The 144,179-nt window shown below is 32.6% G+C and overlaps 3 protein-coding genes across 7 annotated transcripts; 1 reads left to right on the plus strand and 2 right to left on the minus strand.

Moving 5' to 3' along the window:
- Nucleotides 1–49,325: 49,325 nt before the first annotated feature.
- On the minus strand, nucleotides 49,326–58,161 carry LOC133194169 (uncharacterized). Its single transcript, XM_061330168.1, has 10 exons — nucleotides 58,047–58,161; nucleotides 56,982–57,110; nucleotides 55,321–55,909; nucleotides 54,682–54,772; nucleotides 54,102–54,236; nucleotides 53,277–53,400; nucleotides 52,242–52,373; nucleotides 51,378–51,715; nucleotides 50,914–51,055; nucleotides 49,326–49,686 (listed from the first exon to the last, which is right to left on the minus strand). The coding sequence occupies exons 2-10, from the start codon at nucleotides 57,097–57,099 to the stop codon at nucleotides 49,385–49,387; spliced, it is 1,971 nt and encodes a 656-aa protein (XP_061186152.1). The 5' UTR covers nucleotides 57,100–57,110; nucleotides 58,047–58,161; the 3' UTR covers nucleotides 49,326–49,384.
- A 4,011-nt stretch (nucleotides 58,162–62,172) lies between these two features.
- LOC133193810 (tripartite motif-containing protein 2-like) lies at nucleotides 62,173–64,169 on the minus strand. The gene has a single exon (XM_061329743.1). It carries the CDS (start codon nucleotides 64,153–64,155, stop codon nucleotides 62,173–62,175), a length of 1,983 nt encoding a protein of 660 aa, XP_061185727.1. The 5' UTR covers nucleotides 64,156–64,169.
- A 4,389-nt stretch (nucleotides 64,170–68,558) lies between these two features.
- Nucleotides 68,559–112,418, plus strand: LOC133194171 (rho GTPase-activating protein 15-like). Of its 5 annotated transcripts, none has more exons than XM_061330172.1 (17): nucleotides 68,559–69,262; nucleotides 83,399–83,626; nucleotides 88,143–88,274; nucleotides 89,630–89,710; nucleotides 93,141–93,221; nucleotides 96,122–96,172; nucleotides 97,184–97,242; nucleotides 97,671–97,851; nucleotides 98,752–98,850; nucleotides 100,558–100,645; nucleotides 101,319–101,348; nucleotides 104,683–104,805; nucleotides 105,178–105,276; nucleotides 107,864–107,941; nucleotides 111,140–111,268; nucleotides 111,740–111,845; nucleotides 112,064–112,418. In XM_061330172.1, the coding sequence occupies exons 1-17, from the start codon at nucleotides 68,609–68,611 to the stop codon at nucleotides 112,233–112,235; spliced, it is 2,391 nt and encodes a 796-aa protein (XP_061186156.1). In that variant the 5' UTR covers nucleotides 68,559–68,608; the 3' UTR covers nucleotides 112,236–112,418. The 5 variants fall into 5 exon arrangements, with proteins under 5 accessions (XP_061186156.1, XP_061186158.1, XP_061186153.1 ...); XM_061330169.1 differs by having other exon boundaries at nucleotides 68,563–69,262; nucleotides 93,141–93,350; nucleotides 112,064–112,415; XM_061330174.1 differs by lacking the exon at nucleotides 89,630–89,710 and having other exon boundaries at nucleotides 68,560–69,262; nucleotides 112,064–112,417.
- The last annotated feature ends 31,761 nt before the right edge of the window (nucleotides 112,419–144,179 follow it).

Consider the following 144,179-nt stretch of genomic DNA (forward strand, 5'->3'; position numbering starts at 1 on the left):
TGTTGTAAATCGTTAAGATAAACATCTTTGCTTCATTAATGTATTACAAATTATTGATCGCTAAAGAGTTATAGATAAGAGACTTTTGGCCCTTCTCAGCCCCTAATTTGAGGGGTCAGCCCCTTTCTCTTGATATCACTTGAAAGGTCTTGTAATTCTGAGGACTTTTTGTTCAACGACTATTCAGAAGTTTCGTTTCATTTTCGAGATATGAAGACTAGAAATATTTAGGGGCCGTCCCTTTAAGTCCTTATAGGGGCTGTTTAGGAAAAATTCAAAGGATGCACATTGTTCAAATCATCATTCTAAACAACTTTTGTTCAATATTGCTTTTCAAAATATTCCCCTTTTCGAGATATCAAGCGTCAAAGATTAAGCATTCTGGCCCCTTATGGCCCCTAATTACGTAATATTTGAAGAGAATTTTAAGATATATAGTTGCAGATTGTGAAGATAAACATTTTTGCCTCAATAATTAATATCAAAATATTTAACGTTAAGGAGTTATAGATGAAAGACTTTTGGCCCCTCTGAGCCCCTAATTTGAGGGGTCAGCCCCTTTCTCTTGATATCACATGAAAGGTCTTGTAATTTTGAAGACTTTCTGTTCAACAACTATTCAGAAGTTTCGTTTCGTTTTCGAGATATGTAGACTTGAAATATTTAAGGGCCGTCCCTTTAAGTCCTTATAAGGGCTGTTTAGGAAAAATTCAAAGGATGTACATTGTTCAGATCATCATTCTAAACAACTTTTGTTCAATATTGCTTTTCAAAATGTTTCCCCTTTTCGAGATATAAAGCTTCAAAGATTAAGCATTCTGGCCCCTTGTGGCCCTTATTTATGTAACATATGACGTAAAAATCATAATATATAGTTGTAGTTTGTTAAGATAAATAATTTTGCTTCAGTAATGTATTCAAAAATATTGCTTGTTTAAGAGTTATCGATTAAAGACTTTCGGCCCTTATCGGCCCCTCATATGATGAGTCAGCCCTTTTTTCTTGATATCACATGAAAGATCTTGTCATTCTGCAAAAATATTGTTCAATATGTTTTCACAAAATAATTATACTTTAAAAGATATGATACAAAATGTCTCAAAAATTCACTCAAGATTCGTGTCCTAAATTTCGACCCCTACCGAGCTTCCATACTAGGCACTTCCGGAAAATATCTAAACCCAGGTGCAAAATGGCAACATGTCCTCTATCATCACTGAAAATTTCAGCCCTCTAGCTTAAGCCGTTTTTGAGTTCCATCACAGACAAGGAGGTCCTCTGAATTTTAATAAAAGGGCGATAACTCGCGACCGGAAGTAAATATCCCTTAACGGACTTGCCGGAATTAACTTCAGATGTCAACGCATCTACCTTGAAAATTTGAATAAAATCGAACGAGCCATCTCCGAGAAATCGTCTGCACAAATTTTGTAAGGAGAAAAAAGAATAATAATAATAACTAGATGGTTCTCGTTGCGAGCAACGAGTGGGTCTTCCGTCTGATTTTGGATGAGATAAGTCAAGATCTTGACTGAGATATTCGTCAATAAAAAGTGAAAGGATGCATATTGTTTATAACATTATTCTGAGCATCTTTTGTTCAATATTACTGATCAAAATATTTCCCCTTGTTCGAGGTGTCAAAGATTTGGCATTCTGGCCCTTTATGGCCCATTATTTTGAACACATGATCAAAGTTTTATAATATATAGTTAACGAATGTTAAGATGAACATTTTTCCGTCAGGAATTTATAACAAAATATTGATTATTTAAAAGTTATAAATGAAAGACTTTTGGCCCTTCTGGGCCTTAATTTGAGGGATCAACCCCTTTTTCTTGATATCAAATGAAAGTTCTTGTGATTTTCAGAAATTTCCTTTCGTTTAAGAGATATATAGAATAACAATATTTAGGGGCCAGCCCTCCGAGTCCTTAATGGGGATGTCTTGCAAAAATTAAAAGGGTGTATATTGTTTAGAACATTATTCTGAACATCTTTTGTTCAATATTGCTAATCAAAATAATTTCCCTTTATGAGATATAAAGTGTCAAAGATTTAGCATTCTGGCCCCTTCTGGACCCTTATTACGTAACATACGATCAAAATTTTATAATATATAGTTGCAGAATGTTAAGATGAACATTTTTCTTCAGTAATTTATAACAAAATATTGATCATTAAAAAGTTATACATGAAAGACTTTTGGCCCTTCCGAGCCCCTAATTTGAGGAGTCAACCCCTTTTTCTTATTATCAAATGAAAGGTCTTGTGATTTTGAAGTTTTTGTGTTCAACAACTATTCAGAAATTTCCTTTCGTTTATGAGATATATAGAATAACAATATTTAGGGGCCAGCCCTCCGAGTCCTTAATGGGGATGTCTTGCAAAAATTAAAAGGGTGTATATTGCTTAGAACATTGTTCTGAACATCTTTTGTTCAATATTGCTTATCAAAATATTTCCCCTTTTCGAGATATAAAGTGTCAAAGATTTAGCATTCTGGTCCCTTATGGCCCCTTATTACGTAACATACAATCAAAATTTTATAATATATAGTTGCAGAATGTTAAGATGAACATTTTTGCTACAGTAATATATAACAAAATATTGATCATTAAAAAGTTATAGATGAAAGACTTTTGGCCCTTCTGAGCCCCTAATTTGAGGGGTCAGCCCCTTTTTCTTGATATCAAATGAAAGGTCTTGTGATTTTGAAGTTTTTGTGTTCAACAACTATTCAGAATATTCCTTTCGTTTAAGAGATATATAGAATAACAATATTTAGGGGCCAGCCCTCCAAGTCCTTAATGGGGATGTCTTGCAAAAATTAAAAGGGTGTATATTGTTTAGAACATTATTCTGAACATCTTTTGTTCAATATTGCTTATCAAAATATTTCCCCTTTTCGAGATATAAAGTGTCAAAGATTTAGCATTCTGGTCCCTTATGGCCCCTTATAACGTAACATACAATCAAAATTTTATAATATATAGTTGCAGAATGTTAAGATGAACATTTTTGCTTCAGTAAGATATAACAAAATATTGATCATTAAAAAGTTATAGATGAAAGACTTTTGGCCCTTCTGAGCCCCTAATTTGAGGGGTCAGCCCCTTTTTCTTATTATCAAATGAAAGGTCTTGTGATTTTGAAGTTTTTTTGTTCAACAATTATTCAGAAATTTCCTTTCGTTTAAGAGATATATAGAATAACAATATTTAGGGGCCAGCCCTCCAAGTCCTTAATGGGGATGTCTTGCAAAAATTAAAAGGGTGTATATTGTTTAGAATATTATTCTGAACATCTTTTGTTTAATATTGCTTATCAAAACATTTTCCATTTTCGAAATTTAAAGTGTCAAAGATTTAGCATTCTGGCCCTTATGGCCCCTTATTACGTAACATACGATCACAATTTTATAATATATAGTTGCAGAATGTTAAGATGAACATTTTTGCTTCAGTAATTTATAACAAAATATTGATCATTAAAGAGTTATAGATGAAAGACTTTTGGCCCTTCTGAGCCCCTAATTTGAGGAGTTAGCCCCTTTTTCTTGATATCAAATGAAAGGTCTTGTGATTTTGAAGACTTTTTGTTCAACAACTATTCAGAAATTTCCTTTCGTTTAAGAGATATATAGAATAACAATATTTAGGGGCCAGCCCTCCAAGTCCTTAATGGGGATGTCTTGCAAAAAATAAAAGGGTGTATATTGTTTAGAACATTATTCTGAACATCTTTTGTTCAATATTGCTTTTCAAAATATTTCCCCTTTTCGAGATATAATGTGTCAAAGATTTAGCATTCTGGCCCCTTCTGGCCCCTTATTACGTAACATATGATCAAAATTTTATAATATATAGTTGCAGAGTGTTAAGATGAACATTTCTGCTTCAGTAATTTATAACAAAATATTGATCGTTAAAGAGTTATAGATGAAAGACTTTTGGCCCTTCTGAGCCCCTAATTTGAGGAGTCGGCCCCTTTTTCTTGATATCAAATAAAAGGTCTTGTGATTTTAAAGACTTTTTGTTCAATATGTTTTAACAAAATACTTTTATTTAAAATGTTATTATAAGAAATGTCTCTAAAATTCACTCATAAATCACGTCCTAAATTTTGACCCCTACCGAGCTTCCATACTTCGCACTTCCGGAAAATTTGAAAACCAAGGTGCACAACTAGAACATGTCCTCTATCACCACTGAAAGTTTCAGCACTCTAGCTTTTGTCGTTCTTGAGTTTTTGTGCAGACACAAGGTCTATCAAAAAATCGATCAAAGGGCGATAACTTCCGACCGGAAGTGATTTCTCAAAAACTGAAGCGGCGTTATAAACTTCAGATAGCAACGCATTAACCCTGAAAATTTGAAGCAAATCGATCGAGCGATCTCCGAGAAATCTTCTGCACAAAATCGGTAAGGAAAAAAAAAAGAATAATAATAATAACTAGATGCGATCTCGTTGCGAGCAACGAGTGGGTCTTCCGTCCGATTTTTGATAAGATGAGATACGAATTTGACTGAGATTTTCGTTCATAAATATATAAACAGTGAAAACGTACAATTTGCTTCAGTTATGTTTTAACAAAATTTTGATCATTATGGCACCTAAAAACGCAATATTTGATGAAGATTTTAAAATATTTACAGTAGCAGATCGTGAAGATGAACATTACTGTAAAAGGGTTATAGATGAAAGACTTTTAGCCCCTCTTAGCCCCTAATTCGAGTGGTCTTGATATCACATGAAAGGTCTTGTAATTCTGACGACTTTTCGTTCAACAACTATTCAGAAGTTTCGTTTCGTTTTCGAGATATGTAGACTTGAAATATTTAGGGGCCGTCCCTTTAAGTCCCTATAGGGGCTGTTTAGGACAAATTCAAAGGATGCACATTGTTGAGAATATCATTCTAAACAACTTTTGTTCAATATTGCTTTTCAAAATATTTCCCCTTTTCGAGATAAAAAGCGTCAAAGATTTAGCATACAGGCCCCTTATGGCCCCTAATTACGTAATATTTGATGGAAATTTTAAGATATATAGTTGAAGATTGTGAAGATGAACATTTTTGCTTCAATATTTAATATCAAAATATTTAACGTTAAGGAGTTATAGATGAAAGACTTTTGGCCCCTCTGAGCCCCTTATTTAAGGGGTCAGCCCCTTTTTCTTGATATCACTTGAAAGGTCTTGTAATTCTGAAGACTTTGTTCAACAACTATTCAGAAGTTTCGTTTCATTTTCGAGATATGTAGACTTGAAATATTTAGGGGCCGTCCTTTAAGTCCTTATAGGGGCTGTTTAGGAAAAATTCAAAGGATGCACATTGTTCAAATCATCATTCTAAACAACTTTTGTTCAATATTGCTTTTCAAAATGTTTCCCCTTTTCGAGATATAGAGCTTCAAAGATTAAGCATTCTGGCCCCTTGTGGCCCCTAATTATGTGCCATACGACGTAAAAATCATAATATATAGTTGTAAATTGTTAAGATAAATATTTTTGCTTCAGTAATGTATACCAAAATAATGCTTGTTTAAGAGTTATAGATGAAAGACTTTTGGCCCCTATCGGCCCCTAATGTGATGAATCAGCGCTTTTTTCTTGATATCATGTTACAGATCTTGTCATTTTGCACAAATTTTGTTCAATATGTTTTAACAAAATAATTATACTTTAAAAGATATGACACAAAATGTCTCAAAAATTCACTCATGATTCGTGTCCTAAATTTCGACCCCTACCGAGCTTCCATACTAGGCACTTCCGAAAAATATCTAAACCCAGGTGCAATATGGCAACATGTCCTCTGTCATCACTGAAAATTTCAGCGCTTTAGCTTAAGCCGTTTTTGAGTTCCATCGCAGACAAGGAGGTCCTCTGAATTTTGATAAAAGGGCGATAACTTCCGACCGGAAGTGATTTTCAAAAAACGATATTGCCGGAATTAACTTCAGATGTTAACGCATCTACCATGAAAATTTGAATAAAATCGAACGAGCCATCTCCGAGAAATCTTCTGCACAAATTTTGTAAAGAAAAAAAAGAATAATAACTAGATGCGATCTCGTTGCGAGCAACGAGTGGGTCTTCCGTCCGATTTTTGATAAGATGAGATACGAATTTGACTGAGATTTTCGTTCATAAATATATAAATAGTGAAAACGTACAATTTGCTTCAGTTATGTTTAACAAAATTTTGATCATTATGGCACCAAAACCGCAATATTTGATAACGATTTTAAAATATTTATAGTAACAGATCGTGAAGATGAACATTACTGTAAAAGGGTTATAGATGAAAGACTTTTAGCCCCTTTGAGCCCCTAATTCGAGGTGTCTTGATTTCACTCGAAAGGTCTTGTAATTCTGAAGACTTTTTGTTCAACAGCTATTCGAGACATGCAGACTTGAAATATTTAGGGGCCGTCCCTTTAAGTCCTTATAGGGACTGTTTAGGAAAAATTCAAAGGATGCACTTTGTTGAGACCATTATTCTAAATAACTTTTGTTCAATATTGCTTTTCAAAATGTTTCCCCTTTTCGAGATATAAAGTGTCAAAGATTAAGCTTTCTGGCCCCTTATGGCCCCTAATTACGTAATATTTGATCAAAATTTTAAAATATATAGTTGCAGATTGTGAAGATTAAAATTTTTGCTTCAATAATTAACATCAAAATATTTAACGTTAAGGAGTAATAGATGAAAGAATTTTGGCCCCTCTGAGCCCCTAATTTGAGGGATCAGCTCCTTTTTCTTGATATGACATGAAAGGTCTTGTAATTCTGAAGACTTTTTGTTCAACAAGTATTCAGAAGTTTCGTTTCGTTTTTGAGATATGTGGACTTGAAATATTTAGGGGCCGTCCCTTTAAGTCCTTATAGGGACTGTTTAGGAAAAATTCAAAGGATGCACATTGTTGAGACCATCATTCTAAACAACTTTTGTTCAATATTGCTTTTCAAAATGTTTCCCCTTTTCGAGATATAAAGCGTCAAAGATTTAGCATTCTAGCCCCTTGTGGCCCCTAATTATTTGCCATACGACGTTAAATTCATAATATATAGTTGTAAATTGTTAAGATAAATATTTTTGCTTCAGTAATGTATACCAAAATATTGCTTGTTTAAGAGTTATCAATTTCAGACTTTTGGCCCCTATAGGCCCCTAATGTGATAAGTCAGCCCTTTTTTCTTGATATCATGTTACAGATCTTGTCATTCTGCACAAATTTTGTTCAATATGTTTTAACAAAATAATTATACTTTAAAAGATATGATACAAAATGTCTCAAAAATTCACTCATGATTCGTGTCCTAAATTTCGACCCCTACCGAGCTTCCATACTAGGCACTTCCGGAAAATATCTAAACCCAGGTGCATAATGGCAACATGTCCTCTATCATCACTGAAAATTTCAGCGCTCTAGCTTAAGCCGTTTTTGAGTTCCATCACAGAAAAGGAGGTCCTCTGAATTTTAATAAAAGGGAGATAACTTCCGACCGGAAGTGATTTTCAAAAAACGATATTGCCGGAATTAACTTCAGATGTCAACTCATCTACCATGAAAATTTGAATAAAATCGAACTAGCCATCTCCGAGAAATCTTCTCCACAAATTTTGTAAAGAAAAAAAAGAATAATAGATGCGATCTCGTTGCGAGCAACGAGTGGGTCTTCCGTCCAATTTTCGATAAGATGAGATAAGAATTTGACTGAGATTTTCGTTAAAAAATAGTTATATAAATAAATTGTTAAGACAAACAATTTCCCTTCAGTAATGTGTAACAAAATATTGATCAATAAAAAGTTATATATTAAACACTTCCGGCCCATCTTGGCCCCTTACATGAATGATCAGCCCCTTTTTCTTGATATCATCTTAAAGTTCTCATGATTTTGAACACTTTTTGTTCAACAACTATTCAGAAATTCTTTTTCGTTTCCGAGATATATGCAAAAGAAATATTAAGGGGCGGCCCTTTAAGTCCTAAACGGGGACGTCTAGCAAAAATTGAATGATTGCATATTATTAAGAATATTATTTTGAACGTCTTTAGTTAAAATATTGGTTATCAAAATATTCTTCCTGTTCAAGATTTATTGCGCCAAAGATTATACAATCTGACCCCTAATTATCCCTTATTGCATAAGATATGACGTAAACACCATGTTATATAGCTAAAGAGTGTGAAGATGAACTATTTCGCTTCAGTAATATATTACAAAATATTGATCATTAAATAGTTATTGATTTAAGACTTTTGGCCCCTCTCGGCCCCTATTTTGAGGGGCCAGCCCCTTTTTCTTCATACCACTTTAAAGCTCTTATGGTTATGAACACTTTTTGTTCAAAAAACTATTCAGAAATTCTTTTTCGTTTCCGAGATATATGCAAAAGATATATTTAGGGGCCAGCCCTTCACCTCCTAAATGGGGACGTTTAGCAAAAATCGAAAGGTTACTTACTGTTTAGAACATTATTTTGAACATCTTTTATTCTATATTGCTTATCAAAACATTTCCCACTTTCGAGATATAAAGTGCCAAAGATTTGAACTTCTGGACCCTTAGGGCCCCTAATAATGTAACATGTGATGTGAATATCATAATATATAGTTGTAAATTGTTAAGATAAACATTTTTGCTTCAGTAATGAATTGCAAAATATTGATTGTTAAAAAGTTTTGATTAAACAATTTTGGCCCCGCTCGGCCCCTATTTTGAGGGGCTAGCCCCTTTTTCTTCATACCACTTTAAAGTTCCTATGATTTTGAACACTTTTTGTTCAACAACTATTCAGAAATTCTTTTTCGTTTCCGAGCTATATGCAAAAGATATGATTAGGGGCCAGCCCTTCAACTTCTTAGTGGGGACGTCTAGCAAAAATCGAAAGTTTAGATATTGTTTAGAACATTATTTTGAACATCTTTTATTCAATATTGCTTATCAAAATATTTCCCACTTTCGAGATATAGAGTGCCAATGATCTGGCATTCTGGCCCCTTATGACCCCTTATTATATAACATATGACATAAATTTTATAATATATAGTTGTAAATTGTTCAGATAAACATTTTTGCTTCAGAAATGAATTGCAAAATATTGATCATGAAAAAGATATTGATTATACACTTTTGGCCCCTCTCGGCCCCTATTTTGAGGGGCCAGTCCCTTTTTCTTCATACCATTTTAAAGCCCTTATGATTTTGAACACTTTTTGTTCAACAACTATTCAGAAATTCTTTTTCGTTTCCAAGCTATATGCAAAAGATATATTTAGGGGCCAGCCCTTCAACTCCTTAATGGGGACGTTTAGCAAAAATCGGAAGTTTAGATATTGTTTAGAACATTATTTTGAACATCTTTTATTCAATATTGCTTATCAAAATATTTTCCACTTTTGAGATATAGAGTGCCAAAGATTTGGCATTCTGGCCCCTCATGGCCCCTAATTATGTAACATATGATGTATATATCATAATATATGGTTGTAAATTGTTAAGATAAACATTTTTGCTTCAGTAATGTATACCAAAATATTGATCGTTAGAGAGTTATTGATTTTATACTTTTGGCCCCTCTCGGCCCCTAATATGACAAGTCAGCCCTTTTTTCTTGATATCATACTAAAGATCTTGTCATTCTGCACAAATATTGTTCAGTATGTTTTTACAAAATAATTATACTTTAAAAGATATGATACAAAATGTCTCAAAAATTAACTCATGATTCGTGTCCTAAATTTCGACCCCTACCGAGCTTCCATACTAGGCATTTCCGGAACATATCCAAACCCAGGTGCAAAATGGCAACATGTCCTCTATCATCACTGAAAATTTCAGCGCTCTAGCTTAAGCCGTTTTTGAGTTCCATCGCAGACAAGGAGGTCCTCTAAATTTTGATAAAAGGGCGATAACTCCGGACCGGAAGTGAATTTCTAAAAATTGTTCAGCCGGAATTAACTTCAGATAACCTAGCAACAATCCTGAAAATCTGACGCAAATCCATCGATCCATCTCCGAGAAATCGTCTGCACAAAATTTGTGCAGAAAAAAAGAATAATAATAATAATAATAATAAGCTTGAAAAAGAAACATAAGAATAATAGAAGGGTCTTCCGCTGAAGACGGAAGACCCTAACTAGATGAGATCTCGTTGCGAGCAACGAGTAGGTCTTCCGTCCGATTTTTCGAAAAGATGAGATATGATTTTGACTATGATCTTTGTCAAAAGATAATAATTTATAGACTTCCCTAATTTGATTTCATTCTTTTGATTTATATAACATTATCAAAGAGCTATAGATGACATGCTTTTGGCCCCTCTGAGCCCCTAGTTTTAGGGGTCAGCCCCTTTTTCTTGATATCAATTGAAAGGTCTTGTGATTTTAAAAACGTTTTCTTCAAGAAATATTCAGAGATTTCTTTTCGTTGTGGAGATATGCTGAATGGAAATATTTAGGAGCCATCCCTAAAAGTCCTAAATTGGGCCGTTTGACAAAAATTGAAAGGGTGCATATTGTTTAGAACATGATTCTGACCATCTTTTGTTTAATATTGCTTATCAAAATATTCCACCTTTTCGAGATATAAAGCGTCAAAGATGTAGCATTCTGGCCCCTTGTGACCCCTTATACGTAACATATGATCAGAATCTTATCATATATTGTTGTAAATCGTTAAGATAAGCATGTTTGCTTCAGTAATGTATTACAAATTATTGATCGTTAAAAAGTTATAGATGAAAGACTTTTGGCCCCTCTGGGCCCCTAATTTGAGGAGTCACCCCCTTTTTCTTCATATCAAATAAAAGGTCTTGTGATTTTGAAGAATTTTTGTTCAACAATTATTCAGATATTTCTTTTCGTTGTGGAGATATGCTGAATTGAAATATTTAGGGGCTGCCCCTCCAAGTCCTTATTGGGGCCGTTTGACAAAAATTGAAAAGGAGCATATTGTTAAGAACATAATTCTGACTATCTTTGGTCTGTATTGCTTATCAAAATATTCCCCCTTTAAGAGATATAAAGCGTCAAAGATTCAGCATTCTGGCCCCTTTTGACCCCTTGTTACGTAACGTATGATCAGTATCTTATCATAAATTGTTGTAAATCGTTAAGATAAGCATGTTTGCTTCAGTAATGTACTACAAATTATTGATCGTTAAAAAGTTAAAGATGAAAGATTTTTGGCCCCTCTGAGCCCCTAATTTGAGGGGTCAGCCCCTTTTTCTTGATATCAAATGAAAGGTCTTGTGATTTTGAAGACTTTTTGTTCAACAACTATTCAGAAATCTATTTTCGTTTTCGAGATATGCTGAATTATAATATTTAGGGGCCAGCCCTTCAAGTCCTTAATGAGGTCGTTTTGGAAAAATTGAAAGGTTGCATATTGTTTAGAACATTATTCTGGACATCTTTTGTTCAATATTGCTTTTCAAAATATTCCCCATTTTTGAGATATAAAGCATCAAAGAATTGGCATTCTGGCCCCTTTTGGCCCCTTATTACGTAACATATGATCAATGTTTTAAAACATATAGTTGCAAATCGATAAGATGAACATTTTTGCTTCAGTAATTTATAACAAAATATTGATCGTTCAAGAGTTATACATGAAAGACTTTTGGGCCCCCTGAGCCCCTAATTTAAGGGATCAGCCCCTTTTTTCCTGATATCAATTGAAAGGTCTTGTGATTTTGAAGATTTTTTGTTCAACAACTATTCAGAAATCTATTTTCGTTTTCGAGATATACTGAATTGAAATATTTAGGGGCCAGCCCTTCATGTCCTTAATGGGGCCGTTTTGCAAAAATTGAAAGGTTGCATATTGTTAAGAACATTATTCTGAACATCTTTTGTTCAATATTGCTTTTCAAAATATTCCCCCTTTTTGAGATATAAAGCATCAAAGATTTAGCATTCTGGCCCCTTTTGACCCCTTATTACGTAACATATGATCAAAATTTTAAACCATATAGTTGCAAATCGATAAGATGAACATTTTTGCTTCAGTAATTTATAACAAAATATTGATCGTTCAAGAGTTATACATTAAAGACTTTTGGCCCCTCTGAGCCCCTAATTTGAGGGATCAGCCATTTTTGTTTGATATCAAATGAAAGGTCTTATCATTTTACACATCTTTTGTAATACATGTTTTAACAAAATATTTACAGGTAAAAAGATATAAAAGAAAACGTGTCAAATTTTGCGAGATGTTTGTGAGCCTATTTTTCGAGCCCAGGCGAGCTTCAACGCCATTTGAGCTGGAAAGATATAGATGCCCAATTGCACATCTACAATCTTTCCTCTATCTTCACTAAAAATCTTAACTCAATAGCTTTAGTCGTTTAGGAGGAGATTCCAGGACAAGCCGACCCTCTGAAAATCAGAAAATCGTCAATATCTCACGACCGAAAGTGACGTCATCAAAAAACAAAAAAACCTATCAAGATCAATTGAATATCTTTTACATCTGAAAGTTTGGTGTAAATCGGCCCAGCCGTTTCTGAGAAATCGCGTGCACAAAATCGGTTGGAAGAAAAATAATAATAATAATAATAATAATAATAGGGAAAAAGAAACCGAACGAAAACAATAAGGTCTTCCGTTGGAGACGGAAGACCTTAATAATAATAATAACTAGATGGTTCTCGTTGCGAGCAACGAGTGGGTCTTCCGTCTGATTTTGGATAAGATTAGTCAAGACCTTGACTGAGATATTCGTGTATAAAAAGTGAAAGGATGCATATTGTTTAAAACATTATTCTGAGCATCTTTTGTTCAATATTGTTTATCAAAATATTTCCCCGTGTTCGAGGTGTCAAAGATTCGGCAATCTGGCTCATTTTGGCCCATTATTTTGAACATATGATCAAAGTTTTATAATATATAGTTATAGAATGTTAAGATGAACATTTTTGCTTCAGTAATTTATAACAAAATATTGATCATTAAAATTAAAGATAAAAGACTTTTGGCCCCTCTGAGCCCCTAATTTGAGGGGTCTGCCCCTTTTTCTTGATATCAAATGAAAGGTCTTGTGATTTTAAAGACTTTTTGTTCAACAACTATTCAGAAATTTCCTTTAGTTTAAAAGATATCTAGAATAACAATATTTAGGGGCCAGCCCTTCAAGTCCTTAATGGGGATGTCTTGCAAAAATTAAAAGGGTGTATGTTGTTAAGAACATTATTCTAAACATCTTTTGTTCAATATTGCTTATCAAAATATTTCCCCTTTCCGAGATATAAAGTGTCAAAGATTTAGCATTCTGGCCCCTTATGGCCCCTTATTACCATAACATATAATCAAAATTTTATAATATATAGTGTGCGGAATGTTAAGATGAACATTTTTGCTTCAGTAATTTATAACAAAATATTGATCATTATAGAGTTATAGATGAAAGATTTTTGGCCCTTCCAGGCCCCTAATTTGAGGGGTCAGCCCCTTTTTCTTGATATCAAATGAAAGGTCTTGTGATTTTGAAGTCTTTTTGTTCAACAACTATTCAGAAATTTCCTTTAGTTTAAGAGATATATAGAATAACAACATTTAGGGGCCAGCCCTCCAGGTCCTTAATGGGGATGTCTTGCAAAAATTAAAAGGGTGTATATTGTTTAGAACATTATTCTGAACATCTTTTGTTCAATATTGCTTATCAAAATATTTCCTCTTTTCGAGATATAAAGTGTCAAAGATTTAGCATTCTGGCCCCGTATGGCCCCTTATTACCTAACATATGATCAAAATTTTATAATATATAGTTGCAGAGTGTTAAGATGAACATTTTTGCTTCAGTAATTTATAACAAAATATTGATCATTAAAGAGTTATAGATGAAAGACTTTTGGCCCTTCTGAGCCCCTAATTTGAGGGGTCTGCCCCTTTTTCTTGATATCAAATAAAAGGTTTTGTGATTTTGAAGACTTTTTGTTCAACAACTATTCAGAAATTTCCTTTAGTTTAAGAGATATATAGAATAACAATATTTAGGGGCCAGCCCTCCAAGTCCTTAATAGGGATGTCTTGCAAAAATTAAAAGGGTGTATATTGTTTAGAACATTATTCTGAACATCTTTTGTTCAATATTGCTTATCAAAATATTTCCCCTTTCCGAGATATAATGGGTCAAAGATTTAGCATTCTTACCCCTTATGGCCCCTTATTACGTAACATCTGATTAAAATTTTTTAATATATAGTTGCAGAATGTTAAGATAAACATTTTTGCTTCAATAACTTATAACAAAATATTCATCATTAAAGAGTTATAGATGAAAGAATTTTGGCCCCTCTTAGCCCCTAATTTGAGGGGTCAGCCCCTTTTTCTTGGTATCACATGAAAGGTCTTGTAATTTTGAAGACTTTCTGTTCAACAACTATTCAGAAATTTCCTTTCCTTTAAGAGATATGTAGACTTGAAATATTAAGGGGCCGTCCCTTTAAGTGCTTATAGGGGCTGTTTAGGAAAAATTAAAAGGATGCACATTGTTGAGAACATCATTTTAAACAACTTTTGTTCAATATTCTTTTTCAAAATGTTTCCCCTTTTCGAGATATAAATCGTCAAAGATTAAGCATTCTGGCCCCTTATGGCCCCTAATTATGTAACATATGACAAAAAATATTATAATATATAGCTGTAAATTGTTAAGATAAACATTTTTGCTTCAGTAATGTATACCAAAATATTGATCGTTAAAGAGTAATTGATTTAATACTTTCGGCCCCTCTCGGCCCCTAATATGATAAGACAGCCCTTTTTTCTTGATATCGTATTAAAGATCTTGTCATTCTTCACAAATATTGTTCAGTATCTTTTAACAAAATAATTATACTTTAAAAGATATGATACAAAATGTCTCAAAAATTCATTCATGATTCATGTCCTAAATTTCGACCCCTACCGAGCTTCCATACTAGGCACTTCCGGAAAATATCTAAACCCAGGTGCATAATGGCAACATGTCCTCTATCATCACTGAAAATTTCAGCGCTCTAGCTTAAGCCGTTTTTGAGTTCCATCACAGACAAGGAGGTCCTCTGAATTTTAATAAAAGGGCGATAACTTCCGACCGGAAGTGATTTTTCAAATTTTGAATTGCCGGTACAAACTTCAGATGATAAGACATAAACTCTGAAAATTTGAAGTAAATCGATCAATTCATCTCCGAGAAATCTTCTGCACAAAATCGGTAAGGAGAAAAAAAAGAAGAAGAACTAGATGAGATCTCGTTGCGAGCAACGAGTGGGTCTTCCGTCCGATTTTTGATAAGATGAGATAAAAATTTGACTGAGATTTTCGTTCAAATATAATGATATAAATAAATTGTTAAGACGAACAATTTTGCTTTAATAATGTTTAACAAAATATTGATCATTAAAGGGTTATAGATTAAAGACTTTCGCCCCTTCTTGGCCCCTAATGTGAGAGGTCAGCCCCTTCTTTGCTCTCATGATTTTGAACACTTTTTGTTCAACAACTAGTCAGAAATTCTTTTTTGTTTTCGGGATATATGCAAAAGAAATATTAAGGTCCGGCCCTTCAAGTCCTAAATGGAGACGTTTAGCAAAAATTGAAAGAGTGCATATTGTTCAGAATATTATTTTGATCGTCTTTTGTTCAATACTGTTTATCAAAATATTCTTCCTTTTCGAGATATATTGTGCCAAAGATTATGCAATCTGGCCCCCTAAAGACCCCTTACTGCGTAATATATAATATCCAGATCATGTTATTTAGATAAAGTGTGTGAATATGTACTATTTCGCTTCAGTAATATATTACAAAATATTGATCATTAAAGAGTTATTGATTGTATACTTTCGGCCCCTCTCAGCCCCTTATTTAATGGGTCAGACCCTTTTCCTAGATATCACCTTAAAGCTCTCATGATTTTGAACACTTTCTGTTTAACAACTATTCAGAAATTCTTTTTCGTTTCCGAGGTTTATGCAAAAGATATATTTAGGGGCCAGTCCTTCAACTCCTTAATGGGGACGTTTAGCAAAAATCAAAAGGTTAAATATTGTTTAGAACATTATTTTGAACATCTTTTATTCAATATTGCTTATCGAAATATTTCCCACTTTTGAGATCTAAGTCGTCAAAGATTTAGCATTCTGGTCCTTTATGGCCCCTAATTATGTAAAATATGATGTGAATATCATAATATATAGTTGTGAATTGTTGAGATAAACATTTTTGCTTCAGTAATGCATTACAAAATATTGATCGTTAAAGAGTTATTGTTCAAAGACTTTCGGCCCCTCTCAGCCCCTATTTTGAGTTGCCAGCCCCTTTTTCTTCATATCACTTTACAGCTTTCGTGATTTTGAACACTTTTTGCTCAACAACTACTCAGAAATTCTTTTTCGTTTCTGAGATATTTGCAAAGGAAGTATTTAGGGGCCGGCCCTTCAACTCCTTAATGGGGACTTTTAGCAAAAAAAGAAAGGTTGCATATTGTTAAGAACATTATTTTGAACATCTTTTGTTCAATATTGCTTATCAAAATATTTCCCACTTTTGAGATATAAAGCGTCAAAGATTTGGCATTCTGGCCCCTTACGGCCCCTAATTATGAAACATATGATGTGAATATCATAATATATAGTTGTAAATTGTTGAGATGAACATTTTTGCTTCAGTAATGCATTACAAAATATTGATCGTTAAAGAGTTATTGTTCAAAGACTTTCGGCCCCTCTCAGCCCCTTTTTTGAGTTGTCAGCCCCTTTTTCTTCATATCACTTTAAAGCTCTCATGATTTTGAACACTTTTTGTTCAACAAGTATTCAGAAATTCTTTTTCGTTTCTGAGATATTTGCAAAGGAAGTATTTAGGGGCCGGCCCTTCAACTCCTTAATGGGGACTTTTAGCAAAAAATGAAAGATTGCATATTGTTTAGAACATTATTTTGAACATCTTTTATTCAATATTGCTTATCAAAATATTTCCCACTTTCGAGATATAGAGTGCCAAAGATTTCGCATTCTGGCCCCTTATGGCCCCTAATTATGTAACATATGATGTGAATATCATAATATATAGTTGTAAATTGTTGAGATAAACATTTTTGCTTCAGTAATGCATTACAAAATATTGATCGTTAAGGAGTTATTGTTCAAAGACTTTCGGCCCCTCTCAGCCCCTTTTTTGAGTTGCTAGCCCCTTTTTCTTCATATCACTTTAAAGCTCTCATGATTTTGAACACTTTCTGTTCAACAACTATTCAGAAATTCTTTTTCGTTTCCGAGGTATATGCAAAAGATATATTTAGGGGCCAGCCCTTCAACTCCTTAATGGGGACGTTTAGCAAAAATCAAAAGGTTAAATATTGTTTAGAACATAATTTTGAACATCTTTTATTCAATATTGCTTATCAAAATATTTCCCACTTTCGAGATATAGAGTGCCAAAGATTTCGCATTCTGGCCCCTTATGGACCTTAATTATGTAACATATGATGTATATATCATAATATATAGTTGTAAATTGTTAAGATAAACATTTTTGCTTCAGTAATATATACCAAAATATTGATCGTTAAAGAGTTATTGATTTAATACTTTTGGCCCCTCTCGGCCCCTATCATGACAAGTCAGCCCTTTTTTCTTGATATCATATTAAAGATCTTGTCATTCTGCACAAATATTGTTCAGTATGTTTTTACAAAATAATTATACTTTAAAAGATATGATACAAAATGTCTCAAAAATTCACTCATGATTCGTGTCCTTAATTTTGACCCCTACCGAGCTTCCATACTAGGCAATTCCGGAAAATATCCAAACCCAGGTGCAAAATGGCAACATGTCCTCTATCATCACTGAAAATTTCAGCGCTCTATCTTAAGCCGTTTTTGAGTTCCATCGCAGACAAGGAGGTCCTCTTAATTTTGATAAAAGGGCAATAACTCCGGACCGGAAGTGAATTTCTAAAAATTGTTTAGCCGGAATTAACTTCAGATAACCTAGCAACAATCCTGAAAATCTGAAGCAAATCCATCGATCCATCTCCGAGAAATCGTCTGCACAAAATTTGTGCAGAAAAAAAGAATAATAATAATAAGAAGAAGAAGCTTGAAAAAGAAACATAAGAATAATAGAAGGGTCTTCCGCTGAAGACGGAAGACCCTAATAATAAAAGTGAAAAAGAAACATAAGAATAATAGAAGGGTCTTCCGCTGAAGACGGAAGACCCTAATAATAAAGGTAAAAAAGAAACCTAAGGATAATAGAAGGGTCTTCCGCTGAAGACGGAAGACCCTAATAATAATAATAAGAAACAGAGTAAAAACAATATGTTCCCAAACTTCGTTTGGGGAACATAATTACAGAAAACGCTTACACGGGTGTTACGTATTTTTCTGCAATGTCGCAACCGTTTTTCCTGAAACAAAGAAAACATTGTATTTGTTTTAAATTAATGTAAATTATTGCCCAGTGCGATACTTAAAGCTGATACAAAAACTTGTTTGTTTTTTTTTTATTGTACATATTTGTATCATAAACCTTCTGCTGCCCATTACATATAAACATACTCCTAAGATACTGATAAAAGGAAAGATTGAATGTTTGCAAGATATAAAAGTAAATACACATACATATTTCTTTTCGCAAGAGAATGTGCTCAAAGATATATAAAGTTGTACGGTAGCCATTCTTCTTCAGCATATTAAAAGCGATTTTTAGTGTTTTTGAATAAAAAAAGTCTTTTGATAAATAGTTTATGGTATATAACATCTTTTATATTCTATTTACATTCTAGAAACACTTATGTCTACAAGTAGAATAATGTATACCTATGTAGATACATTTTATTCATATCAATACTTGTCAATCTATATGAAGATTCATTCAAATGAATATTCATAATATCAATCTATGAATGCCATTATGTAATTCTGTAATATTTACGTAGTTATAATTCGCTCGTACATTGGTCGTATTCCCTTCCCTCCCCGCCAATATCCTCTGTATATAAAATGACTTGGGTAAAAATCTTTGAAGAAAGCCTAACGCCATGTTCTGGGGTAGTATGTCACGTTTGCTTTTCGTTTTTGGCTTTCTGGTAGTCCTTCATACTGCTCAGTCCGGTAACGGCATTGATATTGATCTGCTAGAATGCACCACCACAACAGAATGCCGGACTTATGATCCCCTCCTGTACTGCGAAAACAGACGCTGTCGATGTCCCATGGGGTATTATTATGACAGGACCTACGGCTGCATTGGTGAGTTTCACAATGAGGGATGATGGTTCAGTTTTTTAAAATAATTTCATTAAGAATTTACATGTATAAGTTTGCATTTTTGATGGCTGCAGAACTGTAGCATTATGGTTTTATATGTTAGCCTTAAAGACTACATGTGATATATAAAAGCATAACGCTACATCTCTGCAGGTACATTTTTGATTGCATGATGGTCATGAGAATATTAAAATACGCATTCATGCTTGGAATTGGAAAGTATTCATATCCTTTTCCTTTGAATTATCAATCTGGGAAAAAGAAATTTATACAGCTGAATTTACTTTTCTACTTTCTTTCTACACCGCATATTTATTTTGTGGGGATAATTAGTAAAAAGAATCATCCTCTGAAAAGAGCAAAGATGGTTTTTGTTTGAATTACTCTTGTATGAAAATTATATTGACTTTTTGACATTGACAATACGAGTGTACTTTTGTGCAACTCAATTATTAAATTTGGTAAATCAAATATGAATAACTCCTACTACACAAAAATCATTTGCCGCGCCTTTCTCGAGCCATTGACCCCCCCCCCCCCCCCTTCCATGTGTACACCAGTCTATCGCAAGTAAAACTCTCAGCGTTTACAAGCCAGTGCCCAATTCAGCTGGGTGGAAAGAGAATACAGACAGTGCCCTGACTAAGGACACAACAAACAACGGCCACAGCGGGATTTGAACCGATATTAAAGGTGTAACATCTATAAGCACAGAGCCAAGTGTTACACTAACATAGGTCACAATGTTAGATTTTCCTATATTTTGAGCAACTTTTGTTGTTATGATGTGGATGACACCAGTCCTGTTAATAGAATGACTTTCTATCACAGAGGGCTGCAATCCTTACGGAGGCGAGGCCGAGTGTAATTACAGAGGAGTGTGTAGAATGAGGAGTAATGGACGATACGAGTGTGACTGTGACAGGGGATATGACGGGAGAAACTGTTATGGTAAGAAATTCGAACACTCTTCCCCCTGTAAAATCTTCCTTTGTCTATTTCATGTATATTTTATCAAGTATTTGGCGAAGCTTTGATAACTTCCTCTAAAATCTTAGTATCTATTTAAGAAAATATTTTTGACTAAGTATATATTCTCTCCATGCGAGGTAAACATTGACTTTTTCACCTGCAACACTTTCTTATGCAACAATTTGAAAATATTTTGGGTTACCGAGCCCAGTTTTACGTAGCTGTAGATCTGAGGCTCAAAAGTCTGAAAAAATTCGGGATGGACATCCATCCCTGTTTTATTTTTTTCAGACCAGTGAGCTACAGAACTGCAGCTAATGTTACACTAAAAAGTTTTATTTTTTATACTTTGATATTCTTTGACCTTTATGGAAAGTCAGAAGACCAGTTATTAAGCTATTTCATTTCTAGTTTCAAATCATTGTAAGAAGATACAGTCCCCTTGCATTGGAAAAGGGGTATATAAATCAAAACAACAATAAATGTAAATAATAATCAGTACTTGTGTACTCTAGATCGAGGCTAAAATGGTGCAATCAAAAACACAACACTTTGTGACTTATTTCATGGCAAAACTCAACAAAATAAGACGCAAACAACAAAAGAAATACATAATATAAATTACATACAAATGGGAATAATTGTTATTTGCGACCGTCAGTGCTGATTTATCGGTCGCAAACATCTTTTTTTTACCTGCGTCTCTAAGGTGAAATATTGATGGAATTTAAATCTATTGTGAAAAGAAAAGACGATGTGCACAGTATTTTAGAAATACAGATCCACATAAAAATCTGCTCAAAAGCTCAGGATTGAACCTCTTTATATTTTAGGAATTTTATACACTTGTGTCATTTACATCCAAATTAAGTCCAAAAATGTACAAATTTTGCATCTTTTCTTTTATTTTTAGCAAGTGTCCTTGAGTACTTTTGTACGAAAGATAGAGTTGAAGAAAGAATACACTTGTACAATATTCTATTGTTACTAGTAGTATAAAATAATAACTTTTTCTACATGTATGTACCAAAATAAGTGTATGACCGTTGTAGTGGCGTGAAACGTTTGCAGCGGAAGGTTATGAGCTAGAATCTTAGACTGTGAGACTTATAAAATGGTTCGCCCTCGTTCTTTTGTTTTTTGTTCGTTTGTTTGTTTTTTTTAGAGATCATAAAAAGACTCCTCGAGGTTACAGTAGATTCTGAATGTAAAAAAAAAAATAGCTAAGGTTAAGATTTTATGTGTGACATCCCTACAGCATTTTAATTATTATACACAAATTTACAAGAACTGACATTCTAAAAATATATTTTTATAGAAATCAGACGTGATTTAATTTTCAGATACCACTACGACAATGACAACCACTACAAGAAGACGAGGCGGAGCAATAGCGGCGGTGGCTGCCGCCGCGGGTATACCCCTCGTCGTCCTGGCCGCAGCCGCTGCCCTAGGAGCCTCTTACCTCGGAAAATAAAATCTTTTAGGACGTGCTTTCCACTGCATGATATCAACAATAAAATATCAGTCACAAATTTTGTAAATTATTTCCTAGAGGAAGAATGAGGATGAGAAAGCTTTAGTAATGCACTGTGGAGAGAGAGAGAGAGAGAGAGAGAGAGAGAGAGAGAGAGAGAGAGAGAGAGAAATTTCAAAATGATTTGAAGACAAATTCTCATATGTTTTTGTTTTATTTGTACAAAGTTTAAACATAGCTAATTTCATCAAACCTTGCTCGTCATTTCTGGAGGCATTAAAGCAAAACTCGGAAAAAATGCGAGGAAAAAATATATAATACAAAATATTTATTAGAATTAAGTCAGGTCAGATAACGTTCGCTTATCATGAAACACAGGTGCTTCTTATCCATATTTGCTCTGTTTAATTTATGGGAAAAAAAAGCAATTAGGATAAGAAGTCTTTGTGCTTGAAATACAATCCTCTGGTACATTGATTCATACGTCTGTATTCAGTCCAGTAGCAATTTTCAAATAGAAAAAATGAGATTGGAATTTTTTTTTTTGAAAAACATTATATATATAATTCCTTCATCTAAAAGTACCTGGCATCGTTAGGTTTGCACCCATTTCTTTTTCAATCTTTTCCTTTAAGATCACCTGCGTCATGATGAGGTAACATGAAAGTCATCTATATTCGACCGACGTTGTAACATTTTTAAACATTTTAAACTCTGGAACGGGAAGCAAGGTTTGTGAATTTTATGGTCTTCTGGACAGAAACATCAAACATGCCCTGCTGGGCAGATAAAAGTACACTTTTTAGCGACTGTCTTATTTGTTCTTTGTTTTTCACTCAAAAACGTATAAGGAATTCTGAATGAATACAGACATGTTGCATCACCATGTGACTTAACTTTGCTATTACGAATGCGTTTAATTCGATATAGCTTCACTTAAAGTTTAGAAGGAGTTAATGCAAAGCAATTTGATACATATCAAACTAATTAAGATATAAACTAATTCGCATTAAGATCTTCGTGTGAACGCGGTTTAAATATAAATCACAGTAACGTACGTTTAATTTGAAATAAACTCTCCGTGTGAACAGGACATTACTTTACATCTATTAAATGCAAAAAAAAAAAAAAAAAAAAAATGCCATGTTCGCACAATTGCGCATTAGATTTTGGCTTCGCAGTAAACTAATACGAAGTATAAATCAATGCGAATTCTTGCTCTAGCTGTTCACAAAGAGAGTCTAATTCGAATTTACTGCGATTTACGTTTGAACCGCGTTCACACGGGAAATTTAATGTGAATTAGTTTAATTATAATTAATTTACTGCGCATAAAATTGCTTTGCATTACAGCTGTGTAAATGCTAAAGGAACCTAATTCAAATTCAATTTTGACACATCCATTATAACAAAATTAAGCCACATGCAACACGTGGGTGGTCAGATACATAGAGGATATTCAATATTTTGTAGTTGAATATGGAATTTATTTCACGAGTGGGACAAGTACAAAACATTGAATTTTCTGTCTATTACATTTTCCCTTTGCCTCTGTCTTTTCGTTACGCAGTGTCATTGGCTGTGACGTCATTGTTGAGCAGTGAGATTGAAAACATTGTAAACATTGGATTTCAACAGCATATTTGGAGAAATTTGCCAGTTTAATCTCTGTCAGGATGGTTTATTTATTCTTTGTCTTATAAGAGGCCAGGGTACTTTTTACAACATTCTTCATGAAGCGACAGAATGTCATTTTTATTCAATAAATAAATTACAGTATTTCACTGTTGAAAATGTAATAAAATTACTTATGCCATTTTTGAGTAAAAAAAAAACAAAGAAAAATTAGGTTTATTATTGAAAATGTGTGCAGAGACTACAGGCACTATGAATTTATGTTATGTCAGTTGCAGACCTTTATTACATAGTGAAATACTGTAATTTATTTATTAAATAAAAGTGATATTCTTTTGAAAGGATACCAAAATGATATTCTGTCACAGTGTGAAAGATATCAAAGTAAGTAGAAATGATTTAAGGCCTCTCATAAGATAGAGACAGCAGCTAAACTATTTTGATAGAGACCAAAACTGTGAATTTCCTCCCAAATATATTACTAAAATCAATGTTACAATGTTTTCAATCTCATAATTGCTAACCAATGACATCTTAACCGCTCCACACCCAGTTTTTAGCAACCAGTCACTCGCCTGTCTTTTCGATCGAATACTCGAGTACTCGGTAATTATATAAGAAAAAGGATCAAAATCTTCACGTCGCCCGCTTGGCGCAGTGGTTAGAGCGTCTGCTCTAGAGTCGCGGAGAAAGGAGTTGATCCTTACGTCGCCGGTTCGAATCCCACTGTGGGACGTGATGACCGGTCCTTCGGATGAGACCGTAGAAACCGAGGTCCCGTGTCGCAGTAGGTGCTGGCACGAAAAAGATCCCTCACTGCTCAATGGACGTAAGTACCGAGTATAGGACAAAATTTGCAGCTCTTCACCGGCAAGTGGTGGCGTCTCCATATGAGTGAAAAATTCTCGAGAGGGACGTTAAACACATACAAACAAACAAAAACAAAAACAAAATCTTCACTATCGCATTTTTTGTCACTGAACATAATTTCATGATCTAATGCCGACGTTAATTAAGTCTCGAGTAAAAAAGAAATAATCTAAATTATTTCAATAAATATAAATATATAAAATTATGATAAATTTAAAGTTAGATAAAAGTCTAATTTTGAAGCCCTTCACCTATATAAGATGGCGATTGTATATGATGATTTGACTGTATATGATGAGTGAAAAATTCCTCAATGGTATGGCCTACCTATATTAATTTGTAATATTTTTCACGTCATAGGTCATTACTTAAGTCCAGGTAATTCTACAAACATGCACCTTCATGCCTGTTTCGTACTAATAAGGCACACCGAAGTACTGAAAATAATCAGATTAATAAGCTTGTCATGGCGTCAAAGCATTACCTTGAATTAAATCTCTAAATATTTTCCCTACATTCAGTAATGCTAGAAAAGGGTCGTAAGAATGTAATATCAGGCATGGATGGTTATGAGATATAATTAGCGTGTAATGTACTCTTAGTATAAGGTTAAAAAATGTGAATGTTTTTTGCTTCAAAACATTATCTTGATACAAACCGGGTGAAAGATATTGTGTACCAAAACTTGGTGAAGAAAGTAAATCCTCGACTTAACACCCTTCACATTTCACCAATAGCGAACACTTCCATTGTCAGCACATTGGTTAGCTACAGCAACTTAATTCTTCTGCTGTGCCCCGTAATTAGCAGATTTTTTTTTGTTTTCATACGAAGCAAATTTTAGCAAAAACTTCTACATGAAAAGAAGTCTCTTGCTGCGGCCTTCAGTTCACAATTTAGATATATCGACGACGTTTTATCAATAAACAAAATTCTTTTTCATTCATTCGTTGATTCGATATATCGCTTTGAATCCAGGATAAATGTTACCACAGGATCTGACACATCTGTTTAATATTTGATATTTTACTGGAAATGGGCGTTAATGGCAACAGGACAATAAAACTTTATGATAAACGTGCATGATGACTTCAATTTTCTATCATCAACTTCCCTTATTTTTGTAGCAATATACCATTCTCCCCTGCATATGAAGTTCCCAATTGTTTCAATACGCAAGATCATGCTCTATACGTACGAAGAATTTCTAAAACAATTAATGCAATCTATTGACAAAAAAGTTGATGATATAAGGATATAAATAGATTCATTTTTCAAAGTCTATGGTCGATACAATGACCTTCTCAGCAAATACAGTCTATCGTTAAGTCGAATATTTACTGACTTTTTTATACGAACTGTTAGGCAATTATTTTCGCACTGAATTGTACACGGATTTTTCTGTTTGCCGATCATGACAAGGAGCACACGGTAGGCATGACCGTTCGAAAGGGGAGATCCCACCGCTTATGATTTTGGAGGTTTGTGTTTGCTCTGCTCCCAATTTATATTGTTTCAATGGACTTCTGAGCTTGTTTACTGTTCGTTATATTCATATTTTATTCAATGACTCTAGCTAGCAATGTCCCTTAGGCCAATTATACCAAGTGTTAGAATTTGCCACTACACGCTAAGTTTTCCAGCATATTTTTTTTACTGTTTTATTTCGGAAAATTTTAACATTATAATTTTGTTTAGTCTTATTAATCAACATTTTAAGTGTGCACTACACATGCGTAATTTAATATTAAATTCTTAAATTTATTCATTTTACATTGCAATGCATGAGTTCCGATGTACGTTTTTAAACACTTAATTCATTGTTACCAACAAACTCTTCTGATTCAGATAATTCAAGATGTCATTAATTGAGAAAACGTAATTGAGAAAAAGTGTGAAGTTATCGACTGTTAATTAGGTGATTACTTCTGATATCTTTGAATTTGTAAGAAACAGTTTTTCGAAACCGAAATGTTCGAGGATTTTTTCTCCAACTAACGAGCAACACTTTCATTTTTGTGAATATTTGTTTAAGTGTCTAATTTCTATGTTGCTCATATTTGAAATTGTGTAATTTATAAAACACGTTTTTTTTCTTTGCATTGTCCGTTTTTTTTTCTATTTCAATGTTACATGCGTCTGCCCAGTGCGTTGAATATTATTGAACACTTTCAGGTAACATTATTAAACGTAGTGAAAGTCAATAAGAAATTTACTACAAAAGATGACATCACAGAATTGTTTTAAAATCAAAACTATGTCAACTGCTGCAAACAGTCGCAATACAAAGAATTTTTCTTCAAATTTTATGAATTTATTTTAATTTCATATAATATAGAATATATTATTAATATAGAATATGCTACATGTTATTTGAATGAATTTTCAAGAATTCTCTAGAATATATGTCAGAATGTGATGACGTAGAATTTTACAGATGTTTCTATTTTTAGATGTTTCAGTCAACAGTTTTTGTGATCATGGAATAGATTGAGTATTTCTCACTTAAGTTTTATATCAGGAAATATTTTGAATACCTCAGCCAATGTGGTATTGTGGTTATTAACCCTTGTTGATTTGCTATATGCCTTTAATCGCCATAATAAATGATAAAGACGATTTCCGTGTGATTGTGATTTGCCACATCAACATTCGTTCTTACTTTAGCTACTAGTATATATCGTATATATATTTTTTAAATATCAGAAGTGCAAAATCAACCTCAAATTTTCACAAGTTTAATCACTATGAATCTAATCCATGTATATTACGTAATCCTCGTAATTATGGAATTAAACCTTAATTCAATTCAAAACCATAGCTCATCACAATTAATTGTAAGCTACAGAACTCTAAACATCGATTATTAATTTTAGCAAATATTTGTATATTTTTTTCTATATACAAAGAAAATGATATTATTCTGATCTTAAAAATTAGCGATGTATGCATGTTTACGTTTTTATCGAATCTATCCAATCCTACGGGCTCTTAGCACCAAAGGTGAGGATAAGCCGGGAATAACCTAGGATTTTTTATCCTGTTGTATTTTTAAAAATAAAGAATGAAAAAAAAAATGTAAACTTGCGCAAGGCCAAACTCCCAAGAAATTCTCGAATTTTATTATCTTTCTTCGACATACATGAATTTCATAACTGAAACATAGGTTATCCAAGATTTCAAAGTCCATCTCATCGAATTTTATCTTTAAGAAAGGCAAAGTTTCACCCCAAACAAATTTTCTGGTAGTGTGCATCCCTAGACATTGGAACATTTATGCAAATTTGGTCTGAGTAGGATTTAATTTACTAAGGAATTGATTTTTGGGATTTTTTTTTCTGTTTCATTATCTGAAAAAGTACTATTCAGCATCTGAAGCAAATCTGGTAGTGTGAATCATGATATCTGGTCGCCCTAGGGCTAATAGTAACCTGGCAATGAACATTTTCAAAAACGTTCAATTGGTAATTCATCAAGAAATGGTCGGATCCAGAAAGTAAAGTTGAGGATAACGATCAGTGATCAATCTCATAAATCCAGTAAGCAAAACAAATCAAAATCAGAGCAAACACACGGACCCCAGGAAACACCAGAGTTGGGACCAGGTGCTTAGCAGGAATTAGCATCCCCTGTCGACCGGCCACACCCGCCGTGCACTCTCTTAAATACGGAGATAACGAACAGTACTCAAAAACATAAATCTAGCCATTTTTATGGAAAGTGTTCGCTGTATCTGAAACACGGATGATACAATGAAATATATAACATAAATCATTCTTGCAACTAAGATGAAAAAAACACTTAAACCAAAACTGCGCTTAAAACTTTAACGCCGACGCTGGGGGTATTTTCCCCCCTCCCCTCAAGTTAGTCGAGTATTTTTCATTCATTTGACCCAAAAGAGAACCAAGCTTCCCAAAGTTTTCAAAAGTTTTATGTGAGAATTATTTTCTAAGATATATTACATAAAGGTGATTTTTTTAAAGGTCTTGTTTTTTCTTAATTTTTATTATAAGAAACAATTAGCATATTTCCACGAGCTTGATTATAAATATAAATCAAACATACCCGTATAAATGATGTTTATTTTTTAAATTAACGACACTTCAGAGAAGTTTGTTTTCACGAAAAACGTTGTCTCAATCCAATATCTTCACCAAAGTCCCCATTTACAATGACACGTGATACATTGGTTGTCTTTTTTGCTTAATATATAGCCTCTCCAGCAAAATGGACATCGTACAATAGGACAACCTAAAACACATTATAGTATTGTATAAAATCAAAGCAGTGATACAAAACAAACATTTCTCAGAACTTATCAAATGCCCCTCGTTTATACCAGAATTACTTTTTGTAAGCGATTTTTTAAATATTATTAGATGTATGTGAGACCATCTGCACGAATAAAATTTCATTCTCGTGTTTATTTTTGTTTAATGATTATATACAATAATGACCAGAATTCGGAAAAATATTGCCTCGATTACACATATTAATAAGTATCTCGCGAAAATAAGATGTTGCGAAAATTTAGTGATCACAGTAAACGAGGGTTATCCAAAAAATATGTGCAATAATATTTTAATAAATACCATGATTTATTAAATGTATAACAATTAAACAATACACAATATTTTATGAATATCATCAGTATAAATAGGTATCTTCATAAATAGGGCCCTTTGTATATAAAGGCTTCATGGCTCAGTCCGACGTTAAGCTAGATTTGTAATAACGTCATGAATAGGGATACAAGTACAGTGTATTCGTATTTTCATAATTAACAGTAACTTGTATATCTATTCATAACCAAATACTTAACAAGTCGAGATAGATGAACCAAATATATTTACGTAAACAGTCAATAACAACCCGAATAAGTAGTAATGACGTCATATCTAGGTAGGTTTAGAGAAAGGTCTTCAGAAAATGGACTGTTGATTTTACTGGTACCATTAAACATACCTGCGAGACTGATAAATTGCATATAGACAAGCATTATTCTATACCACATAAAAATGCTAAACGTCTTTCATCGAATGTTCAGAATTTACTTTCGTTCTTATTAGCAAGAATGATAATTATACCATGCTGTTTATCTTCTCGATACTTACACTGACATGTTCGGCATCCATTTGCATCTTTAGCGTACCTAAATGGACACCTTCTTGGACAAGATATCTGCTTCGGGCATGCCCCTGTAAGTAATCCTGTGCGAAATGATAGTTTGGGTAAATATAAATACCAGGGTACGTTAACAAATAATTAAATTTTAGAAGTAGATGTTTTTAAATTAATATTAAAACACATCACATTATGCAATGCAATATTTTTGAGACGTCAGCATTGCACAGTCTGATTAAATACAGAAATTCGGTTCATTACTTTTTTCCATGCCACACAAATGAAATATATCCAAATTACCTACTGACCCTACGAAAAGGGTAGTTTTCTTGACTTCTTAAAAATCATTTGTCGACTGGATATATCCCAGTGAGCTTGAAATAAAAGATACCAAAGAGTCTGACACATCCGTTTCATATTTAGATATTTTACTAGAAAAAGATGTTAATGGTAATCTTCAACTTTTCAATCGTCAGCTCCCCTTACTTATGTAGCAATATACCCTTATAACTTGCATATGCGGTTTAAATGTCTCTCAGTTGATCTGATGCGCAAGAACATGCTCTACGTATGAACAATTTCTAAAACGAGGCAAACTATTGACAAACAAAGTTATCAACAGTCTCATTTTGCATGTTTAATGGTCATCACAATAACCTTGTCAGCATATACAACCTATCATTGAATCAAATGTTGACTGACGTTTTTCATACTAATTGTTAGGCCATTATTTATACACTGAACTGTCTACGGATTTTTCCGGGTTTTTTTTCTCGATCATGACAAGGAGCACACGGCGGGTGTGACCGGTCGGCAGGGGATGTTTACTCCTCCTATATATCGATTCATGGCAATTGATGGTCCGTGTTTCCTCTACTCCAAATTTGTATCGTTTCATTGAACTTTCGAGATTGAATATACTGTTCGTTATATTCATATTTCATTAGATTGAATATGGGTAGTGTGAGTTACTTTTCACTTTTTCAAATTAAATGCCCTGAAAATGCTTTATTTTCTACTTTATCTTAAGAAAGTACGTTTCTATGCATATAGATTCCAAAGTGATGAGATTAATATCTTTTTGAAATGTGTGTTTATTATTTATCTTCATATTTATAAAATATTGTATATACGAGGGTTGTCCAAGAAAAATATATATATTTCAGTATACAGTGTATCATGGTAATGAAGAAAAATATCGCTGGCAATGCTATTAACACCCTTTAAATTCTGTTTCTATCACGTGTTACCTCACGTTTTTGTTTTAGATATATGCAAAAAAGGAGATATAAAGAAAAAATTCATGCAATTTTTTAAACTGACATTACTCCCTCACTGCATTTTTGAAACATACTTTATTCAGTCAAATTTTCTTATAATTTAAGTGCAGAAAGATCAGAATTCATATTTTATGTTTCAACAATTTTTTTTCTGATCAAAACTATTATTCATTCATTATTATGATTAATACTGTCTTTGAGTTTATACATGTATATACGTTTATATTTAAAAAAAGAAAAAGTAGTTCAAATAAATATTTTACACTTATTCTAAGTGTAGAAAGGTCATTTTTAACTTTTTCTTACTAAGAAACAAGGCATTTATCACCATTATTATTCTTTAGTATTTCAACTTTTTTTTATAGATATTAAAAATAAACTTCATGAAAATTGACATTGTAATACTTTCAGGTGAATACCTCTAAGCAGAAGAATACAGTACATACAGGAACATGTATTACATACAAATCAAGGAATACTATAAGACATCTAGCAGGGGAATTATTATTAGATACCTGACTGAAATACATGGGTAAACAAGGTTTGTTTGTTAAACACTGATGCCCTTGTATGACAGCCATGGCCAAGGTTAAAAATTCACAAATGCAACTCCAAGATCAAGCATGTAATCATTTCTGTTCCAAAAAAAGATACTTTGATCTACATTAAAGAAGGATCTATTCTATGACATCAAAAGACAAGCTGAAGGTGGGAAAAAAATCAGCTTATAAATTTGAATTTAGAATAAGACATCAATAGCATATTTTTTAACGAATAACCGGGTGGAAAATATTTAGTCAGGGTTTTTTACTCCTAACTCGATGACATCCCTCCTCATAATTTAACTTCTGATATAAATCGACATACAATTTTGTACAAAGACAATCATTTATTGGTAGAAAGATAAAGAGACACCTTGAAGTGCAATGTTTTCTGAATGCAGTTATTAAAGAGTTACAGTTTCTAGGCAAAGACATATTCCTCAATAAATAATCCTCATATTTACCAAAATCAATACACATGTACAGAGCATTAAGTAATAATTAACTTAGCATTCATAAGAAATATATATTATAAAGTATCGATTCAGAAGAAATTTATTATGAATCATTGCAGATAATTAGTATATACAGTGGTAGTTACAAAAGTTAATAATTATTTACGTTAACCAAGAAGGTATTGACCAAAAGGTCTAATATCGGCGTCCTGCTTGTCTTTCTTTGACAGTAAATTTAGAATGGTCTTTGGAAAAGTTGCTTTCGTTGCTTAAACCTAATTAGAAAGGTTATCCTAGGAAATTTTATTAACATGTAAGTGATTTTATCCAATATTAAGGAAGCTCTTAACACTGCTCACTGAAGATTCTATGCCAATTTTATGCAGTTTGAGTGGTATGCCCTTTGATGTAAAATCGAATAAAAGGAAATCTACAGTAAATGACACACTCTGAGATGGATTTAATATTCTGTACATTATTCTAGACCACGATAAAGTAATTGAAAACATTATTTGCAAATAGTTTCCCAAAATATGTAAAGAAGTGTGATTTCTGTTCACGAAGACTTCAATGTCTTTAAAAAAAATTCAGGAATTCGACGAGTACTCTATGTTGAAAAATTATTACGTATACTTTTGCATGATATAAGTTCTCAAAATCAAAAAAAAAATCATCAGTATGTAGAGCTTCAATAATTCCATTTTCTACTAGGTATTACTCACCTAAAGTAATTAAGAAACAACAGAGAATAATAGTCCGAGTAAATCTCCAGCCTTGCATGCTTAGATCTTAATGCAAGTATGGACAGGTGATCTTATAATAAAGGAGCTAAGCCAAGCTCATGGAAGAAGGCGGACTGGATATATGATGCGCATAATAGGTATCGTGCTAAGCTTGTAATATGAACATGTGAAATAAGTATCGCAACAACTTTTTTCTCCTAATCAAAGTATGATTTCACACTAGAGGATAAATAAGAGTTTTTATGCTTCACTTTATTTTTAATAACAACATTTGATCTTTATAAACATAAAAACACTATAAGATTTTATTTTAAAAATAAAAAGACGTGGTATTTTTTTAGGAAGATGTGCAATGAAACAAAAAAAATATGCCTCTATTTATTCGAATGTCTATTGCAAATGAAATAGAGTTAAATAAGGTGAACAGTATTTTATTGTACCTTCCGTTCACACAAATAACGGGACTTTAATCGTCGTTTGTTTTAGCTTATGATCAAACGTTGAATATGATATCGTGGTAAAGATTCCAGTCCTGACGTCTTGCCTGGCTTAGTTCATAAAATGTTCAGGCCAATAGAAACCATTTTCAGAGGGGGAGCACAGCTAAACATTTCCAGTTTCGGGACTGGGAGTGGCAAACGAAGCATAACAAAAAATGGTCATTAGACTTTATTATTAAAGGGCACAAGTAGAAAAAAAATAAGTTTTCTATAGTAGACTACACATCGGAAAAATTATTGGGGCAAATATGTGTTCAAAAGGGTTTTAATCCAGACTTCAAGCAGGCCATGGTAGTGTTGCAACTGCCCCATGACTCTCAAAGCCAAAAAATCCTATACTGCATAAATACAATATGGTCTGGCATTGTTGAACATGAAAACTGGACTTGTTCGTAGTTCGATGATTGTTAAATAAAACACAACACTTGCAGGAAGAATATCTCTTTTGTAGCAGGTGCCTTTAACTGGGATATGATTCAGCTAACAAGTATTGGAAACACAACCTAACACTCTAACTGATACACCTTCAAACGGATTCGTTTCAGCAATGTTGCGTTAAGCATAAGCAGATCTAGGCTGGCGCCAGACAAGCATTCGTCTCGTCTCGTCTGATCAACAATGGACTTTTTTCCAAGAGCCAGATTCCAACGGTCTCGTCTGACCAACAATGGACTTTTTTTCCAAGAGCCAGATTCAGCGGAATAGAAATTAGGAAAACATGTATATCATCAAGATAAAGCTTCAGCCTTGATACCACTGCATATGTTATCCCTGTGGTTGGGTGTTCAATTCCACTTTGTTCTTCTTTTGAATGTGAATGATATAGTCACCACTCCCTTGTACATGTAAACAAACTAGTGTTGTAGACTATTGTATTGCAAATTTTGAACTTTTAAGATATGTTTCTGACTTTAGAATATTAACATTCTCTACCCTATTATCTGATGTTCATAATCCTGTGGAGGTTTTACTAGCCTTTGAAAAAGAACATGCTTCTAAATTAAATAACCCACAAAAACAAATACAAGAGATTGCTAAAAATTGGATTCCTGAGAAGCAAGAAACATTTCATAACTTTATAAAAGACAAAATAAATGCTATCACACTATTAGAACATGAAATCAGGAACACTATAGCAGGAAAAGTCACATCAGATTTTATAGATAATGTTGTCGAAAGAATAAGTGACATATTGGTATCAAGTGCTAAAGAGACCTTTGGCAAGAAAACATTTTATACAAATACATGTAAGAAAACAAATTTTAAATATAAGAAACCTTGGTTCACAAAAGATTGTAAAAATGCTCGACAAAACTTTAGGAAAGCAAAAAGGTTGTATAAAGAATTTGGAGGGGAAATTTTTAAAGCTGACTTGTTAAAAAGAAAAAATATATAAGAATAAATTAAAAAATACTAACATTAAACACAGAGTAGAAATGAAAAAGAAACTCACTAATTTAAGAACAAAAAACCCCAAAGAATACTGGAAAATCCTGAACACAAACTGCAATAAGCAAAGATGTAATGCTGATTTGAATGACCTTTTTACATATTATAAAGAATGCTGTAACGAAAATTTTAAAGAACAAGAGTCAGAGCCCACAGTATTAACACAAGAAGAGCTTGATATTTTAGCTGATGTTCAGCTCAATCATGAAATTAACCAACAAATAACACATGATGAAGTGCGCAACAGTATTAATATGTTGAAAAATAACAAGGCTTGTGGTGATGATAGAATCTTTAATGAATATATTAAATATTCATGTGACTGCATGCTGAATTTATACACTGAATTGTTCAACAAAATTTTTGACTCTGGTGTAATACCCACTCAGTGGGCTTGTGGAAACATAATCCCAGTATACAAAAATAAAGGGGACAATACTGATCCTAAGAATTATAGACCTATCACACTGCTGAGTTGTCTAGGAAAATTATTTACTGCAGTTTTTAATGAAAGATTAAACTCATATGCTGATAATGTACAACTCATTTTAGAAAATCAAGCAGGCTTTCGTAGAGGTATGGGTACAATAGATCATATTTTTTCATTATATTCTCTTGTAGAACTTTTTAAAAGACATAAAATGAAATTGTACTGTGCATTTATAGATTTTGAGAAAGCATTTGATTCGGTTTGGCATGTCGGACTATGGAATAAAGTTTTACAAAATAATATTGATGGAAAATGCTTTAAGATTATAACCAACATGTATAAAGGTATTAAATCAAAAGTAGTAGTTAATGGAATAAGTTCAGAAATGTTTGAATGTAGTATAGGAGTTCGGCAAGGGGAGAATTTGTCACCATTTTTATTTTCATTGTACTTGAATGACCTGGAGGAATTTTTATCTGGAAACAAAGCTAAGGGTTTACCTTCTTTGTCAGAAAAACTCGAGAGAGAACTAAATCTCTACTTACAGCTTTTTGTTTTATTATATGCAGATGATACTATTTTGTTATCAGAAAACGCAGAAGATTTTCAGTACATGCTAAATACGTTTTCTAAATATTGCAAGAAATGGCACCTTAAGGTTAATAGTAAGAAAACAAAAGTTGTAATATTTGGTAGAGGTAAAAATAATAGCTCTTTTACATTTAAAGGCTCCAAGCTTGATATAGTTGACAACTTTAAATATTTAGGTGTTACATTTTGTAAAAGTAATTCTTTCAATTTAAATACCAAAGAATTATATGACAAAGCTACTAAAGCAATGTATAGTGTTATTGGTAGATGTAGAAAACATAACTTATCAATGGATTGTAAATTAGACATGTTTGATAAAATTATCAAACCATTACTTCTATATGGATGTGAAATGTGGGGTTTTCACAATACTAAACTAATAGAGAAATTACACCTAAAATTTTGTAAACATATTCTAAGCTTGAAAACATCAACACCAAACTTTATGGTGTACGGAGAACTTGGTAGACACCCTTTATTAATTGATATCAAAGTTAGAATGATCTCAATTTGGGGTAAACTTATTAATGCTCAGATCTCTAAATTGTCTGCAAAACTTTTACGTGCATTGAAAATATGTAAGAATCCATGGTGTGATTTTGTTCAGAAAATTTTAAATGAATGTGGATTGACTTATGTGTGGTATGAAAATTCAATTAATATATCTTGGCTAAAAAATAAGGTATATACCACTCTCTTAGATCAGTTTAAGCAAACATGGTTTAGTGATGTACAAACTTCCCCTAAAGGTTTGAACTATAGAATTTTTAAAAAACCATTAATCTTTGAAGACTATTTGTTGAATTTGCCTCCTAAACAATCCAAGAAATATTGTATATTTAGAACTGGGAATACAAAATTACCAATTGAGACTGGTAGATGGTTTAACATCCCTAGAGAAAATAGAATTTGTAAATTATGTAACAGCAACGAAATTGGGGATGAATTTCATTACTTATTTAAATGTACTGATGTGTCTATAAAGAACTCAAGAGTTATGTATTTGTCAAAATATTTTCATTTGAATCCAAATGTTTTGAAATTTGAAATGCTTTTTATTGTAACCAATACTAATCAACTTAGCAAAATTTGTAAATTGTTAGATATTATAATTGAGAGAGTTGGCTCTCTTGGTTGACATACTCTGTTACCCCTTCTTCAGGCATGTAATATTTTCTGTTTATTATACTGTACATATCCTCTCTTCACTGTTTTGTCAGTTATGAGAATAAAGTTCAAGTTCAAGTTCCTTTTTGAAAGCAGTTATTGGCAAAATCCTTTTGTCTAGCGTAATATCCCATCAAATAGATGTATTTGTTAACTGATTGATTCTACAATGCTAATTAAACTATATCCAATTAAAACCCCATAATTAAATTCCATAGCGAAAGCATTAAGTGGGGAACTATATTTTGTGGCTTTAGGTTTTTTTAGAAGAAAATGATCAATTTTTCTCTTTCGAAGTATTTACAGTATTGTCAAGTTTGGATTCCTATTTTCCCATGCAGCCTGCACACAGAGTTATTTTGTGCAGTGAAATGTTATATACTGGTCCAAAATTATATATTATTATCTGTCATGAATTCTATCATCATATTTGACAAATATAGCAAATATATTGTGAATTATGTACATCGTAATTACAGTGCAAAAAGGTCATATTAAATGCTCCGTAGCACCAAAAGAAGCGCATTTTTAATTAAGCTATGTGTGTAGATTCTAAAAATATACTTGATAAAAATTCTCATTACGTTTGATAACAGGATCCAACCTTCTTAACATTATAAACAAAAAGGAAAATAAAAGAATAGAATAGCTTAAACAGGTTCATTTCTTAGTTGACAATGTATGATGTTTTCCCCACGGTTACCAAAATTAAAAATCCTGACATTTTTTATTCTATCTACAATAGGTTTCTTAAATACATTCTTTAAACTTGAAAAGGAATACATTTTGTTGTCTGCTGCCCAATCCCACTCACTTCTGTGAATAAAATATTGTTTAAACTATAAATCATCAAATAGCAAGGTATGCATGGATCGAAAGAGAGGTTTTCTTATACGATTATATTCTAAAGATTTTCAAAAAGTATCATTCTCTGATTGTTATAGGCAGGACAGCATAAGAAAAATTTAAGTGCTAATCCTTCTTGCTTAGATTTCCGCACCTAGTACAAGATGCTGTTTCGCTTAAATACTGATTAAACAGATTATATAGAATTGAAATAACAGAATGTGTTTATTATGTGACATGAATGATGTAGAAGATGAATTTTATTTTATCTTAAAATGTTTAGCATACCTTGCTGTTTGATGATTTATAGTTTAATTTAAACAATATTTTATTCACAGAAGTGAATGGGATTGGGCAGCAGGCTCAGACTATTTTAGCCTTCTCTCTGGTGCTAAACAATTACATGATAAACCCTTTGAAGCAGCCAACTGTATATCAAGTCTTGGAAGAGATTTTGATATTATTTCATTTAAATTCATATTAATCTTATTATTTCTCTTTTGCACTATTTCCCCCTATTCAGTTCTATTTTATTTTATTTTATTTATTTATTTATTTTTTTTTTTAGCATTTTTTTAGATTGCAGAATATTGATATATTCTCAGTTATTTTGTAAAAAAATGAAAAAAAACAAAACAAAACAAAACAAAACAAAAAAAAAACAAAAAAACCTCCATATTTCATTATACTCCTTTATATAATATAACCTTTTCATTTCTTACTTTCTTTTTTCGTTACATTAGAAATTAATATTAATATTATTGATTATGAACTTCTCCATCATTGTCAACCATTACACATTATTATAAATTCTAAACATTTGTAACCTTGACCTGCTTGTAGTGGACTTATAAGGCAATCCCTGATGTCCAATCCAATTATGTCATTGCCTTTACGTTATAAAATATTGATTAAATTAAATTAACATTAGGTTACGAACAAGTATTGCTCTGTAAATGTCCGTTAGGGCATCGTGATAAGAATAACTGCTGATCAATTTTCCATATTTGCTGAATAACGTTGTTAATTATTAACATTTGCATTCCATGATATTTTTAAGAGTTTTAGAGGACATAATGATCGGGGTACAGTGGCGGATCCACGAATATCATACCGGGAGGGGGCACAGTATAAGGCAGGGGATCTTGGGGCTGCATTGAAGCCCCCAGTGGGTCCGGGGGTCCGAAGCCTCCGGAAGCTGAGAACTTCTTACAAATAAGAGCTGTTTTTCCCTTGATTTTTAGGATAATGGTCATATAAGTTCTATATACAAAAAATTCATACGGGGGGGGTCGCCTTTTGGGTACTTGCACGGCTGCTTGTTGCTAGCGCTCTCGAGCGCTAGCAACTACGTTAGTCTATTTTCCTGGAATACGCATGCTCGACTTCACGGTAGGGCATTCTGGGAACACAACTGTAGATAAACTGTACGTACCATGTAAAGAGCTAAAGCCACGAACCATCAAATTTGGCCCTGTGTTTTTCACAAAAATAAAGTTTTGATTCAACAAGAGTCCTATACATTAAATGTTAGAGGACAACATACTTATTTTCCATACGTAACTTATTTTGTTAAATAATGCGCCATTAGGCACGTGCGACGGTTGGAACGTGCGATGGTGTGATAAAAGCGTTAAAAAATGCCGATTTTTCGACAGATTTTTCCAAAGTTAGTTGTGGCCACAGTCAAGAACAACTTTTATACTTACCATAGATATAGATATTGCCGATACAAATCTTTATGCTTATTATCGTTGTTGTTCGTGGGTGTGGCCAATATGAAATTTGATTTTATATTTAAATTTTGATGCATCAAATAATCACTAATTTGTGAATCAATCGTTAACATTTAATTCATACAACAATAAAAAATTATAAATTTCACAAAATACGCGAAAAAAGCAATTTATTGTTCGTTTAAAACGCTTATTGTGGAAAAAAAACCCTCAAGAATAAACATTTTCTAAAATAAATATCTGGCAAAACATTTTTTTATTGTGAATACATGTAGGTCCATTATATATGACGTTACTAATAATACGTCAGTTATGACGTCATAAAGGCTCTAAACTATTTGGAATGTTGCTGAAAAGTTTTTATGCTCTGGAATGCTGTCATTATTTGTATGATTAAAGCCCAACTGGATGATACCATCAGATTATTAATTATCAGAAATTCACGCCAAATTGTTTTCTTTACTGCCCTTAACACACCCACCCCACCCCCACCCCCACAATACCTGCTATTTTAAAGCTGTTATTAGACCTACAATTTTATATTTAAGCATTTTTTTAAATATGTATTTATTTTTATTTATTTATTTTTGATATTCTTGCGACAAGTTTAATAATGTTGTGCGTGTTAACAGACATGACTCAAACTGTAAACAAATTAAAAGAGAATGTAGGAAAGATATCACGCTAGACCTCTGTAAAACAAACGAAATAATAAAAACATAGCTTGCTGTGCAAAGTGAAAATTAAAAAAAAAAGGAATTAAAAAACGCATTTGGATAATCATCTACATTTCGGCTAAACAGAATCTAGGTCACGGGCGCGGGTTCATCAAGTGCAAGTGTTTTGACGAAACCCGATATCGATACACACATGCATATATACTATAACTATATTCTTTTGTACCAGCATATATAAGCTATCGATATAATAACTGTATATTTTAAAAAATCCTCTGAGATGATTCTTATGCATGTAACACAAAAGGGTGAATTTCCATCCTGCTTCGAAAGCATATATATTTTTCAATATGTCTGCATTTAATAAATTCGAAGAGAGGATATTGATGATGCATGTGTACATATAACACATAAGTGATTTTGTCATCATTTGTGAAACTTAATTCAGTTACACCCCAGTGAGCAAAAATGCATAAAAAATATCAGAGTATGTCTTAGAAATCCAGTATAAAATGTTTATGCATCTTTTACTGTGCTCCAAATATTTTATTGTTACTATCACAATATAAATAATTTATGCTTCTGATCGTCAGATAGTTGGGGGTAGTGGTTTTAAATCTATTTAGACAAAATAAAGAATAGAAATAAATAAAATGAAGTACACTACATATAAATTACTCGTAAGTTTTTTTTATCTGCCACCATTTCTTCATTGCGACTGTAAGTATGCAGTTTTGTTTTATCTTAGAATTCAGCACCATGAAATCTTATAGAGAGAGAAAGAGAGAGAGAGAGATTCCTTAAAATGTTTTTAAAACTCAAAACAATAAACCAAGAATATATTCTTTGAAACGTATGGGCGTAATTTGTTTATAGCTGGTTATTTTATACCCAATGAAGTAGATTTTTTTTTTTATAATACATGAAATAATATTTTTTAAATCTATTGTCAGCTTATTCTGGTATAGTACACTTGTACCTCCTTCCTCAGTATTAATTAATTATTAGTATCATGATATGTAAAAAGGACTTATCGGGGTGGGGGGGGGGTAGATCCAAGACTTCCAGTTGAGGTTGAAAGAAAGGGGGGGTCACAAACTAATGACAGCAAAACTTGCAATTAATGTAATTATTTAAAGTTTAATCCCATAAGCTGTCTTGAATTTAAATTTCTTTATTGTTTATTAATTGAAATCAATCTAGAAATTGAAAATTGCTTTATACTTTCCTACTCCTCTCATTTTTTTTCTCAGTGAGAAGGGGAGGGGTGCCTGGTGCGGCGCCACCACTGTGTACAAAAACTATTTCATAAAGAAAACTGAAAAGAAAATATAGGGACAGCAAAAAGGTAACACCCTCAGAATTCAATTCAACAAAATCTTGCTTAAAAAGGTAACACCCTCAGAAACAATAAGTTTCTGAGGGTGTTACCTTTTTAAGCAAGATTTTGTTGAATTGAATTCTGAGGGTGTTACCTTTTTAAGCAAGATTTTGTTGAATAAAATCAATCTTGCGCTGATTGCAGGACAATAAGACAAGGATAAATGAACACCTGTACATGTCTTTCACTTATGACTGTGACCCACATCATGGCCGTAGGAACCGGAAGGGGGGTGATAATTTTGCCGATATAAAGATTACTATCATAAACATAGATACTATATGCTTGTGCCCCTCACTAAAAACGTCTGATGACCTTTTTTTTTTTTTTTTTTTTTTTTTGCTCGTCAGGAAATTTTCGGTAGTGCCTCCTCAACTGTCAACTGAAAATGTATGGCTGAGCCCCCCCCCCCCAATGAATTTGCTTCCTACGGGCCTGCACATATCAGCAATATATATGCAGCTCTACTCTTTTTATAAACCATAAAAACCATTATGTGCAATGAAATCGAAAGTAGGAATTTTACACTATAGTTACGTATGCTAAAAACGAATATTTGCTCAAGTTTAATTATTTTGTACATTTACATGAAAAATAATCATATAATTTTCGCAGATTTCTATCTTTACAAATTCCTTGCAATTAAGATATTTGGGAGAGAAATATTCGAATATTTTGCAAGAGATGGGGGGGGGGGGGGGTTCTAGCAAATATCGATAAATATAAAATAATGAACAGGGCTGATTTATTTTCTGCTTTAGCCTTAAATTAGTGATTTTTAACAGGTTTATCTTTCTTAAGAATATTTTTTTTGGAAATGTATTCCATATTATTCCAAAGAAACTCACATTTAGGGCGACAATGTTTTGATGAGTTTTGTTTGCTTAATAAACCATTCTGATAAGTTGCGACACCCCTTTTCAATTAATCTATGTCTCTGTTTCGAAAACGACGTTCAAAATATTGTTACAAATGAAACAAGTCCTTCCAACTTTTTACTTCCTCCCTTTTTCCAAATCATTTAGAACTTTTATATCTTAAAATACTCTCAAGTTAAGGATCTAAGAATTTCGCATTAAAAGTCTATTTCCATTTAAACAATTTTTTTTTGCAATTACTTCTATCCATTTATTGAATTACATTGTAGTTCTTCAGTTTAGAAACATTCGTTTTAAGATCATTTCAGGTATCTCGTTATTTTTTTTTCTGACTGCCCTCTTCCCCACTTTGAAAAACAAACTTCGTACCTGGACGCGCATTCCAAATGATCAGCTAATATTTGCAGCCGTGTAGGAAAAAGTCCGGAAAACTAAGTTGGACAGGCTATCGTCATTTGAAGCAAGTCGTATGTTTTTTTTTAATGATGTTCAATACTCAATACTTACATGTAATTAGGAGCGATGCATCGCACAAAAATGTGTTCAAGGGATAGAAATACAATGTTCCTTCTTAAAAATTATATTAGCATAGGGACCAGGTAGAGTGAAAACTTTCCGAGACAGTAACACAGATTATTTTTACTGTACATGTATCTATAAATTTCAATCAGTTAAACACGCAGTTGCCATCAAGACTGCGATGTGAAATCAATTTCCAACTGTCCTTAATTGTCTTAAATTAATTATGAAGTTTATTAGTAAGATAATAAATATCTATCCCAATTAATACTAGTTTTAATTCAAAGTCACATATGTAAAATCGCTCAAGGTAATTTTTCCGCCCTACGACGTTACGTTTCAAAAAATGACGTTCTATTAGCATTTTTCTTTTAAAACACCGTCATACTTCAAACTCTCTTTTTCAAAAAATATAATCGATATCGAAAAAAGAAAAACGGCAAAGAAAAGCTAAAAGTCTACACTATCAATTGACAAAACCCCGTTACTTTTTGAGACAGGGCCATTTTTGATGGTTCGTGGCTCTTGCTCTTTCGTTTAATTATCTGAAAATACATATGACCTGAAGTTTTGTTCTTTGTTGTCTAAGCTGTATACAAATGTTAAAAAAGTAACAGTTAAACTTAGGTCTTTTAATGCCAAGACTGAAGAGATCGGTTAATTCTAAAAGAATACTAAATAACCAAGTTTTTCTTAACTTCTTTCTGGCAAGCTCGGCAAACAGTCTCGGATATATATGTTGCCAACCTGATTAAAATCTTGGCCTTTTGCAGCAATCTATGTGAGCGGATCAAAGGATTTGATTTTAATCAGATTGTATATGTTACCGGAAAGATCCGAGAAGATGCGATTGCTACAAAACAGTACTACACTGGATAATTTTAAACTAGGTGCCCATGTCTAGGTTCTACTGATCTCTTATATTTCACCTCAAAATTGAAATAACAGTAAGCTACAGAATGCTTAAAGCACAGTTGATGACTTATGCCATCGCCGATGTGAAGTCCACTTTCACCATTCATTCCGAATTGAGACCTCCCCCCCCCCCCCACCTTACACCACTGCGCCTATTAATAATTAATCGATTCAGCAACTTAGCAAAAGGATCAGATATCTAATTCTGTGTTTTATGATGGCTAACGCGCTAGCTCACCTATCTTTTTTAAGAGATAAGCTTGTCTCATTTAAAATAAGCTGATGACAATAAAATCTTATTATTTGGTTACCAACATTATTTCCAAAACGAATTACAAACAATAGGCATAATATTTGCTTCTAAACATTCCTTATCTTTATATAATTAAAGATTCAAAAATTTTAACATGTTTTTATTCATTTTTATTTTTTATTTTTTTTTTAAATTTTTGATTTTTAATTCTTGAAATTTCGCCAAGCCATAACATAAAGGCTTGAAAAGCTACGTGTAAAAATGGACAAAATGCGCCTTTTTAGCAATCAATTTCAAGACAGAATTTAAATGTATATCAACCAACAATTAGTACTTTTTTAATTTTTGTTGTTGTTGAGATTTTCAATAAAACCTACAGTTCATTTTTTCCCGCACTTTCTAGAGAAAGTTCGGGTATATTGTTAATATTCTGGTCCATCCGTCCGTCACACTTTTTTCTTCCTATATACTACTCTTACATTTTGAGCAGTTGTCATTTCATCACTTGGGGCTAAAAAGCGACGTTTTTTTCTACAAAAAACCTAGTTCCCTCAACTCTTCTGCACCATATCTGACTTTTTTTGCAGTTACCAATTTTTCTTTTGGAATATGATTGTCGGTGTCTTGTGCAATTAGGTTCTGAAATTTCTATTTTCACCCAAGGCGCGATTGGGGGTCAAAAACATTTGTTTTTCCCTGAACTGCCCTTACATTTTTCGCAGTAGCAAATTTATATTTTGGAAGATGCCTGGGTGTGTCCTGTAGATTTGCATTTAGGTGTCTGAATTTAATGAAGGTCATTGGGGGTCAAAAATCGTATTTTTTCTTCCAAAAATCCGATTCCCTGAACTCTTAACATGTAGTAACCAACTTATCTTTTGGAATATGATTGGTGGTGTCTTGTAGATGTGCAGCTAGGTTTTTTGAATTTCTGTTTTCACCCTGGCCACGATTGGGAGTAAAAGAAATAACAACCTTTTTTTAATACCAAAAACCTGGTTCCATGCATGAACTCTTCTCATATTTTTGGCAGTAATCAACTCATCTTTTGGAATATGATTGTTGGCGTCTTGTAGATATGCAATTATAAGGTTTCGGAATTATGTTTTTCACCCTTGGGTCGATTGGGGTCGTTTGTTTCCTACAAATGCCAGGTTCTATGAATTCTTACATTTTTCACAGTAGTCTATTAATATGTTTGAATATGATTGGGAGTGTTTTGCAGGTGTGCAATAAAGTTTTTGAATTTCGATTTAAAAATGTTATTCTACAAAAACCTGGTGCCTTAACTCCTCTTACATTTTTCGCAATAACCATGCAACTCATCTTTTGGAATATGATTGGTGGTGTCCTGTAAATGTGCAATAAAGTTTCAGAATTTTTATTTTTAAACTATGGGGGCCAAAAAGGGGTCAAAATATGATCTTTTTAAAAAGATCATATATTTATTTATTTTACCAAAACCTAGTTCTCTGAACTCTTCTACATATTTAACATTAACCCAATTAGATTTTGGAAGAGGAAGAAGTCTGGGTGTGTCCTGTAGATGGACTTTACATATATTTTTATCAAACTTCATATCCTGATATATATTGATAAGAGCTATTCAACTGGATAAACATTTTTTAACCCTTACCTTTCCTTTGACCCATCTTTTCAAAATTTGTATTTAGCTGTTTCAAAGAAACTAATCAAAATATTTTTATAAACCCTTATATGCTGACAAATTTTGATGGGAGCTATTCAACTGCATCAACATTTTTTTTTTTTTACCTTGATCTTTTCTTTCATACTGACCTTGCTTTTCAAAAAAAAAAAAATGTGTTTAAACAAATCAAGATATTTTTGTCAAACTTTATATGCTGAAACATTTTGGTGAATGCTGTTGACGTGCATCAAACATTTTATGGGGCTGTTAGTTTGTAAAACATACGGACTGATTGTAATAATTGTAATGGTTTAATTAATGTAATGATATAGATTGTCTCAATTAAACCCCTAAACATCCTGTTACATGTAAAAACATGATCATTTTGAGAAGTGTTATTTCTAGGGTGTTCCCGCGAGTCTTTATTTTTAGAAGACAGTGTTATTTCTAGAGTACACATGCTACCTGTGAGTAATTATTTTTAAAAGAGTATTATTTGTGTTTACATTTTCTAGACATTTCTAGAGATTTGTGTTTAAGTAAAATAGATTTTGAGGTTACCCCAAACTCGTCTATGTATGCATACTCGTCCCTGCTACCTTAGGTGTTCTATAACTGGCTATTACATGGACGTTACTATATAGACGGTCTTGTAGTTAACTAGCATTGAAATCCTAACAACAGTTTTTTTTTCTGAACTATTAATGTAAGACTGTGATTTTCACTGCTATATACTTTTATTGTAAATAAATGCTGTTTTTGGATTTATTGATTTTTGCAGGCATTTTGAGTTATTCTGACCCATTTACCTATATGCCAAATTTGGCTGAAATTGGCTCGATCGATCAGCAGTTGTAGAGGAGAAGCTGTTTAAATCTTTACAACCAACACAAGAAAATACAGATAACAATAGATCACTGGAATGTCTCGAGTGGAACCAGTTTTAAATAACTCAAAAATATCTTCTGAAAGACATTTTGAAACTTGTGTGGAAAAAGTTACATAAATGGGAGAGAATTATTCTAAACATTCACAACTAATTTTGCAGTCACACAACAAAATAATATAAATATACATGAAATCCATTTTATTTTTGATGATGAAACATTTGCATGCAATGGTTAAACTTTATAATGTTAAGAACATTATGAACATGGACTGAAAAGAATTGAAGGTTTGATTTGCGTAGTGATACTAGTAAGATTTTCTTAAAATATCTTTTTCACAATAAAACAATCAAAACTTTTACATTTTGTTTCTTGTTATTTATCTTTTTTTAATTTTTACAACATCACCCTTTTTCTATAGAAAAACATTAATGAATGAACAAAACCTGTACAATCACTGTTTGAAAATCAAACATTTGACAAGTACATGTATTTAATCAATTTTCTGTTAATTCTATAATTTGGTGAACAAATATACCCATAAAAGAATATTGTCAATAGCAAAATTTAAACCTCATAAGAAATCTCATGAGTGTCATTTGATCCTACTAAGAGCATACCCTGGATCACAATGTATACTCAACAAGTGACAGCTCAACAAGTTCCTAATCCATACATGTACCATAATTACACATAAGGTTTCAAACTCAACCCTTTTTTTATTACTGAATATTTCAAAGTGTCTCTGTTTTTCTTTATTTTCTTTATCCGAATAAATCCTAAGAATTTTTTGATAGCACTTTGTTTGCATATCTATGTACATAAACTTTTAGAGCTCAGGCACGGATCCAGAAATTTTTTCAAGGGGGGGGGGGTTCCACTCCAGTCAAAAAAAAAAGTAAAGATTGCCAATCCATAAAATTTCTTGACAAAAAAAAAAAAAAAAAAAAAATTATCAAACCCAGAAATTTTCTTGGCATGCAAAAAAAAAAAAAAAAAAAAAAAAAAAAAAAAAAAAAAAAAATCGTGGGGGGGGGGGGGGGGGGGGGGTTCCAAAGTCATTTTTATTTGGTTGCTTCAGTGTATACTTTTAATAACTTTACATATTCCAGGGTTTTCCATACCCACCCATCCCCTCCATCTAGATCCGTGCATAGAGCTTAAAGCAATTGTCAAAATAGCAAAATCATAAAATGATGAATGATATATGCAATATGTAAATGGATGGATGGGTGGAATAAAATGGCGAGTCCAGGAAGCTTCACATAAGGCTCAATACATATTAAGGTTTCATACTCAACCAAATTCAATTTCTCCATGGAATACAAGCACCTGAACTTGTGCTTCATGCAGTTCTAAGACTGACATCATTCCTTAGCAGAAAACTTCCTGCTCCTCTTAAATTTCTCTTGAACAAACTCATATGAGTCTGAAATAGATGCACTTTCAACAAAGACCCAACCCCTTTCTTCGTTAAGAATGCAGCTAAATACACAAAGGCCACTATCACTTCAACATCTGTAAAAACACCGGTTTGTATTTTGATAATTCCATGTGTATTTCTAAACAGTAAAGTATGCATAAATTTACTGAATTTCTCAAGGCTTTAAATATCACAAGAAATTTACAATAAAAAGGATAAATATTACGATTCCTTAAGAGGCCTTTGTTTTGCCTAGCTAGCAAAGTTTGACAGGGGGTGGTGGTGGAGGGGTGGGACAAAAAATGCGGCTTCTAGGATTTGTGGTTGTCTTCATTTGCTGCACTTTTTCTAATGCTTTTAATCCATTCTCTTTTGTCATTGTGAAAATGCATCTTAATAAAATGTATATTGAAAAACGTGGACATAGCAGAGAAGACTTCGCTTAGCCCCACTGCTGTTTACAACAGCTTACTGGTAGCATACGCAGTAACTGATGAAATGTCCATAAAATATGAGCCACAACTTGGCCTGAAGTAAGAAAAATTCCCTTTCAACTCCCATGTAAACATCTGATCCCCATATGTAACCCCACTCTTGCCCCAAGACCAATGACTTGACAAAACTTTCTACATGGCCATGTTTGTAAATCAATAGATGTATATGATTAGATGTAGCCCTCTTTCATTATTTGATTTAACTAATATATACTGTACTGGAATGCAAAATTCTGCCCCCTATTCTGGCCTCAACCTGACTTGAACAATCTTAAATCTAAATATGACAAACTTCCATTCCTGAGAAGAAGACTTTAAAAATATTTTTTGGTATATATTCCAATGCAAAATCCCCCCCCCCAAATTGTGGCCCCAATAGTACCCACTTGGCATGATTAGACAATCTCGATCTTCACTAAAAGAGGGAGCTTCTTGTAAGTTTTGTTTGTTTTGCCCCCCCCCCCCCATTCTTGAGAATTTTCTCCTTATTACTGCCTGTTGAAAAGGGACTTGTCACTTAAATTTGGACAAATTTAGACTTCATCATTAAAGGATCTTCATCTATATATAAGGTATTCTAGAGAGATAAAAGCTGCACAATTCTTTTTTCACTTCATATCATAGAAAAATTTATATAACAGGGAATACATTTTATAACCTTTGTGATACTGTTTGTGTGTGTAATCAGGATTCATATTTTGGAGTTTTTGGTTTAACCTTTGATTTCAAAAACCTGGATGAAATATCAATTATATATATATTTATAAAATTCCTCAATGTCTTTTTGTTAGTGTAAAAATTTGAGTAGATACACATACAGTGCTAATTATTCTTTGCATTTATCTCTCTAGAATTGCTTCAAATATCTAAACACATGCAAAAAAATGTAAAACAAATGGTATTACAGTACATTTCTGACGCTTAATCATTTGGCAATTCTTTTTAAGTGGCACCTACAAGTAGTTTTTCTTGTTATGTTATTTCAGGTATTTTATCAAAGTTAACAAAAAATGTTTGAAATTTAAAAAAAAAAATTCAAGAAACCAAAAAAATAAAAAAAGAATAAATTTGACAGCTGACAAAAATGCTTATTAAACTTATACATATGCAGTATGCAACAACTATCTAACATATCTTAACTAAAGAAAAAAAACTTTGTTGGTGGTATTTTAGTTTTTAGTTTCATAATTCACATTTATAAATTTTACAAGTCTTAAGCTTGAAGCACTGAGAAATCAGGAACATTTCCAAGGAGATTCTCATCCACTGCAATTGGCTTGTTGGTGTCATCAAAGTCATATGGACAAATTCTTTTTCTGCCCTTCCGTCGTCCTTTCACGGGACCAGGAGACATGGGTTCATCTATCTGAGATGTGTTGCTGCTAATGGAGGCCAGAGTGCTGAGCTGTCGTGCAGTAGAGCGGCGTCGATGGAAGGACGCTAACTTTGTAGATACTGTGTCATCTTTCATCTCGGATGGAGGGAGTCCTGGAATCATGTGCTTCCTCTCCATGGCTGTAAAAATTTTAATGAAGCATTAAGTCTGATTTGAACAAAATTGAATCTACACTAACTAAGGATGCTTCCATGTAAATATGAGCAATCATGGCTTTGTTGTTCTTGAGAAGATTTCTAAAGATTTTTTTCTATATACTCCTATGTTAAACTTTGATCGTCCATTGTGGCCCCACTTTACTCCCGGGGGTCATAAATTGAACAAACTTGAATCTACACCACCTGAGGATGCTTCCATACAAATATGACCAATCATAGCTTTGCTGTTCTTGAGAAGAAGATTTTTCTTATATACTCCTATGTTAAACTTTGATCGTCCATTGTGGCCCCACTTTACTCCCGGGGGTCATGAATTGAACAAACTTGAATCTACACCACCTGAGGATCCTTCCATTTAAATATGACCAATCACAGCTTTGCTGTTCTTGAAAAGAAGATTTTTAAAGATTTTTCCTATATACTCCTGTGTAAAACTTTGATCCCCCATTGTGGCCCCGCCCTACCCCTGGGGGTCATGATTTGAACAAACTTGAATCTACACTACCTGAGAATACTTCCATATAAATATGAGCAATCATGGCTTTGCTGTTCTTGAAAAGAAGATTTTTAAAGATTTTTCCTATATACTCCTGTGTAAAACTTTGATCCCCCATTGTGGCCCCGCCCTACCCTTGGGGGTCATGATTTGAACAAACTTGAATCTACACTACCTGAGAATACTTCCATATAAATATGAGCAATCATGGCTTTGCTGTTCTTGAGAAGAATATTTTTAAAGATTTTTCCTATATATTCCTATGTAAAACTTTGATCTTCCATTGTGGCCCCACCCTACCCCCCGGGGTCATGATTTGAATAAACTTGAATATACACTACCTAATGATGATTCCACATGAGTTTCATCTTTCCTGGCCCATTGGTTCTTGAGAAGAAGATTTTTAAAAGACGCCATTAATTTTTAACTATTTTGTAATTATCTCCCCTTGGAAGAGGGCGTGGCCCTTCATTTGAACAAACTTGATTCCCCTTCACCCAAGGATACTCTGTGCCAAGTTTGGTTGAAATTGGCCCAGTGGTTCTGGAGAAGAAGATGACATTGTGAAAGTTAACGACGACGACAATGACAGACAACGGACAAATTTTGATCAGAAAAGCTCACTTGAGCCTTTGGCTCAGGTGAGCTAACAACATCCCCTGATGGGTTTCACTTTCTTTATGAAAAAGTACCTTCAATCTTGAGGAGGGCTTGTTCTGCGGATAGTCTGTTTTTAGGCACACCCTGTAGGAGGCCTCGGAGAAGTTCTCTGATGCCCACACTTCCTTTCTCTGTCAACATCAATTTGAGAATCATGTCCGGATCCTTCGCATTCTGTTAAAAGATAAAAATAACACAACAATAAAATAAACAACTACCTTACGTTGTACTTAATGGGAGTAATTTTTCCCTCTTTTATCATATATTAACATTGTCAATAGTAAGTCAAAATATGGGGTATGAAATCAACACAACTCCCTATGAGAGAGATAAAAGGAGAGGGAAAAATGTTTATGAACTCCACTGCCCTCACAAAAGCCAAATTTCTCTGATGATAAATTTGATTTTAATCCTTTGACCTCAATCTCTAACCTTGTAATGTAAAGTCAAGGACTTGTAACATCAAGAAGACAGAACTTAAAAAAAGACAACATACAGCAATGATGATCTGCAGTCTCAGCTGGTTAACATCTTTCACATCTTTGTAGGAGTTGGCTCCATTGGTGTAAAATTTGGTCTGTGTGTGTGCTCTCTCAAGAATGAACTGCAACACAAGACCAAAAGCAAACACATCAACCTTCCCAGTCAGAGAGAAGTCCTCCTCCTCGTCCTTGAAGACATTGGGGTAACGGCTTTTCAGGAAGGAACGACACATCTCCGGGGCCATGTACTCGGAGGTCCAACCCTGGTAGTCCTGTTCCTGCATGGCCATTTTGGCTGAGCCAAAGTCGGTCAGTTTCACCACCATGTTGTCTGTGACACAGATGTTCTCAGCTGTGTAGAGACAAAAACTTTAATTTTTTTTCCCACTATATTTATGGCTAAAAAAAGTCTTCAGTTTTTGTAGAAGGTTAAGTCTTTATTATAATCATGTAAACAGTCTGTCTGCCTAATGTCCATGAGTAGCAAAGACTCTCAGACTTTATGTATTTTGTATTTTCAATATATGACCAAATAAGCCCTATCCTAGAAGCCTGACCCATCCCATGGGTACAAGGCAGGACAAGACCATAATTTTTGTATTCTTTTACCCATAGGTGATATATACCAACATTGGTTGAAATTGTTTGTTTTTCAAGAGAAGAAGTGAAAATGTTCAAAAGTTTACAAAGCACAACACATGATGGGCAAAAATGGATAAACATAGGTCATCCAAATGACCTTATAATTTGTTTAAAAGACAGTACATCGAAAAAGACAACAAATTTTAAATTATTCTGTTAAGCATGCAACCATTTCTTTAAGAAAATCCTTTAAACCATCTTGTAATCTTACAAGCAATAAATATGTCAATTCTTACGTTTAAGATCCAGGTGTTTGATCTGGTGTTGGTCCAGGTATTTGAGGGCTGATAAAGCCTGCCTGGTGATGTTCCAAATGACCTGCTCCTCCATCATTTGTTTCTTCAGGACAAAGTTCAACAGGTTCATCCCTAAAATATTTCTAATCAGTAATGCACTGGCCTTTGACATAAATATGACCATATGATGGGGCACAACCTGGAATAGTATATTAATACAAAAAGTTCTTGAATTTCACTTCTAAGTTTTTTTTTATATATCTATTTATAAACTTTGAAGTAAGAATATATTGATGCATAAAGAGCTAGGTTCACTTTATGAATAAAATGGCCTTGTAGATATACCAATTTATTGACTAACACCTTATGTTCCATTTTAAACATCAAGATAAAGTAGAGACTTAGTGCTTTCATTTCCTATTAAAATTTTTCTCCTTAAAGTCCAGGTCTTGGAAAACAAGCTTTATGGAATTGCAATGTTCTTGAATTTTGAAGGAAAACAGGTATATTTGAGTACTTTCAGAGAAGAAGAAGAATAATATGAGCGCACCCTCTGATCTAAAAAATAAAACATGTTTTGTAATCCTCAGAAACGGTTCTATCAGTAAATAATTGCATATTTTAGATCAGAGATTGCGCTCTATATTAATTACCGAAAAATAGCTTTAAAAATTGGCTGTTTTTGTAGAATTGTTCAGGATATGAGGAAAATGACGCATTTCATGATGTCATAATGAATTGACTAGCCAGAAAATTACGTCATTTTTGGTAGATTTGCAATTGCCAAATGTCTAAATGAAATTTAATGCATTGTCAACTAAAACTAAGCAGTTTCAGTTTTTCAGAAATTCACAGGGCCAAAAAAGGCCCTAAGTGAACCTTGTTCTTTCCAAAATAAATAAACAATTTCTTTCATTTTTTTCTCTCTCACATTTAATATTTTTTTTACAATATGTATTAAGAAAAATGTACCTACATTTAAAACTAAATTACTTGCACATGTTTTTAACCTAAACAGCAAAATTAAGTTCTAACCTGCATACTCCATTAGAATTTCAGAAATTCCATCTCTTTTGATGTATCCATACAGAGCAGTGATGTTCTCATGTTCAAGGTACAACAGCACCACTACTTCTTCTACTTTGAAGTCCTTCTGTACCTACAAAACAAATTTCTCTTCACAACACCTGTTTCATGGAGCTTAGAAATTGTTATGCAATATTGACTTTTATGATTTTATCTCTACAATTGTGACAATCACATACATGTACTTCTGAATGAAAAATTGTGGCAATGTGTTAATCCTCTCTAAAAACCTTTCACTTAAAAATATTCAGATTGTTTTAATAGATTCATTAAACCTTAAATGAATGGAACTCGGCAAAAGTTTGTTTTTTTCAAATAAGAAACCATTTACAAGATTATGGCTTTATGTTGACACAAGTTTCCATGTACTACCAGAGTAACCACACCTATACAAGCACCAGTCTTTGAAACTCACCATAAAATTAGCAGGGCTGACTGCTAGTAAAAGTTGTCAGCCCTGCCAAAAATCTAATAGCCTGAGAAAATATTGTCTTTAATTAATTTGTTTTTAACCATTATGTGACTGGAACCAGTTCACCATAACTTTGATCCTGAATCTACAGACTGATGGATTCTTCCTCTTGGCTTGTTACACTATGATACTGATGCTATTAGTTGATATGAAAGAGATTTATCTCAGAATTTTTATTATCGAAAATTTTAACATGTCCAGTCGGGTGTCAATACATGCAAATTTGTTTGCCCGTTGCAAAATTTGTGCATCTCTGGCGGTCGGGTGCACGGTTATTTCAAACACTGAAAAGCCCTGCCTACCTTTTTGAGGACAAACTGTTCGTCTGTGGCACTATCCTTACACAGGTCCACCGTTCCGTATGATCCCTTCCCCAGCTGTTTTACGACGGTGAAATGTCCCTCACTGTACTCCTCATAACGAGAACTCTCCAACCTCTGTGTATAACAAAGAAGTTAGTCTAGATATATTTGAGAAAATGTTTCTGCAATCATTGAAATACGAATAATAAACAGCTTTATCTGTATGAAAATTTATATGATCTTGGGTTGTTTTTTTAAATTTTAAAAAGCATCACATTTTCAAATTTGCACGTGTCGTATTGATTTGAAAACTCAAGAAAGCAATATATACTTCTAAATGCTTATGTCCTTTTAAATTCAAATTTGGAGTTCCAAGCAACTTACACTTTTATTTGATTTCATCAATAACTCACTGAATTAGACCATTTACAGATTTTACAAACACTTCATGTTCTTGACAATATTGTAAATAAACTTGTACAATTTCTGAGGAAAACAAATACATGCAAGTCACTAAAAATTTCTTTAAAAATTTAGGCATGTGTACAGACACACATTTCTTGAACCAGCTCCTACGTACCTGACAGATGACTCCTGTGGTTCCATTCTTTAGTTTCTCCTGGGTGTTCAGCAGTTCTACTAGTGCCTCCTTCTCTCCATCCACCACTTTCCTGCAGAAGTAAATGCATAGTTGTATTGTAAACTTCCTTCTCCATGTCAATGATTTCATAAGAGGAAAAAAAGGGGATAAGGAAATAAATGTGGCCCACTGCCTTGAAGGTATTTACATGTACTTGTAAAGTTTTAATATGTAAAATTATTTCAAACCTAGGAGAAGGTAGAATTATTTCAAACCCATGTGAGCTGAAGGGAATTTTGACAATACAACATCTTCATAATTTTCAACAGAATCTACCCAACTGATTTTCAGTATGATATTCTTGCAGAGACTCTTAGAGCATAGAGTTTCAATATATATAAAATGAGACAGATTTATAAAATAATTAAAACTATGATTTGCAGCTGAGTCTACACATCTGTTTCCCAGTTCTGTACTGTTCATGTTTCAGAGCAAAATCTGGCTTTGTCTTCTTCTGCCTCATTCACAGTTTTTCACGCTCACACTTATATTTATTATTAAGGTGTTTGACATCCTTTGATTGAAAAGTGCAAAACAAACTGTCTGTAAAAAGTATTATTATCGCGATAAAATTCTTACCCTTCCTCAAAACTGGTCTTCCTCTCCTTGACTTTTGGAATCTCGCCAATCTCGTGCATCAACTCGAGAATCTCATTTAAGTCATCGATACCTCCTCCTGTTCTCATCTGTATTCCCAGCTGTCCTGTGTCTATTGTCTGCCGTTTGGGAGTACGATCCACCACCCTGGTCTTGATATCTTCATGCTTTAGTTTCAGGTCACAACCTTGATCCTCCTCATCGGCTACCAGTTTGGTGGACATACGCAGCTTCTTTTTTTGGACTGGTACAGGTCTTGGAGCAGGAGAAGTCGGATGAGTCCAAGCAGAAGAATCCACAGTCTGGTTCAGTTGAATTGAGCTTTCCATCTGAAGATCTCTGAATTCTTTCGGAAAATTAATCTTCGATGATGTGCTGTCATCTTCTTCATCACTGTCAATCAAGATGACTTCATCCGGAGAAGGAGGAGGCTCAAGGACCCGTGTTGCCTTGGAGACGTTAAGCTTGATCTTTTGTGGTTGCTGATTGCTGTGAATAAATCCATGGTGTTTCTGATGCGAGCTGTTACTCAGCTGTTGTCTCAACAAAGTCAAGTAGGAGAGATCATTACCTGTGGCAAAAGCAAAAATTAAAGTGTCTTAGTAATAAATATAACTTTAAAATTTTTTAAATTGCATTTTTCACTGAATGTTTCTCTGTATAAACTTGAAATATGTCCATAAGACATGAATGCCCCGCCGAGGGTATATTAGTAATGCAACATGAAAATTTGTATTAGTGTATGAAATTTGATGAGAATATCTTGAATAGTCTCTTTAAAATTGAAACTGAAATCCAAAAAGTTATACATGATAAATTATCACCAAATTATGTATAAGTGCATAAGCTTACATAAATATATCTTAAATGGTTTCTTTAAAACTAAGCAAAATATAAATTTAAGAAAAGTGAGGTCAAGGTGACAGGAAAGTTCAAGGTCAAACATTTTTGATGCAGTTGAATAGTTCTCACAAATACGTATCACATATTGAATTTGATAAAAATATTCTGAAAGATTTATTTAAACCTGAGCTAAACACTAATTTTAAATAAATGAAGTTAAGGTCAAAGGAAAAGTCAAGGTCAAAAAATGTTGAATATGCAGTTGAAAGTTTACATCAGTATGTATTAGCATATGAAGTTTGATAAAAATATTATGAATGGTTTCTTTAAAACTGAGTTAAAACACAAATTGAGAAAAGTGGGGTCAAGGTCAAAGGAAAGGTCAAGGTCAAAAATGTTGATGCAGTTGAATAGCTCTTATCAGTATATATCATCATATGAAGTTTGATAGTACTATCCTGAATGGTTTCTTTAAAACTGAGCTAAACACTAATTTAAGAAAAGTAAAGTCAAGGTCAAAGGAAGACGGACATGACAAACACTATATGCCCCGGCCATATTCATAGCAGGGCATAAAAAATAAATATGTTGTGTTTACTGACTGACAAGGAATATTCTTTTTCAATGTTTTGTGATACTTACATAAACATGATGATACTTTCACATTTCATATACATGTCTTTTAGTTTAAATATAAAATCAATGAAATTTGCGTAAGAAATGTCAATCCTCCTGCCATTTACTGTAACAGATTGTAGAGTGGATTTTGATACTCAATGCAAAATGTAATCACAAATTACCATATATTGTTAGATCAGGCTGAGGCAGTTTGGGTACCTCTCGGCCATCATTCAACAACATGGGATGATGCTCCTGACCTCCATCGTCCATGGGCTGCTGGTACACCACCCTCTCCATACTGTCTGAGACTGGTAAAAAAAAAACAGGAAATTTTATAACGTGTATGCAGATTTAAATAAACATGATCAATTCTCACCGTTTCCTCTGTCTGGAAACCATGCAATCAAATAACACACATTCACGAAAGAGATCTATACAATCTGTTATGTCATTCAATTCCATTGCTTTTCAAGAAAACATCATTTTTCAAGAAGTACAGATGGACTTTATTGGAAATAAATAGATGTTCCAGCATAATGAAATAGGAAAATAAATGTACTCTATTTCATTGTCTGAAAAGGGTGGGGCTTCCTGTTTACAAGTATCCATTATCCAACATTACAAAAATGATTCATTTTTATAAATCATTACAAACTCTGAAGGCATTATTGTACTTGTAAAGACATTTTCTAAATCAATAGATTTTTCAAGGAATATAACACGAGGAAGTAATAACAGTATTGCCCCATATTTCTACTTGATTTTAATTTCATTTCAATTTTGTTAAATTTCCATCACAGAATATAGTCAATACTAAAATCAAAATGATCAATTACTCACACTGAAGCATAAATAATCCCAAAATCTATGAATATTTACATAAAACAATATTTCAGAATGTCTGATGAAATTTCCAGTGGGGGATTTACAGACTGGAATTCCCCTAGTATAAATATAAGTACAAAATCTTACATCTTTGGGGAGAACATGTATAAATACCGTAACCCAACTCACAGGAACAAAAAAAAATCATTTTTAAATCAATATTTAACCAAGAACAGAAATTACAGTGAAAATGTCAAATTATGATGAGAAATAGCAAAATATTTACATTTGATTACAGTCAAAATGGCGTCATCCTGACGGTTAATGGCAGCTTTAAATAAAAATATATACTTGGCATTCCCTTAAAATTGTCATTAACTCTAAGGAATAATTACTTTGTAAACAAACGAAATTCTTACCTGGTCTACCCTAAAAACTTGCTTTCCTATCTATTTTTATCAATAATTGATTTTTTCCTTGTTCTGTAGTTTTTCATTGTTTTCGCGAACTGTCGCTTTTAGACAATTCGTTCGTCATTTCATTCTCATTCAATTGGTTAAAAACACACTAACTAAAAAGTTTCGTAAAATGCTTTGTCTGTTATTTATGTCTCTGGTCTGACATGAGCAAAATCATTCCTCTACCCATTAAAAGATTTTAAACAGATTCATTAACATAAATTTTAGGCTTGGAACTGAATTTCTTTATTTAAGTTTGCATGGACCGGGGAAAGGGCAAAAAAGACCACAGGAGTTCGCAATTTTATCAATAAAGTCAATAAAAATCACTCCGATTGACCAAGCCATGAGCTATGCGGTAGCATAGTTATGCTAACGCATAGCTCATGACTTGGTCAATCGAGTGACTGCTATGATTTTTATTGACTTTATTGATAAAATTGCGAACTCCTGTGAAAAGACGTTTATGCCCCCCCCCCCCCCAAAGTCAGGGGTCGGGGGTTATTGATTATTGAGTGAAAATGCGTTATTTCCTTTAAAAAAAAAAATCTTTTTCTCTCCTGGGTATGTAGCAGATACACTAAAAGCATTGTTATGACGAGCGAGTTTGCCTCTTTCAAAATTTCAAAACCCCTTTGTTAGGGGTTCTGGAGTTAGAGTACAAATATTTGTTTAAACTGTATACTGTGATGGAAACTTAAACCCATGGTTAGATTGTATACCAAAAATATGTAACATGTATGGTTTATCAAATGTATGGTACGAACAAGGTGTCAATATGAATTATAAATGGATAACTGCTACTGTAAAACAAATATTACAAGATCAGTTTATTCAAAAGTGGTCTAGTGACGTAAATAATTCTTCAAAAGGACATATTTACAGAATCTTTAAACAAAACTTTGGATCTGAACATTATATTGATAAGTTATCTCCTAAATTTAGAAAAAAATACATAAAATTTCGAACTGCAAATCATCATCTGCCAGTAGAGACTGGAAGATGGTATGGTATACCACTGTGTGATAGAATATGTACACTTTGTAATAATACTCAAACTGCTGATGAATTTCATTATATCTTAGAATGTAAAACTTTATATCTTAGAATGTAAAACTTTAGCTAATGTAAGAAAAAATTACCTGGGCAATTATTATTCCCATAGACCTAATGTTATTAAATTCATGAAACTAATATCAACTAAAAACGAAAAAATGCTGAAAAAACTATGTATGTTTATCTTAAAAATTTATGATGCTGTCTGTCCTCCTTGATATATTTCCCCCTCTCTTATTTATTTATTTTCTTTCCATCATCTGTCATGTTTTTTGTTTTGTATATGTACCTCTGACCAGATTGTATATAATGTATATATGTTATTAATGAACCCCATGTACCAATATTTTGGTTTGGGTGAATAAATTGAACTTGAACTTGAGAGGAGTTATTATTCCCCTTTGCAATTCACCTATGATAATTAATCACGGTAAATAATCATTTAATTTAATTAATTTAATTGAAAGGCCACGGAAGAATTTGTATAATACATAATACAAAAATTAATTGCATAGTTTTTATTAGGCAGGCAGACTTGTTAATGATAAATAAAAATGAGACATAAATACTCGTACCTTATCTTTGTATATTAAATGTTCTTCAAAGACCGAGAGAGGCCAATGTGAAAATGAGATTGACTTGCTAATAGTACTCAAGCACTGTTTTGTTTAGTCTGCATGGTAATAGTGACAAATATGGGTAAGTCAGGCAAGTAAATATAATACTTTAAGATTTGTTACTGAGTGCTAGACTAATTATTTTGATGATCCCTGATCATCATATTTCTCTGACTTTGGGCAATATAGCTTCATCTATCAGTTTATTTTGTTTTATGCTATACTTCTGTGGATCCTTCACATGGTTGTATTTATATTCTAGTGACCGCTATAAGGTCTTTGGGCCTCTGGTGTGTCTCCCAGTTGATTCGATATGCATGAGAATTAACTACGTACGAACAATTTCTAATACGAGACAGTCTACTGACAAATAAATTGATTATACAAGGTATCAAATTTCTTGTTGAAAGTCAACATTTCGCAAATTCTATGGTTAAAATGGACTTTTGAGCATGATAATTGTTTGGTATCTTCACATTTCTTTTCAAATTGGGTGTCTAAAGCCTCACCAAGAAGTGTACATCATTTGACTCCTCCTTACTTGCGTGTGATTGTGGTTGTTTGATCGTTTTGCCGTTTTCATCTCCAGCTCTCGAGCTTTCTTTTTCTTGGACAGTTTTCAAAGATAAATAGAAGTGAAATTTTAAATTAGTTAGGTTAGTACTTTTCTTAATCATATGGATCTCTTATTTGACGATGCACAGTCGTGCATTTTGAGTAATGTGTTGTTCTTGACTGAACAAACCACAGGCACCTGACGGATTACTTTTTTATAGTTTAAAATGTTACAATATTTCTGTATACTTGTGTGTATAAGAATACTTTCTATTTACGATCGATGTTTCCTTACAGTCCATTTCCACGTCATCCCCCACATCGCATCGCCATCGAATGGTTACCACTCTTAATACTATGTTTTTTTTTAACATGTGGGTTATTTGAACACTATCGCTTTATGAAGTTTTCATCGATATCGCTTCGATATCGAATCGTGTTTGCTCAACCCATGGCTGACACCGCCCTTGCTATAATTGTGTATCTGACGAAGATTGTACTGTATATCGCATCAATATCGAATCATTTGTGCTATTTTTGTCATCGCTCTTGTGGCTGTATTTCTTCATGCAATATTTGTGTGTATTTACTTTCCTATAACTAAGTTTGTCCTACTGTCAGTATCGAATCATGATTGTTCAAAACATGTTTTTACCAACCTTCTCCTTACCCCTAACCCTGACAATAAGGACCCTTAACGCTCTGTTTGTCATCCTTATTTATTTACAATGAATCAATATTGATTTTGTGGTCTTAAATAATTAAGTTATACCTTAACTTGAAAATAAATTTTACACTTCAGGATCGATATCGATACGATATCATCATGATAAAGTCGATATCGACATACAGCTCTCTGTCTTGTACATAGTATCCAGTATTTTCAATTCCATAGTACTGATCAGGATCGGTATCGATACGATATTGTTAATATCGTTAATGTCAATATCGACATCGAATTCGTCTTGGACATGCATGTTTAACCCACCTAACCTTCGGAGAATTTTCATTAGACTCGAAAACTTATCAGAAATACATGCATTTCTAGCCTCCATACCTATATTCCAATATCTGATAGAATTTTTCGCTCTTGTTAAGGTTAAGAGATTGGCCCTATATAAATTAAAAAGGGTATTATTTATTTGTATACCGTAGAGGCGTAGACGGCCAAGTTCTGTAACTTAACAAAAACGGAAAACGATATGAGATATCGGAATATAGGTATGATAGGCTAGGAATTCATGTATTTTTGGTAAGTAATCGTGTCTAATACAAATTCTCAGAAAGGGGACGGGGTTACATCATCCATTCATCAGGTGTCTGTAGAAGAAACGCTTTAAGTTTCCTATACACTGTATATTTACAATGATAATCCAAAAACACAAAGATCTGGTTCCTTCTTTGTGTATAATACTACATATTTTCCAAGAAAATCCTTGAAGTACATCACCTGACAGCGGATCGGCTTATTCAAATGCATATAGTGTGTCATTCTATGCTTTCTCCAAAAGATGAGTATATTTGTTCAAGCAGAAACAAAACTGAGCTACATGTATTAAAGACAATTTCTACTACATAGTAGCATATTCTCTCTCTCTCTCTGTGTGTGTGTTTGTGTTTAACATGTATACACTTGTAAAATTATAGGCCCGGTGATTATTTTGGAAATATGCTGAGGAATTTAAGCTAAATATCTTCGAATAGTTAAATTACTTATACATGGTTCGATAAAATACAGTACGATCTTGTGTAGAGAGACCTTTACACTAGTTTATCGGCTAAACTGAAATTGGATTCATTACACTTACAGTTTAACAAGTCTTTGAAATTATAAAAGATGCACTATACACGTATATGGTTCATATAAGAAAAATCTGCATCAGATCGCTGCGACAGCTGGTCTGATCTAGAGACAAGGCCAGTGTGGTGTTGTCTTTCGATACACAAACGGCCTGAGGACTTATGATCCCATCATGGCGGGACAAAAATTCTTCCTTGAGTCTTCCGTTCTCATCAACTCTGTGCACAGTGTCCGAACCCCATCCCGCGATGAACATCTCGCCATTCGATGTCATAGCTAGACCACGTGGGCTCTTCATGTTAGCGTGCGTGTAGTGAAACCGTCTGTATACAGATCTAGTGATAGATGTAACCCGATTCCTTTGACTATCGCTGACAAAATATGAGTTTCCAGTTCCATCAAATGCGACATACCATGGACGAAGAAACAAAGACTGCAGGTTCTCTTCTGGAGTTAGATTCATCAATTCTTCTCCTTTTCTGGAAAGAATTCGGACAGAAGCTGGTGATGCAAAAGGACACGTTACTACAAATTTGTCCTCTTTTGAAGAATAACTTATTCCGTAGCAGCGATCGTTTATCTTCAGTTCCTCTTGTAAATTGATTCCAGCTAGGACCCTGAAGACCAATATTTTCATTTCCTCTGGCACCGTCACAGCAACCACGTGGTCATCGAGGCAGGTGGTGTCATATGGCGTTTGTTCGAGGATGTGCTCCGATTTAATCTGAAACTGACTGTCATAAAGTTTTAATTTTTTGTTTCCTTTGTCACAGAGAAGCCAGTCTAGTGAAGGCAAAGAGAGAATGCCAGTGATCAAACACACATTCTCGTCAGACCGAGTTCTCACAGACACTGTTTTGTCCGCTAACCTACGTTTTATCTCTGTAGGTTTTGGTTTATGTTCTGTCTGTCTGGATTTAGAGGGCAGCTGCTGTGTTTTCTTGTTGTTTCCAATATCATTCACGACAAGCTCTCCTACAGAAGTCAAGGTGTTCAGCACATCATCTAGTTGACTGTTGATCACAAAATTAACCGTTGGCAATCCACACATTTCTTTGTATTCTTCAACAACTGTCGAGTGACTGACGTTCCTACCTCTAACTTGTTGGAGACATTGCAAGATGTGACCATCTGTACCATAATCTTTCACATTGCCGAGCAATTGATTTGTGTGTGAACATTCTGCGTTTAAGGATTCTAATTTTTGTATGTCATGTTGCAATTTTTCTCGAAATTCATTTTCTATCCCAGCAAGTTTTTCCAAAGACTTTCGTTCGTATTTACTTAGCATTTCATCGATACGCTTTCGAACACTTCGAATACTATTGCTTAAGTTCAGAAACGAATTGTCCAGTTCTCGGAGAGATGCCTGTGACGACTGTAAGGCGTTATTAGTGATCTGAAGATGTTCTGAAGTTTTCGATGAGATATCTTGAATGTCATGCGACTTGACTCTAACTTCGTCGTTGACGGTCCTGATCGATGTACAGTCTTTGTGTTTCTCTCCGGTACAAAGCGAACATATTAGTTCGTCATGAGCTTCACAGAATGACGTCAGAGGTTGATGTTCATGATTCATACAGTTTGGATCGAAAATGATCTTCTTTGTTTCTCTGGATTTGACTTCCTGTAGGTCCAGAATGGTATGTTTCATCGTAGTTTTCAATGAACCGTGAACGTCGAGGCAATTTATACAAAGGGTCTCACGGCAAGTTCGACACCATTTACTTCCTGTTGTTGACCTCCTCTTCCGGTTGCAAGGAGAACAATAGACATCATCTATTTTCAGTTTATACACTTCCGTTAGGGCGGATACAAAGTCACTCGGTGGAAGTTGCTCAACCCAATCTTCGGGAGATTTGTTTTTGGTTGGTGTTAGCTGTTTGCAAATTGGACAGGAATATGCATCTAGTCTTGTACTTAGATTTTGTTTCAGATCATTTCGAATACACTCTTTACAGAAATCATGCAAACACTCCAAATGACAAGGGTCAGTAAATTTTTTGGAACAAATTTTACAGGTTATAAAGGCTGAATCCATTGTTTATGATCACAATGATCTGTAAAAAAAAAACAAAACAAAAAAAAAAAAAAAAAAACAACGGAGGGTTACCAATATGTTTATTGGATCATATACATGTGCCTTATTCTTAATGACCACAAGCACAGAAAAGTCATAAATCCATGGTTCAAACAATCAATTAATATTGGTAAAAACATTTAGATACAGCTCGTTTTATTTCTAGCTATAAGTAGGAACGTATAATTATTGAGACAATCTTTTTAGAAAATTTTCATGACATCGCAAGGAAAAATAATTTACTTCAAAAGAAGATGTTAAATGAATGTTACCTCTATAAATCTGCTACGGGATCGCAGATATACAGGTTCCAATTTGAAAGGAAATCTACCGGAAAAAGAACGTGACGGCTCTTTTAAGCTCTTCTGGCTGATTGGAATTCAAGCATATGTAAATTTCATTGTACATGTACATACAGTATGTACATTCTAAAGGTATGAAGAGAAGAATGCACTTTAAAATCGAAATTTGGTTAAAATGTGGAACATATTGATTTTAAGTTATATAGATAATATCTGAACATGAACCGTGGGGCTACTATAGAAGGAACTTGCATTATATTCTTTATTTCTTTTCAGCGATGACAAACATTAACTGAAAGCAAACCAGAGGAAATGGATTTAAAAGAAGTCAATAAAGCACCAATATAAAAGATCAATAACTGATATTGAGCACAACCAATTCTTTTTAAATAAATAATGATGTAAAGTCACGCTCTGCTAAAGAGTTTTACTTTATGTGTCTTTAGATTGCTTCAAAACATACATTTATTAAACCTTTTATATATACCTTCACTGATTCCTCCAGTAAGCCAAGAAATACTGCCCCTAGTCCAGATTTAATGTAAACTTAATAAAAACGCTATTTGCCAAAAAAAAAAAAATAATAATAATAAAAATAAAAAAATAGATAAATAAAAAACGCTTAACATTGATATTCTTATGAGAGAGATCTGAGGCTATCATGGCAGCAGTTTAGAGGGAGATGGTTCTCTAACTAAAACAGGTTTTAAATTATTAACGAATTATTCTACACCACTATCAATAATTATCATTTTTATATACTGGGTGCTTTTTTATATCGTGAGGAACAGGGGACTGAATATATTTTTTATTATGTTTGACAAACCATTGATGCAGAAAAGGCGTTTGATGTAGTATGGCATGAAAATTTGCTGTGCAAACTGTATAAAGATGGTACTGAAAGTGACTTTTGGAACTGAGTGAAATCTCTACATACTGATGCTTACACTATAATAAAATGGAACGAAACTCTATCAAAATATAAGACAGCAGGGCAAATTATCTACACTAATGTACAAAAGATTCAATATAATGATCTGAACCGATTCTCTGTAGTCAATTCCTGAAAGGGTGTATATCGGATCCCTTGCTATTACCTCACCAACATGCGCAGATATGGAATTGCTCTATTAACTTCAAATCAAAAAGATGAACAGGTCCTGACTAATATTGTAGAAACAACTTCAAATACAAATTCAGTATAAACTCGTCAAATACTTGTTTCTTAATACTGGTCAAAAAAAAAAAAAAAAAAAAAAAAAAAACCAACAAAAAACAAAAATAAAAACATCGAGGTCAAAGCTCGAAAATGATGTGATTAAGTAACCTCCTTAAAACCTTTAGGTTTTGAAAGAAACCCAACAAATTCTCCTTATATAGTTCAAAGAATAGAAACTTCACGAACTCTTTATGCTCTACTAGGAAGTGGCATTCATGATCAAAAATGCGCTATCCCTTATCATTACTGTAAATATGTAGACGACATTTGTTATACCTAGACTCCTCCATGGGATTGAATTATCAAATGTAAGGAAAATGGATCTGGAGAAACTCGAAAGATATCAAAAGAAGGTGTTGAAGCAACTTCAAACTCTCCCCTAAATGACTGCGTCAGTAGCCACTATAGCCAGCAATGGAGCCAAAACGATAGAGGCCCATACTGATTCCTTTCCTTAATGTTGCCAAACATCCCTCAACATTAGAGCATCAAAATAGCAGTACGACAGTTCATAATAAAGTCTGGAAGTAAAGGTTCCAACTGATTAATTAGGACCAATTAAAAGTACGTAAGAAAAGTATGATCTGCCAGATCCACTCGATCTATTAGGAAATATAAGAGATACTTAATTAGAAGCCAATCAGTGGAAGCAGGAATAAAAAAAAATGTCATGATTATTGGCAAATTAAAAATGAAATTGAAATTTCAGGAAACGTTTCCCTACACGATCTCAAACTACAGACAAATTCGTGTTGACATCCTCATCTACTATGGCAGGCAAGTACAGATTCTCCTAATGCTTCCAGGAAAGCCATTGTAAAAGCCCAACTCGCAACAAACACCTACCGGTAACAAACCAACACAAACAAGTTTAATCAGTATGAAGTGAATAGAGAGTGCTTGTTATGCCAGGAGAGTATAGAGGATAGGCTCCATTTCTTGTTAAAATGTCGCCTATTCTATACATGACACTAGACAGCCATTATACGTGACCGAACTAGCATATCCTATCTCAGCAAGGAAACTGGTAGCCAGGAGTCAAATTCATAATTATATATCAAGACGAGAGAATATTACTGCAAATCATTATCGACTCCTCCCATACTATATTTTCACAGAACAACTCAAAAAACTTCATTGAAAATCCAGGGATTTACAGAGAACCTGACCCGCAACATAGTATTCGGTCTACACTGTCATAGAGCAAGACGAAGTGAGAGAGTCTAAAAACAGTGTGGGGAAATACCTGTGAAAAGGGCTGAAAACAGTACGAGGAAATACCAGTGAGAAAGGTCAAGAAATACTATGGAGAATATTCAGAGAGAGAGAGAGAGAGAGAGAGAGAGAGAGAGAGAGAGAGAGAGAGAGTCTGCAAACTGTGGGGAAAATTTGCTCACGGCCTACAACTAAATTTTAATGTAGGGTCATGTAAATATTGAAAAAAAAAAAACAAATAATTTATGCTGATGTACAATTACTTCTCTTATTTTAAAGGCTGACTTTATATAGCACTCCTAATTTTATATTTATTGCACAATAGTGAAGTAGGTTTTACTAACTCATTTTCATCCATCACTTTTCTCTTTTTGATTCAAATTTTATCCTCTTTTCTATTATATACCATCTTCTGGGATGATCCTTTAGTAGGGACTTCCCTTACTGAACTAGACATTGATTCCTCCTTCAGGCCTGAAATAGAACACAGGGGTGGGGCGGGGGGGGGGGGTCTGCTCCTCCACTTTTTCTGAGTATTGCTATAGTAAACTTTCCCGCTTTTTTGTGTTAAGGTCGAGCACTGCAAAATTCCATGATTTGGACATTTAGTTATTTTTTAATTGTCAGAATTATTCTGAGAAGCCCCCCCCCAACAATTTAGCTTTTTGTCCAAGGTTGCTCGTCAGATTTTTTGGAAGCCCCCCCCCCTTTTTTCAAACCTTTGCTACGGGGCTGTCCTAATTATTTTCATTTACACATGTATATGTGAAATAAAAATGTAAATATAGTTTAAAATGCTTTCTAAATAATTAGAATACAAGAAGCACTGTGTGAAAAATATCAATTTTATTCAATGGATTATTTTCACTTTTCAACGCTAAAATACTTAAGTTTTTACATGGAAAAATTCATGATATTTCGCCTTAGTTTCAGATGTTTAAATGCAACAAAACGCTATTTATTGCCTAAGGGGACAACCCAACGATTTGATTCGGGGCGAGGGGGTGCTAGCAAAATTTTAATTAGGAAACAAATATATATGGAACCGAATATTTAGTGTGCGAGATAACAAAGTGACAAAACTTTCGACCAATCATATGCAATGTAACAAAAACATTCGGAAAATAGTAAACAGCAGAGGGCGATGTCTGCCACTTGTGAACTTCCGGAATAACGAGTAGCAGTTTCCTGAACAAATTTTGTATCAGAATGTAGACACAAAGTGATACACACAACCTGTACAAAGTTTAAACGGAAAGTGAAGCGTGTTAATGATTAAACAAGGGAGTTCGTTATCCATGGTAAACATCTGCTGGTGCCCGATTACAGCAAAGGGCTTGTTCAGGGAAAAAAGTCCAAAACTTTCATTTTAGATTTCATATTCATAGTACAAAGTCTTGATAATTTAGAATAAAAGCAAAGCAAGATAAGGCCAAAAGAACTCTAAACATTTTGAGTTTTTATTGATGGAAATTGAATGCTGCAAGAAAACCACAACCTATTTGATCAATTGAAGTCAGATAATAACTTGTTTTGAAATCGTAAGACAGAACCTAGAACTGCCCTTTATGCCTGAAAACTCATGAAACAACAAACAGACAAATTTTCCTGTTCCTGTTAACCCATTTTTTTTAAATTTGAAACTTTAAAAAGAAGCTAATTATAAAAGCTAATCACAATGAGTTTTGATTTGGGAAACACAGGCTCAGATGAAGAGGAATATGATCCATATTCAATGATGCCTGTTACTAAACTTGTGGCCTTGTATGATTATTCTTATCAAGATGATGATGGTCATATAGTTCATATGAAAGAAGGGGAAAAATATCATCTAATCCAAAAAGAGGGTGATTGGTGGGAGGTTATTAGAGACATGGGTAATTTGGACGATCTCTCGTTCTACGTTCCTGCTAATTATGTACGTGTTGTTGACAACAGCGGAAGTAATGTGGACGCCACAACAAAAACGGATGATTCAGGACTTGAGAGGGATGAAGAAATCAGATCAGGAAATAGCACACTAGATGAAGATTCCTCTGACCTCTCAAGTGCACAAGTGACTCCGGAAAAAAATGTCGGCAAAACAGAAAATGGAGTGGTGGGATTAAATAGCAAGATGGAGGAATTAGGCAGTGAGGTAACATTCGAGCGAAAACAATCAACCACCTTTTCCACATTCGGGACTCAGACCACAGGGTCTATAAATCTAAACACTAAGATTGCTGAAAACAAAGGATATAGAAGAAGTTTTTCAGATGAAGGAGATTATGTGAATTTAGATGAGTACAGACTTAATGCTGGTCTGAATTCAGAGAGAAGAGATGGGACACAGGTGAGTTATGTATTATTATTCCAAAATGAAATTTTATTCTTTTTTAAAATGCATGAAAAAGGCGTATAATAGTTTTGTGAAGTCCTCTTACAGCAGAAGAATTTTTCTACTTAATGATATTTGTATATATGCAGGTTGAGTTTCAGGGCAAGATTTCTGTGCGTTACTAGTCAATTAAGGCCATATTTAAAAAAAAAAAGCTAGATTTTCATCCTTGAATGCCAGATTGTTATCCCTCCTCAATTTTTTAATTTCTCTTTTTTACAAAAAAAGTCCATAAAATTTAAGAGTTGGACGTCTTGATCATGTTGATTCTGATCAGGATCAGCATTCAAAACATTTTAACTTTCACTTTAAAGCATGATTTGGACAGCTGACAAGTTGTTGTCTGCTGTGATATGTATAAACAAGGAAGTGAAGTTAATTAGGCTTTAAAAAAAATGTTTCGGTAAGCTGACCTACCATAATTTTTATCCACCGACCTACCACCTTTTATTCCAAATCTGTATTTTGAACTGTACTTTTGTTAAAAAGTACAATTTTTTCATAGTGTAGTCAATAAAATGCATGTTTCAGATACTGTAAAAACATGTCTAACAGTTTTAAAGAGTACACTTGTTTTGTTGTGTATGTTTATTCATATATGTGTTTGTATATATGAAAAGAAAAAAAACCCAGCATATTGAATAATTAACTGATGCTTTCAAAATAAAAAGTTAAGTTTAAAGAAAAAGTTATCACCTACCTTCCTACCGTAATTTTCTTTGGCATCACATGTTACTGCATGGAAACACACACATTCTTTTATTTGGCCTTATTCAAATCATGACCCTCTCCCCCACCCCTCCTGGGGTATGATGGGACCACATATGTTAAACTTTTCAATACTCAACTGATTTCTGCTTTTCTCTAAGCAAAGTGCTCAGGTGAGTGATGTGGCCCATGGGCCTTTTGTTTGGGTTTCCCATCGCAAAACATGAACACTGCCATTCTGTGTATAATAATTAATAATATATATGATGACTATTTCAGGAATTTATAATTGCATACAAAATAACGGTATTTTAGTCTCCGTATCACAACATGTATTGTGCAATAGAAAATCATGATATACCTGGTATATCGATAAAATCATGCATCCAGGGCTACAAATTATTGTAATTTAGGAGTATTAAAGACCAATGTTAATGTCGATTCATTGGTAATATATGTATAACAAATGTACATTAACATTGGTCTTACTGCTAACTTGTCGGTCTAACTATGTGTTGGACATTTTAACAGTATTTTAAATTTCTTTGGAAAGTGCATTGGTTGGTTTGTTTGTTTAACGTCCCTTTTGAGAATTTTTCACTCTTATTGAAACACAACCACTTGCTGGTGGAGGGCTGCAAATTTTAGACATATACTCTGCACTCAGGGCCATTGAGCAGTGAAGGATCTTTTTTGTACCAGCAACTACTGTGATTAGGACCTTGTTTTATACGGTCTCATCCGAAGGACCGGTCACCAGGTCCGTCAGTGGGATTTGAATCTGCAACGTAAGGATCAGCACCCTACTCTGTGACTCTAGAGCAAACACTCTAACAACTGTGCCATGCGTGTGACTAAAAGTGTATTGGTAGAACAAGGATAAAAATGTTTTACTTTCATGAGTAACAGTGACCAAAACCACTGTTAGTCAGTGCAATATTTCCTCTTAATTTTGTTCCAAAAATGATCCTCGGTCTCAGCAGGAAATTTACATATCCACGAGAGGCTGAAGAGTTTGACACAAATTTTGCTAAATGCACTCGATGATCTATACTTGAAGACATATATATTTAAGTATTAAATTATGCCTCAAGGCCCCATTAAAATTTGTGGTCTTCAGACTATTTCCTGGTGTTGATTAGATATATTGTCTTTTCATAACTCTACTGTACAGCATCAATAGTTTAGCCAAATGGCGGATTTAAAGGGGTGGGTGGGTGGGTGGGATGTACCCCTTAAAATTGTCAATTTCCTGTTAAATCATGGTACCATTCCTTCTTTGAAAAGAAATGATTATATATTATCAGGTAAAGGAGTTCAAGTAAAAGGTTAGATATTTTAATATTCTTTCATTGCAGCATTCTAAGGTATAACTCCCAGACTTTCATTCTACAGGACTTAGAATATTAATGAGTTCTAATTATCATCAGCACACTGTTCATTAAATTTGTTAATTTTAAAACAATGAGCTTAAAGTTAAGAAAATTTATTATATATTTATTCATCTGTCTTAAAAATCAAATGTTTCATTTATGAGTGTGGTGGCATCGTGTATGCTAATTTTATGTATTTCATTCCTACAGTATTTAGTTTTATTTATAAATTTAATTTATTAATAAATACATTCAAGTAATACATGCATGCATATCCTTCTGTAGCCCTTAAATACGTCATTACATGAAGCAGTTACAAGCCTGTGTTCATTGACTAAATTGTTATGGTGTTCATTTACTAAATTAATAAGGTCTAAGAAGAAAGCATTTGTTTATGGTTAAGTTCCAGCTGACCCTTAATTACTTTATCATGTATATGCACCATTGACTATGCTAAGGCCCAAGAAAAAAAAATTTTTTGTATGGTTACCCAACTGACCCTATACCTTTACGCACTGACCCAAATATATTTTTGTTGTTGTTGTAAAATTGTATTATTCAGTTCTCTTTTTAAGTTTTATCTCCCAGATATGGCAGCATATATTACACAAAATTCAAAAAGAGCATTGTAAGTCTTAAATTTTTGCCCAATTTCAACTTTTATGAAGCCATTGACAGCTTGTTCACATTTGAAGTGAAAAAATCACCCTTTTGATTTTGTTCTATGCTTTTGGGTCAAAGGAATGATATATACTGATTCAGTTGAAAACATCTTTGCTAGGCGAGGATTTCTGATCTTCAACTCGCCTAAAATCCCTTGGCGTATGTTGATATCACAAGTCGGGATCGTTTATATCACATGATCTCAAATCTTACTGCATACGTCATTGACAGAAATAAAAAGCATATTTATAAGTTAAAGTGTTTAAAGTATAATTAACAAGCAGGTATCAAGCAATTTTTATTTGCAATTTAAGACCTGCAAATGATCATAGCTATTTATAAAATGGCATATTATCTTACGGATCATTGTTTACTTTTTGTCATTCCCGAGACTAAAGAATCAAGATATATCCCAAATGAGATATTGTCATTAATACAAAAGCCATCACTAATTGGTTGAACGATATTAATAAACTCCAAATATCACAACTTGTCAAGAAAAAAATCTGGACTTTTGATAGCACCATAGGCCAAGGTTTTGTGAGGAGAGTAGCAGATCAGAAACCCTTGGCTAGGGAAGATGCTGAATAAAATGTTGGCCCCCTTCAACATCTCAGATTTCAGTAACATTTTCAGTTACACTTGTATTGAAGCATTATCAGTAGTACAAATCTTACTCAAGTAGTTTAGTGGGAAGTAAAATGAAATTCATCTACAGACTACTACATGTATGTGAATTGTACCAAAGCAAAACATAACCTGTAAAAAAATTTAGGATATTAAATATAGAAACTGTAGCCTTAATCCTTTGCATGCTATAAGATTTTAAAATCTAATCAAGAAATGTAAAACTTAGGGTTTCATTGAATTAAAACATGGCTAGTGGATTTATGTGGAAGTGATCTGGAGCATTTCTTATATAAAGAAGATGTGTTTGTGAAACACTGATTCCCCTGTTAATGGCAGCTTATGGCAAAGGTTAAAGTTTCTCAAATGCAAGTCAAAATCTAGCATAAAAGATAAAAAAAATGTTGGTACCCAAAGAAAGGTCTTGTCTCGAGGAATATACCTGTGAAATTTGAAAGCTCTAGCTGCAACTGTTCAAAAGTTATGGCGAAGGTTAAAGTTTTTTAAAAGTAAGTAAAATGTCAAGGTCAAGGTCAAAGTTGTTTGTATCCAAAGGAAGGTCTTGTCACAAGGATTACATATGTGAAGTATGAAAGCCCTAGCACCAACCATTCAAAAGTTAAGATCAAGGTTAAAGTTTTTCGAAAGTAGGTCAAACTCCTATGTCAAGGTCAAAGTGGTTGGTATCCAAAAGAAGGTCTTGTCACAAGGATTACATATGTGAAGTATGAAAGCCCTAGCACTAACCATATAAAAGTTAAGATCAAGTTTAAAGTTTTTCGAAAGTAGGTGAAACTCCTATGTCAAGGTCAAAGTGGTTGGTTGGTATCCAAAGGAAGGTCTTGTCACAAGGATTACATATGTTAAGTATGAAAGCCCTAGCACCAACCATTCAAAAGTTATGGCCAAGGTTAAAGTTTTCCAAAAGTAGGTCAATCTCCTATGTCAAAGTCAAAGGTTCAAAATGGTTAGTATCCAAAGGAAGGTGATGTCACAAGGATTACATATTTGAAGTTTGAAAGCCCTAGCGTCAATCATTCAAAAGTTATGGCCAAGGTTATTAAAGTTTTTCAAACTCCTAGGTCAAGGTCAAAAGGTCAAAGAGATTGATATCCAGAGGAAGGTCCTGTCAAAAGGAATACACATGTGAAGTTTGAAACCTCAAGCACCAACTGTTCAGAAGTTATGGCCAAGGTTAAAGTCTCGTAAAATTTTGCAAAAATTGGTCAAACTCCAAGGTCAAGGTCAAAAGGTCAAATATGATGGTACCCAATAGGGCTGTTGCGGTTCCAAAATTTTTCAGGTCGGGTCGGTTCTGTAAATTTTCGGTTCGGTTTCGGGTTTTTCGGGTCGGTTATTTACATTTATTTTAAACCTTTAACTTGAAAAATCTTTATTTGTTATATTAAATTTAAATTGAAACCAAGTCATAACCATGCGAACGTCTAGACATCGGTGACTTGGCCTACTATTAGCCACAACCTGACCATTCCTACTCGTTTTGATAATTATCTAATACTTCCGTGACAAGTGTTCTGTCATGGAATGAAGTAGATTTCAATTGTGATGTTTATTTATCACTGTTATCGTCATCATTCCTTTGATTTCGACGCCATTTTTTGATTGAACAGACTCTAATATATAAACCAGACCCGAACCGAAATCCGGAAAAATGGAACCGGAACCAAACCGAACAACTTGGACCGAGGTTCTCTGTTATTTCGGGTACTCGTGACAGCCCTAGTACCCAAAGAAAGGTCTTGTCACAAGGAATACACATGTGAAATATGAAAGTCATAGCTTCAACCAATCAAAAGTTATGGGCAAGGTTAAAGTTGACAACAGACATTCAGACAAACAGATAAACAAACAAACAGACAGACAGGACAAAAACAATATACCCTTGGGATCTTTCGATCCGGGGGCATAAAAATGTTTTACAGTGCCACCATTGGGGCGAGCGCAGTTGCACATCATGAAAAACAAGATGTGTTTGTGAAACACTAATGCCCCCGTATGGTAACTTATAGCAAAGGTCAAACTTTCTCAAATGCAAATCAAAAATGTTGGTACCCAAAGTAAGGTCTTGTCTCAAGGAATATACCTGTGAAATATGAAAGCCCTAGTAGAAACCATTGAATAGATATGGAAAAGGTTGAAGTTTTTCAAAAGTAATTCAAACATCAAGGTCAAGGTCAAATGGTTAAAATTAATGTGCGTAAGGAAAGGCTTTCATATTTCACATGTGTAAGGAAAGGCCTTCTCACAAGAAATATATGGTGAAATATGAAAGCTGAAGCACCAATCGTTCAAAAGTTATGACCAAGGTTAAAGTGTTTCAAAAGTAGGTCAAATGCCAAGTTCAAAGTCAATGGATTACAATTGTTGGTATCCAAAGGAAGGTCTTGTCACAAGGAAAGCCTTAGCAACAACTTTTCAAAAGTTGTGTCCAAGGTTAAAGTTTTCAAAAAGTAGGTCAAATTCTGAGGTCAAAGTCAAAGGGTCAAAGTTGTTGGTATCCAAAGGAAGGTCTTGTCACGTGGATTATATATGTGAAGTATGAAAGCCCTAGCACCAATTGTTCAAAAGTTATGGCCAAGATTAAAGTTGGGAAAAATTTTGCAAAACTGGGTCAAACTCCAAGGTCAAAAGGTCAAATATGGTGGTACCCAAAGAAAGGTCTTGTCACAAGGAATACACGTGTGAAATATGAAAGCCATAGCTTCAACCAATCAAAAGTTTTGGGCAGTGTTAAAGTTTTAGTGGACAAACAGACAGCTAGACAGACAGACAGATGGACAGACAGGGCAAAAGCTATATACCCCCGAATCTTCGATACGGGGGCATAAAAACATTACATAGCTTATACTTAAAACTTTGATCCACCTCCTCGAACTTCAAACCGCATGAGACGGTCTAGACTGTGATGTCACATGACGTCGTATGTAAGTTGTTTCTCTGTAACTGAGTCTAAAAAGGCCTTTCACAATTTTGTACAAAAGGCATTGTAAAGTAGACTTTTTTGTTTTGTTTAAGGACATACGCAACGTAGTTTGAACTTTATTGTCTTTTTCCCTGGAGTTGAAGAGTTCCAATACTTAAAGGAATTGTGTGCTACATTTGTATGTCTATATATGGTGTTGTACACTTCTTCTAAAACAAGTTTGGATATACAAAACATCTAGAATATGTGTTTAGTAATTTTTGTGTATTTTTCTTTGAATTATTCAAGAATTTTCATCAATTGATATCTTTTCAAAACCCCTGGTAATGCATTCTGATTTTTTGTCGACGAACATCTGATGGCACTATAATCTTAAATTAAGAATATCTTGAAAAACTACCAGTAGGTAAGGTACGTTGCGTATGTCCTTAAGCTCTCTGCAAGAACTTAATCCTAATACATGATAAAAAATGCGGGACTGTATATTTGCCATTATCGCATGGAATCCTGGTAGCGAAGGAATTCTGGGAAGATTGCACAGGAAATTTGCCTGACAATTTTACAGACTTCATTCCAAATTTCTTCTGTTCTTACATGTCAGTCCATTGAGCTCGCTGTGCTTGCTATTAGTGCATATCAAACCATGGCAATCTTTCAAAGATTTAGAAAATGAGAGTACAAAATAATACGATTAACATTAATTTATTTATTTTTAAAAGGAGCATGATTCCGAGTGTTTGTCAGGTCTTTTAGACAGTTAAACATTTTAGTTAATAATATAAGATTTTTACCTTAAATATACTACTATCTCTTGCAAAAACTTAATGACTTCATATACATTAAAAGCAGATTCATTATTAAAAATTAATCCATTGAGAGAATCTAGTAACTGCCAACAAGGATGGAGGGAGGCAATATGTGAACTACTTTACCAGTCTAATGCCTCTTGGTAATACACTTGAACTTTATTATCTTAAAAACCATGGATTTGTTGAAGTGAGATGAATGTCCCAGCTACTTTTTCTTTACATACTTTTTTATGCCTTGGGATTAATTTACAAATTGGGCCAAGCGTAACTTTATACTGGCATGGATTGAACAGATATTGTGATTCCGCAAAATTATGACCCCATGGAAAAAAGTGTGTTTACAGTATTTTAATCTTGATATCTCAAATCATCAGTCGATATCACATCTTGAAAGTTTTTTCTCAGTCCCATCAGGTTCAAGATAAAGAGGTTTGCATGTTTTCTGTAAGCATTAGGCATTTTAAAAATTGTGCTTCTTTGTTAACTGTTTTTATATTCTTATGATGCAGAAATTATTCAGAAACTTCTGCATACCACATGTCTAAAACCACTGTATTAAGTTCTCAGACTAAATGATATCAAATGATATAAAAATCAAAATGATATCCTTGGGGTTTCAGTGTCGGACTATTCAATAGCAGCATTATAATCTTGTTGAAAAATGTGAGGAATTAATGAAATCTCCTGTTTTTTGAATAAAGCACATGTGAAGTTAAACTACACATTAGATTTTATAATGACATTCCACTGTTTAGTGAAATTGATTTGAGTTATCTCCCTTTGTGTACATGTTACTAGCAGCTGTGTTGAGAGGGACAGACGAGCAGTATTATATATCTGTACTTCCTGATTAAGTATGCACAGACTGAATCATACAGCATATAATATGTACATTGATCACTTATATATCACACTCTTAAACATGTAAAACCAGTGCGGAAAAATAACATATATCCAAGTGATGTAAACATGCATATAATTAAATCTTATAATGACTAAAGACTATCAAAAATGAAATCTTCATAGATTTTAGAATCATCTAATAAATAAATATAGACTGGGTAGATATAAAATACTTGGTTACTGTTGTGAAATATATAAGGAATATTTGGAAAAGAAAGTGTGATAGAGGCCTCCGAATCCTCATTTATGTTTTCAACCCAAGCCCAGATATCCCTTATATTTCAAACCAATTATTATTGTATTTATTTTATCCTGCAACATAGTTTTACATTTGATCACCAAAACGAGCTTTTTTCAACAAATTTAGGCATATCTCTGCAGTTGAAACTATGCTGTCATGGCAAAAACCAATACAATACAGATTACATCACAATGCTTCAAGGACATCGGAATGCTATATTTTGGCATTGAACAAAATTAATATTACTTAGCTTTGGTTTATTGGGTTACCTTTATTTTGGTCAAATTGTAAGTGCATGCTATTTGCAGGATTAAGTAATTTTTAAGGATATTGCATTATAGCATTTTATTGCATTTAGCATTTTACTAGCATATAGAATTAAAACATGTATAATACATGCAAAATTGACTTGCAATAATTAATCAGTATACTAATTAATGTTGCCATGTGATCGTCTTCCTGTGATTAACATGTGATGATGTTAAAATTGTTAAATATTGTCTCCAGGAACCCTGTTTATGTTGGGTAGATTTCTACATGTGACTCAATACTTAAACAAATTTGTATTATATATATGCAATGTGTGCAATCTTTAGTTATTTCAAAAAGAAAATGTTTGGTAAATTATATTATTAATCCATCGTGTGTCAAAGATGAGTTGTATTTCAGCACTATTATTTGCAAACATACACATATTTGAGTTGATATAAGGAAATCAGTTCCTTAACTGCGCATTGTACGAATTTAATTCACAAATTTGTTCAGTCATGTCGATATATATAGTCTATGCAGTAGAAAATGTAAATTTTTTGGAAGTGGTGCATTTTAGATTTTAATTGTGTAATGGACAAACCGAGTCTATGGATGTACATACAGATGTAATATTAAGTTGTAGTTGTTTAAACATAAGAGGTCCTCCCCAGGCTTGGGGATAAAAGCAACAGGATGTAAGCTTGATAGCTCCACTATTATTAGTATGAGTGACAGAGAGGAAACTAGATGTATATATACGTACACATCCCCAATATTATCTGCTTGCTATTTCCTGAAAACATTTTGGATTTACGCGTGGGTCTTGTTGATTTGGGAGTATATCGTCCATGTTATTGTGACATTATTGAAATTTAAATCCTGATTTGTGAGTGTTGTTTCTTTATGGATTATAATCGGTGTGTGTGAGATATGTCGCTGTATTATAATTTAGTCACGGATTACAGTCCTCGGACTTCAGACGTTGTAGAGGAGCCCTATGGTCAGGTACTGTAACTGGATGTACCAAGTGGTACATTTTGCTTGTTTATCTTTATATGTCAGTCAAAGAGAGTTTTTTTTGGTCAGAATATTTCAAAATGCAGTCTTTTCTTTGAGCTTTGTCATTCCCTGTTTGAATAATTTAATATAGATAATAATACCTTTTACAGGACATCATTTACATGTGTATAACTAAATTATATAGATAAGAGAGTTTTTGCATCAATTGGATCTTGGCTTAAGCCACATGCATGGATAAATTCTTTCATTTTTCCTACAGAAATGTTAAGATGGTTCATTATCTACAAAAAAGGAAGTCACATTACAATTCAATGCATGGAAAAAAAGATGTGCAAAACTTTTAAGGACAAGATACTTATATCAGTAGAAGGAAGGTGTTTCCTTATTTTTTTGATAAGACAATTTAAAGTTAAGATAATATCATGGTTTGGTAAGTGCTGTATGTTTTACTGGGTTTTGTATGGGAGTTACACCAACATTATACAGGCATATGACTGTGTCCTATTCAGCAGATGGGAGACCTTTGCTCTGCTTAAGAGCCTTTATAAATGTGATCTACTTCTGCTGGGGAGTTATTCATCCTGCTAAATGTTGTGTGTATTGATTGATGCACACTCTCATTGTTTTTCCTGACCCAAATTCACAGCCAAATGGGGACAGTTTCCCTCGTAGGAAATGTCCTTCCCCCCAAGAAAAAAAATAACTACATTTACCCAATTTTTTTTTAGATTTCAATGAAACATTCTTCCCAAAATGGATCTAATAGGTTGCTTTTAAAAAAAATATGGGCCAAAAACACCGACTTTTTGTGTTTATAATTTTAAGTACTCTCAAGTTGTATTATGGTAATGATATAAGAAGGTCAATATTTTATCATACTATCCTATATTTATCATGTTTATAAAATTAAATTTCAATTTTCATAATTCTATTGAGCATAAAATCAGTACAAGTAGTTTGCTCTATTTAATTAAAATGGCTGAAATACATGTAAAAAGTCTTGGCTAATGGTCCATGGCCACTCACAAATTCATGTTAATCTTAGGATTTGATGTCTTCACATTATTTTATGATATCGTGTACTCGCTTAAATAAGGAATCAACAGTATTGTAACCTTGGGAAAACTGGATGGGTTTCACTTCTTGATAAGCAAGAAAAAAAACTTCCTTGGTACTTTGACTATCTTAACATATTACAAATGGTTGTTATGATAAGTGGTCTCTATATTTTCATAATTTTAGAACAAGTGTGTAAGGTACAGTAGTTTGTGATAGACTTAAACTTCTGGGGTTTTTTTCCAGATAAGAACAAGTCTCAATAAAGCTTATCTGTGGTCCCCGGTTACTCGTCAAATTTCGAACATTTATTAACATTTTTAAAAATTAAATTTTATTATTAACTAATGTCTTTATTATTTGAATCATCATCTAAAAATGTCAAACAATAGATATAGGCAGCATACGAAGCTGTGCATTGAAGGTAAGGTCCTTTGATTTTCATGAATATCAAAAGAAATCAGTGACAGGTACACACTTCAAAGCTTTCGTAAACACCGAGCACAGGTTTGTTCAGAGTCGAGTTTGAAATATAATGTGCATATTATATGTGTAAAGGTTGAGTGAAAATATCTTTGTTGAACAACCTTGTGCTCTATGTTTTTTAATTAAAAGTATTGAGATTTTGAATCTCTTCGCTGACTTCATTTACATGCGATTAACCTCTTTATGACCTGTTTAGAATCATAACAAGCCACGTGGATTTGTATCGTTACGGGTAAATGCCCCCAGTAATCGTGCTAGTTCTCAGTTGAAACGTACTCAGTTTTATATCGATCAGCATGAACTTGTTTGGTTAATCTTGTTATAGCTTTTATTGCCAAAGTTTTGTTAATAGAAAATTCTATATGTAGTTGATTGTGAATCTTGAACATATTATTCGTCTTTGAAAAAAAATATCATACCAAGATATTCTTTTTATAGTATCTATTAATATAAATGTCTCCGCCCATTTCCATGTAATAGAGAAACCGTAGTCTGATTGGGGGAAAATGTTCCGGCATTTTTTAGTGCGATAGGTGTTAAAAATAGGCTTGTATTTTTTGATATGTTTGATTATTCATTATAAATACACAATGTTTAATTAGAAATACTTCGTTATACACAATGAAAACAAACTAAATACTGTATGCTAATATTTAACCGGTAAACCAAGGATGTAAAAAGGGACCACACTACTATTTTTAGGGATATGTCTAAGAAAAAGATAGGATTAATTGGGATGGAAGTAGGGGGTGAAATGATACGCCTCCTTCACGATATGATACGTATCGTATAATTTTGTCTTGATACAGTTATTTTCGATACGATACATTTTGATAGAAAGAAACAAGTTTAACGTTGTTTTATGTTTTGTTTCATTAAATCCTGTCACTGAATCTACGTGCAAATTGACTAAAGAAATTAATTAGAATGATTTGACTGTTAAAGATTGTTTTACAAACTACCAGTCCTCAAAAATTTAGGTTTTTAAAATTAAATTACGCCGAGTAGCGTGTTTTTACTTATACCAAACCTGGCTGAATAACAAACCCGACCAAAAAATGAACTGAACCGAAAATGGAGATTTTGTACCGTGTATCAAACGGAGAAAAAATACCGCAGTGAATCGATACCACTGTAAAGTGTGAACAGTTTCACACCTAGATGGAAGAAGGGGTTTGCAGTTTAAAACAGTATACACATGTGTAATTTTGAAATTTTGCAAGAGTCTAAGGCTCTTTCGTCATGTTCATCATTCACATGTTCAAGATCTCAGATCCCTGCACCTGTTTAAGTGCAGTACTCCCAAACTGTCTTTTCTAATTCAGACCATCAGATATTCGGAGATACAACTGTATAGCTTGAGGATCAGATTTCAGCCTAGATGCAATTTGTTGAGATTTAAGAACTACAGTCAAATCTCGATATCTCAATCTTGATGAGACTGAAAAAAAACTTAGAGATATCCAAGGATTCGAAATATCGAGGGTAAAATACTTAAAGAATAAGTGGTATTTGGGATATCGGTGTTCCAGATACTGAAGTTCAACTGTATTTTATGCTGTGTTCATTTAACCATTGAGTATGGGTTTTCTGGTCTAATCTACTGTTTCAGATAGTACATTATACTCCTTAGTAATTTTTAACCTGCACCACCTTAAGTTTGATTCACAAACTTATAGTCCCTATTATAGTTAGCCTAGCTGCTAGGTGTACATATTTATTAGCCACAAGACATTGTCTTTACAGATGCTGAGTAGACTGTGTAAATACAAGACTGACTGTATACATATTAAGTTGCAGATTTAAGGGGGGTGCACCCCTAAAATTGTCAATGTTAGCGTAAATAATAGTTTCGTTGAGAAAATGTAAAAAATGTCTACTTGGTAGACCTCATTTTTACCCTACAAAATCTCTAGAATCCAGGAGCTTCTGGGGGCTTCGCCTCTTGGGCCCCCACCAGGACTTTGCTTTGGACCCACTGGGGGCCTCAAGGCAGCCGCCAGACCCCTGCCTACCCCCCTAACTTCCATTCCTGGATCCGCACCTGATATTAAATGATTTTTGGTAAAGTAGAGGACTGGATTTATTTTTTAATAAATCAAAAGTGGAATCAGTTATTACACTAACATGACATAAAAAGGTCATGATGGTTCTGTATTGTAAACTGGATTGTACAAAGCCAGAAATTAGAACAGGAAACTCAGTAACTGTTTTACAATTAATTGTATTCATATAATAACAATACTGATTAGCAATTCGTCAGTTTGAAATCCAAATGCGACTACAACATGTACAAGTATGAATTGTTGAGATGAGGAAATTAAGACCTATATTTATGTACATAATTAAAAAAATTATTCACAGCAAGAACTATTCACAATTGAAAAAAAAAAACTTCCAAAACTCGCTGATATTTCTGTCACACAAATGAAAGTTGGTTTAGTTTACAGTATGTATATTTTGACTGCTTTACAAACTATGCCATTATAACAGAGTACTGCTAGAATAATTACATATATTTATTAGAGTTTTCTTCCCATGAAAGTCTGATGTAAACATAACAGTTTTGCTTCATGATTTGGAAATATCTTTATGGTTTTACGTGTAACAGAAAAGACGTGTGATGTTTACAATTTCTTGTAAAATGCCTACATTGGGATGTATTGTAATGCATTTTAATAGTTAAAAAAGTACAATGTACTTGCTGAAGAGATATATGCCCATAAGTACTAAAGTCCTTTTGTTCCAATGTACAAGTCACTACAAAGGTGCTTTATTGTACTGCAAATCACTTTTTATTCACGAGAACTTTATTTTCGTGTATTTACCTGAGACCATCTCCTCATGAAAATTTCATTTTTGTAGATAATTATACTAGAGATTTTATATGCCATATAACTATCCCATGAAAATTAGGTTTCAGGAAAATTATGATGATCTACAGTATATTATAAATGTAATGCTCACACACATAAACATGTATAAATGTATTTCCATGTTTGATTTTAGGAGAGAATCCAAGAGGACCTTTATGCCAACGTTACGGAGATCCATTCAGGGGACACAATCAAAACCCCTGATTCACCACCCCCCTCAACAGAGGGGAATTACTTAAAGACACTTTTGGGGGTATGGGATAGTTTTCTGGACCCTGTCACGAAGCGAATCTACTACGTTAATAGGGAAACACATGAAAGAACATATAAACCTCCACGTCCCGCAGACAGGCAAAAACAGGTGAGCAAAACAGCCCCATTAACACCCTTAATAAATTACAAATGACTACTATTTTGTACATATGGTCACAGAGAATTTGCTTTGGAATGATAGAAGAGTTTAGACTGACATAACTCCCACCATAATTACACCTCAATAAAGTCCAATTAAAGTATATTATGGCAGGTTATGTGAATTACTAGACAGTAAATATTGCAAGTCAGTTTTATCTGCTACCATTCCTACAAACTTTTGGCTGCATCACGTAGAATTTGCTCATTCTCATTAATATTTATTTTCTCAGATTTCAAATGTTATTGACCATGCAGTGATACATTCTTCTGGGAATGAAAACTTTTGCCATGTCTTGTTTAGCAGTTGTCCATAGTTTTGGATGTAAAATGTGTATTGAATAATATGTAAAGATTTGTGTATTTCCCCTTCCTTAAATTTGAAGAGTGTCATCCTTGGTCCAAATTTCCTCATTCGGTGTGAAAAACTGTTCAGCTTATTTACACTTTTGTATGCCTAGCTATTTGACTGTCCTCAATTCATGTTATTATATACCAATTCAAATACAGTCAAACCTTGTTATCTCGAACTTCAGGGGACCAAGAAAATACTTCGAGATATCCAAGGATTCGAGATATCCATCTTTTGAAAGTAATTCAGCTATAGATTTCTGTTTTTTTAATATTTGAAAGAATGACTCTAGACTGCACCCAAACTCCCAAAAATGATGGTGCCCATTTATTAGCAATTTTCTGGCTCAGAGGAGAGGGACTTAGGGAACCTCTCCTAGACCCTCCTCTGCACCCTCCTTCTCAAGAAACCTGTGATAGCCTTAAAGATCTGAATTCAGATAAATGCATAAATCTTAAAAGTTTGCTAAATTTGAGTTGCAGCAAAACACGTTGTTTCTTAATTATTATTCTGCTGTATGACTTGATATAGCAGAGATAATTACACCTGGTACCTTATCTTGCCTATATTAGTCAGACTTTGGGGAGTTAAATCTTGGTTCAAAACTCTTATATATAACTAATTATAAGTTAGTCCCTGAAACATTGTCATTTTTCTGGACAATATGATGAAATTAAGTACAGTATTTTCTTAACAATCTGAACGATTATTATTGCCAAAAGTTGGACATATCAAATATTGATGTACCCAAAATAGAATATATATGTGAAATTAGCAACCGATTCTGGCGAAAAATTATACCAACTTATAAAATTCTTCCCAAAAATCGGAAAAAATACATCTAACTTATGTGAATAAGGTTCTTAGAACTAAGTAGGGCTAGAACAATATGTTAGCCTGGCTGCTAGTTGTACTAGCAAAAATATGTTAAGTGCCAATTAATAATTAATGATAGTCACCTTAGTAATGTATTACTTTGCATCAATTGTTATACAACCTGGAGTTGTTTTTCGGAGTCCATTTTAGGGAATTAAAATGCTTATTTATATGATTGTATACTTTTTTGCTTGACTTCACCAAACTTGTTCTGAACTTTTTCTTGTTTTTTAAGGATATTTGTATAAAAAAATTGGCAACTAGCAGGTAGTTAAATGATCATTCAAGAGAGCTAGATATCTAAGTTAAGGATAGGTTTTCCACTACCCATTTGAAAGCAGCCAAGTCATCTCATTCAAAAGATTAAAATTTAAAATCTGTTGAGTTCACTTTGAATTAAATGAATTTTAATAGACAATTCAATGTGGTCTTATTATACCAGCTTCAAGGGTTTGAGCAAGATAATTTTAGAGACATCTCTGATATGGGAAACTAGAAAAAATTGAAAAAAAAATATACAATAATGTTTTATTTTATTGTTGAAATGTAATCACACATTGTTAAGCCCATTTAGCAATGTTTTGATTTTACTATCTTAATGTAGGAAATCTCAGATTATGTGAATCCATATAGCTTTGTCCAAGAGCATTATGTTCATAGAAGGGTAAGATGTGAAGTTTGTCATATTATTTTGTATTGTACGTGAAATCAATTTTATTTCTGGAGAGCTGTTTTCTATGAATACATTAAATCTATTGTTAACATATTTTGAGTGAGTATATATCAGGTGTTTTAAATGATTGACAAGTATGAATAATGAATTCTTCTCAGTATACAAGAATATTGAGCCAATCCATGAAGTGTTATTGATTTCACAGTGTTTTATTATTACCGTAGCATTAAAATTCAGTTACATGTGGTATTTCAATATTTTAAAAGTAACTATATTGTATACAGGGAAATTTTCACCCCAATTTTATTTTCACCCCATTTGCCCTACTCTCAGTTGGGTGAATTTAAAATGGGACTAATTCAAAGAACACTGTCTATTAATTTCTTTAAAAAAAACTGTGACTTGTCGAATATAGAATGAGACAAAATTGTTTGCAAGTGTGAAAGGGCGAATATAACCCTGTATACAGTATGCTTACTTATATACATGTACATTTAAATACTATGCTAAATATTCATATATGAGTAAGATTATCTTTTTTTTTCTTTTAATTAAAAAATATTTGAAACCTGTGATTCACATTTTAAATGATTGTTATAGTGAATGTAACAAGGTCAGAAATCTGAGCACTAATTTATTAGCAATGTTCAGAGATACTCTCATAAAGTAATCTGAGAATATTATTGGTTGCGATACTGTAGATTTTTATATACCCAACTGTGTATCACTCAGTTTTACTGTTGATTTCATGCAATCTTGTGACCATGTGATCCAACTTTCCAGATCACCACACTTTGGCTTTTCTGAATCCATATCAGGGGCACCCCTCTCTGAAACTGATGATGTAGTACACAGTAAACATGACATTTTTTCTTGCATATCAAATAGTTCCTTAAAAAATGTTTTGTTTTATGGATAAAAGTTGTATAATTGATCCCAAAAGTTTTCTTTTATCATATTTTGCGAATTATAGAGGGGTATACAATAAATTTATCATTATATCAGTAACTTGATCTGAAGAACCAAATCATGTACATGTTGTTGACAGGCACGGATCATCAGATCAAACTTCCCATCTCCTTTGATGTGATGATCCGCACCTGTCAACTTGACGTGATATGGCTCTTTGGATCAAGTTACTGATTAATACTTGTAATATATATTTCTAAAACATAACATGAGGAATTTATTAATTGTGTAATTTTGCAAGAATCACCACTTGCAGAAAAAATACTTCTAGGCTAAGCTTTGAAATACACGTACAAAATCATGATTAACAGTCCACTCAAGAATATATGATATGTCCTCACAATTTGACCTGCAGGTCATGATGATTGGTGATACTGAAGACTTAAAATAAGGATCCTATTTTCTTCTTGACCAAGGATTGGCATTGTATACATTTCATGAAATTAAATGATTGTACTAAGATTTGGTTGTTACATACGGTCTCATGTTATATGATCTTTACAACATGTACATCTTTGACAATAATAAATTAATAATTAAATCATCGTTGATAAAATTATGCAAACTGCATGTACAATGTAGAATATACATACCGGTATTAAATATTTTATGTTTAAAGATCTTGAAAATGTATCTCCTATCTATATACTGATGTTACACTGTAAACTTCAGCATTAATTAGATGATTTTTAGGCCCTGAGATTGAAGATCGGGGGGCATATTGTTTTTGTCCTGTCTGACCGTCTGTCTGTCTGTATTTCTGTCATAAACTTTAACCTTATGTAGCATCCAAATAACTTTTGAACCACAGAATTAAGAGATTTTATATTTGACAGAGTTTGAAATGTACCAGGTGTTTGAGAGGTTTAATGTTTGTCAACACATTTTTAACTTGCTCATATTTCTGAAGAAAAAATTATAAAATAATTCAATCAAATTTAAATGGTCAGTATTTTAGACATTTTGGAAAGACTTCTATAAATAGTGCACACATTGTTTTGAAGGCTCCACGTGAGGTAAATTTCAGTCATATAAGGTAAAAATGGTAAAAAATTGATGTTCAAGCTAGTACTTAATGCTTCTGATCTAAATCATTATTCATCTCTCCATTTCGGATGTCTTAATTTGTTGCTGACCAATGTAATTATACTATTTTGAAATTGTCAATCAATTTATTTTGAAATGTTGTACATTGACTATTTAAAGACTTTTTATGCAGGTCATCTTGTCAGGAGCATTTTTACCTTTATAAAATTTTATTTCCAAAACTGCTCTTTAGCAATATTTTTGCCATTCTTTTCAAATATTGCAGCTATAGGGACGAGGGCCCTTGCTTTTTGCTTCTGATCTAAATACATTTCCAAATGTATGGCTATATATTACATCATGCAAAATGCTTCATTTTGCCTGGAGCATTTTAACCATACCAAAATTTTGTTACCTTGACATTACTTATGACCTTAACCTGACAACTCTCAATTTTGCAATACATGTATATAAATACAGTATAACCCTCAGAATGACATTGATGTGTTAAAGACATGCTTCTAGTTCATCAGTTGGAACTGTTAATCAGTACAAACTTTGCAATTTTAGGTTGAAGCCTTGAACAGTAGGAAGGTCAGTCTACCTGAAATCCTCGTAAACAATGATACCGTGCCTAGTGGATGGCGAGTGGAAGACAGTGCTGCGGGGAAAATATTCGTTAACTCTGCCACAAATGAGAAGGTTATTGAGAGTTCTATTATTAGTTGCCTGTTCTAGTAGTAGTCAGTAGTGATAATAAATATAATAGGGTGTAGTTTCTCTAATTGTAGGTTTAATAGTTTGTGGTTCTGAATAATTAGAATTAATTGGCCTAATACATGAAAATAAGTGTATAAGTTGTATCTTATGTTTTCAGAAGGATTCAAGACACATAGTAATATTTCATTAAAATAAAACAAAAAAATTTTGATATTAAAAAATAATCATACTTTGACTTGAATGCTAAATAATGCATATTAATAGCAAACAACCACTTATTAATCAAAATATATAATTTTACATCCTCAATGAAGTACAGTGTATATGCTTGTAAAAATGAAGTATGGATGATTCTATTTCAGTAATATATCAATAGTTGATGTTTTATATTATTGACCCCCTCCAATTTCCCTGATACACTTTTTTTTAAAATTGTGGTTAAGTTCATTGCTTCCTTCTATGTATCAAAGCCGTTTTTTTAGTGCTTTTTTATGCATTACTTTGAGTGTCTTGGCTTTGTTTATATGCTTATATGCACATTTGTAGTGGTCTTATAATTGCTATTTCATGCATCAATCACTAGAATTATGGAAATATTGCAGCATTTTTATTTTATTATTACTGTTCAAAGACTAGAAGAGCTTAGTACATATATATGCATTGGTAAGGTGTAGATCATCAATGGTTGAACTGTGTTGCCCTAGTTACTGAAAATGGAAATTTATATATTAATGTAAAATTCTTCAAAACAATACATCTCCTACAATTTTGGTTTTGATTTCGATAAAACTTTGTGCACAGTCATGTAGACTTTATCAAGACACTTAATTCTGTTTATCATTATTTTTTTATTTTGGTGTTTCAGTCCAAGTGTAACTCTTCTTGTCCACTTTTACAGAACACACCAGTAGAGCTACAGCTTCATCAGAGACTTTATTTTCCTTTTGATCCTAAATTATGGGACATATATAAATAAAAGTTTTATAGATATTTAGATTCCATTAGGAAAAAAGATCGCGACATGGAAGAAATTTTACTTCAGTGATTAATTCAGTAGTTAAAGTCAAATAAAATTATTCAGTTTAGAGAGTAAGAAGAAAAGCATAAGTTTGATGCTTTATGGAGTAAAAATAAAAATACAAATTTTCAGAGATAACTGCTAAAAGGGATTTCAAATCTTTAATTGTGGAAGAGAGTTATTTTAAATGAAAAGTTAAACTTTCAGTTTTCAGCTGATTATAATAGTAGATGTAGTGTAGAGATTTTGTGTTTTTGTTGCACCCCCTTAATATCTCTGTTCATAATCACATCTTCTCTACTTTATGCATGTGTCATAGTGGGCCTCAAAAGTCAACGAAGACGGTCAGCGGTATTACTTCAAAATTGACGGTGATGAGTCTGCCTGGGAACTCCCGAAGGTGTGTGCATGGTCTATATATAAGTACTGCATGTATTCCACCATAATCATGATGACCAATTGACCATTGATTGTAGTCTTGGTCATGGGATCTCAGTTACTGCATCTAGTTATGTTAGGATTTAGCTCACCTGCATCAGTCTTGCAATGTTTTGATATCTTTCATACATCAATTGATATGCATGCTCAGAGTGTTGTGGGAAAATGTATCACATTTCCTACTTTTTCTCGAAAACCAATGGACCTATTTCAATTGACCTTATCTGAAAGTATTTTTGCATGAAGTGATTGAAATTTGTTGAAATAAAGTGTCATACTTTTTAAAAAGAAATAATGTATAAATACAAAGAAAATTCTCATGACCCTAAACCAGAAAAGACAACTTGATTTTTTTTCTGTCCATAATTTCATTGTTCACACCTGTTTCACAAAGCCTGGACGGACCCAACTATGTTGGGCTTATAAGTGAATTGGAAGATTGGCTCTTCACTTTAACATTTGTATGTTAAGACTTAACCATCATCTTATTTTTGCATCCCAAACAATTATAGACTCCTGTGTAGATTTGTATTGAACATTCATAAAGGACAAGATAGGCTAAGACACCCTTTTGGCCCCTGGTTTGGGGTGTCTTTTAGAATGATGCCACAGTTTATCAATATAAACCTGTTGCCACCAATGTCTTCAAATGAGTATTGGTTCTAAATTATGGGATACCCAGAGGTCACAGGAAGGTCAGAAAATATGTCAATTTCCGAATTTTCTCATTTTTACGCGAATTTCCATCGATTTTACACCACATTTTGTTTCAGAAAACATAGAGCACAAGCTTGCCTATCTACCAAATTTATATATTTCATACACTAGTATCAGATGCATCTTGTGTATAAAAATCTCAGATAGGCAAGCTTGTGCTCTATGTTTCCCGAAGTGAAAAGTATCTCAAATTTGACAAATTTCCAACAGAATTGAGGAAATTCGGGAAAATGTCCTACTTCTGCACCCTCTTGTGGCCTCTGTGTAAGTTTTGAATCAAAATTAGAGCTTGTTTTAAAACAAGCATTGTTTTGAGTTCTTAACTACGAACTATCACAATTTTAACTGAAACTGATTTTTACATCAAATAAGGGGCCTATTTGGCCGTTACCATACCTTGTCCTTTGCATTTACCAACCAAAGACCTCATGAAAATGATGTGCTACACTTATTTGTAAAGCAAAATCTCATGGTCACAAAATAAAAATGTCACACATTTTGTGTGGTTTGCAAAACTTTGATTTCTATAAATAAGAGGTAACAGAGAACATTATTCCAAGGTCAAGGTCAGAAAGGAAGGAACTTGTATTCTATTTATATATAATTAAAATTATTTGTTATATAAGTGAAAAACATTCATCACAGGTTCAGACTATTTCAAGATTCAGTGACATATTCAGAGTATTATAACCAGGAAGTTTCTGTTATAAATATATACAATGTATTTTATTGTTGCAAAGGATACGTGCTCTTCTGTTTATTTGTCAGATTATTCATATTAGAATAACAGAACATGTATAGTATGACAATTGTTTGTAACTAAGCCCATCATATGCTTTTAGAAATATTAATTTAAAAAAAATTGAAATAATGTTTGCTAGCTTGAGATCCTTGGTAAATTGTAAATTTAGCTACAGTCCTAGGGACTCTAGTTGAGACTGCAGGCTTTTTTAAATTTGAGTGTGCAAATGTATCTTGTATCCAGGTTCTTTAGATTCCAACATTGTCTCCTTGCTTAATTATCTAGAGTGTGCTTCTTTAGCTCTTCTTCTGTATAGCAAAGCTACAAAACAATCAATTTAGACAATTTAGGTATCTCAAAACATTTATATAATAAATAGTAGTGATTCTCATGATCAGCATTTAGTATTTACTTCAACATCCCACTTATCCACACATTGTCAGTATAGCTAGATAAGCATCAAAATTATTTTTCAGATATGAATCTTTAAATCATAATTTATGTATTACCAGGAAAACACTTTAATTACTTTATTCTATATATGTATAATCATTATATATGGAATTATGTGTTGAAGAAATCCACTACCAGAGTATTTAACTCTCAAACTTTCATTTTTATTCTTTTTACATACTAGGATATGCTAAATTGTTCATGTTATAGGACTTATTTTTCATTGTTTACTAGAATATTGAAAAGATATCACATCATGCAGTTAGTTTTTCTCTTAGTTGTTCTAAGTAAATCAAATGTCTAGGAAACTAACATACAATTTTGGTCTTGGTCATACATGTATGCCCTTTTGTAAAACTGAGGATCAATCGATTACAAGTCTTTAGTCTTTACAAACGAATTTTTAGTGAAATTTCTTTGTAAATCATCTAAACTTTCAAAAAGTTTTATTTTTTATGGAGGATGCATGGCATCTTAATTTCATATGTATGTCAACACCTTATTTCTTGTACATAATTGAAAAAGACATTTCAAAAACATTTCTTTATCATTTTGTATCATGGGATTTACTAATGTGTACAAATTGTGAAAAGTAATGTGGATCAAATTCTTTATTAAATCTAAATTTTCAGGGTTTTTTTCCCACACATATTTGTATTTTCATGATAAAATTTCTATGCCTCTTGTATTGCCAAATGTCCCATATTTCTAACAAACCAGACCAATGTCCCAAGAAACGTTTTGGTGTAGAATTAAGTGAAGGTATTAATTTTAGGTGTTCAAAATAGGATGATGATAAACTTATGCTTATAAAATTTTTCAGCTTTATATTTAAGTAGACAGATGTAAAATAATTGACCGAAAGCACAAAAAATTGATATAAAATAACAAATTGAATTAAAAGTAATTTTTAATAGTGAAGAAAAACTTAGTTTCATCAAATAAATGTTGAATTATACCCTCTCTGTTTGTTGATCAAAGCTGAGGTAGCGTCTGGGGAAAATTTTACAGGACTCTCACATTGGGCAGAGTGTGTAAAAATTGGGAAAATTAGCAATCCTCTAGGGAATTTTGGAAAAATGATTTTTATACATTGAGTTTCTGGTGTTTGTTACTTAACCTTTTTCTGTATAGAAGAATATGAATAACTAGTTCAGTTATTACATATTACATATCTAACTGTAATGTTCTTAAATCTTGGGGGAAAATGACTAATGGAAAAATCAACACATTCAGTTAGAAAAAAATTTCCTTTTTTGAATTGGGGATGGGCTCCAAATATAGACAATTTAAAGCCCTGAATATATATATGCATATTCTAATATTTTGTTGAAATGTTGCCAAGACTAATCCTCCAGAAAAAAAAGAGTTGCTGAATCTTCGTTAATGCATGCTTATAGTTTTTAACAATGTGCATTATCATTTTAATTGACTAAATGACTAATCAGAACATTTTTCTCTGTTTATGCTTTTTTTACAGATTGATGAACCAAGTAGTCCGCCCCCTGTTGGGCCCCCTCCTACACGTTCCCCTAGCAGGTCCCCCCGAATGGCACGATCGGTAAAAGCCCAATCCTTGATCATTGGGAACAAAATTAACTTTCAGCCCTATATGCCTACCATACATGCATCTGCACAAATTCCAAAGTCGCAAACTTTGCCTGCCAACATGTCTACCCCTCTCATAATGGTATGTTGTCATGGTGACAAGGGTGGACTAATTGAGAAAAATTCTCCATTTTACTTGTTAATGATTTGCTTTTAATGCATTGAAAACCAGCCTTTCATTTTCTAAGTTAAAAATTGTTCAGATTTTAGTTGTTTTAAATTTCTCCTTAGTTTGTTTTAAACTGGCCATTATGTATATGCATGAAACCAGGAAAACTTTTCTTTATCCATTTGTTGGTTGGTTAACTTATCATCCCTTTGTTTTTCCTTTGCTGATATTATACTTAATTATATTGGCTTTCTTTTCATTTCAGCTTTTTACATGTTGAGCATACATTTTTGTGAAATAATATTTTTTATGGAATTCTGTAAAAATTTTTCTCAATCAGACTTTGATAATACACTGTGTCTAAATCAGTTACTTTACGTTTCTTTTCTACTCAGATCTTGACTTTGATAAACTTTAACTGGAAATGTTTTGTCCATTTTGTTGCAAGAGCAGTTGATTGCATCCACTAAATTTCATTTTAATTCCACATCTAAATAAAGTAACTTTTAAGAGCTAGTTTATTAAGATGTAGATTAAATTAAATTAAAATAAATTAGATTTGAATTAAATTAAAAAGTAAAATAAAATTTAATATCCTTGGAACCTTAAGCTTTAAGAATTATGTCCGAAAATAACTCCTTAAATGCATGTCAACATGTAGATCAGATGATGTCTTTAAGTTAATTTTCTATAAATTAAATATAAATGTTCAGCAGGGAAACTGGAATTTAAAATTGGTGTTAGACATAATAAATCCAAGAAGCATTTAGTAGAACTTAATTAAGTTCCCTTGACTGTAACTGCACACCAAAGAGTTCTGATTATGTGGAATTTTTATGTAGTTAAGAGTAATCTGCCCATAGATCTAAAATAAATAAATTGAAATCTAAAGTTTATCAATCAATTTTTAATCAATTCAAGCATTTTTAACATTTTTGATAGGCCAAGATAAATCAATTGAACACTTCATCTGCATTTTTCCCCTCTTGGGTAAACAACAGTGATTTCTGCTCATCAAAACTTTGTTGACTGAGAACATTTTTCCAGGGGGTACATGTAAAAGCTAGGCACCCTATGTTGAAAATAATATAAATAAGCTCAGTATTTTCCCCTGTATACAATATAATTTTCTCAGTGTCTCAGTGTGAGAGAGTCCTCAAGGTCACAGGCAATCAAAAAGAAATTGTAAATACATATACAGAACAAACGTAAAAAAGCGACCATAGGATTTAATTCTTTTAAAAATGTCACCAGAGGCTGTGAAAAGAAGCTTAATCATAAAAGTTTTGAATTTTTATAATAATAACTTACCTGATGAGGAAATTCTGAATATGTGATTTGTATTTCATATCCGTATCCTAGGAAAGTTACCATGACAATAAACTGTGTATGAAGGTCATTATTTATCCATGAATAACAGTTTGTCATAAATTTAAATTTAATACTAGAGATAAATGTAACCCATTTCACAGGTATTTGAATTGAGTTGCTAATAATAATTGAATTAAATGTTGATTAAAACGTAATTATTTATCTTTTATATTCTTAAAATAACCAAAGTTTAAATTTTTATTCAAAATGCTAAATGCAAAATAACTTAAAATACAAATTAGACCATTGAATTAAAAGAAAATATGATGTATCAAAATTTATTAATTATTTTTTTTTATTTAAAAAGAAGAAATTTTTTGCTTTTTAAAATCGTATTTTTGATTAATGCTTGGTAACATTTTAGATTTAAGGTTTGATTTAATGAATCTGACTTAATATGTACTTACCACAAAATCTGAAAACAAAAGCTAGACAGCATGAATCATTGCATAATAATTGTGTGCTAGCAATGATATCATATTTATGTGTGTGTGTGTGTGTGTGAATAAATTAAAACTTTGCATGTTTTTGAGAGAGGCAACTTTTTACTGTCTTTGGATGAATTTAGCATGATTTTGTTTTATCATGTGTTTATGAGTTTTGATTATACTTTTATTGATAATGACTTTAGATAATTGTGCACAGCTACCAAATATCATTTACTTATTGAACGATATATAATCTGATTCAATCACTTTTGTTCATTATTATAATCTTTTTAAAAAACTTTTCTGGTTCTTTCTACATTAAGGTCATGCAGAGTTTTTAAATTAATTCATAATTTTATAATAAAAAAAAACCTTTTCTTGATGTAATGCATAACAAAGCATAAATTAAAAATAATAAATATATATAAATAAAATGCAAAGTTATTTATAAGGGTACATATATATAGTGTGGTATTAATTAAACAAGCTTCAATCAAAACATGCACTTTGAATTGATGTATTCTGTGCATGAAGTGGTCCAAAGATTCTGTTCTAAATATATATTTTTGTTAGATTAAAGAAAACATAATTAATTATTATAAAAATCATCTAAGGCAGCCTTGCAGCTTGAATCCTACAATGAAATCAGTTCATATAAATTTTCTCACAGCTTTGGAAGGTTCTATGACTATAAAGCAAATATCTATAAAATATAAATGAAAAATATTTTTAATATTTTCTTTGTTTCAATAATGCTAATTGTGAAAATAAATTTTAAGATTTATAAGACATCAGATTACCTCTGTATCATTTTTGTAAATATTCTCCATAGAGATGAAAGGATTACAGTTTTTCAAGAAAGAGAGCTATTTAACTTGTATTTTATGTTACTTGTACTATTCTGCAGTGTAATGTTTTGGAATGACGTTGACCTTGTTATTGTAGGAAAGTGTTTCCAATGACCAAAGAAGTGCAACAGTGGCTCCACAGATGCAGGTGATATTATATATACTGGTGTATGTAAAACATTATACAATTAGCACTGTTTTTGAGGTCAGCATGATGTTTTTGCCACCTGAGGAGTACTATATTCACTGAGTTCAAAGGACGAGGTGAATATTGTACTTTGAAGGTGGCTAAATCATTGTATTAACTGAAAAAACAGCAATAATTGTATTATTATATGATTCAGTGATTAAATGTTGCAAACTTATTAAGCAATCCATGCCATCTTGTTTATTTTTAAGCCCTATCCAAACTCAATGAGAGAAGCGGGGTTAAAATAAACGTTTAATTTAATTACCAGTCATCTTAATTTGGCATTTTAAATTTTTTGTTTAGATGCAATGTAGAAAAATAAATGTCAGGCACGTATATAAGATCAATTTTGAATGTGGGGGGGGCATTATAAGGGAAAAAATTGACAAATCACCTGAAAAAAGGGGGCAATTCATATGCATATATATAAACTAGAGATGTCAATTTTTCAAGAGGTTGTACATTGCACTGATCTAAAAAAAAAATTTTGAAGTTCCTTCCAAATATTCTGTTTCTGTAGCAATGTTGCAACAAATAATGAAGAAAACATAGACAAAAAATCTGGGAATAGCTGTCTTCTCATTTGTTTTTTGTGACTGTTAATGCTGATTTTACAGTAGCAAACTGAGTTTTACTGGCAACACATCATCGGAACTGGTCAAGTGGATGTTTGCAACCCTTAAATCAGCATTAACAGTCGCAATTTACAAATGAGGAAATACATGTAGTTATTACTATTTTAATGCAATTTATGCATTTTGTTTGATGTTTACATCTTATTTTTTTTGGTTATATGAAATACATCGTGAAGCAGCATGTTTTGCGTTGTTCTATTATGACGTCACATTCAAAAGCTTTAACTCTTCTTAATACTCATTTAACTACCTCAAACATCAGTCCATTAGCAAATCAAATTGCATTTTACAAAACAAAGCATTAGCATAATTTATTATTTGACATTTTGTACAGGAGGGACTCTCAGGAACTTTCAAGGTTGCCAAAGTCATGGAGGCTGGAAAACCAAAGAAGTAAGAGTTCTTCCCTTTGATTTTTCATGTGGGGCATGAAATAATGTTTTTGCTTTCACTTTAATTTCTTAATAGTCCATGCTGAAAGGTGGTGTTTGATAATCTATGCAGTAGAATTTAATATGAAGAAAATATAAGGATAATGTTTTTACATTCATTGAAAGAGTATATAACTACATATTCTTTGAATGGAAATTGAAATCACTGCCTAACTTTCTGCATGGAATATTAAAAATCCTGCTTTCTGCAGAGATTTTTAAAACATTGTGCAATTATCTGATTGTAAATATTAAAAAACCATCAACTTCACTGCATGGAACAGTAAAACCCTGTCATAGTGTTTTGATATTCTGGATACATGGATATAGGGGGATAGCATTTTAATATGATTCTCAGATGACGAAAATATTTTATATTAAATTTTTCAGAAAAAGTTCAAACCAGAACTTTGTCAAGCTATCTGGCTCTAATATGGTGTTTTATAAGGATCTAAGGGCATCAAAAAGCCAGCCAGGTTCCCCAAATGGAAGACCAGAGTTTATAGTACCCTTACATGGGGGGATGGTAGAAAAGCATGGCAAGGAAAAGGCTAACAAGAAGTATTTAAAGGTAAAGGGAGTGGCTATAACTCACAACAAAGAAACAACAAAATGTTTATGGCAATGGAAGATTGTCTCTTTCAGTCCAAGAATTGACAATTTTTCACATACTGCTCATTATACCCCACGCTTGAAAAGGGGGTGTCTGTCCACTTGTCTGTCTGTTCTTCCATCTGTTAAGCTGGGGGGTTCCCATCTCTTATCCACAACTCCTCCTTTACCACTCAATAAAACTTAATGAGACTTTGATAAAATCTGGATTATTACATGGTGCCATTGTGCACCTCCTATTTTACATTTTCATTAAACATATTTGGAGTTTCCCATAGCAAAACATGGTCACAGCCATTCACTCTATAATAAAGAGTGGGGAGGGGGGTACCCATGTTTTTTTGGCAACTCATCCTATATTACTGAATAAAATTGAATGAGACTTTTACAGAAACTTTATTACATAGTGCCATTGTGTACCTTTTATTTAATGTATTGATCAGACACATATGAAGTTTACTATAGCAAAACATGGAAACTGCCATTCTTTCTATAATATGGGGTGAGTAGGTACCCCTCCCTTATCTGTAACTTCTAAAATACCACTAAATATATTTAATGAGACTTTTCTAAAATCTTAATTACATAGTTTCATTGTGCACCTCCTATTTAATCTTTTGTTCAAACACATATTTGGGCTTACATGAACTTTGCCATTATATTTTTAGGGGAGCCGGGGTTAATTTTGTAAGGTCATTGTTCAAAGTTCCTCTAGTTTTTATTTTAAAATGTTTAAAACAGATATTAAAATGACCAATATGTGTATTTCCTCCACAATCAGAGGTTAAGTAATGAAGATTGTGTATTGATATGTTAAGAATAAAATAGTTATGATTGAAATGACAAAGTTTATTTACAGTTGACTACGAGCCAAGGAGACCAGTATATACTACAGTTTGAGGATGACATCATGATGATAAGTTGGCTAACGCAGATAGATAAAACAATAAGAAGTCTGGTGAGTTGTCTATCTAACATAGAACTCGTACAGTCAAACCTTATCTCGAACTTGATGGGACCTAGAAAAAAAACTTTAAGAGATCCAAGGGCTCGAGATACTGAGGCTAAAATACGTAAAGAAAAGTGTTTGGGACATCACTTAGACATATCCATGGAATTCAAGATATCTGTTTTCAAGATACCAGAGTTCAACTGTACAACTTTAGTTCAGAAATAGGCATCTTAAATGATTGATAAGCTTGTGTTTGAAGAATGAGAAGCTGGGATTCAAATATTTGACATGTTAACAAATATTACTGTTCAGTATTGGAAGAGTTTTACTTGTGTATGATTTTCTTCAATGCAAGAACTTCAAGAAAAGAAGATTCAATCTTTTCGATTGAATTCTATTCATTTACTCGATAACTCTCTATTGGCAGAGGTTAAAAGAGCAAGGGCCACTTAGGGCCTTTTTTTGGCCCTGTGAATTTCTGAAAAAATGAAACTGCTCAGTTTTGGTTGACAATGCAGTATTTATCACTTACCCTTGGTGACAGTATATCTATTGATTATGACGTAATTCTCTCTTTAGTCAATGCATTATGATGTCATGAAATGCATCATTTTCCACATTTCCTGTAAATTCCTTTAAAAATGGCCAAAAGTTGAAGTATTTTTTCATTATTTTATATAGAGCACAACCTCTGATCCAAAATATGCAATTACATAGTGAATGACCTTCCTGAAGATCATAAAACATGTTTTAATTTCTGGATCGAGGGCTGTGCTCATATTTTAATTCTTTGCTGAAGTAGTCAAATACGCCTGTTTTCTGCAAAATTCATAAACGCTGCATTTTTACATAGCCTGTTTTCCAATACCTGGATTCTCAAAAGGAAATTTTGTTATAAGAAATGAAAGCATCAAGTCTCTATTTTGATATATGGAATGGGGCAGAGGGTGATAGTCAATTGATAGAAGGACAGGGCCATTTAATGCATAAAGTGAACCTAGCTCTTTACTTAAGCATCATACCTCATTAGGACCATGCAAGGATTTGTGGGTGTTTAAATTTTTGAAGAATGGGTCAAACTTCCTGGTCAAGGTCATGAGGTTAAACTTGATAGTGCTTCTTGAATGTTGAGTCACAGGTAATGTACATTTGAAAAAGAATAACAATATTTTCCCTCCTTCAAAAGTTATAACAGTGTACCAGTATTGAAATATGAAGTAGTGCATATGTGAAATGTGAAAGAAGCTGTATCTTCTCTCATTCAAAAGTTATTATCTAGCCAAGGTTTAAGTTTTAATGACAGACAGACTGACAGAGGAGCCAGATATACAGATGAATGAATTTTCTTGTCCTATTGATTCCACTAAAGCAGGTGACAAAAAATATAGCTGATATATAGTACAGTAGCACTATGTGTAACTTGTCTCAATTGCGCTTGTCTATTAATGATATCTGTTGAGGTGTGACTTAACCCTAAAGATTGTAACGTTTTTACATCTAATGTTTATGATTTTTAAAACATAATGTTCTGTGAATTCTGAGAGAATTTTTTCGGAAAAATGAAAAAAAAGTAACTTGTCCAATCAGATAAGTTTATGTAAAGATTGACTCGTCCGATCACAAAATGAACTGGACTTGGACAAACTGACAGATGCTAAAGTTGAGCCCTGGCTAAATGGTTCATACTCTCAATGACTTCTTTTTTTATTACAGGGAGGATCTTCAGATGTCACTCCACCTTCACCGTCACAGTTAAGGCCGGAACCAGAAAAATTACCAAAGAAAAAACCTTCCTTTAAAAGTAGGTTTTTACCATATTGGCTGCTGTTCTTTTTATAATCTATATTCATCAGTTTATAAGAATCTTCCTCTTATTTTCATTTCATTTCGATGTATGTATTCTTGGATTTTATGTTTTCCTTGTACATGCAGTTAGGATTTGTAACATATTTGTTTCAAACCTACAAATATCTTAATATAGTTCTCCAAAACAAGACATTTAATAAGAGTAAAATGTAATAATTTGGTTTATGGATATTTACACTGTTAGACCTCTTTCTGATTTTCTTAAAAAAACTGGAAATTGCAATTGGTTGGGGAAATTATTACAGTGAAAGGGAATTAGTTTTAATTGTTTGGCTAATTTTAAATAAATGCATTTTAAATTGATAATTAAAATTGTGAATGCAAATCTTTATTGAACATATGTGTGTGGACTTTTGGTTAGTTTACATATTTATGAAGAACATGTTTATAAAATATTTTGTGAAATGACAAAAGTTTCGGTATTACTTAAAATAAGATGATAAGTTTTTTCTGACTAATTCGTTCATTAATTGTATTCTAAGAAAAATTCAGCTAAATTTACTAGAGTATTTAAAAGCATTGTATATAAATATAAATGTTTTATCATTATTGTTACATTACATTATTATTACATTATTGTTACATTACATTAATTATTATTACATTAGCAAGCCCCTCAAAGGAATCATTAACATTAGGTAATATTCATCTCATCTCTTGCTTTCGTAATTCTCTTTGATTCTAACAGAATTCTAAGTAATGTCATAAATATTGCAAGAATTATTCTAAATTTACAGAGGTTGCAAAAAATGAAAGAAAATGTTGACATCAATATCAATCACCATGTAATAGAAGCTCTGTTTAATGCAATTTAATTCTTTAATTAGCTTTACTTTTTAAATCATACTAAGTCCCATACAAATGCTACAGACAAATTTATGTTAGAAGTTTGATGGTTTTTATGAATATATTATTTTAGAAGCTCATTATATAAATAAGTTGTAAAGTTTATTAAAAAGTGAGATGATTCTTGAAATGAATGTATTTCGGTATTTGTCAGTACTTGAAAATATACTTGTCAACGACTAATTTGAAGAACTGTAGTAATTTAATCAGTTTGTTTAATTATAATTTTACTTTGAATTTGCAAAAAACTTTTACTTGCATTTTCTTTGTATGTTTTATTTTTAGTAATGAAATTAAAGATTTTCAATTTCATTTCCTTTTAAACTTAACACTTTTATCCTAGCTCATTCATTTAACACATTCCAAAGCTTTAATCTCATAATCCTTTTAATTATAATTTTCAAATTTTTAATTTATGTATAAAGATTCAAACTGCCATGTTTATTATACAGTCAAATGTCATTATCTCGAGCTCAATTGGACCGAGAAAAAAACCTTGAGATATCCAAGAATTTGAGATATTTATGGCAAAATACTCATAGAATAAGTGTTAAACTTTGGGACTTCCAAATCACTTTGACATATTCATGGTATTCAAGATATCAGTGTTTGAGATACCAAAGTTAAACCATATTTTGCAAAGAAATTTTTTGATACAGTTTAAAGGCCGACAAAGAGTGTATGATTTAATTCCTTTGTGATCTGGAAGGTAAAACTCATTGAAAATATTTTCATGAAAAAGATCCGTCACTGCTCAATGGCCCTGAGTGCCAAGTATAGGTCAAAATTTGCAGCCCTTCACTGGCAAGTGGTGGCATCTCATATGAGTGAAAAAATTCTCTAGGGGGATGTTAAACAACAAACAAACAAACAACATTTTCATAATGATAACTTAAGTAGTGATTGACCATGATTTTGACTTTCAAAGAGCAAGGGCCACTTAGGGCCTTTTTTGGCCTGTAAATTTCTGAAAAATCAAAACTGCATAGTTTTAGTCAACAAGGCAATAAATATCACTTGAACACTTGGTGACTGAATTTCTACTAAAAATGATGTAATTTCATTGCTAGTCAAAGCATTATGACGTCATGAATCGCGTCATTATTCACATTTTCCGAATAATTCTTCAAAAATGGCCAAAATATGACGCTATTTTTCAATATTTTGTATACAGCACAACCTGCGATCCAAAATGTGCAAATATATTATGAAAGAACTGCTAATTAAGATTATAAAACATATTTTACTTTTTGGATCAAGGGGTGTGCTCATATTTTAATTCTTTGTTGAAGGTTCTCAAATTCACCTGTTTTCTGCAAAATTCAAGAACATTGCAATTTCACACAACCTGTTTTCCAGTACCTTGACTCTTTAGAGGAAACTTTTATATATAAACTGAAAGCGCCAAGTCTCTACTTTATATTGATGCTAAGAAAGGGCCATAGTGTGTTAGTGGATAAATTGGTTTATCTACAGGGCCATTTTATGCATAAAGTGAACCTAGCTCTTTTACAGTGATTAAGGAACGTGATTGATTATAATATGGAACATTAACATAAAACATTAAATGTATGTTAAAATAAGTAAACCTGTGTACAGTAAAACCTGATTATAGCAAAGTTCTGGGGACCTGCAAATTTACTTTGCTATATCTGTAATTTGTTATATCCATATAAAGAATTCCTGAAAGTATACATATATAGCAAATTTGCAATAAAGATTTTTTCCATTCATGTATATGTATGACTACCAAATGTATTTAGGGAAGTATACATTACAATATTTACCCAGGAGTTCAAAAGTTTTCAGATGAATTGAGTTTCAAATATAAATAGTTATAAAATTAATGTCAGTTCACATTTAAAAAAATTTAGATCTTTAAAAATTCGCAATAAAAGATGTAATTCGTGATTGTTAACTTCTAGGGAACACAAAATCAGTTCGCTATAATGGTAAATTTGCTTTATCTGAGTTCATTATATCCCTAAAATTTTACAAGGAACTGTTAAGAATTTTGCCAGGGATTGCAAAGAAATTCGCTATATCTGTAAATTCGCTATATCTATGTTCATACTAAACAAGTTTTACTGTATCTACATGCATATATTTCAAGTGTTACACACCAGAAAAAAATCTATGAAAGTCTTAGATCAAATTGATATGTTATATTTTTTGTAATAATAACTTTAAAATATATATAATATAATGAAAAAAATGGAAACTACTGCTTAATAACACCTATCAAATTAAACATATTGTTACCCAATACATGCCTTTTTTTTTTTTTTTGAAATTTATTTTACACCTATATATTATTTCTCAATACAGTAAAACTTGTTAAGTATTAACATGGATATAGCGAATTTTTGGATTTAATGAAGTTATTTTGGGATCCCAGGCAAAATTTTAACAATTCCTTGTAATATTGAAATGAGATTAAAAAAAAAAAAATTACAGACATAGCGAATTGATTTTGTGACCTGTAGAAAATAAAAATAATGTAATGTACATCATTTAAAATAAAATTCAAAGCATTAAAATGACATTTTTTTCACAAGTATTTATGTTTGAAATTAAATTCATCTGAAATTTTTAGTTCTGCAAGATAATGTTTGTATTTAATACTTACCCGAACATATTTTGTAGTCATACTTAAAAGGAAAATGTGTACTGGTATTGTGAATTTGCTATATATAATTTAATAAATTCATTTTATGGATATACAACAAATTACAGATATAGTAAAGTAAATTAACAGGTCCCAAGGACTTTGCCTTGTAAAACCCAGTTTTACAGTATATACATTTCCAAAAATTACTGACATCATGCATATGAATATATTTGCATCATATTGCAAAACAGACTGATTTTACTTTCGGTTCAATATTTTGATCCATGTTATGAACTAGATTTAAATGTTGCGTAACTTAGCTCTAAGAGTTTTGAAAATTTTAGATATTTTTGTATATATATATAACTTTTTTTATCTTAAGAAATTACACCCTTTCCTGTATACAAAGATATAATCAGTTTTATTGAGTGGTTACTGTATACTGGCTTATCTAAGATATTGTATTTAATTTTTTTTCTCTTCGTATTTAATTTTGTTGATAAATAACATTTCAGTCAGAAAAGGAAGTTCTAATGAGGAAGGAAGTTTGGAGAGGGGCAAAATGAGGACCAAACTATTCAACTTCTTAAAATCAAGACCCACAAAAGAGTCTCTTGAGCAAAAGGGCATTATCAAGGGTAATTACTTGTAAATCCTTCAATTCAGCCATTTCTTGTATACTTATAGTGCCACACACAGTTATCCCTTGAGAATTAAGAAATTTTTCTATCCAATTAAAAGTCGTATTTTTTTTTTTTTTAATAATTATCAATTGAAAATGTTAATATGAATGCACAAGTATGTGCTTATTTTTTTTTTTTTGATAGCCACTGTATCTGAAGTATAATTTTACACACTTTTTGAAAGCTTTATCATTACAATTATTGTCAAGTGAAATCTATTTCTATAAGTTTTACATACATTGATTAGTTCATAATTTTGACACTTCATCTTTACAAGCAGGATTAAACTTGTGATATTTAGATAGCAAATTTTGCACTTTTTTTCAGATGCTGTTTTTGGAGCTCATCTTAAACAACTTTGTGAGAGAGAAAAAGGAAAGATTCCTAAATTTGTGCAGAAATGTGTTGTGGCGATAGAGAAGAAAGGTCACTCTCACTTAATGGGACATGTTTTTATGCCCCGCCGTGAATATGGCCGGGGCATATAGTGTTTGTCATGTCCATCTTCCTTCCTTCCGTCCTTCTGTCCTTCCGTCTGTCCTTCCGTCACACTTTGCATTTAGCTCTGTTCAAAGCTCAGTTTCAAAGAAACTATCCAAGATATTTTTATCAAACTTCATATGCTGATAGATATTGATGAGAGCTATGCAACTGCGTCAACATTTTTTGACCTTGACCTTTCTTTGACCTTGACCTCACTTTTCTTAAATAAGTGTTTAGCTCAGTTTTAAAGATACCATTCAAGATAGTGTAATCAAACTTCATATGTTGATACATACTGATGTAAACTATTCAACTTCATCAACATTTTTTGACCTTGACCTCACTTTTCTTAAATTAGTGTTTAGCTCAGTTTTAAAGATACCATTCAAGATAGTGTAATCAAACTTCATATGTTGATACATACTGATGTAAGCTATTCAACTGCATCAACATTTTTTGACCTTGACCTTTCTTTTGACCTTGACCTCTGAATTAGTGTTTAGCTCAGTTTTAATGAAACCATTCAAGATATTTTTTAACAAACTTCATATGCTGATACATACTGATGAGAGCTATTCAACTGCATCAATATTTTTTACCTTAACCTTTCCTTTGACCTTGACCTCACTTTTCTTAAATAAGTGTTTAGCTCAGTTTTAAAGATACCATTCAAGATAGTGTTATCAAACTTCATATGCTGATACATACTGATGAGAGCTATTCAACTGCAGCAACATTTTTTGACCTTGGCCTTTCCTTTGACCTTGACCTCACTTTTCTTAAATTAGTGTCAAACTTCATATGCTGATACATACTGATGAAAGCTATTCAACTGCATCAATATTTTTTGACCTTGACCTTTCCTTTGACCTTGACCTCACTTTTCTTAAATTATTGTTTAGCTCAGTTTTAAAGAAACCATTCCTAATATTTTTATCAAACTTCATATGCTAATACATACTGATGTAACATTTTCAACTGCATCAACAATTTTTGACCTTGACCTTTCCTTTCACCTTGACCTCACTTTTCTTAAATTAGTGTCAAACTTCATATGCTGATACATACTGATGTAAGCTATTCAACTGCATCAATATTTTTTGACCTTGGCCTTTCCTTTGACCTTGACCTCACTTTTCTCAATTTGTGTTAAAATGTTGTGTTACTAATATACCCTCGGCGGGGCATTCATGTCCTATGGACATATTTCTAGTTTTTTCTGTATTTTTGTAAAAAGGATATTAAAACATCCAACGTACTCTTCATTACTAAAATAATTAGAGTGCTTAGTAATACTTATAAGTACCAGCTTGTAAATTAATGATCTGTACAAATTAGGCAAGAGTCACAGTTTATAGAATACTGGACAAAATACATTTCTGGATTTGGCTCTGCATTTGCAAAGCACCAAACATGACTCCATGTTAAAGCCTCAATTGAATAATGTATTTTTTGAGTAGAATGTTTTGTTAAAAGCTGCAGTATTTGAAAGCATGAAAATTCTTAATGTTTCATAAAGTTGAACAAGCAAATTCTAAGAATTTTGGTACCCCACTTTTGGTGTCTCAGTGGTTAGATGCAATTATTTATGCCATATTTTAACTGTCTTGTCTGTGTATCCTGTCTTGGCAGTCCATCATAAAAAGAAAATTTAAATTTTAGAATGATTTAGAGTTGCATCCAAAATTAAAGTTTCTTTAAAGTGTACCAAACTTCAAGATGAAGGTCATGAGTTCAAATATAGTACATGTACAATCTAAAAGGTCTTGTCACAAGTAATTCACATATGAAAAAAATAATATGAAAGTCCTGCTTTTCTGGAGCAAAAGTAAGGGCCAAAGTTAAAATTTTAGTAAAGTAGGCCAAACTTCTAGGTCAAAGTCATGAAGTTTTGAAAAGTATTATGGGTTAAACTTAAAGGTTAAGGTCACAAGGTAAAAAAACCAAAGTAAATTTGGCAAGGTAACAAGTAATATGCACATATGAAATATGATTCAATGCCCTCTCTTCTCTCATTCAAAAGTTATTACCAAGTAAAAATTTTTGAAATTTTTTTTTCGTTTTGTAATATTTATTGAATACACTCAATTTCCATCCAGAGTCATTAAACAAAGTAAATATTTAATATTCAATAATGATTACACACCCTGAGATGAAAACAACAGTCAAGACGTGAATTTTACGATAACGTTTAATACTTTACTTGTGGATTGAAATAAGATGTGAACTTTATGACACTCTCCCAGTCATGACCTCTCAAGTTTGCTGTGTCTTGATGTCATATTGCATTATGACATCATATTTTGGTAGTTCAGAGAAGTGGATGCATAAGATGTAGTGTGATATTTTATGGGAAACCTTAACCTTCCTTTGTACATTGGAATAAAATTTATTATTATTATATAACAAATTATATGAAGAAGCAAGAAGACGTAACCATGATTTGATAATTGATATTATTCATGTGAGTGTTGTAGATATTATTTCTATACGTCTATTCCTTCCTAAGGTTCCTACTCTGTATTTATAGGTCTAGATCATGATGGGATGTACAGGATAAGTGGAAATCTCGCTCAAATCCAGAAACTCAGGTGCCAGGTTGATCAAGGTAAGAGATGAACAAATGGTTTACAGATAGGTCAAGTAACTTTAAGTATAAAATTCCTGGATCTTGCAGGCGTGGTAATAATTTTCATATTTTATTGAGCCCCAGGGCACCTTGATGGATTATGTAAGAATTGAAATGGAAGGGGGTGGGGTGGGGAATTTAAGCATTCTTTGCCAGATGGATGAAGGTGAGAACTGAAAGTTGGTTATTAGTATAATGTATGACATTTTAGCAATTATATTTTACTCATGGTCCATTAAATTATGAAATACTGATAAACAAGGGATATCCCTCTTTCTGATTGGTTGAAATCTTTAGTTAATATTTGGAAATAATATAACATTCACCTTGTGTGCCATTGACATGTAAACATTAATAAAAATTCTAGTTTGTAATTGTGATATTTCAGATTTCTTTATTTAAACATACAGTGTATAATCATGATGTCATAACTGTATGACATTTCAAGCAGTACAATCAAGAGTACTCTTCAGGGATATGAGTTAATGAAAAAAAAAAAAAAAGACGAGTCTTGCAAATCGATGTGTTTATAATTATTATGAAACAATTATTGTATTTACTCAAAACAATCATTTTACTCAAAGAAAAATATTCACCTTGCCAGTCTGATTCAGATTCACATTTGGTAAATATTGTCCTTCTTGGAGAGATGAAATGACGTACTGTATTGACCTCATATAGGGCAGCAATTATTGTATATCCTTGGCCAAAATTAGGGAAATTATGCTGAAAATAATAAGTGCTTATTGTAGTGTATATTTTACATATGAATATCATATTTATACATAATTGCTGTAAATCTGCATATGAATATATGTTACTGTACACTTCAATGACATACACTGTGAATACATGTATCAGCTAGCTTTAAATATTTTCTTATGTAAAATAAGTACAGAAGCAGAATTTATAATTATATTCAGCACTGTTGAAATAATAAAAAAAAATAAATGCATGGAACATAATCTTTTATGACATAATACTTCCTAACATTTATTTAAATTTTTATTAACTTGATGTGAATTTATATTAACAATTTAAATACAGATTAGTAGCATGTTTCTGTTTCACTAATCATAACTTGTAAAGTTAAAATAAAGAGTTCTGTATTATAGGATATGTATATTAAAATTAAGACGTGGATATATGACTTATTGGTTGGGTCGTTATATCAGTTCCTTAATTTTGTTTTATACGCCCCTCCTAAGATGGTTGTATTATGTTATGGTGTTCATGTCCATCTGTCTATTAGCTTTTTCATGTTTGGCTCATAAATTAAGTTCTGTGAAGGTAGAATAATCAAACTTAATCAGCTGATAGAAGGTTTGTCATACAATAAAACTAGGTCATCATGACCTTCAATGAAGATGATATATAGCCAAATATGGCAAAATCCTGTCAAGGTCATGCAAGACTGGAAAACTATTACACTTAGAATCATCAAACTTGGTCAGTTAATGCATCTTAAGTAGAGAGTATGTCACACCCTACATTGAGGTCATTGTGACTTTAAATTAAGGTGGTATCTTTTTTTTTTTTAAAGTATGTTTTAGGGGAGAATTCTCTGTAGGTGTAAGCTTAAGAGTTTCTTATTTAAAATCAAGAAAATACACATTTTTTTCATGATATACTGTACAGCTAATATATATATATATATATATATATATATATATATATATATATATATATATTTCCAAATATTTTTCCTTAATATTCTTTGCAAATTAGAAGACTGTTCATTTTCTCATGAACTACCATTGGTGAGCATGAATACCACAATTGTTATGTCATTATACTGTACTTGACGTCAAAACTATAGTGCAAACTGTTTTGCTTTTAAAAATGACAGTTGAATGGCGTAATTTGTGGCAACTCATCAGAAAATAATGTAAATATAAGAAATGAATTAAATTTTTGAAAATTCATGAGGTACATGAACTACAAAGCTTCAAGAGTTAGTGTAAGAAGACTGTGACAGTCTTGATCATTTCTGTTAGAGATTCTCTGATCAAGTAGGTACCTGTTATCTTCATCTCATGGGAATTGGGCAGAGGAATCTGGCCTCATAATTACAATTAATAGTATCTGTCAAATTAAAATAATTCTTGATGACAAGCCTTTATTAAAATTTCTGCATCACTACAATAAACATATTCTGAGAAACTCTCTCTGTGCAGTTACTTTGTTAAAAAAAGAGAATTTGGAAAGCAGATAGGGGAAGAAAACAATTTCACCACTGTTGATTACATGTATATAAAAGGAGATTAAAAACAAAAATGGAAGCGATAACCCTGCATGTTTTTAAATAGCTTGTATTTATTTTTTCTCTCTTAATTTTAACAATAAATAGATGCAGAGCGCAACACATTAAATGAGACTCAGAAAGGTAATAGACAAGAAGTACACAATAAAGTATAACTGTCTTAGTCTGCATTGCTGTCCACTGTATATCATTGATTTTTTAGAATACATGTATCAGAGTATTTATTTTGGAGCAATCTATTTGAAAAGTTTTCATACTTGATAAAATGTTTTTTTAAAATTATTGAAACATTTTTAATAAACATGTTTCAAATGTATGCACATGCTCTAGACTTTGTTTCTGCATTTCAGTTAACTCTTAATTTCTTTAACTTAATTCTCTGTCTTTCAAAGCATGAATTTGCACAAAATTATGATATATATAAAATTATGTGAATTGGTCATATTTTTATGTGAACTTAATTTGACAAATTTACAAATGAAATGAAAATGGCATGTGTATGAATGAGTAATGCACTAAGATCATTTTGATTTTGTTTGAAATTTTTAAATTAAATTTCTAATAAGATTGATTAAAATATTTCAACATCTAAGTGGTTCCTCTCATAAGATCTCTTTGGTAGTAACTAGTTTTACACACATCGATAGTGTTAGCCATATAACAAATTTTTTTACTTATGAATGTTATTTTGAATGATATAATATTTGTTCTGCCTTTTTGGAAACTTAATAGGTTCATACAAATTTAATGCAAATTCTACATTTAAGTTCTTAACCACTTACTAAAATTGAGACTACTTACATGTATAATGAACCTTTCAACAACATATTATGATAAGTATTTGTCCAAAGTAATTAAGAACTTGTATGTGACTACTTCTTCATTTCCTGACATCACATGATCTTACATTACAGACCACTATAACTTAGAGGATGAGTGCTGGGACATCCATGTTTTAACTGGTTCCCTTAAACTGTTCTTCAGAGAATTAAAAGAGCCTTTGTTCACTTTTGGAGTATTTGACAAGTTTATTCCTGCTCTAGGTAAGAGGGAAGATTTTGATATGCCTTTGTTAATCAATGTTTTGTTCCACCTCTAAGAGATTGTTTATTAATAAGGTCATCTTTATAAATCACTCTTTGTTATATATACAGTCAAACTTCATTATCGAGAACTCAGTGGAGACAAGAAAATAATTTGAGATATTTGAGCATTTGAAATATCAAGGTTAAAATATATTTAGAAAATTTAAGTGTCTGGGACTTCAAACTCAGTTTGACACATCCATCATACTCGAGATTATAATGTTTGATATTCCGAAGTGCATAATTTTTTACTGGAAATATCAAGAAATGTTTTTTTCTGCCATTGAAAAATTTTGTCTATGATGATAAAAGGTCTTTCTTATCATATTTCATATAATAATAAAAAGTTGGATCCTGGATTTCTGACTTTCCTTCTATATTATATAGTTTTTGTAAATTAACGGAACATTTCATTTACTGTTTAAAAAGGCAAGGAAAAGAACAATGATCGTTTAAAAGCCGTGAGAGATTTGATCAACACACTACCAAAGTATAACTATGAAACACTGAAATTCCTGCTTGCCCACTTATGCAAGTAAGTCTGAAGTTTATAATAAGTATTTCATTTGAGATCTTAATATGAAATCTTCAACCTTGAATATATGTAAATTTATAATTCTTTGTGTGTCTTTTTTTTTTACAGTCCTTTATTAATGCATTTGTCTTCTTTTTTTAAATTCCAAAAGAATGATAAAGATAAAAATAAATAAATAAAGAAGCAAACATGAACAAATGGTGTCCTTCTAATTGTAGGGTCATAGAGCATAGCAAGGAGAATCGGATGCAGGTCCATAGTGTTGCCATAGTCTTTGGCCCCACGTTAATTTGGCCAGAGACTGTAACGCCAAACTTAGCTGCCAATATGATTTACCAGAGTCGGATTGTAGAGTACTGTCTTTTGGAGTACAGAAATATTTTTAGGTGAAAAAAAAGAAGCATGATTTGTGTACAGTGCACTTTTTCTCTATTTCGTGCTCTAGACTACAAATACTGTGTATGAAAGAACTTGGTCAGATTGGGATAGAAGAAAAAATATAAGTAAAAGTATTATGCTAAGGCTCAAAGTAAGATGATGATTTTCAAAATGAGGAATCAGTCTGGGAATTACTGAGATGAAAACTACGTGAGAGATCAGAGATACAGAGGCATCAGTTACAGCTGTAGAGAATTTGTCCTATCTGACAAGGTCAGAGGTCAAATGTTACAAGGTCATTAGTGATTTCAAGGATGACCGGATGTTAAAGAATGCTCAGTATATGCCAAAATGGAGAGTTTTTGTTGTCTTTCTACAAAGTGCTGTCAAAGTCTGCAAACTATTTACAAAACTTATATATAGCTTCTTCTGTTTAAGATTTAGCTTTATGCTTAAACATTAATGATTCCCTTTATATTTAAATACTAAATATCTGATGGTGAAAATTGAAAGAAATTTTTTGACAATGATTTTTTAAAATTCTCTACTGTATGTGCTGTAAAGCTTAGTCAGTAGCAAGAAATTCATTTGTTTTAGATTTTAGTTTTTTTTCTTGAAATTTAAATATGATGAATGTTTCACAAGAAATCACATCCAAACAGATTAATTTTTCGTTTACTTAAAACAGCTTGTTTATTCAAATGTAGATGTGCATGTGTTCTCAATGAAAACATTCCATTTGGGTAACATTCCTAATGTATATATTCTGTTCTATTTTTAAATACAGATATTTATTTACATTTAATTCATAATTTATGTATACATCTTTTAAATCATTGTCATTTAAATGATAGTTACTTAAATGCAAAAATGTGTTAACAAATTATAATCAGACATTACAGAGAGTATTACTAATTAAGAGAGTATTACTAACAATATACAATGTATAACATAATTACAGTTAAACTTCATTATCTGGAACACCAATATCTCGAATACTAGGGATATTTTGAAGCAATATGGTAGTCCTTATGTTTTTTAACCTTGTTATCTCGAATCCACAGATATTTAGTTTAAACTAGGTTCTGTTGAGTTGGAGATGGTAAGATTTGACTGTAAATTTATTACATAATTGGGACAAACATAATTTCCCTTGTTACCATTTTATTTAAATACTCTTCTTTTATTGCTAATATTGCAGTTGGAAGGCAGAGAATGATTACTACTATCGTTAGAGGTTAGTTACGAATATGTAAATTTTTTCTAGATATATAAGTAATTAGTATGCTTTGGTATTCAGTGGATAGCGTTGAACCTGTGTACATTTTTGTTATTCAGGTTCAGCAGGTATTTCCACTGGTTTATCTCCTGTTTTTACATTATGTGAACCTATCTGTAATTCTGCATGATTCAGATATTCTTATTTAATTCTGTTATTGGTATGTCTATTTTCTTGAAAGCATTTCTTCCTTAAATAGATATGAATTCAATTTAATATTATTATTCTTGTAAGCAAAATCTTACAAATTTGGCAAGGAATTTTTTTCCTGATTATTTTAATCGGTGCTTGTGGTTGATGCCTTTTTTTCACCAATATTGTTTGAATTATAGTCTGCATAATAATGTTTTTCAGGTATGTTTTTTAAAAATGTTTCTTCACTGTACCATCCGAAGTTTATGGGTCATATTTATCATCTAAAAGTCAATTGAGATGCAGCACAGATTCTAAGCAGAACTCATTTTTTTCCTTTTGATATACTTTTATGTTGTGTATTTGAATGGAAAAATAATTGAGTTAGACATACTTTTTTCAAACCAAACATTTTTCAAACATACAAAGGGACACAAATGTTACCCGGTTATAATTTCTTAACATTTCTCTTTACAACAATGGACCAACTGTTCACATTTCTCTTCTGTATTTCTATATATATGTTCTATTTTCTGATATCTTCGTTTTTGAGATAAATATCTTTACATCTGCATTTCAGTATAAAAATGGAATGTATTTCAAAGAAGAATTTTCCATTTCGTCAAATATGATTTTTGTGGTAAAAGAATAGATCACTTAACTTTCGTAACACCTTATTTTACTAGTAATTTATTAGGTATTTCACATATTTTGGTTATTGTTTTAAATAATCTTTCATGATACAGATATATGAAGTAGGAATGAAATGTTTGCAGCAGCAGCCTCATGTACTTATTCAAAAATAACATTCTTGCAAATAAAAAGTGATTTACAGTATTTCGATCTGGTAAGAAACTGCATTTATACATTCCCTTAGAAATATTTCCTTATTTATTTTTTTTTAAATGAAAAATTTTTATTTCTTAATTAAAACAAACAAAAATGGTTCAAAATTTTTTCAGGGTTAGAGAAAAAAATATACCTGGCTGAGAGTTATCTTTCATGCATGTTGAATTATTATATTACGGTAATTTGAAACATCAGTCCACACTCTCTGCCAAAGTCTTAGAGAATATGCTGATACTTACTAGATAATGAATATGTGTTAATCATGTATAAACTCACCTGACGGTTGACAATCTTTTTTAGCTTATATATCTTGATAAACTACAGCAACTTACCTTTTTTTGTTACATTTTGTGATTCATGTGTTTCTGCATTCTGCCATATTGATTTGAAATGCATTGATCTTTTTCGTTCAGCATACAAGAATATCATTGATGAAATATCAGTAAATTATTTTGTAAGTTAGTAACAGAAAATTTATGGACTAAAATAAATTTTATACTTTATACTAAAATTGACTTTTCCCTATAATTATGGAATATGATCATGTTGTGGAGTTTTGGGTACTTTAGAAAAATGCAGAGACATAGCATCTTTGATTTAAATCAAATATTTTTTCTCCTTCATAAATTATATCAAATCGTTTTGTTAATCTTTTGCTGCCCTCTTTTAATCATAAAAATGAAAATAGAATGCCATAGAGGTATTTTTCCTTATTTAATATGAAGACAGACAGGTAAAAAGATGGATTTATTGTAATAGAATATTAAGAACATCCAGTGTGTACTTACTGTTCTGTGTTATTGATATAAGCCTACACCAGTCCATTCTCGTTTGATCTTCCTACAGTTATGGTGCTATATGAAGACATTGTCTGTGATTGTGTACTGTCTTCTATGTACAGCGTTTGATGTTCACTTCGACATTTTATACCAGGAGAACATTTTGATGTTATGTCAAAGTCGCTGTTTTATTTTTATGTTTCTCCAAGACCCTTCAACCTCCCCATCCATTTAAATTCTTTTTATATCATCACACAGTTTCAAGTTTGAAGGGACATCGCAGACTTTATATTTCTTGTTGGGGATAAAGGTTATTGTGGATTTTGTTTGAAAACGTGTCATTTAAATGTGAAAGATTCCTTCATGGAATATCTACATGTACTTTTCCTGAAATTTATTATGTGTGTTTGTTAACTTCAGTTTATGTATAGGACCAAATGAAGCATAAAATAATTTTAAGCAGTACATGTAATTGAATAAGAGTCTGCAGTGGGTAGTTAGGTAAATGTTTTTGGACAAATCAGAAAAAAAAAAATAGCACTCTGAAGATGTGATGCTTTTTACATTCCTGTTTGTATGTTTTCAGTTGAATGTATTGAACTGAGTACAAGGGGTATAAATGAACATTTGTTAACATAGTATTTCGTGTTGCTATATATAGATAGATTTATACAAAACAACGAGTTCATTATATTTTTTTGTTGATATATGAAACATTTATTATCGTGTAAATATTATGTTACAAAAACTCTAATCTGTTAATACAAATATGTATAGATCGGATTAATATTTAAAATATGTGTGCTTGTTTTTTGTTCAAACAAGAAATGTATTAATAAAACATTTAACATATTCTTGAATTTTGATTTTATTTCATAAAGTTGCAAAAACGAAACATGTTTTAACCCTCTTCTTTCTCAAGACAAAGCATTTCATGATTTTTATTTCATATCTGTTCAGAACCCCTGATAAGATATGCTAATTTTTCTGGTCAAAGAACATCTGACGATGGTGCTGTGATTTTAAAATACGAATATATTGGGGAAATTATCAATGGGTAAGATACGTTGTCATGTATGTTCTATTTGACCTTTGAAACTGTTCCATATGTTGAAAAATCTTTAGTGGCATAAAAGAAATACGTTAAAAATTATTAGTAAACCGTTGAAAAATTTGTTTAACCTGCATTAAACCAGGGAAGTTTTAATGTTTCAAACTTTTAACGATTAATACTATTTAGATATCAATTTTTAAGTTTCGCTAGATCAGCTGTGTAAAGGGACTTAATTCACGCCTTATGCGTGTTGTAAAGTTGTATCTGTATTTTTAATATTTGTAATTTTAATCAAGTTTGTATAAGTTTGAAAGCAGAGTTTTAGGACAGTTCATTATTTGACGATAAAGCTTGAAACATGTAGTACACAGTCTACCCAGTAAAATTAACTGCATGTATTTAACTATAAAAATATTTTAATGACTTACAGCGGGTCTAGGGTTGCGTTAGGTGGGGTCTCTACAACTGGTTCCAAAATCTTTGTAAGCCCCTGAGAATCAGCAATTAAAGAGCTCAATTTTGACACCAAAGTTTATCACAAAAATGTATGACAGTGAAATTATATTTAATTTTTTTTTGTTTTGGATGGGGGATGGGGCGTCCCTTGTGAACTCGCGCCTGGACGTTATTTTTTTCTGCTATTTCAATAGCTATTCATTATTTATCTTGAGTTTCAATGAAAATGGTTAAGATTTCACCGAATAATTGTAAAACAAACAAGAATAACATAATATACAACAAATGAGGGAATACACACAAATAACGTATACAATTTTTTTTCAGGACGTGGCTACAGACTCTAGTCAGCAAAATTTGTATTTTGAATGGGTTGCGTTGAGTCTTAAAGTACAGTGAAAACCTAATGCTGCCAAACCTTGCTTTAATTGAAATCAATGTTACCTAATTCAAACATGATGTGTTAGACTTAAGTTTTCAAAATGATCTCATTCAAATAGTCTCATGATAAATTTAAACCGTCCGTTACACGAAAAGAAGGTGCGGAAAGTATGTAATGGAGATTAATGAACGTTTCTGAACGACAGCGTGACAGGCAGAACACGCTCTCTGAAACAGAAGAAGATATTAAGTACTATAGCAAACGTCTCCAAACGGTCATTTGCCACTTCAGCGTAGACAAAGTGAGCAAAAAATCCATCGCCAGTTCATTTCTCAGCAGCCAGATTATATCAAGAATTGGTTTTTTCATGGCATTTCAAATCGTTGTATAGAAGAAGCAGTTCTCTTTGAGACTTTGCAATGAATGCAGTCGGACGGTACTATGTTTGGAACCTGTTTCTATTAGAATTTATATTTTCACTAATAATCGTAGGAAATAACTGTGTTACGGTGGACGAAACATTACGAGTAAACCGTCAACATTATTCCTCATCTGAAACATGTGCCATTCGACTTGTTGGACTTTCTCTTTCCCACGCGGGGTGTCATTCCAAAGTTGTGAAAGCGACTGCTTGTCGGGGCACCTGTCATTCACGTGCTGTACCAGAATGGCGCTATGATGAACAGGCAGTTCGTCTTGTTTCCTTTTGTACTTGTTGTGAGCCTTTAGCATCCTTGAGGAGGAGTGTAACACTGACTTGTCCTAATACGTCCAGAGGATTCCGAGTGTTTCACGTGGCAATCCCTGTAAACTGCGCGTGTCGACCCTGCTCAGATGGAAATCCTACGGCAGAGCAACCGTACGACTACTGAACTGTGGCTTACACCGAGTGTTCACGATTTTATCAAAATTAATGCTCATCTGCATGGAATTAACAGCTGTTTTATAGAACTGTTCCTTATGTCTGTGGATTAAAAATCTCTAAAAACCCTTTCAATTTAAGTTGATAGATGTCGAAAACAGTAAATTTTGAAAAAAATGTATAAGTTATACTCACGGTATCATTTTTTTTAAGGTATATGCAGTTTATACATGGATATCGGTTAAGCCGTTTATAAGAAATAAGTTTACTAAATGGATAATTTCACAAATGCAATGCCATATTGTTAAAAAAAAAATGTAGTTTCATGAGTTTTGTTCAAAAATTAAAATCTAAACGCACATGTTATATTAAGAAAGATTTATAAGTGCATGACTTCCTTAGCTTAAAAGAGAGTAAATAATAGATATCTTGATTGTGTTAATTGGAGTTTCTTGTTTTTATGATATATATATATATATATATATATATATATATATATATATATATATATATATATATATATATATATATATATATATATATATGTAGCGAACATCTCCAAACGGTCAAAGGCACAGACTCTGAATATTATAATTTTACTACTAAGATTAATATAACTGACATTCAATATAATTGAAGGCTGCTTATTAAAAAAAATTAATTTATCGCAATGAGACGAAAATTGAGGTTAATAAAATATGTAAAACCATATATATGCCAGAAAAATAGATATCCGTCAAAAACACAGAGAATGGAAAAGGCGAAGCTAATGAACAGTGATTAATCTAAAAAAAAAAAAAAATAAAAAAAAAAAAAATAAAATTATAGACAATACAGTTCTGTGAAGATGACATAAAACACGGACCCCTGGACATTTCATAGGTGGGATCAAGTGCCTAGGAGGAGTAAGCATCCCCTGTTAACCGGTCAAACTCCGTGAGCCCTATGTATTGATCAGGTAGACGGAACATTCCGTAGTCAAATTAAGTATGAAAACAAAAGCCGAACAATTGGTATGACACAAGTCAACCAAATTAGATCTAATGATAGGTTAGAAAAATTGATAAAAATAAGAAATTTGACAACAAAGAAACTACATGTACCACGAATCTCCCTAAAGTAAAATGAAGAAATAAACTAGATGCTGTCATAACAGTAAAATCCGCACGTAAGAAACACAGCTAAACATACTCTCATTTGTTTGTTGTTTAACATCTCTATGAGAATTTTTCACTCGTATTGAGACGCCACCACTTGCCGGTGGAGGGCTGCAAATAACCTGAACTCGGCACTCAGGGCCATTGAGCAGTGAGGGATGTTTTTCGTGCCAGCACCTACTGCAACATGGGACCTCGGTTTATACGGTCTCATCCGAAGGACTGGTTTCCGCGTCACACAGTTCACACAGGATGAACTCCGTATTCTGCGACTCTAGAGAAAACGCTGTAACCACTCCGCCACGCGGACGACTTCTCTGCTTCGTACCTGAGTAACTATCGAAGGAGCTAAAATAATTATCATAAATTACATAACTACTAGGTATCAAATTGAGCATTAAATGCTCAGGTAATTATGTGGTCCATTGGCCTCTTATATTAGTATTTCATATAACAAATTCATTACCAGTTTGAAATTCATGAATTTAATAAGCAAAATTTCCGTTTAAAAGGGATCGAGTTTTGGAAAGATAGTTTTATTAAAAAATAGTTTATTTATATGTTCTAACCTCAAAGGCATCGTGGAGGGAAAAAAATTCCGAAACCTTATTATACATCTACTGGACACCTCCAATCATATTCCAGAAGATAATTAAAGTACTGAACAAAATGTAAGAATTCGAACTGGAGACCAGGGTTTTGAAGAAAATGGTTTTTTTTTTTAAATCCCAATTTGTCCTGAAGGATGAAATTAAATGAAAATTCCGAAATCTTATTGAACATCTACAGGACAGCACCAATCGTATTCAAAAAGATGATTTAGCTACTGCGTGAAATTTAAGCGTTCTGGAAACCAATTTTGTTGTTGTTTTTCGGCCCCCGTTTGGCTTCTCTGGTGAAAAATAAAAATTCCAGATCATTATTATACATTAATAGAACATTAATTAACACCAATCATATTCCTAAAGATGAAATAGCTAATGCGTGAGTTCTATTAACAAGGGTTTTGTAGAAAAACATAGTTCTTCGACCCCAAATACCCAAAGGAAAAAAAGGAGAAAACAACAAAGAAAGGCAAAAAAACCTTTGTTACACATCAAAGGCATATCCCAAAAGATGGAATTGGAATTAAGGATAGATGATACAAACAAACAATTATCAAAAATTTTGAAAATAATCACTTTAGTCATGATTACATGAGTAAAATGAATAAGTGTAACCGCATAGATTTTAATTTTTTATTCAAAATTTCACCATAATATGATTTTAAGGAGGTTGGATTCTGCTATCTAAAATAATGAGATTTTTTTATCATGTATATTTTTAGAATCTACACACATACATGTACATGTAGCTCAATTGTTTCCTCCAATATTTTTTATTCGAATAAATGATTGGAACAAACACAGTCTCGTTCATCTTGAATAGACACATTAAAATTTTAGCATGGTCAATTATTTGACCCTCTGCACTCAAAAAATGTCATTTTTCTGTCATTAAAAATCTAGCAAACAATAAAATCATTTGAAAGTAATGTCATTTTACTGAATTTACTCAGAGTGGTTAAAATTATCATATATATTCAGAAAATAAAATTAAAAGTGGGGGTCTATGATGTTAATTTTTAGATATTACTAATAAAGTGTTAATTTTAAACTTAAGGACATACGCAAGTACATGTACACAAACCCTACAATGTGCCTTTCCCACTGATAATTTTTTAAAATATTCTCTATTTTACATCATAGTACCATAAGATGTTCTTACACAAAAAAATCAGCATACATTACCAGGAGTTTTGACCAGATATTAAATGATAAAAATTCTTATATTTTTTTAAAAGAAAAATTAACATATATAGTTTTAGCTGGTATTTCCCAAATTTATGATTTAGAGGAGGTGTACAATATTGCCAAGCATCATTGAATCGCAAAAAGGTCCTTCAATAACTGTAACTTTTAAATCAAACAGGGAATATGAAATTGTAGTTCATAACTACGTAGCGCATGTCCTTAAAGTGCAGCTATTTTTTCCTGAACTTTCACAATATATTTGCTATATTTGTCAAATATGATGATAGAATCCATGAAAGTTAAATTAAAATGTAATTTAAGACGAGTATAAAACAGCATTAAACACTGCACAAAATAACTCTTTGTGCAGGCTGCATGGAAAATAGGTATTTAAACTTAACAATACTGTAAATACTTGGAAAGAGAAAAATTGATTATTTTCCTCAAAAAAGCCTTCCACCACAAAATATAGTTCCTCACTTTATGCTTTTGGTATGAAATTTAATCATTGGGTTTTAATTGAATGTAGTTAAATTTGCAGTCTAGAATTCAAATTTATTATACGAACTAAACCATTACGCAGATGTTTTTTTAAAAGATATATAGACAAGACAAAAATCTGCTCAAAAGCTCAGGAACGAACCTCTGACAAAAAATTGTAAAGATTAATAAGGATGGTTGCTGAGAGGTAGAATTTTGAACATGATAGAAAGTTTGCAAATTCTTAATATTTTAGAAATTTTCCTGGATCACGAACAGATTTCATGTGTGGAAGATCTTTTACAATAATATACTTTCATGTAAATTAGTTGAATCTGATTCGTCGAGAAAACATTTGTTAAAAAACACTATTACCCGCTGAATGATGAAGCCACGCCCTCCAGCATAGCAACAGTCAACATTGCTTAACGACAGGTGATATTAAAAAAAAATAGTGACTGCGCAGAATTTATACGCGCAAGGTTCAATTTTATATGTATTTGTATAAAATATTCAGTATAATATAATAAATATAGTTGAGTGTAACATTGAAAATCTTCATCCCTCGAAAAACTGCGCCTCGGTTGACAATGGTTTTCTTGGGGTGAAAATTTTCAATGTTACACTCAACTACATGCAATATTTATATAATGTTAACTAAAGACAGTTTAACATGGTTTATGAAATTCGATTCTCTTCCTTTAAGAACAATGTAAGGGAAATAATCAGAAATTGTAATGAGCGATAAGTCATTTCTGTTGCAAAAATTTTGCTTTGCTTTATTATGAAGGAAATAAAAATCCAAACAAAGCAAATGTAATTTATTATAACAAATATATACATAGCATTAAGGAACAAAATCAACGTATATCTTAAGTCCTGTAAACAATATGAATGATGAACAGGACAAAAACCATGGACTAATGGAAACGACAAAACTGCGATATTAAGCAATTTTAAAAAAATACTCGGAAATTATATACATGTATTTACATAAATATTTCAAGATACATATAATATCAAGTACATTTATATCAATTTCCTTTAGTTGAAATTTCTTGTATATCTATTCAATTAGAATTTGCAAAAGGGTAAGAATAAGTAGCTTATAAAATATCATTTTTAACAACCTAAACAAACCTTCATTATTACAAAAAGAAATGATATACTGAGATGAATCTCTGTGAGTGATGATTACAGTGGATCATTTTATAACAACCTAAACAAACCTTCATTATTACAAAAGAAATGATATACTGAGATGAATCTCTGTGAGTGATGATTATTCCATGAATTCTTAAAAACATATATATTCATATAATCTATTATTATATAGACAAAAAGAAGGATAGGAGATAGATACGGAATACGTATAGAAAAATTAACTTTGAAGTTAAATAAAATACACTACGAATTCACAATATATATATATATATATATATTTCTAAAATATTGTTAACACAAGATGACAAATGAAAGCTGTGACTTGAAAGAAATATATTAAAACAAAGTAGCCGTTGAAGTTCAAGAGTAAATAGGACTCTGCTTGATATCGTTTATTTTTAGGGTCTTCCGTCTTCTGCGGAAGACCCTTCTATTATTCTATTGTTGATTTTTCACTTTTCTTATTATTATTAGGGTCTTCCGTCTTCAGCGGAAGACCCTTCTATTATTCTTCGGTTTCTTTTTTACCTTTATTATTAGGGTCTTCCGTCTTCAACGGAAGACCCTTCTATTATTCTATTGTTTCTTTTTCACTTTTATTATTATTATTATTATTTTTTTCTGTCCAAATTTTGTGCAGACGATTTCTCAGAGATGCTTGGATGGATTCACTTGAAATTTTCAGAGATGATGTATCATGATCTAAACCTTATTCATTTTTTTTATTTTTTGAAAATTCACTTCCGGTCGGAAGTTATCGCCCTTTAATCGATTTTTTAGTGACCATTTTGTCTACACAAAAACTCAAAAACGACAAAAGCTAGAGTGCTGAAATTTTCAGTGATAATAGAGGACATGTTCTAGTTTTGCACCTCAGTTTTCAAATTTTCTGGATGTGCCTAGTATGGAAGCTCTGTAGGGGTCGAAATTTAGGACATGAATCAGGAGTGAATTTTCGAGACATTTTTTATCATATCTTCAAAACTATAAATATTTTCTTAAAACATATTGAACAGAAATTGTGTAGAATTACTAGATCTTTTATATGATATAAAAGAAAAAGGGCTGATTCATCATATTAGGGGTCAAGAGGGGCCAAAAGTCTTAAATCCATAACTCTTTAACGATCAATATTTTGTTATACATTACTAAAGCAAAAATGTTTATCTGAACAATCTACAACTATATATTATGATAAAAATCTCATATGTTACATAATTAGGTGCCATAAGGGACCAGAATGCTAAATCTTTGACGCTTTATATCTCGAAAGTGGGAAATATTTTGATAAGCAATATTGAACAAAAGATGTTCAAAATAATGTGCTAAGCAATATGCAACCTTTCAATATTTGCTAAACGTCTCCATTAAGGAGTTGAAGGGCCGGCCCCTAAATATTTCTTTTGCATATATATCGGAAACGAAAAAGAATTTCTGTATAGTTGTTGAACAAAAAGTGTTCAAAATCATAAGAGCTTTGATGTGATATCAAGAAAAAGGGGCTGGCCCCTCAAAATCGGGGCCGATAGGGGCCGAAAGTCTTTCATCAATAACTCTTAAACGATCAATATTTTGTGAAATATTACTGCAGCAAAAATGTTTATCTGAGAAAACTACAGCTATATATTATGTTATTCACATCATATGTTACATAAATAGGGGTCATGAGGGGCCGAAATACTAAATCTTTGACGCTTTATATCTCGAAAGTGGGAAATATTTTGCTAAGCAATATTGAATAAAAGATGTTCACAATAATGTTCTGAACAATATGTAACCTTTCAACTTTTGCTAAACGTCTCCATTAAGGAGTTGAAGGGCCGGCCCCTAAATATTTCTTTTGCATATATCTCGGAAACGAAAAAGGATTTCTGAATAGTTGTTGAACAAAAAGTGTTCAAAATCATAAGAGCTTTAAGGTGATATCAAGAAAAAGGGACTGGCCCCTCAAAATCGGGGCCGATAGGGGCCGAAAGTCTTTCATCAATAACTCTTAAATGATCAATATTTTGTAATACATTACTAAGGCAAAATAGATCATCTTCACACTCCTTAACTATATAACATGTTGTTGGCATCATATGTTACGTTATAAGGGGACATAAGGGGCCGGAATGCTAAATCTTTGACGCTTTATATCTCGAAAGTGGGAAATATTTTGATAAGCAATATTGAATAAAAGATGTTCACAATAATGTTCTGAACAATATGTTACCTTTCAATTTTTGCTAAATATTCCCATTGAGGAGTTGAAGGGCCGGCCCCTATTATTTCTTTTGCATATATCTCGGAAACGAAAAAGAATTTCTGAATAGTTGTTGAACAAAAAGTGTTCAAAATCATGAAAGCTGTCAGAAGATATCAAGAAAATAGGGCTGGCCCCTCAAAATAGGGGCCAAGACGGGCCGAAAGTCTTTAATCTATAATCTTCAGTGATCAATATTTTGTTATAGATTACTGAAGCAAAATTGTTTGTCTTAACAATTTATTTATATCATTATATTTGAACGAAAGTCTCAGTCAAATTCTTATCACATCTTATCAAAAATCGGTCGGAAGACCCAATCGTTGCTCGCAACGAGATCGCATCTAGTTATTATTGTTTTTTTTTCCTACCGATTTTGTGCACGCGAGTTCTCGGAAACGGCTCGCCCGATTTTCATGAAACTTTCAGGTCTGATAGAGAAATTAAAAATCTAGATATATATTTTTTTATTTTGATGACGTCACTTCCGGTCCGGAGATTTTCGAGATTTGGTGATTTTCGAGGGTTAGTTTGTCCGGGCATTTTAAAGAAAAGCACTTAACACAGGAACGTGAAATTTTCAGTGATGATAGAGCAACATATGTAGATTTGTACTTGGATGTTCATTTTTACCCGAAATACCAAACATCAACGTCCGCTACAGTCCAAATTTTTATCTTCTTTTTCCTACTTGTTAACTTTGATGCCTCATATCTTGCTTATTTCTCAACGGATTTTGATCAAAATTTCAGAGTTTATAGACGTTACAAAACTCTATCAGAATAATATAACATTTTTCGAAAATCCACTTCCACTTTCGAGTTATTTCCCTTTAAGTGAAAATTTAGGGTCTTTAATTTCCAGACAAATATTCCGAGACTGCAAAAGTTGGAACATAAATACTACTGAATATAAAAAACAGAAGCAATGAAGTTGTGAACATTGGTTTTTGTTTTTTGATTTCTGCGTTCAAACTGCCGCTAGATAGGGGTCAAAAATTAGGACGCATGAAAGAGCAAAAATTGACACATGTTTTCCTTTGTATCTTTTAAATAAGAAATATTTTATTAAGACATGTAGAATAAAAGTTGTGTACAATTTAATTACCTTTTATTTGACACCATTAAAAAGGAGCTGACCCATTAAATTAGGGATCTAGGGCCCTTGAAAGTTTTTGCTTTATAACTCAAAAACGAGAAAATATTTCGATATGGCTGTCGATAAAAAGTTGTTCCTTTATACCTTCTTTGTCTCATGAAAATATTATTTTGTTCGAGTCTTGTGTATGGTAGGGGGAAAAAAGCTATCTAAGACCCGTAAACAAGGACCCGTTTTCATTTGGCTAGTGAAGAAGAACTCTTTATGCCTATAACTGAAATAAACTTGCCATAAATAATACATCTTTCAACGCTGTATCTTAATTTTTTTAAATTAGGTTTTAAACGTGCTCTTTGGTTCCTATTCAGATTATTCGGTGACAACTTTCTCTTTTTATTGTGTTTTAAAATAAAGAACCTTCCAAGAGAGAAAGAGAGAGGAACTGTACAAAAAAGAACAAGTATCTTTTCTTTGTTTAAATATGAAAGCAAACAATGTAAACGCGAAAAAACTTCTAACAGTCAAATAATTCACAATCATTAACTTCGTGATTCTTACATTCACCTGAACCCCAGATTCTATTCTGTTTACCGTTACGTAACCCATCCCTCGATCACGCGCGGCCGAGAAGATCTAAAGTGATCCACCGCGTGTGAACCATTGACCTACAGTCGTAAACAAAATAAAAATCGGCGTATTAAGTCTATTTTGTAAACACGACAATTAATGGACAATTATTAACAGTGAATATTTGAGATTATGTTGGTTTATCTTTGTTGTAAATTTCATCATGATACATGTAGCCTTAATCCAAATCGTCTAGCCAGGTTTTGTGTTTGTTTACAATTACGCAACCATTAACCATTCCTTCGATCGCTTGTGGTCAAAGCATGCAGTCCATCGTGTGCATGTAAACCAGTGCGCAGTGATCAAACATTGTTGTTCTAAATCTAATTTACAAACACAACGACTTGGAAATGGGAAAATATTATTTTCTTTAAGTAAATCGCATCTTTCAAATAAATTATCTTAATATCTTAGATTTGATTTAGGTACAAAACGCTAAGCATTTAATCAGTCTTAAATTTTAAATGTTCGTTATCTCCATATTTCAATTGTTTTAACGTTACCAACAATTCATTTCCCAGCCGTGTGTAATTCTACTTTTAATGTGGTGATTCATTGCGTATGGACTAGCGATCTGCGGTTACTTTAATTTAACCATTAAACGCACAAGCTTTGCGCTTTCTCTACATTTTGAAACAGTAAATTAATCCGTTTTCAACACAAATATTTCCAGTCATATTTTTTTCCTCACAGGTTTTTATCATGATTATACCAACTTACGAATCATAAGGGTGACCAGTCTTACTTCAAAAATGATTCGTTATTTTATTGAAAAGTAAACAATGGATTAAACATTGATAGGTAACTCGGTCACGTGGCCAAGGTCTGAACTTCATAAGCGACTTCTGTGTTGCACTATGCTTATTTATATTACAGGGTTGATAGTAAAGTTTTAATAAAATACCTCAGGATTTTAAGGCAATGAATTTTGTTTTTATAATTAACTCAAAACCCGTAAATGATATCTTTTAAGTATAGTATGCTAACATCATAATTTTGTTGTGGGAATAAATATCGGTAGCGGGTTATACATGTAGATAACAATAAACCTATATCGTATGTCCAGAACTGTAAATTTCAGAATACATAGAACATTTTTTTTTTAAATATCAATTGGAACGGAAAAGGTACACACTGGGAAAATTTTAGAATCACTTGAATATCTAACTGCAGAACTGTACATGTAGCTTTCCGAGAAAAAAAAAACAATTTATTGACGGACCGGCGTCTCTGGTCATCCATCCCATTTTTTTTTTTTTTTTTCAGACCAGTGAACTTCAGTGCAGCTACTGAATATCACAAATTTATCATTCTTAATTAATACACTTTGACAACTTTATTAAAATCATAATCGACAGCCTTTGTATCATAAACTATTAAACTATTTGTATCGTTTACCGTATAGAATTGAGTATTTTCTTTCAAATAATTGACTTGTAACTTACGTACATTACTTTTCTGGGTTAGTTTTAAAAAATACGATCGAGAGAGAGAGAGAGAGAGAGAGATATGCTCATGTACATATATACAAGGTAGTTCCTGTATCAAATATTGTTCAATTTTCTTAATTTTATTTACAATATCAATCATAATCTCTCTATTCTGTAAATCTATTTGTTGATTATTTTCAACTTCAATCACAATATATAGTACTAAAATGAAGTCCATGCACGGGTGCTTTTGTACACCTTGAAATATTTTTTATTCAATCCTTCTTCCATGCTTTCCTGCTTCACGGAAAAAAGATTAATTAATAAAATAACCGAACGAGGTTGAAAAAATGCCAGACTATTTTTTTTCTCAAATTAACTGGATTAAATATACTTTTTTTCATTTCACTGTACACGTGTCCTGAATAAAACTGCGTGGTTTGGGTTTGTCAAAGTGATTTTAGACCAAGATAAGTCAGTCGCAACTTCTCGGGCCTTTCCAACTAACGGAAAAAAACTTCGAATTTATTACGTAGACCCCCCCCCCCCCCTCCTTTCCCAAACTTTGAAATAAATGACTATTGAGTTTAACTTTATTGAATGTAAAGATATTACCTAAAATATACTAATTAGCTAGAAGGGACTTTCAACTCCGTCTATCCTTTATAAATAGGAAGCGACTCCATCTTGTATAAAATTTCAACATCTGGTAATGTTAAAACATTCGGAGTTGTTTTTCCGACCTCTGACGGAAACGCCCGAGATGATGCGATTGCGGAATCAGGATTTTTAAACATCTTTGGCCAGTTTCGCTTATTTTGCACTCCGGGGTTTTTGAAAAAAATGTGTTGATCGACATCCAAATAAAATGGTAATTAAATAGAGTGCCAAATATATCATGAGCGAAAATTTGTATTATAAAAAGTGGTTCTTACAAATAGATCTATACATATAGATAACCCTAAATAGCTAAAAATTTATTTGTTTTGTCTATAACAGATGTTAATTTAGTTCTTAGCTGACATTAACTTACGTGTATAAAAGCCATGTAATTGTATCCAAATGTTCCGAAGCAATCATTAATATTTATAGGACTGATAGTTGATGAAATTTCCTCTCATCAGTATACATGTACGTATCCCCCCCCCCCCCCCCCCGAAATAGATAATATGCTTCCCTTCAGAGGAAAAGTTTTCAGGTTTTTTTTTGGGGGGGGGGCGTCAAAACGTCGATCGTAAAAAAAAAAATATTGAATATATAAAAATAATTTCAATTTTTAATCAGTACCCCATCTCTCATGCCAAAGGCTAAGTAAGATTTTCTGCTCATGATTTTTTTGTTCTCCGACTTCGATGTTGGCTTTCTAGGTGTAAGCATAATCGACGTTGTGGCTGTAAAACTGGTACTTGTAATTTTTTTCTCATTCTTATCATTTCAAGAATGACTGGGTCAATACCAACCAAACGTTGTTGATCAAATGAATGACCACATTCTCTTCCAACATAAGATAATTAAGAAATACAAGTAGTAAAAATTGGAAAGGGTCATTTAAAAAAATTATTCTCTAGAAACCTGTGGGCCAGAATGAGAAAACATACTTATAATATCTCCCTGAAATAGTAAAGTTTATTTTTTTTTTTCAAATCAGAATGGGTGTTCAAAATTTAACATAGGAATTTATATCCCCCGCAAACGAAGTGTCCGGGCTGGGGGGAGGGGGGATTAGGAATCATATTGTCCGTCTGTCTATCCGTTTGTGTAGGTGCCCTGTCCCTCCAAGTTTGCCCAGGCTATGAGTTTTTGGATTACTGTAACTGGAAGCTCATACTTGGTACAAAGATTGCCAGTGATCCTAGGGTGTGTCGTGGTCTTGATCCAAGGTCATTCCGGCAAATTCAAAGTCACTGGAGAAAGAATAAATGTTTTGTCCGAGCCATTTATTTGTAATTGAGAATCACTGGAAGCTCATTCTTGATACAGAGATTGCTTGTGACAAAAAGGTTTGCCTCGACTTTGACAAGGAAAATTGAAGGATTACGATCTAGGCTGTAATTTTTTAAGTTCGTACTTGGTACAAAGATTGCTTATGGTCCGCTGGCTTTAGATGACTTAAAATAAGGTTATTTCAGCAAATTCAGGGTCACTGGCAGAAAAAGTTAGTTGTAAAATGCCTGTCTGGGATATGAATTTCTAAGGGGGAATCACTAGAACCTCTTTCTTAAAACAGAGGTTGTTTGAGATTGATTGTTTGTATTGACACCGATCCAAGGTTATTCCGTCAAGTTCAAGGATACTGACAGAAAAAAAATTAATTTCTATTTCATGCTATGATTTAGTAATAGAAAATCACTGGAAGCTCTTACTTGAAACAGAGATTGCTTATGAACGGATGCTGTGTCATGACCTTGATCAAAGGTCTTTCTGGCAAGTTCAAGGTCACTTGCAGAGAAATAAAAAAAAAAAAACATGTCCAGGCATAATTTTATTATTGTTTTTTTTCCCTACTGATTTTTTGCACGCAAGTTCTCGGAAACGGGTTGTTTGATTTCCAGGAAACTTTCAGGTCTGGTAGAAAATAAAAAAATCTAGATATTGATGTTTTTATTTTGATGACGTCACTTCCGGTCCGGAGATTTCTGCGATTAAGTGATTTTTGGAGGGTCACTTTGTCCACTCTAAAAAAGCACTTAAAATAGGAACATGAAATTTTCAGCAATGATAGAGCAATGTTCATAAATATGTAATAGGTAGTTCAATTTTTCCAGAAGTACCGCACTTTGACGCTCGGTTTGCTCCAAAAATATTCTTATTGAGAATATTAAAATCTTTAGCATTTTTTCAAGAATATCTCTTTACTTGTAAATATTTTGTTAATACATATAGAACAAAAGTTGTGCAAAATGGCAAGCTCTTTCATTTGATATCAACAATTAGGGGCTGACCCCTAAAATAGGGGATCTACAGGGGCTGAAAGTGTTTTCTCAAAAACTATTGAGAATTTGTGATACATCAAAGAAGCAAATTTGTTCAAATTGACAAGTAGAAGTGAATAAGATTGTCGAAAGTCGTCAAATGATGTCACTTCCGGCCAAAACGGAAGTAGTCAGAAAATGCATATTTTTGCCGTTTCGACATGTTATTGGTTAATTTGTGTAACCAAAAGCGTCCAACCAAATTTATCTTCCCTCAACATCACTTCCGGTCAAACCGGAAGTAGCCAGAAATAGCTTATTTTGCAGTTTTTGATACAAACTTGTAATTTTAAAGTCACTGGAGACGTCGAAACTGATTCCTTTCTCTTGTTGACGTCACTTCCGGTCAAAACAGGACGGAAGACCTACTCGTTGGTTTGCAACGAGCTTTGCTCTAGTTATTATTATTATTATTCCACTTTTTCTTTACAATTTTTGTGCAGAAGATATCTCGCAAACGGTTTGATCGATTTTCATGAAATTTTCAGGGGTAATGCCTTTTGATCTGAAGATGATCCTTTTTTGTTCAAATCCTTAAAATACACTTCCGGTCGGAAGTTATCGCCCTTTAATCGATTTTCAGATAACCATTTTGTCGACACAAAAACTAAAAAACGGCAAAAGCTAGAGTGCTGAAATTTTCAGCGATTATAGACGACATGTTGAAGTTTTGCACCTGGGTTTTCAAATTTTCCGGAAGTACCTAGTATGGAAGCTCGGTAGGGGTCGAAATTTAGGACATGAATCAGAAGTGAATTTTCGAGACATTTTTTATCATATCTCTAAAACTATAGAGATTTTTTAAAAACATATTGAATAGAAATTGTGTAGAATTACAAGATCTTTTATATGATATCAAAGAAAAAGGGCTGACTCATCACATTAGGGGCCGAGAGGGGCCGAAAGTCTTTAGTCAATAGCTCCTTAACGATCAAAATTTTGTAATGCATTACTGAAGCAAAAATGTTTAACTCAACAATTTACAACTATATATTATAAAATTCACATCATATATTACATAATTAGGGGCCATTAGGGGCCAGAATGCAAAATCTTTGACGTTTTATATTTCAAAAGTGGGAAATATTTTGATAAGCAATATTGAACAAAAGATGTTCAAAATAATGTTCTAAACAATATGCAACGTTTCATTTTTCTCTAAACGTCCCAATTAAGGAGTTAAAGGGCCGGCCCCTAAATACCTCTTTTGCTAATATCTCGTTATTAAGGTCTTCCGTCTCCAACGGAAGACCTTATTGTTTTCGTTCGGTTTCTTTTTCCCTATTCTTATTATTATTATTATTATTATTATTATTTTTCTTCCAACCGATTTTGTGCACGCGATTTCTCAGAAACGGCTAAGCCGATTTACATCAAACTTTCAGATGTGAAAGATAATCAACTGATCTTGATAGGTTTTTTTGTTTTTTGATGACGTCACTTCCGGTCGTGAGATATCGACGATTTTCTGATTTTCAGAGGGTCGGCTTGTCCTGGGGTGTTCTCCTAAACGAATAGAGATAAAGGGATAAGATTTTCAGTGAAGATAGAGGAAAGATTGTAGATGTGCCATTTCGCATCTATATGTTTCCAGCTCAAAAGGCGCTGAAGCTCGCCTGAGCTCGAAAAATAGGCTCACAAGCATCTCGCAAAATTTGACACGTTTTCTTTTGTATCTTTTTACCTGTAAATATTTTGTTAAAACATATATTACAAAAGATGCACAAAATGACAAGACGTTTCATTTGCTATCAAGAAAAAGGGCCTGATCCCTCAAATTAGGGGCTCAGAGGGGCCAAAAGTCTTTCATGTACAACTTTTCAATGATCAAAATTTTGTTATCAATTACTGAAGCAGAAATGTTCATCTTAAGGATTTGTAACTATATATTATAAAATGAGGATCATATATTGCGTAATAAGGGGCCAAAAGGGGCCAGAATGCTAAATCTTTGACGCTTGATATCTCGAAAAGGGGAAATATTTTGATAAGCAATATTGAACAAAAGATGTTCAGAATAATCTTCTCAACAACATACACCCTTTGAATTTTTGCAAGACATCCCCTTTAAGGACTTGGAGGGCTGGCCCCTAAATATTGTTATTCTTAATATCTCTTAAACGAAAGGAAATTTTTGAATAGTTGTTGAACAAAAAATCTTCAAAATCACAAGACCTTTTATTTGATATCAAGAAAAAGGGGCTGACCCCTCAAATTAGGGGCTCAGAAGGGCCAAAAGTCTTTCATCTATAACTTTTTAATGATGAATATTTTGTTATAAATTACTGAAGCAAAAATGTTCATCTTAACATTCTGCAACTATGTATTATAAAATTTGGATCATATGTTACGTAATAAGGGGCCATAAGGGGCCAGAATGCAAAATCTTTGACACTTGATATCTCGAAAAGGGGAAATATTTTGATAAGCAATATTGAACAAAAGATGTTCAGAATAATGTTCTAAACAATATACACCCTTTTAATTTTCGCAGGACATCCCCATTAAGGACTTGGAGGGCTGGCCCCTAAATATTGTTATTCTAAATATCTCTTAAACGAAAGGAAATTTTTGAATAGTTGTTGAACAAAAAATCTTCAAAATCACAAGACCTTTTATTTGATATCAAGAAAAAGGGGCTGACCCCTCAAATTAGGGGCTCAGAAGGGCCAAAAGTCTTTCATCTATAACTTTTTAATGATGAATATTTTGTTATAAATTACTGAAGCAAAAATGTTCATCTTAACATTCTGCAACTATGTATTATAAAATTAGGATCATATGTTACGTAATAAGGGGCCATAAGGGGCCAGAATGCAAAATCTTTGACACTTGATATCTCGAAAAGGGGAAATATTTTGATAAGCAATATTGAACAAAAGATGTTCAGAATAATGTTCTAAACAATATACACCCTTTTAATTTTCGCAGGACATCCCCATTAAGGACTTGGAGGGCTGGCCCCTAAATATTGTTATTCTAAATATCTCTTAAACGAAAGGAAATTTTTGAATAGTTGTTGAACAAAAAATCTTCAAAATCACAAGACCTTTTATTTGATATCAAGAAAAAGGGACTGACCCCTCAAATTAGGGGCTCAGAAGGGCCAAAAGTCTTTCATCTATAACTCTTTAATGATGAATATTTTGTTATAAATTACTGAAGCAGAAATGTTCATCTTAACATTCTGCAGCTATATATTATAAAATTTGGATCATATGTTACGTAATAAGGGGCCATAAGGGGCCAGAATGCAAAATCTTTGACACCTGATATCTCGAAAAGGGGAAATATTTTGATAAACAATATTGAACAAAAGATGTTCAGAATAATGTTCTAAACAATATACACCCTTTTAATTTTTGCAAGACAACCCCATTAAGGACTTCAAAGGCTGGCCCCTAAATATTGTTATTCTATATATCTCTTAAACGAAAGGAAATTTCTGAATAGTTGTTGAACAAAAAATCTTCAAAATCACAAGACCTTTTATTTGATATCAAGAAAAAGGGGCTGACCCCTCAAATTAGGGGCTCAGAAGGGCCAAAAGTCTTTCATCTATAACTCTTTGATGATGTTAGATAAATCAAAAGAATGAAATCTAATGAGGGAAGTCTATATATTATTATCTTTTAATAAAGATCATAGTCAAAATCTTATCTCATCTTATCGGAAAATCGGACGAAAGACCTACTCGTTGCTCGCAACGAGATCTCATCTAGTTATTATTATTATTATTATTTTTCTTCCAACCGATTTTGTGCACGCGATTTCTCAGAAACGGCTGGGCCGATTTATACCAAACTTTCAGATGTAAAAGATATTCAATTGATCTTGATAGGTTTTTTTGTTTTTTGATGACGTCACTTCCGGTCGTGAGATATTGACGATTTTCTGATTTTCAGAGGGTCGGCTTGTCCTGGAAACTCCTCCTAAACGACTAAAGCTATTGACTTAAGATTTTCAGTGAAGATAGAGGAAAGATTGCAGATGTGCAATTGGGCATCTATATCTTTCCATCTCAAATGGCGTTGAAGCTCGCCTGGGCTCGAAAAATAGGCTCACAAACATCTCGCAAAATTTGACACGTTTTCTTTTATATCTTTTTACCTGTAAATATTTTGTTAAAACATGTAGTACAAAAGATGTGTAAAATGATAAGACCTTTCATTTGATCTCAAGAAAAAAGGGCTGATCCCTCACATTAGGGGCACAAAGGGGCCAAAAGTCTTTTACATATATCTCTTGAACAATCAATATTTCATAATAAATTACTGAAGCAAAAATGTTCATCTTATCGATTTGCAACTATATGTTTTAAAATTTTGATCATATGTTACGTAATAAGGGGCCAAAAGGGGCCAGAATGCTAAATATTTGCTCTTTATGTCTCAAAAAGGGGGAATATTTTGAAAAGCAATATTGAACAAAAGATGTTCAGAATAATGTTCTAAACGATATGCAACCTTTCAATTTTTGCAAAACGGCCCCATTAAGGACTTGAAGGGCTGGCCCCTAAATATTTCAATTCATCATATCTCGAAAACGAATATAGATTTCTGAATAGTTGTTGAACAAAAAGTCTTCAAAATCACAAGATCTTTCATTTGATTTCAAGAAAAAAGGGCTGATCCCTTAAATTAGGGGCTCAGAGGGGCCAAAAGTCTTTCATGTATAACTCTTGAACGATCAATATTTTGTAATAAATTACTGAAGCAGAAATGTTCGTCTTATCGACTTGCAACTATATGTTTTATATTTTGATCATATGTTACATAATAAGGGGCCAAAAGGGGCCAGAATGCTAAATCTTTGACGCTTTATATCTCAAAAAGGGGGAATATTTTGAAAAGCAATATTGAACAAAAGATGTTCAAAATAATGTTCTAAACGATATGCAACCTTTCAATTTTTGCAAAACGGCCCCATTAAGGACTTGAAGGGCTGGCCCCTAAATATTTCAATTTATCATATCTCGAAAACGAATATAGATTTCTGAATAGTTGTTGAACAAAAAGTCTTCAAAATCACAAGATCTTTCATTTGATTTCAAGAAAAAAGGGCTGATCCCTTAAATTAGGGGCTCAGAGGGGCCAAAAGTCTTTCATGTATAACTCTTGAACGATCAATATTTTGTAATAAATTACTGAAGCAGAAATTCGTCTTATCGACTTGCAACTATATGTTTTATATTTTGATCATATGTTACATAATAAGGGGCCAAAAGGGGCCAGAATGCTAAATCTTTGACGCTTTATATCTCAAAAAGGGGGAATATTTTGAAAAGCAATATTGAACAAAAGATGTTCAGAATAATGTTCTAAACGATATGCAACCTTTCAATTTTTGCAAAACGGCCCCATTAAGGACTTGAAGGGCTGGCCCCTAAATATTTCAATTCATCATATCTCGAAAACGAAAATAGATTTCTGAATAGTTGTTGAACAAAAAGTCTTCAAAATCACAAGATCTTTCATTTGATATCAAGAAAAAAGGGCTGATCCCTTAAATTAGGGGCTCAGAGGGGCCAAAAGTCTTTCATGTATAACTCTTGAACGATCAATATTTTGTAATAAATTACTAAAGCAAAAATGTTCATCTTATCGACTTGCAACTATATGTTTTAAAATTTTGATCATATGTTACGTAATAAGGGGCCATATTGCTAAATCTTTGACGCTTTATATCTCAAAAAGGGGGAATATTTTGAAAAGCAATATTGAACAAAAGATGTTCAAAATAATGTTCTAAACAATATGCAACCTTTCAATTTTGCAAAAAGGCCCCATTAAGGACTTGAAGGGCTGGCCCCTAAATATTTCAAAAACGAAAATAGATTTCTGAATAGTTGTTGAACAAAAAGAAAAAGGGGCTGTTCCCTCAAATTAGGGACTAAGAGGGGCCAATAGTCTTTCATGTATAACTGTTGAACCATCAATATTTTGTTACAACTTACTGAAGCAAAAATGGTCATCTCAACGATTTGCAACTATATGTTTTAAAATTGTGATCATATGTTACGTAATAAGGAGTTACAAGGGGCCAGAATGCTAAATCTTTGATGCTTTATATCTCGAAAAAAGAGAATATTTTGATAAGCAATACTGAACAAAAGATGGTCAGAATAATGTTCTAAACAATATGCACCCTTTCAATTTTTGTCAAACGGCCCCATTAAGGACCAGGAGGGGTGGTCCCTAAATATTTCCATTCAGCATATCTCCACAACGAAAAGAAATCTCTGAATAGTTGTTGAACAAAAAGTCTTCAAAATCACAAGACCTTTCGATTGATATCAAGAAAAAGGGGCTGAACCCTCAAACTAGGGGCTCAGAAGGGCCAAAAGCATGTCATTTATAGCTCTTTGATAAGGTTATATAAATCAAAAGAATGAAATCTAAATAGGGAAGTCTATATATTATTATCTTTTAACAAAGATTATAGTCAAAGTCATATCTCATCTCATCGAAAAATCGGACGGAAGACCTACTCGTTGCTCGCAACGAGATCTCATCTAGTTATTATTATTATTCTTTTTTTCTGCACAAATTTTGTGCAGACGATTTCTCGGAGATGGATCGATGGATTTGCTTCAGATTTTCAGGATTGTTGGTAGGTTATCTGAAGTTAATTCCAGCTAAACAATTTTTAGAAATTCACTTCCGGTACGGAGTTATCGCCCTTTTATCAAAATTTAGAGGACCTCTTTGTCTGCGATGGAACTCAAAAACGGCTTAAGCAAGAGCGCTGAAATTTTCAGTGATGATAGAGGACATGTTGTCATTTTGCACCTGGGTTTGGATATTTTCCGGAAGTGCCTAGTATGGAGGCTCGGTAGGGGTCGAAATTTAGGACAAGAATCATGAGTGAATTTTTGATACATTTTGTGTCATATCTTTTAAAGTATATTTATTTTGTTAAAACATACTGAACAATATTTGTGCAGAATGACAAGATCTTTAATATGATATCAAGAAAAAAGGGCTGACTTATCATATTAGGGGCCGAGAGGGTCCAAAAGTCTTTAATCAATAACTCTTTAACGATCAATATTTTGGTATACATTACTGAAGCAAAAATGTTTATCTTAACAATTTACAACCATATATTATGATATATACATCATATGTTACATAATTAAGGACCATAAAGGGCCAGAATGCCAAATCTTTGGCACTCTATATTTCGAAAGTGGGAAATATTTTGATAAGCAATATTGAATAAAAGATGTTCAAAATAATGTTCTTAACAATATTTAACCTTTTGATTTTTGCTAAGCTTCCCCATTAAGGAGTTGAAGGGCTGGCCCCTAAATATATCTTTTGCATATAGCTCGGAAATGAATAAAAATTTCTGAATAGTTGTTGAACAAAAAGTGTTCAAAATCATGAGAGCTTTAAAGTGATATGAAGAAAAAGGGGCTGGCCCCTCAAAATAGGGGTTGAGAGAGACCGAAAGTCTTTGAACAATAACTCTTTAACGATCAATATATTGTAATGTATTACTGAAGCAAAAATGTTCATCTCAACAATTTACAACTATATATTATGATATTCACATCATATGTTACATAATTAGGGGCCATAAGGGGCCAGAATGCTAAATCTTTGATGCTTTATATCTCAAAAGTGGGAAATATTTTGATAAGCAATATTGAACAAAAGATGTTCAAAATAATGTTCTAAACAATATACAACCTTTCATATTCTGCTAAACGTCCCCATTAAGGAGTTGAAGGGCCGGCCCCTAAATACTTCCTTTGCAAATATCTCAGAAACAAAGAAAAATTTCTGAGTAGTTGTTGAACAAAAAGTGTTCAAAATCATGAGAGCTTTAAAGTGATATGAAGAAAAAGGGGCTGCCCCCTCAAAATAGGGGCTGAGAGGGGCCGAAAGTCTTTGAACAATAACTCTTTAACGATCAATATTTTGTAATGCATTACTGAAGCAGAAATGTTTATCTCAACAATTCACAACTATATATTATGATATTCATATCATATTTACATAATAAGGGGCCATAAGGGGCCAGAATGCTAAATCTTGGACGCTTTATATCTCAAAAGTGGGAAATATTTTGATAAGCAACATTGAACAAAAGTTATTCAAAATAATGTTCTAAACAATATGGAACCTTTTGATTTTTGCTAAACGTCCCCATTAAGGAGTTGAAGGGCCGGCCCCTAAATATATCCTTCGGATATATCTCAGAAACGAAAAAGAATTTTGAATAATTCTTGAACAAAAAGTGTTCAAAATCATGAGAGCTTTAAGGTGATATCAAGGAAAAGGGTCTGACCCATTAAATAAGGGGCTGAGAGGGGCCGAAAGTATACAATCAATAACTCTTTAATGATCAATATTTTGTAATATATTACTGAAGCGAAATAGTACATCTTTACACACTTTATCTAAATAACATGATGTTGATATCATATATTACGCAGTAAGGGGTCTTTAGGGGGCCAGATTGCATAATCTTTGGCGCAATATATCTCGAAAAGGAAGAATATTTTGATAAACTGTATTGAACAAAAGACGATCAAAATAATATTCTGAACAATATGCACTCTTTCAATTTTTGCTAGACGTCCCCATTTAGGACTTGAAGGGCCGGCCTTTAATATTTCTTTTGCATATATCCCGAAAACAAAAAAGAATTTCTGACTAGTTGTTGAACAAAAAGTGTTCAAAATCATGAGAGCTTTAAAATGATAATTAGAAAAAGGGGCTGACCTCTCACATTAGGGACCAAGAAGGGGCGAAAGTCTTTAATCTATATTCCTTTAATGATCAATATTTTGTAAAACATTATTAAAGCAAAATTGTTCGTCTTAACAATTTATTTATATCATTATATTTGAACGAAAATCTCAGTCAAATTCTTATCTCATCTTATCAAAAATCGGACGGAAGACCCACTCGTTGCTCGCAACGAGATCTCATCTAGTTATTATTAGGGTCTTCCGTCTTCAGCGGAAGACCCTTCTATTATTCTTATGTTTCTTTTTCAAGCTTATTATTATTATTATTATTATTCTTTTTTTCTGCACAAATTTTGTGCAGACGATTTCTCGGAGATGGATCGATGGATTTGCGTCAGATTTTCAGGATTGTTGCTAGGTTATCTGAAGTTAATTCCGGCTGAACAATTTTTAGAAATTCACTTCCGGTCCGGAGTTATCGCCCTTTTATCAAAATTTAGAGGACCTCCTTGTCTGCGATGGAACTCAAAAACGGCTTAAGCTAGAGCGCTGAAATTTTCAGTGATGATAGAGGACATGTTGCCATTTTGCACCTGGGTTTGGATATGTTCCGGAAATGCCTAGTATGGAAGCTCGGTAGGGGTCGAAATTTAGGACACGAATCATGAGTTAATTTTTGAGACATTTTGTATCATATCTTTTAAAGTATAATTATTTTGTAAAAACATACTGAACAATATTTGTGCAGAATGACAAGATCTTTAGTATGATATCAAGAAAAAAGGGCTGACTTGTCATATTAGGGGCCGAGAGGGGCCAAAAGTATAAAATCAATAACTCTCTAACGATCAATATTTTGGTATACATTACTGAAGCAAAAATGTTTATCTTAACAATTTACAACCATATATTATGATATATACATCATATGTTACATAATTAGGGGCCATGAGGGGCCAGAATGCCAAATCTTTGGCACTCTATATCTCAAAAGTGGAAAATATTTTGATAAGCAATATTGAATAAAAGATGTTCAAAATAATGTTCTAAACAATATCTAAACTTCCGATTTTTGCTAAACGTCCCCATTAAGGAGTTGAAGGGCTGGCCCCTAAATATATCTTTTGCATATAGCTTGGAAACGAAAAAGAATTTCTGAATAGTTGTTGAACAAAAAGTGTTCAAAATCATAAGGGCTTTAAAATGGTATGAAGAAAAAGGGACTGGCCCCTCAAAATAGGGGCCGAGAGGGGCCAAAAGTGTATAATCAATATCTTTTTCATGATCAATATTTTGCAATTCATTTCTGAAGCAAAAATGTTTATCTGAACAATTTACAACTATATATTATAAAATTTATGTCATATGTTATATAATAAGGGGTCATAAGGGGCCAGAATGCCAGATCATTGGCACTCTATATCTCGAAAGTGGGAAATATTTTGATAAGCAATATTGAATAAAAGATGTTCAAAATAATGTTCTAAACAATATCTAAACTTTCGATTTTTGCTAGACGTCCCCACTAAGAAGTTGAAGGGCTGGCCCCTAATCATATCTTTTGCATATAGCTCGGAAACGAAAAAGAATTTCTGAATAGTTGTTGAACAAAAAGTGTTCAAAATCATAGGAACTTTAAAGTGGTATGAAGAAAAAGGGGCTAGCCCCTCAAAATAGGGGCCGAGCGGGGCAAAAATTGTTTAATCAAAACTTTTTAACAATCAATATTTTGCAATTCATTACTGAAGCAAAAATGTTTATCTTAACAATTTACAACTATATATTATGATATTCACATCACATGTTACATTATTAGGGGCCCTAAGGGTCCAGAAGTTCAAATCTTTGGCACTTTATATCTCGAAAGTGGGAAATGTTTTGATAAGCAATATAGAATAAAAGATGTTCAAAATAATGTTCTAAACAGTAAGTAACCTTTCGATTTTTGCTAAACGTCCCCATTTAGGAGGTGAAGGGCTGGCCCCTAAATATATCTTTTGCATATATCTCGGAAACGAAAAAGAATTTCTGAATAGTTTTTTGAACAAAAAGTGTTCATAACCATAAGAGCTTTAAAGTGGTATGAAGAAAAAGGGGCTGGCCCCTCAAAATAGGGGCCGAGAGGGGCCAAAAGTCTTAAATCAATAACTATTTAATGATCAATATTTTGTAATATATTACTGAAGCGAAATAGTTCATCTTCACACTCTTTAGCTATATAACATGGTGTTTACGTCATATCTTATGCAATAAGGGATAATTAGGGGTCAGATTGTATAATCTTTGGCGCAATAAATCTTGAACAGGAAGAATATTTTGATAACCAATATTTTAACTAAAGACGTTCAAAATAATATTCTTAATAATATGCAATCATTCAATTTTTGCTAGACGTCCCCGTTTAGGACTTAAAGGGCCGCCCCTTAATATTTCTTTTGCATATATCTCGGAAACGAAAAAGAATTTCTGAATAGTTGTTGAACAAAAAGTGTTCAAAATCATGAGAACTTTAAGATGATATCAAGAAAAAGGGGCTGATCATTCATGTAAGGGGCCAAGATGGGCCGGAAGTGTTTAATATATAACTTTTTATTGATCAATATTTTGTTACACATTACTGAAGGGAAATTGTTTGTCTTAACAATTTATTTATATAACTATTTTTTAACGAAAATCTCAGTCAAATTCTTATCTCATCTTATCGAAAATTGGACGGAAGACCCACTCGTTGCTCGCAACGAGATCGCATCTATTATTCTTTTTTTTCTTTACAAAATTTGTGGAGAAGATTTCTCGGAGATGGCTAGTTCGATTTTATTCAAATTTTCATGGTAGATGAGTTGACATCTGAAGTTAATTCCGGCAATATCGTTTTTTGAAAATCACTTCCGGTCGGAAGTTATCTCCCTTTTATTAAAATTCAGAGGACCTCCTTTTCTGTGATGGAACTCAAAAACGGCTTAAGCTAGAGCGCTGAAATTTTCAGTGATGATAGAGGACATGTTGCCATTATGCACCTGGGTTTAGATATTTTCCGGAAGTGCCTAGTATGGAAGCTCGGTAGGGGTCGAAATTTAGGACACGAATCATGAGTGAATTTTTGAGACATTTTGTATCATATCTTTTAAAGTATAATTATTTTGTTAAAACATATTGAACAAAATTTGTGCAGAATGACAAGATCTGTAACATGATATCAAGAAAAAAGGGCTGACTTATCACATTAGGGGCCTATAGGGGCCAAAAGTCTGAAATTGATAACTCTTAAACAAGCAATATTTTGGTATACATTACTGAAGCAAAAATATTTATCTTAACAATTTACAACTATATATTATGAATTTAACGTCGTATGGCAAATAATTAGGGGCCACAAGGGGCTAGAATGCTAAATCTTTGACGCTTTATATCTCGAAAAGGGGAAACATTTTGAAAAGCAATATTGAACAAAAGTTGTTTAGAATGATGGTCTCAACAATGTGCATCCTTTGAATTTTTCCTAAACAGTCCCTATAAGGACTTAAAGGGACGGCCCCTAAATATTTCAAGTCCACATATCTCAAAAACGAAACGAAACTTCTGAATACTTGTTGAACAAAAAGTCTTCAGAATTACAAGACCTTTCATGTCATATCAAGAAAAAGGAGCTGATCCCTCAAATTAGGGGCTCAGAGGGGCCAAAATTCTTTCATCTATTACTCCTTAACGTTAAATATTTTGATGTTAATTATTGAAGCAAAAATTTTTATCTTCACAATCTGCAACTATATATTTTAAAATTTTGATCAAATATTACGTAATTAGGGGCCATAAGGGGCCAGAAAGCTTAATCTTTGACACTTTATATCTCGAAAAGGGGAAACATTTTGAAAAGCAATATTGAACAAAAGTTATTTAGAATAATGGTCTCAACAAAGTGCATCCTTTGAATTTTTCCTAAACAGTCCCTATAAGGACTTAAAGGGACGGCCCCTAAATATTTCAAGTCTGCATGTCTCGAATAGCTGTTGAACAAAAAGTCTTCAGAATTACAAGACCTTTCGAGTGAAATCAAGACACCTCGAATTAGGGGCTCAAAGGGGCTAAAAGTCTTTCATCTATAACCCTTTTACAGTAATGTTCATCTTCACGATCTGTTACTATAAATATTTTAAAATCGTTATCAAATATTGCGGTTTTGGTGCCATAATGATCAAAATTTTGTTAAACATAACTGAAGCAAATTGTACGTTTTCACTATTTATATATTTATGAACGAAAATCTCAGTCAAATTCGTATCTCATCTTATCAAAAATCGGACGGAAGACCCACTCGTTGCTCGCAACGAGATCGCATCTAGTTATTATTCTTTTTTTTCTTTACAAAATTTGTGCAGAAGATTTCTCGGAGATGGCTCGTTCGATTTTATTCAAATTTTCATGGTAGATGCGTTAACATCTGAAGTTAATTCCGGCAATATCGTTTTTTGAAAATCACTTCCGGTCGGAAGTTA

The sequence above is a fragment of the Saccostrea echinata genome, unplaced genomic scaffold (genome assembly GCF_033153115.1).
Source record: "Saccostrea echinata isolate AGI-Se365-2 ecotype Australia unplaced genomic scaffold, CSIRO_AGI_Sech_v1 ptg000028l, whole genome shotgun sequence".
NCBI classification, from domain to species: domain Eukaryota; kingdom Metazoa; phylum Mollusca; class Bivalvia; order Ostreida; family Ostreidae; genus Saccostrea; species Saccostrea echinata.

What these genes read in the sequence shown, in the direction of transcription:
- LOC133193810 (XM_061329743.1), bottom strand. Translation starts at nt 64,155, where the DNA reads ATGGATTCAGCCTTTATAACCTGTAAAATTTGTTCCAAAAAATTTACT.
- LOC133194171 (XM_061330169.1), top strand. Translation starts at nt 68,609, where the DNA reads ATGAGTTTTGATTTGGGAAACACAGGCTCAGATGAAGAGGAATATGAT. An exon ending in CAGTGGCTCCACAGATGCAG is followed by an intron (nt 96,173 to 97,183) that starts GTGATATTATAT and finishes CATTTTGTACAG; the next exon opens with GAGGGACTCTCAGGAACTTT. An exon ending in GCAAAAGGGCATTATCAAGG is followed by an intron (nt 104,806 to 105,177) that starts GTAATTACTTGT and finishes ACTTTTTTTCAG; the next exon opens with ATGCTGTTTTTGGAGCTCAT.
- LOC133194169 (XM_061330168.1), bottom strand. Translation starts at nt 57,099, where the DNA reads ATGGAGAGGGTGGTGTACCAGCAGCCCATGGACGATGGAGGTCAGGAG. An exon ending in AATTCTAATGGAGTATGCAG is followed by an intron (nt 52,374 to 53,276) that starts GTTAGAACTTAA and finishes GAAATATTTTAG; the next exon opens with GGATGAACCTGTTGAACTTT. An exon ending in CAAACACCTGGATCTTAAAC is followed by an intron (nt 51,716 to 52,241) that starts GTAAGAATTGAC and finishes GTCTCTACACAG; the next exon opens with CTGAGAACATCTGTGTCACA.